Source organism: Myotis nattereri, assembly GCF_964212035.1.
Source record: "Myotis nattereri genome assembly, chromosome: 7".
Taxonomy (NCBI): Eukaryota; Metazoa; Chordata; class Mammalia; order Chiroptera; family Vespertilionidae; genus Myotis; species Myotis nattereri.
Genome location: NC_138082.1, coordinates 33270105 through 33413317, shown reverse-complemented (window position 1 = coordinate 33413317; position 143213 = coordinate 33270105). Strand labels below are relative to the sequence as shown.

General features: G+C 52.2%; 1 protein-coding gene across 1 annotated transcript; it reads right to left on the bottom strand.

Annotated features, from left to right (window-relative positions):
* Positions 1 to 62628: 62628 nt before the first annotated feature.
* SH3BP4 (SH3 domain binding protein 4) lies at positions 62629 to 139341 on the bottom strand. Its single transcript, XM_081096106.1, has 6 exons — positions 139203 to 139341; positions 102608 to 102685; positions 78478 to 78721; positions 70702 to 73064; positions 65575 to 65763; positions 62629 to 64532 (listed from the first exon to the last, which is right to left on the bottom strand). The coding sequence occupies exons 3-6, from the start codon at positions 78593 to 78595 to the stop codon at positions 64308 to 64310; spliced, it is 2895 nt and encodes a 964-aa protein (XP_080952232.1). The 5' UTR covers positions 78596 to 78721; positions 102608 to 102685; positions 139203 to 139341; the 3' UTR covers positions 62629 to 64307.
* Between the last annotated feature and the right edge of the window lie 3872 nt (positions 139342 to 143213).

Genomic DNA, 143213 nt, shown 5'->3' with positions numbered 1-143213 from the left:
CACCTCAGGACAACCACTGGGCAGGCACTGGGCCCCCAGGAGGCAACATGGGGCCTAAACCCACGTACCACCCAAGGGAAACAGGGACACAGAGGACGTCTCTACGGCACAGGGAGGGAAACAGGTGCCCACACAGGTGCCGTCCTCCTCTCAGCGCACCCTGGAGGAAAGAGCCAGCGCTCGGTGGACTCAGTTACAATGAGGTCATCCTGGAGTAGAGTGGTCCCACACCCTACACGCCTGGTGTGGCTCAGCCATGGTTACCAGGGCCTGATGCCAGGGTGTCACTGATCTGCCCAGGTGGCCTAGGTGCCTTTGCTTGGCACACATGGGAGGGGATACAGGTCTGTAGCCACAAACTTTAATTTCGACGTGGAGACCGCATGGCAGGTGCTTGGATCTCGCACTGGAACTCCTCCAAAGGCCGCGCTCCAGCTGTGTGGTGTCCCTAGTGGGGCCGTTGGGAAGGGGTGTTGGCTCCATGGAAAAGGCATGAGCTGTTGATCCAGACCCGCCTGCTCTGGTGTCCGATGCCTGGTGGCCTCCAGCAAGCGCCTCATCCTCTTCCAGACTCAGCATCTTCATCTTCAAATGGCCTCAGGCCACCTGCTTTGAGTGTGGTCCGGGTTAGACATCCAGCCGGTGGTGGAGGCCTTCCATTTCCATGACTCTCATGACTGCTGGGTGGGTTCTGGCCCAGGGACACTCTTTAATGAACACATACCAGGGAGATGGTGTGCGCGTGCATGTGTGTACATGTGTGTATACATGTGTGTACATGCATGCGTGTGTGTGTGTGTGTGTGTGTGTGTATGTTCCTGAGTCTTGTGTTGGAGATGTGTTAGGGTATCAAAAATTGTAAGTGACGCGCTTGTCTTAGTAGCTTTTTGGAGGAGGGGGACATGAGTGAAGTCGTAGAAGGTCATTCCTGCTCCTTCGGAAACTGACTTCTCCCCAAAGACCATATTTGTCCCAACCAAAGCACGGGCACCCAGTACATTGCTCTCCGGTCTTCGGAGCACACATCTCCACTGACCCGGGAGCCATGCAGAGACACGGAGGTGCCAGTCGGAAGCAGTGGCGGGTCACACATTCCTGGACTCCATGTTCTGTAACCGCGGGATTCTTTCATCGTTGCTTCAATAGAGCAGGTGCCCAAGTGGCATCTTGAAAGTGAACAAATCTAGAACAAATTAGAACAGAGTAGCAAATCGTTAATTAAGACGAACAACTTCCACATCAAGAGACGGGGTCTTTGTAGATCAAAGTGCACGGGACTGCTTTGAAAGGAAAGAACCCTGGAGAAGGAACACAGCTGCATCCAATCCTCAGGATTAACTGGGAAAGGAAATGGTGTTGATGAAGCAGCCCGGCCCTCTTGGGGGAAGTGTGAGTGTCTGCTGCCTGGTGCTTGCCACCTGGTCCTTCCCAGGGAGGCTGGCAGGATGGCTTGGCGGTCCCAGCCTCCGAGGGGGTTGGACATGCATCCCACGAGAGGGAGGCCTGGTGGGGCGGAGACGGGCCACCCAGGGATCAGAGGGAGCTGCCTGGAGCTGCTCGGGCACAAAGGGCTCTTCTTTCAAGTTCATTGCTTCATGTTCCCTGTAAAGGACTGGAACCAATAACAGTGACATTCCGTGCAGCGGACATGACAATAAGAATGCTTGTTTGTTTTGAAAGCAGCTTTACAGAGACATGATTTGTATGTACGTACACTTGACCCTTTTACAACATGGGTTTGAACTGCACGGGTCCCTTATAGGTGGATTCTTTTCAATAAATACTGTAAATGGCGTTTTCACTTTTCCTGCACCCTCTGCTTCTGAGTTCCCAGCATCTGCCTCCCTCACCCACTGTGTTTCCATTGTGATAAAATACACATAACATAAAACATACCATCTTACCCATTGCTCAGTGTACAGCTTGGAGGCACTAATACATTCACAGTGTTGAGCCACCATCACCCCATCCATCCACAGAACTCTTTTCATCTTGCAAAACTGAAACTCTGTGCCCATGAAACCTCAGCTGCCCAGCTCTCCCCCTCGCCCCTGGCAACCACCCCTCTGCTTTTCGCCTCTATGACTTTGACAACCCTAAGTACCTTGTTTAAGTGGATTCACATAGTACTTACTTGTCCTAGTTCATTTAGCATAATGCCCTCCAGGCTCATCCATGCTGGCAGCCCAGAATCTCCTCCCTTTGAATGCTGAGAAATGTCCCATTGTACAAATGTGCCACATTTTGTTTATTCGTTCATCCACTAATGAACCTTCACATTTTGGCTACTGTGAATAGTGCCCATGAAACATGGGTATTCAAATACCCGTCAAGGTCCTGCTTTCAATTCTTTTGAGTATATACCCAGAGGCAGAATTGCTGGACCAGTGGTAATCCTTTTTTTAATTTTTGGAGGAAACCTCATCTTGTTTCCCACAGTTTACATTACCACCAACATGCACAAGGGTTCCAATTTCTCCACATCCTCACCAACACTTACGTCCTGTTTTTTGTTTGCTTGTTTTTTATAGTAGCCATCATGATAGTGTGAGATGGCATCTCGTTGTAGTTTCGATTTGCATTCCCTAAGGCTTAGTGACGTTGAGCTCATCTTTCTATGGGCTATTGGCCGTCTGCATGCTGTCCCTCACTTTCACAATGAGGATCGTGCCCGGCCCCCTCCACCCTCCCATGGCTGCTGTGCACAGGCTTTGTCAGGGCTGCACAGGGCACGCAGGACCTTGATTTTTCTTATTGGAGCACCGTCTTCAGTTTCATAACCCTGCTTACCTATTTGATTCTTTTAGTTAGGTTGGAACCAACATGAGGGCAGGCCCTGGGTCCCACCCACTGTTGTTTCTTTAGCACCTCGGACAGCGCCGAGCCCATGCTACAGCCAATAGCTATTTTTTTAAAAGGCATCTGCTTAGCACGTATGGTCACAGTACCCTGCTGGAATTAAACTCTATTTTAAGAATTCATACCTACCAATGGGTCCAGAAGCTCCATTTTCTGCTTTTATATTCCACAACACTTCCCAGCTTAGCTTTATCTCGCTTCTCTTGTCTGTATCTTTTTTTTTTTTTTTAACCCTAGATGTTCTGAATGCACGAGGCTAAGAGAAACACCTTTCTTTGAGGTACCTTTGAAGAACCTAGGTTGTCTTATACCCTTTGTCCATACAGCATCTTCACTCAAAACCTTCCCCTGTCTCTTCCTCCACTGGGAGCCTCTCTTCCGATGCCCAGACCAATGCTTTGAGCAAATCCACGGGAAGACCTAGCTGACACCAATGAGTAAGGTGGTACTTAGCAGCTAAGGGAACCTGAGAAACGTGCCCTTTCTCTCCTTTTCACCAAGTACTCCTATCTGTCTGTATTTTTCTTTCCAGAGAATGAATGTCTTCTGACCAGCCAGTCCCTCACTGCAATAAACATCCAAGCGGGTATGTGTTTAATACTCAGCTCTGGGTCTAGTGCTGCCAAATTCAGCTAAACCCAGATGCTACATTATTGTTCTTCTAGTGGTTTTCAAAAATTGCATGTAGAGCTACTTTGTGTGCATGTGAATTTTCCCTGAAATGCGAAACACTTAGATGCATCTCTTATAGACGAGCTATAAGTTATTTTCATTTAAAAAAATCAATGGACTAAAATCTGTTTTGTAGGGTAATTGTAAAGATGAAAGTAAATCATGAATTTAAAGTGTCTTTCATGTGAGTAACACCTTGATAAATACTTTTTATGCAAATTGAATTTTATTTGATGATCAAAAATAACAGTCCCTGAAATTGAATAACACACAACAGTTTAATGGGGGTTTTCTAGAGCTTTCCCTCACGTAGTCTCTGTAGCAACCACGAGAGGCAGTTACTGCACCACCAGGAAGAATGCTACCTGCACATCATCTGTGGTTAGGGATAGTCCACGACCAGCAGTGTTGACCAGTAAAATGCTACGCTTTCCAAGCCAGTATTCTCTCTTTTCCCAGAGATCCTGCCTTGTGTGCCCTGAATGAGCCTTTCCAATTTATTTATAGCTAAAGGCATCCAACGCTCTATATCATTCTCTTCCAATTATCCAGTGCTATCCTCACAGAGCTGATTTTTTTCTGGGGGGGGATTTAGTTTTGTTTTGTTTGCCCTTTTCCTCCTGCCTCTTATTCCTCCTCCTCTTCAATAATAATTCCTGGAAGCTCCTCAATGTACTTACATCAACTCCTGGGGACATGGAAGATAAATTACTGACCTGTAGTACAAATTTAGGCAGATTATGAGAGGGGGGGAGAGAGAGAGGGAGAGAGAGAGAGAGAGAGAGAGAGAGAGAGAGAGAGAGAGAGAGAGAGAATCTATTTGAACATGTGATATTCACTCCCAGTTTGGATTCATGGGAGAATATTTTGGGGCACATGAAGAAGATAAATCTTTACTTCAAGAATCTGCAATAGGTACAGAGGTTACCAGAAAATCACAAGATGTTCTGATCAAGCTGCTACTCTGGAAGGAAAGCCTGGAAGTGGATGAGCTTTGCAATCCTGGAGTAAGCGCAGTCCAGGCTGGGTGACAAGGCCTCATCCTCGCTGCGTCCTCCTGTGGGCACTGGAGACCCTGCAGAACTGGGTGGCTTCTTTCCTGTGATGACCTTCACACTGAAATGTAGATGGATGATCCTTTCTTTGCCAGAACTGACACGGAAACGATGCCAGGCTTGTTGGAGATGACCTCACTGCCTTTGGACAAAGGAGATGATGCAACATGGATTCAACTCAAATAGCCTTGGAACATTCTGGAATCCTTTGACAGAATGGAAACCTCAATTAGCAAAGAGAACTAATGGAAGCTCTGAGTCCATTACTTACAGATACTTTGAATTTGTGGTTTTCAGCTCATTGGCCCAAAACCAAACATTAACACAAAATGGCAGGGACCATTTCACAATTTTAGCTTCTGATTTAAGACCAACAGCAGTAAAGTCACTTCTGAACAGGTAAGTGTCTACTGATGGCCCCTTGAGAGACAGAGGTGAGAGGTTGCAAAGGTGCGAGTTTGGCTTTATTTTGTTGTTTGTTTTGTGTTTTTGTGGTGTTTTTTTTTTTTTTTTTTCAGTCAACCAAGCCCACACATGCTGTCTACTTTTTGTGAGCTGCTTTTCCCACTCCTGCATAATGCTGAAGCGGGTGGGTTTCCCAGGCCCCCTTGCCCCCTTCCCGGTGGGATCCTTTTATCCTGGCTTTCTGGGGGCTCCCATGGACGCCTCAGGCTCAGAAAGAGTAGCCTTGCCATTGGACTTTTGCTCCTGTCTCGACCCTTCGGCCAGAGCTCCATGTCCTCGCCTCAGCCTGCCTCCTAAAGATTGTCCTATCCCTTTCTTCTCCTTGAGGTCTCAAGTTACAGCTTGTCACACTTGTAAAAACTACAGGATCTCCTCTAGGAGCTGATGCCACTTTGTCCTTCTAAGCATTAGTTAAACAAGCCACACTTCTGCAAAGTAGCTTGCAAGTCTTTGGGGTGGGGAGGCACAGCTTGGGTCCAGAGAGTATGAACACTTTAGTCATGATATTTTTTTTGGGGGGGGGGGGGGTGGAAAGCTTGCAGGAAACAACCCCTAAAATTGGACCTGGGTTCTTTCTCCCATTTCATCCATCCTTATACATATACTGAAGAACTTGAGCTACACCAGGACTGGGGTGATTCGTCACTCTAGTTACCATGTGATCCCACTGAGTTATAAACCACAACTCTAAACCCTTTACAAACCAGATATTCTCCTGTATCATCTTTTCACTCAGGGATACTACATTTTGGGATTCATTTTAACAAAAAAGTAGACATGTCCAGAACTCTAGGACCCATCATTGATTTAGGGGTAATCAACCAACCTTGCATTCCTGAGAAACAACCCACTTGGTCATGGTGAATAATCCTTTTTACATGTTGTTGAATTTGGGTTGCTAGTGTTTGTTTTGGTTTGCTAGTGTTTTGTTGAGAATTTTTGCATCTATGTTCATAGGAATATTGTGATGTTTTCTTGTAATGTTTTTATCTGGTTTTGGTATCAGGGTAATACTGCCCTTATAGATTAAATTGGGATCTGTTTTGACTCTTGCTCAGCACAGCTCATTTTAAATTTAGAAGCTAGAGTAATGCTTCAAATGTAAATTAAGTCACATCACGTCCTGACTGGCATCTCCAATGGGCTACCCATGGCACTCACCATCCAGACCACTTACCAGGGCCTCAATGCCTAGACCCCCCTGCCTTTTTACCCTGACCTCCTGCCACCTTCTCCCGTGCTCTCTTCATTGCAGCCACACTGATCTCTGGAAGTTCTTCTAGCCTACCATGCTACTTTCCTCCTCAGGGCCATTCTCCTTCCTATTTCCTCTACCAGGGAGGCCACAGGTGGCTCCTTTCCATCATGCAGGTCTCTGGACAAATACCACTTTCAAGGGCTTTCTCTTAAGATCTCCTCTAGGAAAAAAAACTCTCACCTAGCATGGCCTCTGTTCTATGGGTACACTCAGCCTCATTACTCTGCTTATTTTTTTAAAAAGCACTTGTGATTTGAAACCACATTATTTGCTCATTTATTTATGGCTTATCTCTCCTGCTGTCACATAAGTTCCATGAAAGTGAGAATTTTGTCTTATTTCCTGTTGGACCATCAATACTAAGACACTGTTGGACACGTGCCCCACCCTGCCCCCTGTGTTCATGCGCAGGCCCCAGCCAAGGGTGGGGGGACAGCAGAACAAATACCTCTCCCACAGATACTACTTGGTGCCCACCCAGGCAGAGGCTGGTGTGGTCTTGGTCTGGGGAGGGGGTGGAGCAGGGCCTGGGGCACAAGGGTCAGTGAGCTGGGGCCCAAGAACCCGTTCCAGGGAGGTGGGGAAATCGTGGGACTACTCTCCATTATTCCATCAGACTTCACTTACAAAACACTAATTCAAAGAGAAAATGATGAAGACGTTTAAGACAGCAATCCTGAAGTATTAATCCCAAGGACAAGACCCTTCTGTGTCAGGCCTTGAGTGATGTGCTGGTCACATCCATGAAGCTGGCTTGCATGGGGAGCCTAAGAACCTCCTAAGGCACTTGCTGAATGTTCAGATTTTTCTGACTGCCAGTCCTAATCAGATTCTCCACGGCAGGAGCCTGGATGTGTGATATAAGTGTCACGATTCTCATGACAGTGCATTTGGGGAGCATGGCACACATGCCCGATCCCCGCTGGTGGCATAGCATGAAACACCACCTATGCCTGTGGGGGAGGGACCCTGACCTCCACAGTCTGATCAGGCAAACAACAGGCACGTGACCCGAGGACAGGTGACCTGTAATCAGTCCAGCACCTACGATACAGCTTCACACAGAAAGGGCCAAGCACGGAAGACGGCTATCACCCAATCGTATCTGAGTGTCTTTCTCCAGAAGTGCCCACTGGACAGAGAGATACACACAAAGGGAGATAGGCTGAGTCATGTTAATGTGATAGGGCTGGGGTGCGTACATATTCCCTCGAGAGACACCACTCCAGAGCTCTTGGTCGGTCAACAGTTCAGCTGTGGGACCCTTAAAGCCTAACAATTCAGTCTCTTGGCGCAATGGCCTCATGCTGAAGACCCTTGCCATTCTGATTTCCAAGGGGCTCCTAACCTCCTCTGATGTAACATAAATGAGTCTCTGTTCTTGCAACCAGAAGAGGACCATTCCCATCTGACAGATGAGAAAATTGAGGTTCCCATTGGTTAAGTAATGAACCTAACGTCATAAAGATGTGCTGATGGTAAAGGCAAGAGGACCTAGGCCAGTGGTCGGCAAGCTCATTCGTCAACAGAGCCAAATATCAACAGTACGACTGAAGTTTCTTTTGAGAGCCAAATTTTTTAAACTTGAACTATATAGGTAGGTACATTGTTATTAACTTAATTAGGGTACTCCTAAGGCTTAGGAAGAGCCACACTCAAGGGGCCAAAGAGCCGCATGTGGCTCGAGAGCTGCAGTTGGCCGACCACGGACCTAGACTGTCTATCATTGGTGGGGAGTGAAAAGGAGAGAGAGTACAGGAAGGAAGAGCTCACTGAGCTTCCTTGGGAGAAGGTGCTCCTAGCCTGTGCCCGGGGTGGATCAATGCCCTGCTTCCACCACCACAGGGTGTGTGGCATGCTTCACAGGCTCCTCCCTGAGCTCCCTCCTGGCTGCAGTCCCTGTCTCTGCCCCAGGAGGTGCTGCAGGGGCCTTATAAGTAGCCAGAGGCAATGACAGCAGCAGCTTCCTGCTAAACTGCTGAGATGGAGTTTGCTTGTTCCTCTCCAGTGATCAAAAGAGGAAGAAGGCAGCTCCCCTCCTGGCTGAGCCTGTGGGTGGGGGCCCAGGCACTGGCATCCCACACATGGAGGGAGCTACCATTTCACATGAGCCAAGTTTTGAAACCCCCCTACTCTCCACGGCTCGGACTTAGGTAGACTTCGTCATTCATGCACATGGATGCCCAGAATCTTTTCAGAATTATTCACTCCCTGAAACTTCCCCCCTGGGGTTTGGCAAGAATTGCTTGGTTCAACTTTTAATAACATATTTAGCAGTAGTGGGATTGCTGATGGGGGCCCTGCGGGTCGGGTTCTGTCAGTGCTTGAGTGACCTCAGAGGTGCAAGATGTTTGCTTATGCTAACTAATGGCCATTGGGCATTCTCCTCCTCAGATTAAACCTGTTTTAGAAACAGATTTTGTAGAGTATTGATGAAATTCACTTTTGTTCCAAAATACTGAAAATATTCAGTCTACAAGTGATAACCTTAAAAAGATCCAATGCCCTTGGGAAGATAGAGTTGCTGAGTAAGGCCCTGAGGCCTTGAGAATTTGCCTTGAGAGGCCTGTGGGGATTGAGTGACAGCATTTTTCTTGCCACAAGTCTCAGATTTCTAGGACAGAGGTAAAGGGATATGACTAAGACAGAGGACTGCTGATCACTTTTTAATTTGCAAGAATGAGCACTGAACTACCATTTCCGTTGGCTAAATTGAGTTTCCCACTGGGGAGCACACCATGGGCTGCAAGAAGTAGCTTAGCTTGGCCTCACTCACCAGGGTGGAAGGTCTATGGTGCTCACCCCTTGAGTCTAACAAGTCAAGGACTTCCTTCTGAAACACAAGGACCAGGCTGGTGGATGGTGCCAAGGCAGTCCTGAGTCTTTATTCGAGTGCTAGGTACAAGCTTCTGAATGAAAGACAGAGGGTCTATGAGCAACAGAATCCCTGTGCTTTGATGAGCATGAATATCCGGGATCAGAGCTGCTCTTTCCCCATTTTTCAACCAGTGCCCTCTTGGCTGTGGTGGCAAGGGCAGCATAAGATGGTTGCCCAATCAAAGGTTCAGTAGCCTGCAAGGTAGGTTACACTGGCATTCTACATTACCCTTATTACCATTGTCACCACCACCATCATCACCACCATCACCACCACCATCACCACCAACACCATCACCACCCTCACCACCACCACAACCACCATCACCACCACGACCATCATCACCCTCACCACCACCATCACCACCACCATCATCACCATCACCACCACCACCACCACCACCACCATCATCACCCTCACCATCACCACCACCATCATTACCCTCACCACCATCATCACCACCATCATCATCACCACCACCATCATCAACACCACCACCATCATCATCACCATCGCCACCATCACCATCACCATGTTCATCATCACCATCATTGTCATCATCCTAGTCACCATTATTGTTACCTTTGTAGTCATCCTCATCATTCTCGCCGGCACTCCTTACGTTCATGCCAAGGTAGAGAGCATTGTCTGATATCAAAACCTAATTTCATCCATATAACAACTCGGTCAGTGAATATAGCAGGAGAGAAGTTAAGTTCAGAGAGGTGAACACCTTTGGCTTGTTCATTCTCAACTACAAAGAGCTTTTCCCAGGGTGTGACTCCTGAGCTAACATTATCTGTTAGACAGTGGGAAAAGAGAGTGTGTGTGTGTGTGTGTGTGTGTGTGTGTGTGCATGTTGTCTGTGGTGGATGGCATGTGTATGTAGTGTGTGTGTAATGTGTATGAGTAGTGTGTGTTGTGTATTTATGAGAGTATGAGTGTGTTGTGTGTGGTGAGTGTGTAGTGTGTGTGTGTGTGTATGTGTGTGTGTTGTGTGTGGTGAGTGTGTAGTGTGTGTGTGTGTGTGTGTGTGTTGTGTGTGGTGAGTGTGTAGTGTGTGTGTGTGTGTGTGTGTGCATGTTGTCTGTGGTGGATGGCATGTGTATGTAGTGTGTGTGTAATGTGTATGAGTAGTGTGTGTTGTGTATTTATGAGAGTATGAGTGTGTTGTGTGTGGTGAGTGTGTAGTGTGTGTGTGTGTGTATGTGTGTGTTGTGTGTGGTGAGTGTGTAGTGTGTGTGTGTGTATGTGTGTGTGTTGTGTGTGGTGAGTGTGTAGTGTGTGTGTGTGTATGTGTGTGTGTTGTGTGTGGTGAGTGTGTAGTGTGTGTGTGTGTATGTGTGTGTGGTGTGTGGTGAGTGTGTAGTGTGTGTGTGTGTGTATGTGTGTGTGTTGTGTGTGGTGAGTGTGTAGTGTGTGTGTGTATGTGTGTGTGTTGCGTGTGGTGAGTGTGTAGTGTGTGTGTGTGTATGTGTGTGTGGTGTGTGTGTTGTGTGTAGTGTGTGTGTGTATGTGTGTGTGTTGTGTGTGGTGAGTGTGTAGTGTGTGTGTGTATGTGTGTGTGTTGCGTGTGGTGAGTGTGTAGTGTGTGTGTGTGTATGTGTGTGTGGTGTGTGTGTTGTGTGTAGTGTGTGTGTGTATGTGTGTGTGTTGCGTGTGGTGAGTGTGTAGTGTGTGTGTGTATGTGTGTGTGGTGTGTGTGTGTTGTGTGTAGTGTGTGTGTGTATGTGTGTGTGTTGTGTGTGGTGAGTGTGTAGTGTGTGTGTGTGTATGTGTGTGTGGTGTGTGTGTGTTGTGTGTAGTGTGTGTGTGTATGTGTGTGTGTTGTGTGTGGTGAGTGTGTAGTGTGTGTGTGTATGTGTGTGTGGTGTGTGGTGAGTGTGTAGTTGTGTGTGTGTGTATGTGTGTGTGGTGTGTGGTGAGTGTGTAGTGTGTGTGTGTATGTGTGTGTGTTGTGTGTAGTGTGTGTGTAGTGTGTGTGTGTATGTGTGTGTGTATGTGTGTGTGTTGTGTGTGTGTGTGGTGAGTGTGTAGTGTGTGTGTGTATGTGTGTGTGTTGTGTGTGTGTTGTGTGTAGTGTGTGTATGTGTATGTGTGTGTGTTGTGTGTGGTGAGTGTGTAGTGTGTGTGTGTGTATGTGTGTGTGTTGTGTGTGGTGAGTGTGTAGTTGTGTGTGTGTGTGTGTGTGTAGTGTGTGTAGTGTGTGTGTGTATGTGTGTGTGTATGTGTGTGTGTTGTGTGTGTGTGTGGTGAGTGTGTAGTGTGTGTGTGTATGTGTGTGTGTTGTGTGTGTGTTGTGTGTAGTGTGTGTATGTGTATGTGTGTGTGTTGTGTGTGGTGAGTGTGTAGTGTGTGTGTGTGTGTATGTGTGTGTGTTGTGTGTGGTGAGTGTGTAGTGTGTGTATGTGTATGTGTGTGTGTTGTGTGTGGTGAGTGTGTAGTGTGTGTGTGTGTGTGTGTGTTGTGTGTGTGTTGTGTGTAGTGTGTGTGTGTGTATGTGTGTGTGTTGTGTGTGGTGAGTGTGTAGTGTGTGTGTGTATGTGTGTGTGTTGTGTGTGTGTTGTGTGTAGTGTGTGTGTGTGTATGTGTGTGTGTTGTGTGTGGTGAGTGTGTAGTGTGTGTGTGTGTGTGTGTGGTGTGTGTAAGAGTGTGTAGTGTGTGTGTGTGTGTATGTGTGTGTGTGTGTGTGTGTACATGTGTGAGGAGAAGGAATGCATCCAAATTTAGGGCAGAGGTGACTGTGAGTGATGCCCGGAGCTCCCAGCACCTGCCGCTCTTGCCGGTGCTGTTTGCTCCAAAGTGCAGTCTGACCCTGTGCGTCCTCCTCAACCACGGAGCCTTGTTCCCCACGGGGCAGAGTCCGCCATCCTTCTGTAATGCTCTGTGGCACCCACCGCCTGAGCTGTTCTCCCTCCTGCCCGGCTGTCTTTCTGCAGGAACCGCCCTGCACACCCGCCCTGCTCGGGTCCCCCTGCGAGGCAGCAGCAGTCCCTCTGAGCCTCGCTGCACCATGCCGGCACCTATGGCTGGGTGCCACCTCCTCGAGCCGAGGGCAGGGCTCTGGCTGCGGGGCCCTCCACCCCCCAGGGCCAGGGGCTGACCCGCAGGAGCAGGCAGGTGGGCAGGGCAGCCTTTGCAGGGGGCTAGGGCCTCCTGGGGAAGGCCTCCCACTGATCCTCCCTGGTAGCAGTCCTGGTTGTCAGGAGGGAGGGACACTGCGGACAGTATCCTGGATGTCAAACATCCCAAGGTGGCCTCTCCCCGGTACCAACGTGGAGGGAGCAGAGGAACAACAAGCAGAGCTGCATCTTTTGTGGAAATTAATACTCAGAACCCTCATTAAAAATGCAGCCTGGAGGAGAGGCCTCTCCCCCATGTCATGCACCTACTGACTTGCGTCTTCCCACAGGAAGTGACACCACTCCTCCAGCAAGAGCAAGAAGAGAGCCCTCCTGGCCCAGTAACAGCTCAGCCAATCAGAAGTCACTTCACTTTGAACTTCCAGTTTCTTCCAATGGACTCTTTGTTTACAATAGCTCCTCCCAAGTCCATAAAAGACCATCCTCTCCTTTGTTTCTTAGGACTTGCTGGTGGTTGCCATTAAACCACTCGTGCAGAATTGCAATTCTTTGTTGTTCCTGAACAAACCCATTTTTCTGGAGAAACATCCGGCCATCTATCTCTTAAAGGGCAACACTTTGCGATAGTCTGCTGGGGCTGCCCTGACAGAGTACCACCAGCGGGGCAGCTTAAACTAAAGTAAGAACAAGGCTGGAAGGACAAGATCAAGGAGTTCCCAGGGAGGGTTCCTCCTGAGGCCGAGAGGAAGTCTCTGCTCCCGGTGCCTCTCCTTGGCTTACAGATGGCCAGCTACTCACTGTGTCTCTTCACACCACCCTCCCTCCATGCATGTCTGTCTCTGGGTCCAAATGTACACTTTTTGTAAGAACATCACTCATATTGGACTGGAGGCCCACCTACTCCAGTGTGACCTCATCCTAACTAATTACCTCTGCGATGATCCTATCTCCAATTAAGGTCACATTCTGAGGTCCTGAATTTGGGGAACACAATTCAGTCCAGAATAGAACAATCATTGTACCTTATAGCAAACTGGGGCCCTGCCACAGCTGCTATCACATGTTTGGGGGGACACATATCACACCGCTCTGGCCGGAAAGCATTGAGCATCCCAGGAGCCCAGGCAGCACCAGGAGAGACCTCTGTACCTGTGGCACCTGGAGGCCAGGACAGAACAGTGAGATAAACACCTGCCATGTCCTCCAAAGTGGCTCTAACAGGCCCCAAGCCACAGCAGGGACCTTGGTGCCAGGAGGAGCAGGCTACACAGGGTGGCAGCGACTGCACCTGCAGCATCCCTCATTCTGGAATTGCATGTGTTTTGTGTCCACGTGGGGCACTCAGAGACGCCTGGTAGAAGGCGAGATCTTTGCATGAGCAGAGAGGAGCCCCAAACCAGGCTGCTTACAGCACACTCCTCCCTCTCTTGCTGATTTGCAAGATGACAAAGGAGTGGTTTCTATCTTAATTTGACTTTGTAACCTTAGAAACTAACACAGTGCTGATGCTTAATATATTTGTGGAGAACAAATGGGTGACTGAGACAGGCATGTTGGACATCTTGAAGTAAAATCAATCCATCAGTTGAGCCTTCTTTTAGACACTCTACCCATAGCCATGCTGGGTGCTTTGATGAAAGCCCAGAAATGACACAGCCCATTAAGTTAGCATTGACTGGTGAACAGTTATCGGGTGCCCTTTTGGTGCCAAGGGCTCTGTTAAGGCTGGGGTCACTCAGATGGATTGGTCCAGATCAGCAATCCTGAAAAACAAAACTCGAGTAAGCAAGCCCACGCTCATGCTGCAGTGAGTCCACACTCATGCTGAACCAGTGGTCTTGATGGCTGAGTTTGGCAAAGGAGAAATCAGGTCGAGAAAGACCTGCCAGGGCTTCGGGAAAAGGAGGGCCCTGTGGTTTGCATTGCCCAAGGAGATGCAGGGAAACCAGATGGAAGGCATACAAGGTGAGGGGCGGGGAGACGAAGTCAAAGAGCAAGGCCATGTTTTCATTTTCCTGGGAACAAGTGTTAGGGAACCATGGGAAATGAGATGAGTATATGGGGTCTAGTTTTGTAGCTCAAGGGTTGACCAGATGGTAAATACTTGAGGTTTTGTGGCTACCTGTGGTCTCTGTTGCCACTGCCTGCCTCTGCCGTTGAGTGCAAACAGCCATAGAAATACCTAAAGTAGGGAGTGGGATATAGTTCCAATAAAATGGTATTTATAGATGTTGAAACTTGATTTTCATATGACTCTCATATGTCATGAAATACTATTGATTTCTTTGGATTTCCCCCTTAACCCTTTTAGTCTGTTTGGGCTGCTATACCAAAATACAAGAGATGGGTAGCTTACAAACAACAAGCATTGATTTCTCACAGCTTTGGAGGCTGGGAAGTTCAACATCAAGGCTCTCACAGATTCCACTCTGATGAGAATCTAATTCCTGGCTCATAGATGGCTCTCATCTCCTGTCACCCTACACAGCTCTCTGGGGTCTCTTTATCTTTTCTCCCATGAGTTGATATAAGTATATATTTTGAAATGATTACCATAATAAGTGTAGTTAACATCCATCATCTCACATAGTTGCATTTTTCCCTGTGTGATGAGAACTTTTAAGATCTACTCTCTCAGAAACTCTCAAATATGCAATACAGTGTTATTAACTATGGTCACCATGCTGTACAGGACATCCCCAGAACTTATCCTATATAATAAAAGGGTAATATGCAAATAGACTGAACGGCAGAACAGCTGAACAACCAATCAAAGCGTAATATGCTAATGATATGCTAAGGCTGCTCAACTCTCACTATGATGTGCACAGGCCACCAGGGGGCAGATGTTCTGACTGGTAGGTTAGCTTGCTGCTGGGGTCCAGCTGATCAGGACTGAGCAAGATGGGCCCGACACACCCTGGAGCCCTCCTGTGGTCCCTCCCTGGCCTGATGGTGCACCAGTGGGATCCCTCAGCCTGGCCTGTGCCCTCTCGCAATCCGGGACCCCTTGGGGGATGTCGGAGAGCTGGATTCAGCCTGATCCAGCAGGCCACTCCCTTTGGGAGGGCACCAGACACATGGCTCATGGCTGGCGAGCACTGCTGAGGCAGCGTGAGCCTCTCCCAAACGGGACTGATTGGGCTAGAGCCTGCGACAGGCACAGTGGGGCCAGGATGAGCAGGAGCAGCAGGTAGGAGCTGCACACGGTGTTCGGCCTGATCCCTGCAGGCCACCCAGAGGGACCCCACCCATGCACCGATTTGTGCACTGGGCCTCTAGTTTATTTATTATTGAAAGTTTTTACCTTTGACTCCCTTCACCCATTTTGCCCACCAACCACCCACCACCTCTGGTGACCACTATTCTAGTCTTTGTTTCTATGAATTCAAGTCCCCCCACCCCTTTTTTTTAGAGTCACATCAAAGTGACATCATAAAGTATTTGTCTTTTTCTGTCTGACTTATCTCAGTATAAGGTCCTCAAGGTCCATGTATGTTGTCCCAAGAGGCAGAATTTCCTTACTTTTTACTAGAGGCCTGGTGCCTGAAAATTCGTGCACTCGGAGGGGTCCCTCAGCCTGGCCTGTGCTCTCTCGCAGTCCAGGAGTCCTTGGGGAATGTCCACCTGCAGGCTTAGGCCCGCTCCCTGGGGGATCAGGCCTATGCTGGCAGTTGGACATCCCTCTGGCAGCCCGGGAGCCCTTGGGGATGTCCGACTAACTGCTTAGAATGGGGAGTGGGCCTAAGTCATTAGTTGGACATCCTTAGCTCTGTCGCAGAGGTGGGAGAGGCTCCCACCACCACCACTGCACTGGCCAGCCATGAACCGGCTTCTGGCTGAACAGTGCTTCCCCTGTGGAAGCACAACGATCACCAGGGGGCAGCTCCTGTGTTGAGCGTCTGCCCCCTGGTGGTCAGTGCATGTCATAGTGACCAGTCATTCCTAGTCATTCCACCATTAGGGTCAATTTGCATATTACCCTTTTATTATATAGGATGGCTGAATGATATTTCCTTCCTTTGGGGTCTCTTTTATAAAGACACTAATCCCAGTCATGAAGGCTACACCCTTGAGACCTAATCACCTCCTAAAGGCCCCACCTTCTAATACCATCACACTGGGGGTTAGGTGTCAATATATGAATTTTGAGGGAACACAAACATTCAGTCGACAGCACCCACCATTTAAAATGTAAAGACCATTCTTAGCTTGTGGACCATGCAGAAACAGGTAGTCACCAGATTTAGCTGGTGGGCCAGCTGCTGACCCCTGGCATCCAGTGGTGTTGCTCAGACATTAAAGCTAAGGTGCTGCCCTAACCAGTTTGGCTCAGTGGATAGAGCGTCAGCCTGCGGACTCAAGAGTCCCAGGTTCGATTCCAGTCAAGGGCATGTACCTTGGTTGCGGCACATCCCCAGTAGGGAGTGTGCAGATGGCAGCTGATCGATGTTTCTCTCTCATCGATAACTCTCTATCCCTCTCCCTTCATCTCTGTAAAAAAATCAATAAAATATATTTTTTTAAAAAAAGCTAAGGTGCAGATTCTAGCTAGTGGGTCTCAGGTAGGACCTGAGACTCCTGGCTTCAAATTAGCTCTTGGGTACAGTCTGTACACCGGGTCCTCAGGCCTCACTTTGAGAACCACTGGTGCAGAATCTCAAAAGTGCAGCAGAAGCACTCAGCAGGGGGCAAGGGCAGAGTGCCTCTGCTGAAAGCGTCAGTGAAGGGGACAGGCCTGCCCTGAGCCTGCAGAGAGGAGAGGTGCTGCTTGAAGGTGGTTTCATGTCCTGCCCACCTGCTATGTTGGGGAGGGGTGGCCCTTCCCAGACCTTGAATCAAGGTGGGAGATTCTACAATGGCCCTGTGAACCGTACCTGTCACATTTCCAGGCAATCACTGCCAAATGCATTGACCCTTGCCAATACCCAAAATGTGGCATCTTTTCCTGATGTGCACGTGTTGCTTGAACATGAATGGCATTTGGCTACGTGCTATTGTGATTTATAGTAAGAGGTATATATTTGATTTTCATCCCATTTCTGGCACAGAGCTCCTAAGTCCCTGGAGTTTCCTAAGTGATGAGAGAATAAAGGTGTCTTTTGTTATGTTAAGGAGGTGAATGTTGGAAGCACCTAAGGATGGGGGCTGATTGCCAGGAGAACCCACCACGTGATTACAGGGTTGGCGTGTTCAGTCCCACCCGTGACCTGCCAGGAGGAAAGAGGGGCTGGAGCATGGGTTAGTCACAATGGCCAATGGTTTAGTCAGACATGACTATATAATGAATCCCCATAAAACCAAGAAGGAGGGGTTTGGAGAACTTCTGGGTTGGTGAGCACGTGGAGCTGTGGGCAGAGTGGCTGGCTCAGAGGGCGCGGAAGCTCCATACCCTTTGCCCATATGTCGCCCTGTGCTGCTTCCATCTGGCTATTGCCGAGTTATGTCCTTTCATGGTACACCAGTGACCTAGTGAGTAAATGCTCCTCTGAGTTCTGTGAGCTGCTCTAGCAAATTAATAGAACTGAAGGAGGGGGCTGTGGGAGCCTCTGATTTATAGCCACCGAAGGGGTTCAGAACAGGCCTCCCCAGGCCATGCCCCGTGGCATGTGGACTGCTTTGAGCTGCAGGCAATCACGACCCTGCAGGCTCACGAGAAACCTGGACCTCTCCCCTAAAGAATTTAAATTGGGGCCGTGCCCGTAATAAGAGTTGTCAACAGAAATAACGTTTTATGACCTAGTTATAGCGAGAGCAAACATCTCGTTACTGAACATCTGTTCTTCTTGTCCTTCGAATGACCTTCATCTTCTCTGAAGTCCCAGGTGCCTTACCTCATCTGTAGTACAGAATGTCATATGTCCTTTTCCCTTGCTGTTTTTGAACATTTCATGTATGTAGGGTTCACATGTATGTGTGTGTGTGTGTATATATATATATATATATATATATATATATATATATATATATATAATTGGATTTTGTTCTTTTCTCTTGGTAGTCTGTCTCCTGTCAATTTAATTGTTAGGCAGGCTGAAAGAACCCAGAAGAATAGAGGAAAATTTCTTCCTCCCCACACCTGTCCGTCAGAAGCAGGTGACAATCTGGGCTCTGCACTGGCTTCTGGGTGAGGCAGGGTTGGGGGTGGGGAAGCAGTGGGGGGCAGTCTGTGGGACTGAGCCCTCAACCTCTGGCACCTAATGCTACTTCCAGGTGCGCAGTGTCAGAATTGAGCCGCAGCTGGTGTCCTACAAGTGCTGGTTGGTGTGGGGAAGCCCCTCCCCCCCACACACATTGCAATTGGGACCGGGAACTCATAGAGCTAAAGATCAGAAGAGGCCTCCCCTCTTCACAGCAAATGCAGGTGAAAATGTGCCACATGTCATCGGGGACCGATGTCCCCATTCTTTGTGGCATGAGTGGGAGCAGCGAGCAGCACCAACCGGCAGCTCTGGGGGAGGGAGGTTTCTGCTGAGACCTGGGGGGACAGCAGAGCCAAGCCTACAGGTGAGAGCCAGTGTTCCTTGTCACCCTGTCCAAGGTCCCTGAGCTGTGACAGCTGGCAAGGCAGGGCAGACGGGAGGCCTCTCTCGTGAGCACACCCTGTGTTCTCACAGTGGATGCGTGTCTGAAGTAAAGCCTGAAGCATGTTGTCTTAACAACAGCCAATGTGTATAATTTGGTTCACTATGTTGAGTAGACATTGAGTAATAATTAAAGCATGAGATAAAGCAAATACTTGCAATATCGCAGAATCCAGCGTGTTGTTATGTGCAAAACATGCTCAATAATGCTTTTGTATTTTAAAAGTAATACAAATAACAAATGTTTAGAAGAAAAACACAGACAAGCTAAACGAAGGTCCAGCCCGTCTCCCCGCCCCTTCCCCCCGCCCCGGGGTCAGGCAGCTGGTCCGGAAGGCTGGTCCCCAGAGGCTGGTGGTGTCTGCTGCCAACCTCCCTGCCTCTCTCGGACTGCCTGCGCCCCCCCTCTCCCCCCACTCCTGCACAGCCCTGATGTGACCGAGACATGGCACCTGGCTTGGCAGGACAGCCCGGACCTTGATTTTGTGTGGACCTTGGCCTTCGGAATACTGTTCTCTTATCTTTTTGTAATTTGTTCTGATCTCCCAGAGGCTCAGTTTCTTCGGGCAAGCCCCCTCGAGTATCCTGCAGGAGACACCAGCCTTTCTTGGTGCTCCCGTCACCCCCCACATCAGAGGCTGGGCATCTGGTCCACTTCTGGGACCTGGTCCACTCGTGGCACAACAGCTTCATGGAAGACCCTCCCCAGGGCCCGGTGAGGTGAAAATGCCAGGTTTTGGTGGTTCTAGGTGGACCAATCTAGAACCCTCCATTCTCTCCCTTGCAAACGTTCTAGCAATTAGATGTGCATTTGGATAAGACACTATTCTTTAAACTACTGTCGTCCCCTGCAGGGTGCCCCTCGGGGCTCTAGTGAGCTCATTTATTTGAATGCCCGAAGGCCAGCGGGGCTCTGATGCAGGAAGGAAGCTTAGCATCGAGTGGGAGTGGACGTTCTGAAAAGCCAGAGGTCAGTCCAAGGACTCTGGCCCCTAGGAAGGTGGGAGAAAGGGACAGGGAGTGGGGCGGGAGAAGCAGAATCACCTGTTACAGCTCTGCTTAGGGCTGTGGTGGCTGAAGGACAGTGAACTCAGTCTGCACCTTCCCGGCTCCCATCTCCTCTCCCGTTTCCACCTCCTGAGGTAGAATTCCTCTCCTTCCTGCAAAGGTGTGGAAAGAAAGTGGAAAGTGGATGAGAGAAGGAGCCGGAGACCAGGAGACAAATGGCCCTGGTCGTGGCTCAGTATCTGGGGCTTCCCTGTGGGTGGAGAACTCAATGGTGGGCACAGGCTTGGTCTCCTGGGCACCTCTCTTCTGTAGATGTGTTGAATTTGCCAATAAAGTGCACCTTTATCACAATAATGAACATCTGGAGGGAAAACTGGCCTTCTGGTTGCATCTTTGGAATTCATTCTGGAGTGCTTTTGGAATTCAGACTTAGAATCAACAGTTTTACTGGGCGCTCACACTGTTAGAGGCTTTCTGTCTGTCTGTCTGCCCTCCCCCGCCCTCACTAACCCTCCTCCGCCCTCGCCCCCCCCCCCCCCCACCCCCCGCTTCCCGTCCCTCTTCCTCTCTTGCTGCTTCACTCCCTCCAGACAAGGGCTGGGTTCCCGACAGCATTTTCTGTTGGGGGCACTGACTAGATATCACTCAGAAGCCACACAGTCCATAAAAAAAAGGAAGTTCTTTCCTGGCTCCCTGTTGCCAAGGCAACCACTTGCTTAGGATCCAAAACATTAATCTCTCTCTGCCTCAAATCTGTTTTCTGGTCAGACTTTTTCCTGCAGTGACATCTAGTGACCACAGGGGGGAAAATGATTGATGCCTGGCCTTGAGGGTAATTTTAGAGTAGGGAAGTCCAGGTGACCTCCCCCTCGGACACCTGGCACCCCACCCAGCCTCAGGCCCACCACCAGTGCCCTTCCAGGAGCCCTCCTCTCCCCGGGCTCCCCTCCCTGGGATCCTGACACCCAAAGTCCTCTGGGTGCCTGCCTTAGACATCTCTATCCATGTGCAGTACCTGCCCTAGTCCAGAGCTGCTCATCACAGTAGCATTTTAAAGTGCTTCTACACTCGGGGCTTGAATATGGGAACCTCTGCGTGGCCCGTGCAGATATGTTTACTGTGTGACTCATTCCAGACCTGAGGTTGCCCTTTCTCTGACATCTAACAGGAACCTGGACTTCCTCTTCCGGCTGTCAATCACTGACGCTACAGGGGCTGCAGACAGACCTGATCATCAAGCTAAGGACACTGGGACAAATGGTCACAGGATGCGTAACAACTGATAGTGATGAAACCCTTTGTTAATCAGACCCCTCCAGTGACCTTGAGCAGGGACACGTGGGGACACGATGCAGACAGAATCTTCCCCACAGGTTAGGTGCCTCCTACCCCAGGAGGCACAGCTTGATCATCTCTTGTGGGGCCCCAGGAGGTGCAGACGGTGAGATCAGAATGAATTTGGGACCTGGAAGGTCCTCCTGTTTCTGGGGAGATCATGGTCCCCATTTCCTCTGGATCAGCCTGGTTTCCGCCGTTGTCCACCACATGCGAGAGTCCACCAGTGGTCACAACCTTCAGACCTCCTGGTGTTCCCCCCCTTTGCGGGATGGCTTTGCAGTTCATCCTATCAAGAGGTGGAGTCTCCAGCTTTCTACTGCGTTGAGGACTGTGCTCTGGGTAATCAAGACTGAACAACCTGAACGTGTAAAGAGTTGGGGGAAAGCTCATTCCACTCATAGGGGACATCAGTGAGAAGGGCAAGGGGTGGGAACCGGCTCAGCAAAAAGTGTGGTGGCCGAGGACAAGAACACCATTGAAAGGTATTGAGGGATTTTAAATGGGCGGTGATCCAACCTAGATTTGTAAACTATCCCTCTGGCTACTTGTATAGCGTGGACTAGAAAGGAGAGACAGGAGGGGAAGCGGAAGGCATTCAGGAGGCTGTTGCCGTGGCCCGGGAGAGCCAGGTGGTGCCTTGGACCTGATCGGTGTCAGCAGCAATGGGGAGAACAGAGACTTTCTAAATCTGTTCTTGTGGGGATGGGGCCTGTGGGGGCACAGTGATGGACTGGAGGTTGACCCTGCAGGGAGGAAGTGTTGAATGGTGTGGTGGGTGAGAAGAGGATATGGAGAGATGGAGGAGTCGGGGTTGAGTGAACGAGTGGGTGGTGCCGTTATTTGTGGAGCTGGGGAAGAGTAGGGGAGGAGCAGGTAAGAGGCAGGAAAAGAGAGGGGTTGGTCTTTTGCCACACAAAGCTGAGGTGCCTATGAAAAAAAATGGAAATGGAAACAGCCAAATGGAAATATCTAATAATCCATTGGCTGTGAGATCTTGGAGCTCAGAGGAAAGGAATGAACCAGAGATGTAAAGTTGGGAGTCATGAGCATCTAAGTGGCATTGAAAGCCATGTACAAATTATCAAATGAACTTATTCATGTGGCTTGAATTTTTACTCTTTTAAATGTTGTGACACAGGCTGTATCAGTCAGGCCCCAGCAGGAGGCAGGCGGTGTGCTCCAGTTAGGATACTCTGAGGAAGGTTTATGAATGTGCTGGGCTCAATAGTGGCTCCAGAGATACCAGTGCTAGCCCCCGGAACCTGTAAATGGTGCCTTACATGGCAAAGACTGCAGATGTGATGACGGGTCTTGAGATGGGAGACTAGCCCAGTGGGTCCTAAATGCAATCACACGTGTCCGTGTGAGAACGTGAGGGAGATTTTGCTACAGACAGAAGAGAAGGCAGCAGGGTCCTGGAGCAGAGACCGGGGCCCTGCAGCATGAGCCGAGGAAGGCCAGCAGCGTCCAGAGGCGACAAGGGCCAGATCTCCCCTCAAGGAGGAGAGGGGCCCAGCCTACCCCTTGATTGCAGCCCAGTGATGCTGACTTTGGGCTTCTGACCTCCGGAAATGTGAAAAAATAAATTGTTTTAAGCTACTAAGTGTGTGGCAATTTGTTACTGCAGCAATAGGAAACTAATACAATGGAAGAACCTTTTACAAAAGTTTGGTCCTGGGGCAGTGCCATGGGGCCAGTGACAGCATCCCTAGGCCCTGCAGGACCAGGGGACAGAGCAGCTACAGAACTTGGAAGGAGAGGGACACACAAAGAGAAGAGGAGCAGGCACAGCCAGCCGGAGGGGACCTGCAGTGAGGGTTGGGGCGGATGTAAATACCCTCACCTCTCGGACATCCTGCTGGTGTGCCCCAGTGGCCACGCCTGCGAGGCAGGGCACCAGCTGGGGCCCAGAGGGGGAGATGGCTGGAGTGGACCTTGGGGGAAGGGAGGCCGAAATGGACAGAATGTCATGATCTGTGCAGCCTGGGTAGGAGAAAGATGCAGATGAGGACACACATGCAAACACACACATACATGCACCCACACGCATGCACGCACATGCTCCTTCCTCTGGCTGGAGAAAGTCCTTAGAAACGAATGGCCTGCACACACGTTTGCATTGCACTTGCTTGCTGGGCAACCTCAGAGCCTGCCCTTCCTGCTACAACGGAGGAGGAGTCATTCCTGGGCACGGGCCGGGCCCACATGGCAGTATCCTGGGGAGTAGCCCCGGCTTCTTTCTCCCAGAATCCCAAGCCCTCCATCTGCAGTGAGCTTAGTCTGGCAGATGCCCCAGTGGGGAGCTAGGATGGCAGAAACAGGAGCTGCCACGTGGAGGCAGGTGTGCCCTGCCTGTCTGTGCCCCGAGAGGGGCATTCTGAGGGAGACCTGCCCTAGAGACAAGCCCAAGCGCTGAGCCCAGGTCTATTTTTAGCTGCTGATGGAGACACACCAGACTGGCCAGAAAGCGGCGGCAGAAGCAATCTTCCGGAAGGAAATGGGATGGAGCTTTGAAATCAGTAGGCATCCAACTCCGAATCCTGGCATTTAAAGGACACGGGGAGCAGCAACTGGAAGAGAATCCCTGCGGGCGCTCCGGGAGAGAGGGGTGTAGGGCCTGCAAGGTGGTTTCAGAACGGCATCAGGAAGGGCGACCTGAAGTGCCGAGATTGAAAAGAGCAGGAGCTGGAGCAAGTCGGTGATTCCTATCAGATCTAAAAATGTAGCTGCTCTTGGACCCAGCAGCTCCTCATACACATACAGCCACCTGGGTATTTGCAAAGGCGAGACCTCCCTGCAACCGCAGTGACCCTCATAAAGACCCAGTGCAGTCACACACAGAGAATCTGCAGCTGTGGGAAGAACATTGAGGAACTGTGCCGCTAGACGTGGGGAGACGGCTACAATGTGCTGTGAACAGGCCAGAGAGCAGGACAGTGAAAGCAGGCTGCCTCACGGAAGATGTCTGGGATGAAGAGGACCAGCCTGGAGACCTGGCGACCTTTGGGGCGACAGGGAGACAGAGTTTCACAGCTGTTCTATAGTTTTGTACTGTACATGTACTGTCTTAATCTAAAACAATCAAAGAGCAGGAAGTATGGCTGGTATGCATCCCTCACTCAGCAGGTCCCGTGCCTGGGGGGAGGTCAGGGCGGGACCCAGTGCCCCCAGTGCCCCGGCCTCTTCATTTTCAAGCGCAGAGTCCCAGTTTCTGGGCCATAACCGCCCAGGCCAGGCCAACCCACAGATAAACCTGCTTTCCCTGACCCCGGGAGTTTAAAAATTGACAATTTTAAAAAGAGGGCACTGGCCCCACTTACTTGCTCAACGGTCAAATCCTGCAGAGGCGGCTGGGGGGCGTTTGGCATTCCTGCTTGGCCAAAGCGGACACTCAGCTCCGCCGGGTCCTGGTCCCGCTGCTCCTGGGCCTGGGCGGACTGTCTAGAGGAGACCCCGCCGGAACCCAGTCTCCCTAGGTTGGCCTCAGGGATGTCAGTGCACCCCCAGGACGCCCAAGCGTAGGAGCAGTGGGACCAGGACCCTGTATTTTGTCCTGAAGAGTCCCCTTCCCGGGGTTCCAGCTGTATTCGTTTCCTGTTGCTGCCACAACAAATCCCCACAAACTCAGAGGCTTAAAACAGCACAGATTTCTGATCCAGAAGCTCCCATCGGTCAGCCATGCAGCAGGTCCGGCTGTTGTGCTGCAGGTGTGTGCCTTCTGGGGGCGCAGAGAGTCTGTGTCTGTCCTGCTCCTTGAGTTGGGGGGCTGAGGCCTTGTCCCACTGTCGGCTGCAAACAGCCGTTCCCAGCCTCCAGAGGCTGCCACACGCCCTGGTTCTGCCCCCCTTTCTCCACCTTCAAAGCCAGGGACAATCCCTCTCACCCTCCAGTCCCTCTCACCCTCCAGTCTCGCCTGCCTCTCATTCTACCTTTGGGTCCGTCTGACCCACCCCCAGTTCCCATTTCCATTTCGTAGAGTCCCACCTGGATGACCCAGGATCCTCTCCGAGTCTCACCTTAGTCACATCTGCGCAGGCCGTTTGTCACATAAGGTAACATTCACAGGTACCAGGGATTAGGGCGTGGACATCTGCCAGGCCATTTTTCGGCCATCCAGGTGTCCCTCTGGGCATGATGGGCGACTGCCAGTCCAGGGGACGGAAGGCCAGGAAGTGAGGAAGCCGCGGTGAGCGAACTCCCTGCCTCTCTCACCAGGACTCCAGGTGCTAAGAAGTGAAGTCCAGTTTGCTACCGTTCAGGTCTCAGGGGCTGCAGACCAAAACAGTGGCCCTGGCCCTGGAAGGAGGGGCTGGAAACCCGAGGACGAGAGAACACCACCGCCTCCCGGTCCTGCCTGTTCCGAGACTGGGGATCTTTAGGAATGCAACTTTCTAACTTAGCAATTATGTGCGAATTTAATTATAAGTGAAAAGAGGTCAGCAAGAGCATTCCAGCCTGGAGTATCATTTATCCGGTAGGGCTCGGTGCATCACACAGGGGACCAAACGAACAAGCATAAGCAGAGAAATAATGGAGCTGTTGTTCTCCATGACCGTGGAGGGAAATGGGCGAGTGAACCCACAACTCCTTTACGCGATCACAGCGTACTTGAAGAGGTGGAATTCGCAGAGAATTAACACAAATCTCAACTACCGGGAAATGAACGTGCAGCTAACATTGAAAAGCTGAAAATCCTAGCAATTAAAAGAATGTCAATCAAAGGAACAGCATGCCCCCCCCCCCGCCCCCTTCGCCCGCATGCGCTGTGCAGCGGGGCCTCTCCTCCGATCACACACACTGCTGCACACCGCAGCAGGCTTCGCCTCCCATCGCTGACACCTGTGCGTCTGTTCTCATCTACACCATCTGAATCTGTTCGCCTGCTTCTTGTCAAAACGACTAGCCAACTGCCCCGGTGCTGAGGGCTGATGGCTTGCTCCTGCACCCCTCACTGCAAGGGGCGACGAGGCCCTGAGTGTCACAACGCCGTTCTAGCCCAAGCTCTCTGGTCTGTATTTGTGACAGGATCATGCGCAACCTGCACATGCGAAAGGAATGCAAAGATGAGCTTCCCGGAGCTCACAAAGATGCTGACACCTCTTTCACTCCATATACTTCCAGTCGCATTTATCAACCCTGGGGAGCACACAGCCCTAGGTCAGGGGCACGTCCTCCCTCAGTGGGGTGCTCAGCCGCTGTACTGGCTGCTTGACAGCGACCCCCCTTCCTTCTGACCTTAGCACATCGACTTTCATTTGGGAAAGCCCCACCCCCAACCCAGTCCCTAAGGCAGTGGTTCTCAACCTTCTGGCCCTTTAAATACAGTTCCTCATGTTGTGACCCAACCCTAAAATTATTTTCGTTGCTACTTCATAACTGTAATGTTGCTACTGTTCTGAATTGTAATGTAAATATCTAATATGCAGGATGGTCTTAAGCGACCCCTGTGAAAGGGTCGTTCAACCGCCAAAGGGGTTGTGCTCAACAGGTTGAGAACCGCTGCTAAGGTGTGGGTGGGTAGTTCCAGGGCTGGGCCTGGTCAGCGGGTACATTCCATTCCTCTAGCCACTTCCCCAGCCACAGGAACAAAAGGGAAGCCCTCCTACTGGCCAGTAGTTACTTTGCAGTCAGGGGCAAGCCACCCCTAAAACATACAGACAAGCCTTGCACCCAAGGAAGACACTCGCCTGGAGAATTGAAGCCATGAGCTTCATATTTATGAAGGATGACTGCAACAGCTGTCCACAGTAATGAATCTCGGCGTTCGTCGATAAATATAAACCCACATACACGGGTCCTATGGCTCTGGAGGAAAACCAAGCATAGCCAATGAATGGCAGGAGACACGGTTAATCCAAGAAAGAGAAGGAGGTCTTTTGAAATCCTAATTCATATCCTTAGAGAGTTTTGAGGATCAATACTCTATTCACTCAATAAGAGCAGGCTGATCAATCAGAGGATGACAAACAGTTCTTGGAAGTTAAAAACAATAAAACAAAAAACAAATAATAATATATCTAAACAGGAATCTCAGTGGAAGACTTGGGTGGTGACATGGATGTGGCTGAGAAACAAGTCCAAGCGTTAGAAGACAGAACATACTGGTAAACCAAAGTGACAAAGAGAACAATGTTCTGGAAGGAATTCTCAAGCCTGCCACGGGCACTCACAGGGGGAGGGAGACCTTCCTAGTTGACTTTAGACACTCCCTGCTGTTTAAGTGGTCTACAATGAGCCTGTGGAATTTTGTAATTTTAGAAAAACAGGAAACATACATCTGAACCCTCGTAGCCCATTTATTAAAACTGTCTGTGTGTGTTCGGGCACGGGACCATCTTCAAAGGCTGTTCTCCGCGCGCTAACAGCTCCTTTCGGTAGGGTGGGATTTAATGGTTTGCATCTGCTTCCATCAGTGGGTGTTATTCGTGAAGAAAACTCTACATTTCCAGTGCAGACAATCCAGTTTGCAGGGGACTGGCCGCATCACGTTGACAACTGGGCGACTGCTCACTTTTGCAGGGGGCGAGGCTGCGAAGGCTTAGCGCTGGCTTTTGAGTTGGGAGTTGATGGAGCCAAAGGATCTGGAGAAGGTGCTCCAGTGGAAGTCTGACTGGGATGCCTCAGGCCCTCGCCAGCGAGAGAAGACATCACAGGGCCCTGCTTCATCACAGCCACAGCCCATGCTGACGTGGTTTGGGTTTTATTATGACTTTATGTCCCCTGTAGTCTCTTGGCCCTCAGTGACTCAGTGTCTAAAGAGTTACCAGCTAAGTTCGTGCTGCGTAACAAACCACCCAGACTTAGGGGCTTGAGTGTGCGTCTGCAAGCTAGCTGGCGGAGGACGGCTCAGCTAAGAAGACTCAGCTCTGTTCCGCGTGGTCTCTCACCCTCCAGCCGGTGACCCTGGGCTCCTTCTCCTGGGAAAGCAGGGGCCCAGGTGAGCGAGCAGAAGTGCACAGAGCATCTTGAAGTCCAGGTTTAAAGGCCTGTCTGGATTCAGGGGACATGGAAACATACCCCAACTCTCGATAGAAAGAGGGTGAGGTCCCATTGCACAAGGCGGTACGGGTGTGGAAAGGAGTGGAAAACAGGGGCCATGTTTGCAATCAGTCTATGTGACCCTGCTGGTGCCCCAAACCTCAGCAAGGGCATGCAGCGACAGCGATACACAGTCACACGTGGGCATGCATTTTGCCGTCGAGGTAGCTTTTGATGTACATAGAGTTAAATCTCAATGGGTGCCCAAGAGTCCCCTCTCTGTCCAGTCCAGTGCTCCTCCCTTTTTCTATCTTATCTGAATGGTCTACAATGACATGTGGAGTTTTGTAATTTTCGAAAAGCAAGGCCCCAGGGAGCCTCTCTCACAGGCCACAGAGATTTCAGTTCCCACACCTGTCCGGGGGAACAGCTCCTCCCAGGAGCAGGCTCTTCCTGCCATTCAGCCTCTCCATGCAGTTGCAGCTACTCCCCACCCATCCCCTTGCTCATGCAGACCACCCGTCACCTCCCTAAGATCACTGTATTGTTTTATTGCCCTAAATGACTTTTGCACCAAAGGTGAAGAGAGAAAGGAACAATGGAGTGAAGGAAAGAGGGAACATTCCACCAGACCATAAAAAAGAGCTTGTTTTATTTGAGGAAAAGAAAGCGAGTAACAGATGGGGGAGGCTCTTTGCACATACTGCATGGCTTCCACAGAGCCATCCCAGTAAATCCCCCCATCCTGACAAATCCCCCATCCCGGCAAATCCCCCCCATCCCGACAAATCCCCCCATCCCAGTAAATCTCCCCCATCCCGGCAAATCCCCCCCATCCCGACAAATCCCCCCATCCCGGCAAATCCCCCCATCCCAGCAAATGCCCCCCTCTCGGCAAATCCACCCATCCCGGTAAATCCCCCCCATCCTGGCAAATCCCCCCCATCCTGGCAAATCCCCCCCATCCCGACAAATCCCCCCATCCCGGCAAATCCCCCCATCCCAGCAAATGCCCCCATCTCGGCAAATCCACCCATCCCGGCAAATCCCCCCCATCCCGACAAATCCCCCCATCCCAGTAAATCTCCCCCATCCCGGCAAATCCCCCCATCCCAGCAAATGCCCCCCTCTCGGCAAATCCACCCATCCCGGTAAATCCCCCCCATCCTGGCAAATCCCCCCCATCCTGGCAAATCCCCCCCATCCCGACAAATCCCCCCATCCCGGCAAATCCCCCCATCCCGGCAAATCCCCCCCATCCCGGCAAATCCCCCCATCCCGGTAAATCCCCCCATCCCGGCAAATCCCCCCATCCCGGTAAATCCCCCCATCCCGGCAAATCCCCCCATCCCGGCAAATCCCCCCCATCCCGGCAAATCCCCCCATCCCGGCAAATCCCCCCATCCCGGCAAATCCCCCCCATCCCGACAAATCCCCCCATCCCGGTAAATCCCCCCATCCCGGCAAATCCCCCCATCCCGGCAAATCCCCCCATCCTGGCAAATCCCCCCATCCCGGCAAATCCCCCCATCCCGGCAAATCTCTCGGTGCTAACACGCAGCCTGCTTCTCAGTGCTCAGCGCCCAGGAGCCTCTTCTCTCTGGAGAAGAAAAGGCAAAGGCAGCTTCCTCTGCAGCCTCCGTGTCAGGAAACAATGGTGGCCCCGGTCCCATTGGTCCTTTCCCGGGCCAAGCGGTGACATCACGGAGCCATCTGACTTTTTCCCTACATAAAAGAAGATTAATGGCCACGACCACAAGAGGGACTATTGTTTTTACAGCTTTGTTCACATCAGTGGTTAAAATATGTTCTTTCACAAAATGCAACATTGCCCCCGAGGTAACAAAACCCCCTCCTTCTGTGGCGTGGCTTCCCTCCTCGGCAAAAGACCACACACAAACGGAGCCGCGCCCACCGTCAGTGCCCCGATTGTCCGATTGTCCTGGCTCCCGGCTGCTCGCCATTAGCCCGGCAGCCAGGAAATCAGAGCCTCACGCAGGATAGCCAAGGTGAAACACACCCATTTGGGTCATGGTCAGAAAAAATCCTATTTGTCCGAACCAAGGGTCTTTAAGATGCTGGAACCTGAAACTTAGAGTGTCAAGCCTCACCGGTCGACCTGTGTTTTATCAGTTGGGCTCCCCGTCCTTTTTAGAGTGTGATGAAGGAAGAGAAGCCGCACAGAGCTTATTTCTGAGACTGTGATGCTATCGGCTTATTATGTTACCTGCGGTGGAGTCTGGGGGATGTTCCCAGCAACGGCAGAGTCCCCTCTCCATTCTATGGGGTCCTTGGGGCTTGCAGCTGTTGGCAGAATTGGCAGAGTTCCGGAGGACAGTGGGTCCCCGTGGGTGGCTTCCCCCGGAACAGCCAGCTGCTCCAGTGCAAACAATCACTTCTTCCTATCGGACTTCCTGGTCCTTGGGGGGCTCCAAATACTAGTTCTGCAAAGTGGATACCAGATGGGATGTTCCCCTGGGCTTGGCGAGGACCTGTGTGTGGGACAATGTGAGATAGAACACCCATGGCTTTTACAAACACCTGTCGTTCGAGTCAGTGAAAAGGTTCCTATTCTGAAACTCGACGTTTAAACCCATAGCAGGGCTAGCTGGTGGAACTTCCTGGGGTGATGGAAACTCTCTATCTGCTCCATCCCACGTGGCAGCCACCAATCACCTGTGGCTGCTGAGCACTGAGCCTCGGAATATGGCCACCGCATCGGAGGACCTGACGTTTACGTTGTGTTTAACCTTAGTTGGTTATATGTGAAGAGCCGCACATGTCATCAACGGCTTTTATAGTCATGCGGTTCCTTATAAAGCTTAACAGACAGTTACTTATGACCCAGCCAAACACCTGCTCCTAGGTAGCTATCCAAGGTGAACATAGAGAATTGCATTCAAGTGTCTGCAGCAGCTGTATGCAGAATGGCCAGAAACTGGAAGCCGCTCAAATGTCCATCAGCGGATGAGTGGGAAAAACAAGCTGTGGGGTATCGGACAGTGGGGCGCCGCCCAGAGATAAGAAGGGGCACACTCCTGGTAGCAGCCTCGCCCTGCCGAGCGGAAGAAGCCAGGCTGCCAGGGTGTGTGATTTCCTGTATCTAGAAACGAAAAAAGACGGAGACAGAACGCAGGCGAGTAGTTGCCTGAGGGTGGAGGACAGGACAGGCGGGGAGGGAGACACCAAGGGGCACGAGAGGCCTTTCCAGAGATGGAATATTCTAGATCTCACCACATACAAAACTCATTGAACTGTACACTTGAAAGGTGAGCTGTATCTTATGTAAGTTATATGCTCGTAAGCTGGTTATTAAAAACTCTAGGTAGCTTTTAAAATGAAAATTATAAAACTGATTTCCGATGGGTTGCTTACTTCTCTATTTATCTCCCTACTTACCTTCTCTATTTACCACCACGAGGCAAGCTGGTGGTGGCTATGACAAGCCCACTGGTGACCGGAAGGCCTCCCGCTCCCCTAAGTCCATAATGTGGAAGAACGCAAACAATTCTCCAAGAAGCAACTTCCTCGCTTGCAGGTAGTTGTTCTGTGAACGTGACAATGAAGTCTAGCCAATGCCAGGCCCAACGGTGTCAGGGCTGCCTTTGTGCCCTCTGAACTGGAACGCTTCATGCTCAGGGTAGACCCAACACCAGGACCCAGACAAGCGCCCTGTGGGCCAGACGAGCTCCCACTCCCCGCCCCCCGGGGCTGACCGCGGGGCAGACTATCGTGTTCTGCCTGGGATGCTCGCTCACCAGCCTCCTGAAGTCAGAGGGGCCAGTTTTCTTTAACAGGAAGAGCTTCCCTCTGAGGGACGGCGTTGAGCCCACCAGTGTCTGGAGGAGGCGTGCTCTTAGCCGAGGGCACAATGACTGCATTGGGTGCTGGCGGTGAGCTTGTCCGGAAAGCAGCCCTCCCAGGAGCCACCCACTCAGCCCGGCAGGTAATTACGAGCACCAGGGGCTTCCTGCCCCGGCCCAGTAGCTAGCGTCCAACTGGAATGAGAGCTGCCCCTTCAGGATGAGCTGTCCAAGGTGAGGCTCATAGGAAAGGTCTGGAATCAGCATGTCTCCAGGAGAAAGCCAGTCTCCCACCTGCAAGCCCCTATCGGCGGGCTTCAGCAGAACAGATTGTCTCTGCTTGGGGGAGCTGGACCCTCGGGGAAGGTTCAGTCCAAGTGAGCAGGTGAGCAGGTGAGCAGGTGAGGAGGTGAGCAGGTGAGGAGGTGAGCAGGTGAGCAGGTGAGCAGGTGAGCAGGTGAAGAGGTGAGCAGGTGAAGAGGTGAGCAGGTGAGGAGGTGAGGAGGCAAGGAACCATGGACCACTGATGTAAAGGTGTTTGCTTCTCCCGCCGGACGAGGCTCCAGGGCATCAGTGGGAGGCTGGGGCAGCCCTGGGAGGAGCCTGGAGGAGAGAAGGGGGCTGACCCTGGGGACAGTGGGGAGGAAGAAGGGGCCAGCCAAGGTGGGACTACCTGACATAAGCTGGAGGAGACCTGATAGAATCCGGGCCCTTTGGTTTGTCAGATACCACGACCAGGACACAGAATGGGCTCATCCTTTAGTCCAAACGGCACCAAATCTCCAGCCAGCAGAGCTGGGACCATGGTCATTATCCGAAGGGGCCTGGTGAAATCTGTTTGTCTCTCTAATTGACTGTTATTTTTGGTTTTAATTTTATTCGCCCTATTTTAAGTTTGTTAACTGGCACAAATCATTTTTAAAGACCTATTCACAGCCTAAATCAAAATAATAAATAAATTAATCACCACCTTCTAGTTTAACAAGTAAGTACGGCCAAATGATAAATGACCTAATAACTAGTTACATATTGTATTTCTTTGGGGCTCGGGCTAAACATAAACTGGGCCAAATTGTTCTCATTTAGGAGACAGAGAGAGATCAACGGGCCAGAGCTAGTTTTTAAAATTGTTTTTTAAAAATGGCAAGAGAGCCCTGTCATAAACGGAATAACACCCCCACCCCAGCCCACCCCCAGATGTCCACATTCTAACCCCTGAGGCTCAACCTCCAATTACTTTAGGGATCTTCCAACAGGGAGATGTTCCTTGGGTTATTTGGTCTGTTTATTTCTGTTTCCCACATGAGGACAATTTATTCCAGTTTGTGTCTAGTTTTAGTCCCAAAGAAATGTAATATGCAACTGATGATTATTAGCTAATTTTTCATTGGGGATTTTGGGGAGGCCGGATTAGGGCCGGGCTTTTGGCTGAAGAGGACGCCTGGCCTGGGGTTTACCAGGGGTTTGAGCAGGCAGATGCGTGAGAATGTCCGCAGCTCTGCACAAAGCCCACGTCCCTGCCTCCTCCGGCTTCTGCGGAGAACCTGCTCACAGGCCACTCCTCGTGCCCGCTCTCCTGGGATGTCGGAGTCCAGGGGTGTGCTAACATCCATGGCGGCACACAGCCCGTACACCATGCCTGCAAGGGTCGAGAAGGGTTTTCCCAACCAGTATTTGGAGTAAGTCGCCTCCTTGCAGGTGTGCCTTCTCAGGTTCTAGACCCTGCAGGTGGGGGTCATGATTGTTGATTTCTACCAACCGGGCAGTACCTTCCCCAGGTGTGTGTGTTGGGGGCGGGGGAGGGGCGGGGGGGGCGGGCTCTGCAGGGAGCAGACAGTATGGGAAGGGTTAGTGTTAGGTCGTCTGAGGTGTGTGGAAAAGAATAACGGAACCAGCTAAATCTGCATCTGCCCTTTGCCACCTGCTGTGCCAGCAGGTCTACGCAATGTCAGGGACAAAAGTCCTCCTGTGTGAACAGGGATCTTTTGGGGTCTAAGTGGCAGACGATTGCTACAGTCACTGTTTCAGTAGTAAAAGTGCAAGCTTCCAATGAGCACACTGATTCTTACTCAGGCCTTAACAAACACCGTCTTCTATACGGGACTCCATTCGCAGAACTCCTGGTTATGTGGGCGGGTCTTACACACTCACTGGGTGCTGTTCGGGTCCCCAGCTCTGGGGCTGCATGGTCCGCCGTCAGCAGGACATTTGGAACATGGCAGCGCGGAGAGGTATTTTGGAGGAGGGACCACGTCCCCTTCTGTGATTCAGGGCCGGTCTGAGTGACAGGTTGGACAAGAGGATGCTGTGGACATGACGCTCTGGGATTTGAAGGCCAGGGCTGGGAGACCTGTAGCTTCTGCCCAGGGCTCTTGGGAGACTCACCCTGGTCAGGGTCCACTCAGAACCTCGCCTCCAGGCGGAGAGGGGCCTGTAGTGTCTGGACAGTGTCCCAGCGGAGCTCCCGGGAGACAGCCGCAGGAGGGTGCCATCCTGACAGCCAGAGTGGAGGCCTTCGGGTGCCTGAGTGAGAGCCACCCAGCTGAGCTCCGTCAACCACAGAGCCATGAGGTGTGATAATATACCATTTCAACCACTGAGCTTTGAGATGGGGACGGTGACCTTGGGCAAGCCTTTCAGCATCTCAGGTCCTGTTTCTGCCTCTGTTGAAAGAGAAAAAAATAGTCTTCCAGACTGGCCCATAGGTAAGACTCATGACGAACAAAGGAAAAGACCTGTGAAGTGCTATAAGTTATTACGGCCTTTGTCTATATGAAGTTTGGAAAGATAAAGTATCTCTCAAAAGATGTCTTCATATGCATAAAACTATGAAAGAATTTAAAATGCAAGACCACATACAACATCATGAGATAAGCATAAAGAGCATGTTTAAACATGGGACTGGCAGGGATGAAATGATTGGTTTTGGCGTGAAAAGTCTGGAAATACTCAGTGGTTCTCAACCTTCCTAATGCCGCGACCCTTTAATACAATTCCTCATGTTGTGACCCCCAATTTCATTGTTACAAATTGAACATAATTGAAGCATAGTGATTAATCACAAAAACAATATGTAATTATATATGTGTTTTCCGATGGTCTTAGGCAACTCCTGTGAAAGGGTTGTTCGATCCCCAAGGGGTCGCGACCCACAGGTTGAGAACCACTGGACTAGGTTTTTCTTCCTATTTCTTTCATAGTGGATTCAGGAGATCACAGTTGTTATAACTGGCTTCTTACCACGAGGGGGCGGTGTGGTATTGCAAATAAAGGAAAATAGTTTAATGAGTAGAAGAATAGCTATGATTCAAAATGTGCTTTTTACTGGTTTTGCTAAGAATGTGGGGAAGGAACAATTCTGAGACTAAGTGAACAGGCCTTTTGTGCTTAATTCTTGTACCACAGGATGAGGATTAAATTCCCATGGAGAGATTCAACAAAATTCGTTCTGCTTCTTTTGGAAAAAAGCCATACTATAACTTTGGGGGCAATGTATTGATATGAACTTCACCTTTGTGTTACCTCTTCTAATACTGGTACAGGCGAATTTCCAACTGACATCAGTTACAACTTTGCTCAAGGCTGACTGGCTGGATATGAGAGCGGAACAATAGTCATTGAGGGTTTTATAAATAAATTTAAACAGTTTATAATTTGCTAAGCACTGATTCATACATAAATAAGGGCTGCTGCCCAGAGGGCACTGGCAGTTGAAGGCTGAGATAGTCACAGGAGATGACAGGAACGAGAGGGAAGAGGCTGAGTGTTTCAAACAGACTCATGGAGGCTCCGGAGCCTGAGCTGACCACCAAGGAAGGCAGAGAGCAGGGCATCTGAAAGCCGGGGGCCTTGAGGGATGCTGGGGAGCGGGAGCTGAGGACGCATGCCCCAGGCAGGGCCACCGACCAGAGGGGACAAGTGCAGCCGGGTCTGAATGATGGACGGCCTTGAGTGCCAGGCCCAGGTGAGGGCCAGGCCTGATGGGGCCAGTGGCACAGGCAGGAGTGTGGCTGAATCTCACCCCTGAGACCCAGGCTCAGTCAACACTTTCTCATGCTCACATCTGGTCAAGTCAAAGGAACAGCTCACATAGAGCGAGTCTCGATAACAGACACGTGTGATGGCCACGCAGCTGGCTGCCTCTGCCTTGTGAGATCTGAGTGCCTCTCAGCCCCGTGGCCCTCTCACCACCGCAGGGTACACAGTACCCCCGAGGCCGAGTCCTCTTCTTCCTGCCCTTGGCTGTCCTCTCTGCGACCTCCAGACACCTCCGCTACCCACCCAGGCGCCTCTCCTGCTTTCCCTCACTCCTCTGTCTTCCAGCTCCTGCCATATGAGTCCATGTAGCCTTCGTGCGTCTTCCCTCTGCAGCCCTGACTGGCTCTCCACAACCAGTGAGGACTTGGCTGTGACTCAAGGCAAGAGCGCCGCCCGCTGTGTAGCCAGCACGGTCTCCATGGCTCAGGGCCCTGCGACTACAGGACACTGCGTGTGAGGCGGCATGCCCCATCTGTGCAGGGCTCACCTTCGGCCTCCGCGAGGGCAGCAGCACAGCCCATGCACAGCTGCCCGGCTCCCTCCCCATCCTGCCCCCGACGCCTGCAGTCTAAGGACGCGGCTCCTCTCTGTGTGTCAGCACGGAGGCCACCCCTTCGATGGCTCAGGTGACGTTCCAGCGGGAGGTAATGACCACATTAAAATGACAGCGGGCGATGGCCCACAGAGGCCCAGCCGCAACGAGGGACACGCCATTTTTAGAAAGACGGAGAGGCATTTGGTTGGCAGGCCGAGTGCCCTGCCACGTGACAGGAGCGTGAGGACGCCTGGGAGTCCTCTGGGCTCGGCTCGCGGCTTTGGAATGACAGCACCCCAGCCTCTCTGGTGTTTTTCTAAGTAGAGGGGGACCCATCCCATTGGAGTGAGGCTTTATGCATCTCTTCTATCCCATTATGTTTACACAATTTAAACACACAGAACAGCGATTTCCAGCCTTTTTAATCTCCTGGCCCATAAACTAATTACTAAAATTATATTTTTTGCTGATCTGACCAAAAAATTAGCTATAATTTTGATTCATTCACACCGGACGGCTATTGTTGTGTTGGCTGTTGTCTTTTTTTGTTTGACAATCTAAGAGAAAAGAGGTCAGTGCCCCTGACTAAATAGGCATTGCGTGTTTTAAAGTTCCCCCGGCACACTGGTTGAACCCGCTGACCCAGAAGAATGCTGTGTGGGATGGCGTTTCCTCTGCAGCGTAAACGAGGTGGTGAAGCAAGTGAGGGGGTGCTGGGCGAAGCCTAAGGTAGCTTGGAACCAGACCCCAACGAGGACCCAAAACGGGTGGGAGGAGGTGTGGGTTCTGCCGGGGAAACGCAGAGCGAGGGAGCCAGAGGTGGGCCAGCAGCCGGATTGAGTGCCCGAGGAGTATCCTTGCCTCCTGCCACCATCTCCCCCCTGCAGTGGAGCCAGCAGGTGGCGCGGGGGGGGGGGGGGTCGGGCCTATCCCCCCACCCCCCCATCCGCTCCCTGCCCAACAAGAGGGACCCCCCACACACACACCCCGGCTGTTGTCCAGTGGAGACCTCTGTGTTTAACATCACCCGGACCAATGCCATCCGAACAGAGGGGACCGAGGGAATGACCTGAGCAAGCTCGAGGACAATGGGCCAGGAGGGCCCCTTCCCTCAGGACAATTTCACCTCCTGAGCCCTGACAGGGAACGCTCTGTTCCGATGTCACCTGCAGCAGCAGAGCCCATTTTGCTGGCATTGGCACCTCCAGGAGAGGTGTCTTCTGGGTGAGCAGCGGAGGGCGATTAGGGTCAAGCTGGGGCAGGGCTGGGGATGGGAGGCATAAGACACACGGATGTGAAGGGAGAGAGAGGGGCTGAGACCGGGAGATAGTTATTTGGAGGAATTGGCGCTCACAATTGTGAGGGCTGGCAAGTCCGAAACTCTCAGGGCAGGCTGGCAGCCTGGAGATCTGGCAAGAGTGGGTGCTGCCGCTCGAGACTTGAGGCAGAATTCCTTCCGGCTCGGGTGAGGTCAGTCTTCACTCTTAATGCCTTCAACTGATTGGACGAGGCCCACCCACACTGTGGCGCATGGTCCGTTTTACTCAGAGCTTACTGACTTCCACGTTCATTCGTCTAAAAAATACCTCACAGCAACATCTAGCCGGGGGTTTGATGAACACACGGGGCACCCGAGCCCAGCACGTTGACACATAAAATTAAGCATCATGCCAAGCAGGCCACTTCTTAATTTTAAATGGAGTGAGTCACATAGTCTCTGTCTGGATTTTCACAAAATTGGGCGGAAGTGAGTAAAGAGTTCTGGAAAGTACCAGAAAGGTTGGAGCACTTTAAGATGGGCTTGCTCCCCGCAGCGGTCTGCTGCGGCCGGCCTCAGATTTCCGTTTCCAGAGAGTGTAAAGAATCCATTTGCATCTTATCCCGCACAGCAGAGGACGCTGCCACCCCCAGGGAGTGACAGGGTGGCTCGGTTTTATTACGATCACAAATCTATGCTGGCAGCCGAGGCCGAAATGCCCTAGTAAGAAGCTGGGAATGCTCTGCTGGGGGCAGGGCTGCCCTGCAATGATCATAGAGTCTTTCCTCCTCTGAGCACGTACGCGGGGCTCTGTGTCCAAGAAACAGCGGTCTGCAAGGCCTGGGATGGCGAGTCCTTCTGTCTCACTCCTGCGGGTAGAGTTCTTCCCCAGACAGGAGGCCCTCACGTCACAGGGCGGTCCATTGGCCGATGCCTCCTTCTCCACTTACAGATGCAGTGACCGCAACGCAGGAAGGAAACTTTAGGAAAAACCTAACATCCTACCGCCGCACACCTGTTAGAACCGTGGAAATCCAGAACACCGGCACCACCAAATGCTGGCAGGGTCTGGCGCGACAGGAACTGTCCCCCCACTGCTGGTGGGGACGCACAATGGCATGGCCTCTTTGGAAGACAGTTTGGTGGCTTCCTGTCAAACTGAACACACTTTTACCATATGACGCAGCCACCATGCTTCTTGGTACCTACTCGAAGGGGTTGAAAACTCATGTGCACACACACGCCTACACACGGGTGTCTGTAGCAGCTCTAGTCTTAATCGCCCCAACTTGGGAGCCACCGAGACGCCCCTCAGTAGGTGATGGGTAGTTAAGCTGTGGTGCATCCAACCAAGGAATTTACTCGGCGCTAGAAGGAAATGAGCTATGAAGCAAAGAAAAGACAGGGAGGGAGCTTACATGCATCTTTCTAAGTGATAGAAGCCAATCTGAAAGGAATACTGTGTGATTCCAACTACATGACATCCTGGAAAGGGCAAAGCGATGGAGACAGTCAAAAGCCCAGTGAAGACGGGGACCATGGTCTCTTCTTTCAGCTCCACCCCAGCACCGCTGTGGGCCTCATAAGAACACTTTTAGGTGGATGGAAGAATAAACAGATGTGTAAAGTAGTAGCAAGTAGTTTTTTAAATTGTGGTAAAATAGACATAATCTAGAATTTACCAACTTAGCCATACTTAAGTGTATAACTCAGTGGCCTTCAATCCATTCACCACCACCACCTCCCATGTCCAGAACTCTTCTCATCTTGCCAAACTGAAACTAGATTATCAACGTAGCATAAAATAACCCCAAATGTTTGGATTTTATTGTATAAGTTACCACCCGCATCATTTCCACTACCCCTTAAAGCGATATCAGGATTCATAGAGACTTGGTTTCAGCATCACACGTGTTATGTGTAGAGCTACATGTAGTGGTTTCATAGTGAAACGTGTTCCTCCACCACCTGCTCAGGTGCTCAGAGAACTCTGCTTTTCCCGGGATGTTTCTGGGGTCAACGACAGGAACAGACAGTAGGAAAGTGATCCTGGCCCCACTGGGCAGTGACAGTCACGCCCCCACGCAGCCACGCAGCCACGCTACCTGCAAGAAACCACCCGACGAGGGGATTATGTTGTATTTCCTCTTTCCTAAAAGCTCACAGCGCCGTGGCCGCCTCTGACAGGTGCAGCTGACAACCTGCAAACCTGCACAGCTCAGGACAAAGTCACCTTTGGTCTCCAGGTGGAAGACCCATGACCTGGACGGTGCCATTCAGGAAAGCCGAGGGTTAGGGTTTAGGATCACTGGGTGGCAGCGCCAAGTGCCAGGCCCTGAACAAAGGGGGGCCTGTGTTCGTTAATATATTTACTGGGGGAGTGTTCCTAATTGCCGGCCCCCTTCGCCGAGACCAAAGGCAGAATCCATTAGCAACTTTGCCCAAGATCCAGATGGGTGGGGTCTTGGCATAGAGACCCACGGAAAAACGGGGCTGCCGGTGCCGACAGGTGGCGCTCGCGCTCCAGCCCGAGACTAGGCTCATTCTCTGCGAACTGGATGGGCTCCGCGGATGCAGCATTCTCAGCGAGCCTGGACTGGAGCGGGTGGGGGGGGAGAAGGGGGTCTAACTGATGACCTAGTGTGAATCCCTGCTGGATTTCACCGCCGAGAGGCTGCCCCGGCCCAGGAATCTCCTCCCAGTGGCTCATTGTAGGAGGAGCCACACCCTCCGTGTTAACTTCTGTGCCGGCAGAGGTGGGGACCCGCCTCAGGTCCTGTGAAAGAGGGGACCAGGGACCACGGGGCCCCCAGACAGACAGGCAGGAATAAGGGCCACGTGGGCCCCAGAACAGGTCTCCTCTGAGCCTCCCTCAGCCCTGTAAGCGCACTGTTGTCACCGCCCCTCTGTACCGGTGCGCTCACCACGCTTCCAGAAGCATACGGACTGGGTTCAGTGGCCCAGGTGAATCCAAGCCCGTCTTCTTGACAACGACGAACATTCTTCTGAACACGGGGGAGGGAACCACAACCAGGCAACGCCAACAGCAGCAGCGAACCCATGAGAACAAGCCACGGAGACCTCAGCCTGGGCGGTGGAAGGCTGGCTGATGGGAGCTCACCCCACCCAGTCCCCACCCGCTTCCCCAGAGACACTCCGGTCTGCACTAGAACAGCTAGAAACGAGGTGCGGGCTGCAAATCCAGCGTCAGGCCAGTCACCTACCAAACCCTTCCAACCCATGCCCCGTCCCCAACCTCGGCAGCCACCCCTGGGCAGCAGGTGGCTGGACCCGCCGCTGGAGTGGCAGCTGGCCCATGATTCACAGACAAAGTGGACCCCACGAGCACGCAGGGCAGGTATGAGTATAAACCTCCATGCACACGATGCTCATGCGTACATCCTCACAGCAAATTTCCAGGGACACCAACAACGCACCTGCACAAACCCAGAGGCGGGAAACAAGCCCATTGATTGTCTCCTGGTTCTGTGGGTCAGAGTCTGAGTCCAGCTGTAGGAGGCGAGAGTGTCCCCAGGCCAGAAGCAGGCTGGGGGGGGGGGGGGGCTGCGAGTCTTTCTGGAGGCTCGGGATCAATGAGCCCCACGCCCACTCTGGTTTTGGACCAATCCTGTTTCTTAGGGGACCGAGATCCCCATTTCCCTGCTGGCTGCCAGCCTGGGCCAGTCCATGCCCCTAGAGCAGGGATGGCGAACCTATGACACGCGTGTCAGAGGTGACACACGAACTCATTTTTTTGGTTGATTTTTCTTTGTTAAATGGCATTTAAATATATAAAATAAATACCAAAAATATAAGTCTTTGTTTTACTATGGTTGCAAATATCAAAAAATTTCTATATGTGACACGGCACCAGAGTTAAGTTAGGGTTTTTCAAAATGCTGACACGCCGAGCTCAAAAGGTTCACCACCACTGCCCTAGAGGCTGCCCGCGTCCTTCCCGTGCTTTCCACGTGGCTCCCCTCCAGCAGCTAGTGTTTTGAACTAGAAGGAAACGCAGGGAGCCGCGTGGCTGCGCGTCCTCACTTCGCAGGGTCTGGAACTGGCCTCCGTGGTGATGAAGTTACTGGTCCAGGCTAGCCTGCCAGGGAAGGGGTGCCAGAATCAAATCGCCCGACTCTGACCCAGTGCTCTGCATTCTAAGGGATGCACCGAGGTTTCTCAAGTTGCTAACCCAACCCCAGCAGCCCTCTGTTCTCACAGGTGCATGAGTTCTTTTTAAAACTCTTGCTAAGATAAATTATGCTGACTTTTCTGATAAGATCTGTATTCGTTTTTCCTCGTTGTGTAACAGATCTGACACACAGCGGCTTAAAACAGCACATTTATTCTCTTGTCGTTTTTGTGAGCGATGGCTCAGCTGGCTTTCCGCTCAGGTGGCACCGGGCTGCACTCAGGGTGTGGCCGCAGGGCCGTGGTTCTTGTTCAAGGTGCAGTTCCACCTTCCCCGCCGTGTTGGCAGAACACAGCACCAGGTGGCGGCAGCCCCGAGGCCCTGCGTTCATCCTGCCGGCTGTCAGTCAGGGTCACTGTCAGCCCTAGAGGCCTCCCTCCCTCCCTCGGGACCTAGTGATGTGGCAAGATGTGGCCGCTCATCTCGCAGCTGTGCTTCTGCAAGGCCAGCCGGTTGCACAGGTGAGGTCAGATAATCACAGGAGTGTTGTCCCCGTACCTTGTCTCACCGTGTAGCCCCATCATAAGAGCAACATCCCTCCCTCCCCAGTCCAGGCACATTCACCAGGAGGGGATGGCACACGGGGTCTGCACCGGCGGCTGGAACCTTGGGGCCCCTCAGGGCTCTGCTCCCACACAGCCTTGTACACATCTCATTCCCATGGCATTTCTCTGGGATTCTTTCATTTGGATTCTTCCATGACTTCCGAGAGAAACGGGCACGCCCACATTTGCAAAGACCACCAACTCAGCCCTTGGGTTTCCCCTCTCTTCAACAGCATTTCATGCAGATATTCTGCAGAGCCCACTTTGAACCTGATTTTGCTGAGTATATTTACTCTCTGCTGGGAATGGTATGTTTGGGATGTGATTTTTGCTTTATATCATCTACATCCCACTGCCAGCCCGGCAGGGATATCGCCCCAGGCTGCCCAAAGCTCCTATTTCCAACCAACACCTCCCACCTTGGCCTGAGCCCCCACCCTTCCCATTTATGGGGGCTCCTCCTCCCAGGTGACCTCCACCCACCTCCCTGGCAGCTGCCCTGAGCAGGAGGAAGATGCTTAGAATCAAAGAGCTTCTGAAAACTTCTTTGTCCACTTTGATGTCCTGGAAATTCCATGATTAAAGAAGACAAAGTTCTTTTGTTTCCAGAGCCTTAATTAATGAAGACTCTCCAGGAGGCCAACGGCCGGATTAAGTCAACAAATCCCCCTCTCGGAAGCAGGTGCCTGGGCCGCCTATTTATTTATTTACTCGGCACGTGGGGCTTGTTTGTGACTCGGTCCCACAAACGCCCTGCAAGAGGGGAAATCCTCCTCTGAGAGGTTTTCCTACAAGAGAAGGGAAGAAATGTCTGTGTGCGGGCCTTCATGGTGTTGCTCTGGTGCTCGCCCCGTGGCTCCAGGTCCCGCAGTTCTCTCTGTCCCGCAGGACGCTGGCGCCTGACCTTCAGCTGATGATGAGATTTGCAACAGCACACCTCCCAGAGAGCAGCTCAGGCCACAGACGGCGACACTCCGGGGCATGTGTGCTCACTGTGTGAAGAAACAGTGCTTCTCCATTAAAGAAGAATGGCCTTGTGCTGAAAGGTCATCGTACCAGGAACTATCTCCAGATAAATCATCCGAATCATAAGGAATGGTTTTAGAAAGTTTAAGGGGTTGTGGGGGAAGCAGCTACTGCATATCCATACGAGAATGATCTTTACTTGCATAAAGTTGGATTTATAATAAAATAAAACTCTGATTCTCAGATTGGGGATTTGATGTTCCGGTTAATTTAATCTTCTGGTTTCCTAAAAGCCAGGCTAAACGCTAGTTTCAGCTCTTGCCGAAAATCTTTCTAACATGTGATCGTCGGAGAACATGAGAATCCACTCTTGAAAGAGGAAAAGGGGTTCATTTTAATGTCCCAGGAAGTGTATTGGACTGAATAGATGGCGCTCTAAGGACTTTTGTGATGGATACATTTGGGGGTGCCTGCTCAGCTCAAGATGACCCCCAAAACTGTCACACTCTGGTGGGCTCTGGCCACTTGTGTAAAATGGCCCTGCCCTGTTGGCCCCGAGGGGAGGGCACCCGCCTAGGAGACTTTTCCCTGGGAGTTTGGGGTTAGTGGCTCCCAGGGGCTCGGGCGCTGGGGGCAGCCCTGGACTGAGAGAGAAAGCCAGTACGTTGTGGGGAAATAAAGGGGAAAAATGGAGTGTGTTCACCCTGGTCCCAGCTCTAACTCTTCTGGAGGCCCAACTGCATGTCTGCCTTGAGCTTCAGGGTCTCCCTGGAAGCCTCCTAGGAAATTGCCCGTTTCCCGTAGGCCAGCTCCAGCTGCCCGGTGTTACTTGCATCCCAAAGAAAAGCACACTTCCAGTCCCTCAGGCCTTCATGCTGACCAGAGTCCCCAGGTCCGGCCCTGGGGTTAGCGCCTCTCTTCCTGCCCCTGCTGTTCTGTCCTGGCGTCCCCTCCCCCGTCTCCTGGGCTTGGAACTTCCAAGCCTCCGTCAGTGTCTCTCTCTGTCTTGAAGCCAGTCAGATGCCAGGACCTGTGGATTCCTCCTCCCTCAGTCTCTCCCTCGGACAACATTTTTTGTTTAACAAACATTTGAGATCATTATATATTCATCTGCAGTTGTAAAGAAAATAAATAGAAAGATCTCATAAACCTTTCACACCATTTCCCCAAAGGTAGCATCATGCATAATTATAGTTCAAAATCACAGCCAGGAAGCTGGCACACAGGCCTACAGAGACAGAGAAGACGGCCATGGGCAGACACAGGGGAGACTGGCGTGAGGCGCCACCAGCCGCGGAAGGCTGGAGCCACCGGGGCAGGAAGCGGCAGGAAGGACCCCCCCCTAGAGCTGTCGGGGGGAGCCTGGCCCTATTGACAGCTGGAATTTAGGTTTGCCCTTTGGAGCATGAAGGAAGAAACGGCTGCTGTTTCAGCCGGGTGGTTTGTGGCCATCGGTCACGGCAGTCCTGGGAACCGAATGCCAACCTGACTCGGCTTTCGTCACTTGTGAGTAGCAGCTACTTGAATGCCCCCATTAGTCTCTGGGCACATCCTTCTTCCTGGCACTGTTGGGTGTCCCAGGCTGACCTTGGACCCTCCCCGCTCCAGGCCTGGGTCAGCCACCTTTCCCTCCGGTGGAGAAAGGTATTTAGAAACCAAGGTCTGGGTGCTCTGTGTGCTCATGACAGTCAATGTCATTGTTCCTTCAACTCCTCAATGGACAGAGATTCAAATATGTTTTTTAAAACATCATGAGTTCATACTGACGATGCCTTCACCTCCAAGCCAACATCAGGGAGCTTGTCCTCACAGCCCCATGCCTCCTGTGGGACTACCTCCTCCCACAGCAAGAATCTGGGCTTCCAACATTTGTATAGTGACTCATGTGCAAAAGAATACGCATGAAATAGTCTTATTATCACTGCACCCATATCACTACTGAAAACAAACCTATTATGTACATTTCAACATTTCTTTGCCTTTAAAAATATATCCCACTGGAGGCAGTATGGTCTGAGTAACCTTTTCAAGCTCAAATTAGCTGTTATTTTTCTGTGTGCTGTGATATCAGTTTGACACAGAGTGAGACCCATCTGTTCCTGCCTGCGGTCCGTTGTGTTTGATGCCATATAAAGCATGTGCACAGCACGGAGACAGTGAAAAATATCACTCAGGAAATTAAAATGCACGTTTTAATTAAACAAGATGTTCCTAAGCGATGTGGTGGTGTAGGGCTGACTGGACGTAGAGGATGGTGGCCGTCGGCTGTTCCCTTGCTGCTCTTTGGAGCAGTATTCAGAGCCAGGACTTCCTGTGCAGCCACAGCAGGCAAGGGCGAAGGTGACTTTCAGAGGCGGAAGTGGGTCCTGAGAGGCGATCACGAACCAGCTGAGGGAGGAAAGGAACTCGCTGCTGAAGGGAGGCAGAGGCACTTGGCGACCTCAGCGGATGCCAGAGAGAATGAAAAGTCAGCACCCACTGGGAAGGCAGGCTTGCCGGACGCTTTTCTGAGTGTAAGTGGGGAGCAGTGATGGTGAGACGGAGCCACGGTGAGGACGGCCTGGTGGGACACGGGGAGGGCTTGGGCCACCTTTCCCGGATTCATTGGCGGTCCCATCGCTGCTTCTGCCGACACAGCTGCCATTTGACTGACAAGCTGCTCTGACTGAAATTTGGCTGCTGAGTTGGTCCTTTAAATCTGGCTTTCCCCAAAGTGTATTTCATAATATCAGTTAAACTTTCAATTGTCATGGGATTCACAAGTGCCATAATTTTTAAAACTTTCTGTGATGTCTGAAATTGTGAACCAGGTAATGCTGACCTCCCCAAGGAGTCACTGGATGTCAGGCATGGACATTAAATGTCAGATGTGAGTGAACTCGATACTCTGCCTTCACAAATGGCTGCGTGCTTGCATACTGTGAGTTCAGACCTGCTCCCCTGTGCCTCTTTTTAGAGTTACCTAGGAAAGCCTGGGTTTCCCTGGAAACCATTGATAAGGTTTCAAAACATTTCAAAACAATATAACTGTTCTCTCGAGATGTTTCCTTGGTTGCCGAGGAAACCCATCTTTTATTTTGACTCAGCCACGAAAGCAGAGGTATGCCTATGCCAAGAGCAGCTCGGTGTCTGAACATTCTTGAAGGGAGGATCGGCCCTGAGTCTGAGGGTCCACAGATGTTTCCATCCCTCCACCCTCTGTCCACCGCCCTCCTGTTGGAGGCCCTCATGCCCCAGGATCGGGCAGGGAGAGATCTCGGCTCCCAAGACCGGCCCTCATTCCTCAGCCCCCTCCGGCACAGCTGGTGAACGCTGGGAAATGCAGTGTGTGGTCGTGTGGCCCTCACCCCTCTTTCTTGCTGCTATCCAGATGATGAATAGACACCAAGCACACCAGGTCCCACCCCGTCTTCCTGCCTCCCTGGCCGTGGGAAAGGCTCTGGGGTGGGAGGCAGAGAGTGGGCAATGCCACCGGGAGGAAGTGACCTCAACCAGCCCCTCCCTCTCCTGCCCCAGCTCCCCAGGGAGCCCCGAGGTGTCCTCTCCTCCCGTTTGTGAGATGGTGCAGCGAGGCTGCAGGGGGGTGGGGTGAGGCAAGTGCACCAGAGGGGTGGGATGGGAATGGAGCCTGGGCCTGGGACGAGGAGGCAAGCGGAGGGAATGGATAGAGGCCTACCAGGCCGCCAGCATCAGGACTGACTGGCATGGCTGGTGAGACCTGAGGGAGAGGGGTCAGTCCCCACTGTGGAGGCTCCATGGAGGAGGGAGGAAGGAGGTGTTGAGGAGGGCGTTTCCAGGAATGTTCCAGAAGTTGTTGGAGGAATCAGTGTCCAGCCACAGGGTGAAGAGCCTCCCCACAATGGGGAAGTCCACTTTTTGGAGAAACCACAAAGTTTTCCAGGAAAGTGAAACGGTGTGTCTCTTGGGCTCAACTTGGAGGCATGGGTTTGACTGGGGTTAGGAGCGATTCCTGGCCCTCACCCTTCGGAGCAGCGGTTCTCAACCTGTGGGTCGCGACCCCTTTGGCGGTCGAACGACCCTTTCACAGGGGTCGCCTAAGACCATCCTGCATATCAGATATTTACATTACGATTCATAACAGTAGCAACATTACAGTTATGAAGTAGCAACGAAAATAATGTTATGGTTGGGTCCCAACATGAGGAACTGTATTTAAAGGGCCAGAAGGTTGAGAACCACTGCTCCGGATTGTCAGGGCCCTGTGGCCCGGGAGGACGGTAGAGGCCTTTGGGAGCCTGGCTGCTTTGGGCACAGAAGTGACTGGATGTGACTGAGTCCTCGGGAGATACGGGCAGCAGGGGAGAGGTGGGAGGGGCAGCAGGGGAGGCGGCGTTGGAGCTGAGCTGGAAATCCTACCTGTGGTTTCCACAGTTGGCCAGGAAGGCAGCTCCCGGTGCAGCATGTGTGCCCAGCTGTCTGAGCTCAGGGTCCGTGAAGGGGAAGAGGCAGGTGCGTCTGAGCAGGCCCAGGGAGCCTCGGGGCCCTTGGCAGACAGGGGGCACCGCCCTCAAACAGGCAGTGGCTTAACTCATGCCACCTGAGCCCCCTTGGAAAAGAGGGCGCCTTCCTCTCCCAGGAGAATGGGACACAGGCAGGATGCTGGGGAGTCTGGGGCAGGTGGAGGGGACAGGTGGGTCTGTGGCTTTTCAAACCCCTCCGGGTGGGAAGCTGCCTCCTGGGTGGAGTGGGTGGCTGGTAAGCTGGGCTGCGTGTGTGCAGTGCTGACGTGGTAACTCCTGGCACCAGCGCGCCTCTTGCTGAAGACAATGCTGGTCAGGCGGCTCAGCTCCTGCGCAGGGGCCCTGGGAGGGGAAGAACTTGTTTGCTCCAAACAGGGAAACTCGTCTGATCCTGGGTCACATTCCTTCTCCCTCCTGAAGGACATCATTCCTGAATCGCCACCCCCCACTTCCACCAACCTCCCCCCCCCGCCTTCCTCTCTCTCTAAAATCAATAAACTATTAAAAAAAAAAATACACCGAACTCCAAAGCATGTCCTTGATCAGTGCCTGTGGCTCCAGGGAGTCTCTCATGGGGGGTGGGGACGGAAAGGTGTGCCTGTGGGTGTCCTGCGTGGTCCCGGAGGGCTGGCTGGGCAGCTGTCCACGGCGTTTCTCAAGTCGGCCTTGCCTGAGGTATTCCTAGGGAGATTTTCAACATTTTCACAGAGATACCTGGATTACGAAAACAGTCCTTACATTGTTTGCCTTCAAAAAAGCATCTTTTGGAAAAACATTCTTTGGGGGCACCCTGCCCCTCTCCGAGGGTACGACTCATTGCTTTCTATTACTGGGCAGGCGGGGCAGGTTCCCGCGGGTCAGGCTGACCTGTGCTCATCCTGAGATTCAGGCAGACCTGGGCGTGTCTCTGTGGCCTCTGGGCTGACCCCACCGAGGAGGATTTGTTTCCAGCCTTTGGCTCTTCCTGAGAAATACCTCAGTCTAAGGGGAGGGGGAGTGGACAAGCACAGAGTGGCCCAAAGCCAATGACCCCACGTGGCAGGGAGAAGAACAGTGTCTGTGCCACAAACTGCGCATGGCTTAGCCCACACGGACTCCGGTGTCTTAGGAAGAGGACCCGGACATTGAAAAGTGACTAACCTTCTCCCATTCTGCAGCCCCGGCCACGGTAGAGAAAGGATGTGCCATTGGGGGCTGTGCAGCCTGTCCATGGAGTTTTCACAGTGACCCTGGCCACTTTCTTGTAGGGCCGGCGGCTTCAGAAACATCGCCGACCTTGCCATGCAAAGCAGTCGTTCCAGTGGGGAGCTGGAGTCAGGGCCCGGTGCCTGGTACTGACTGTGGCCTGGAATGCGGAGACAATTCCTGGGCTGTGCATGCAGTAGTTTCTGCATCAAGACATCCACAGAGCTGGATGAGACCGGCACGGCTAGGAGTGCACCAGAGATGACCGAGACCCTGTGAGGAGGCCTGGCTAGGAAGGAGGTGGGCAGATGAATCGGAGAGGAATCCTGTGACTTGAGAAATAAGTAACAAGTTAACACTGACCAACTAGAATAGATAGGTCCAATTTATCAGCTACTGAGTTGGCAAGGACATTTTAAAATTACAACTCCAAGGGAGAGCTAATGCCATTAGGGGGAGTGTTGATGGGGAACGTTACAATGAGTGGATCAGGCTGGCAACAGCTGATCCCTATCATCTTAATGTCACCGAAGATGGGGCTCCCAGACATGGGCCTCCCGAAACTCCACCACAGGAAGCCACAGCACTGCCTGTGCAGTATTACTGTAGCTCCACCCTGAACCTAATTGAGCCTCTATCAAGCATGCCAAACTCGCAGCCGGCATGCCGCAAGTTTAAATAAACGAGGCATGCGGCCCACCGGCTGCGAGTTTGACATGCTTGCTCTAGATCTAACTACCGACCCACAGGAAATAGGAGGCTTAGAACAAATGTAGAGAACTCCTCAGTGGCCCAGTGGTTGAGCATCGGCCTATGAAACAGGAGGTGACCGTTTGATTCCCTGTTAGGGCACATGCACACTTTGCAGGCTTGATCCCCAGTGGGGCGTGTGCAGGAGACAGACAATGATTCTCTCTCATCATTTATGTTTCTATCTCTCTAACTTTCCCTTCCTCTCTGAAATCAATAAAATATACATATAAATATATTTTTATTTCTAAATAAAATAAAAAATAAAGAACTCCTCAATGAAGTGAAACATTCTCTCTGGCAAATGACCTGGAAAATCACTGGATTGTTTCCAACAAATACCTGCCCTGGAAAAACCAGAGGAGAAGGCAAGAGAATTAAGAGACATATCAGCTAAAAGCGATGAGAGGAGCAAATGTACCAAAATGGCCAATCCCAACTTCCTGAGGCAATCAGGAAAAATGGAGGAGGGATTGGTTAACAGGCAATAGGAATAAATTATTGCTAATCTTTGGGGTGTGATAATGGCATTGTGTGTATGCGTTTAAGCTTTGGCCACTTATTTGTTAGAGATGAACACTGGAGTATTTGGGAGTGAAATGAAATGATATCTGAAATTTGTTTTAATTGCCCCAGATAAAACAAAAAGAGTTTTGGAAGGACAGATGAAACTCAAAGAACACTGGGGGATTATTGAAACGGGGAATGGATATTGGGAGTTCATTATCCTCTTCTCTATATTTTCATGTATATTTGAATTATTTTCATATTAAAATATTTTTTAAAAAGCCATGACAGTTCCCATGGATTGGCAAAGGTATGGAGAATTTTTATTATTTCAGATATTATATTATCCAGTTTAGCAGTTTCCTTTGGTTCTACCTTCAATTTCTCTCCTCATTAGGTTCTTGTTATCTTTAAAACTCTTGAGGGTAGGAGACTGTTTTAGAAAACAAAGTCTTTCTTGGCTAGGTCCATTATCTCTCCATCATCTGTATCTTTCCTGGGTCTGCCTCTACGACTGGTTTTTGCCCCAGCTCCATGTTGCATCTTTCACATCTTCACCTGTCTAGTAAATTTTGATGGCATATTAGACATTGTGAATATTACATTCTTGAGTGTCCAGATTTTGTTGTCTTCCTTTAATACTATTGCGGGTTTTTGTGGGCTTTCTTTCTTTCTTTTTCTTTTTTTTTTTTGGCAGGCGGTTAAATTAATTTTTAATCAGATTGATCTTTTTGAGTCTTGTTTTTAATGTTTTTTTGTAATGACAGGTTTAGGCTAGCTTTTATTGTTGAGCTAGTTTTGTCTATGACTAAAGCCTGACCTTTCTGAGTTCTTTTCTGCGTGCTCTGTTTATGCAACAAGGTCTCTCCACTTGACTGATGGGAACTGTGTGAGCTCTGGAAATTGGGAAACTTACAAATTCCAATAGTGGTTCTTTCCTTGACCTTGGAGAGTTGATCCTATGCATGCACAGTACAGTTTTCAACCAAAGACTCAAGACGGGAGGGGAAGCTCTCAAAGGGCAGTTCTTCTGTGTGGCTCATTCCACCTTCCATATATTCAGCTCTCAACTCTCCTTGGCCTCCCTGACCCCCGATCTCAGCTCCTCAGCTCGAGGAGACCTCAGCTCAAGGAGGAATGCTGGGAATTGCTCTCCCTGTGCTGTGGTCCAGAATCAGGGCATGTGGTGACATCAGAGGAGTTCACCTGATTTGCTTTCCTTCTCTCAGAATCCTGCAATGACCTTGGTCCGATGTCTAAAAACATTTGTTTCCTATACTTTGTCCAGTTTTCTAGTTGTTCATGGTAGGTGGGCAAGTTCAGTACTGGCTACACCTCATGGCTAGAAGCAAGAGTCCAACTTTCCCATTTATTAAAAAAAAAAAAAATCATTTACCCAGTCTAGAAGCTTCTTTCACTAAATGAATGAAGGCAGAGGTGAAGTTTGGACACACATAGGATCAGCGTTTTATGGTGAGTATGAGGGACACCTAGGGAAGCCGGGGCAGTGACTCCTTATATTATTTCTTCGTGTGTTGTCTTTGCAGGAAGAAAAGGTTGGGAAAAAATAGAAAAACAAAACAACAGTAAACCAGAGTAGCAGAAGGAACTCGTCCCGATAGGCGCGAAAGACTTTGAAAGGAAGTTTAATCCTTCAAATGAAGAACGAAAGAGCCAACTGGTAAGAAAACAGACGTCCCCAGCCCCCAACCACCAGTGAGTCCAGAGGACCTGTCTGCTCCCCGCACAGCGCAGCATCGAGGCGCAGCACACGATAAACACGCACAGAGGGCTCGGAGCTTCCAGTCACAGCACTTGAGTGGCTGGTGTTGGTATAAGAGCACTTTCACTGAGAGTGTGAATTCAAAACTAAGGGGGCTATTCAAGAGCAGTGAACAGGTTTGGAGAGAAGGCAGTGAAACCCACGCCTCTGCTCTTCAGGAACTGCTCACCCTATTCTCTCTCTCTCTCTCTCTCTCTCTCTCTCTCTCTCTCTCTCTCCCCCCCCGCCCCACCCCTGGCTCTCGGGTGCTGCTCCCCTATGTGCTGGGGGCGTGGTGAGCACGGCTGAGATCACATCGGACCTTGCAGGGTGGAAGGGGGTGTCCTGGGATGCAGGCAGGCAGGGAGCGGGCCGGCTGCGGCCACGCCACGCTCATTCAGGGACGCGGCTGCATCCTGGCGTCTGAGCAGCCTCTCCCGGGACTCCCACTTGCCACTCTAAAACACCACTATTTCCCTTTATGTGAGGTTCAGGCCGACTCCTCAGAGGTTAGACCTTATGTTGCTCCTTCTTCACTGAACGCCAGATCTGAGTGCGCAACTCAGGAGGAAAAGGCAGCAGCAGAAAGCATTTGTGGCAGAGCCAGAGGCAGACAGCGCAGTTTAAGGCCCTACATTTGCCCAGAAGACCAGAGGCGCTCCCACGAGCTCCCTGGGGCCCGCGGCAGCCCTCCTTTGACAAAGCTGAGCTATAAAGCCACAGGTAATGATATTAGAACCCGACGCCTGCAGGCAGTTTTCAGAAACCTTCCATATATCCAGCTCTCAGCTCTCAGGGTGTGAAATGGTTTGTAAAATATGATGGCAGTTTTGTTCCTTTAAGCGCCTCTAAGCGCCATGGAAGACGCTGCTGAAGAGTGACATTAAGAACGATAAATGAGCAGCAAGGAGGAAATTCTCGCTTCAGGACTGGCAATGGCTGGCTGTTTGCATTTTGGACATAATAAAAGTGCCAGCAAAACAAATACGTGCTCAGCTTCCAATCGGAGCTCTGCGGGGTTGTCAGCCCAGACCCTCCCTGTGAGAATCTGGGTGACCCTCCTGTCTCCTGCCCCTTTTTCATCCTTTCTCCTCCCTCCCCCTCCCTTCCCTTCCTAGGGCAGGTGTTTGTTGTGCTGGCTACACCGGCCACCAGGGATGCAGTGGCGAGCAGAGCCAGACCAGGCAGCAGCCCAGAGTGTCCAGGAGGAGGCAGGGGTCCAGGAAAGAATCATATTAAAGATGGTGCAACCACGAGGTGAGAGGAACTCTCTGGAGGAAAGGCACCAGAACTTAGGGGTGTTTAACAGCAGACAGGGATCGAGGGCCCCCCTAGAAAGAGTTGGAGGAGAAGCTACCCAGGAGCGGGCCAGAAAGGGCTGGAATGGAGGGAACCATCTCCAAAGAGGGGCGTTGGAGACAGGGAGGGGTTAGGGAGCGGAGAGCAGCCCAGATGTGATTTCTCGGGTCTCTGTTCATCCTGCCCTTAAGGAGGTCTCTGCGAAGGGGCAGTCCTGGCCAGGCTGCCACGGCGTGTTTCGGTCCTCCCCGGCCTGGGCAGATAAGGGCATCTGGCTCCCTCTTATCAGCAACTGGGGTGCAGGAGGAGGGCCGTGCCAGACACCGGTTAGCGTCTGCGGGCTGACCTCACCACCGCATTCACAGCTCCTACATTTTTCACTGCATAGCTCTCATTTTTCATGCTGCCCACCCGGGGATGGCTTCAAGCTGTCACAGAGGGCTCCATGGCTCTCTACGGAGTCAGTCTACCCGATCTACCTCTTCAAACACTGCGGAGCTGGGATGAACAAAGACTATTTATGGTGGAGAAACACGGGTTGAACTTCATCTTTGGGAACTCAGTGAAGGGCTGATATTCCCCCAAACTACAGCTGCTGAGTCACTTTGCCGTTATTCCTTGGGGTGGGTAGGAACCATAAATCAAAGGGGTTTGGGATGATTTTTCAAAGACTGTGTAACCACGAGAGAGGAGGTCCGATCCGAACGCATCTGACAATTATCTCTCTAAAAGGCTGAGTAGCTCTCTGGGTATTTTGAGCTTTCTCTTTTGGAAACGGAGAAAATCTCACTCTTCTTCTTAGTCTGTGGGTACTTCTGCAAGGACATGCTTGATCATTTTTTCCTCGTGTGTTAAATTCTGATGCAGACAAATCCACCCGCTTAGAACACCATGATGCTGTGGAAAACAGGAGGGAAACTGTGATGACTATATTTCTCAGCAGCCTCCCCCTTAAATGACAAGGTTTTCAAATTAAACCTTCGGAGTTCATGTAAAGAAAATGGGCAGTTTCCAAGGAAGAGGATGCTGTTAAGTTTATGTTCATACTTAGTTTCTGGCAAAATGTTACTAGGGTTCTTGGCCTTCGGAGAAAGGCCAAAACGTCTCAGCCAAACGTCTCCAAACCTGCTGCAGAGAAAAAGGCAGCACTCAACCAAGGAATTCTTGGCGGAGGGGGAGGGGGAGGGGGTTGGTGGGTGCAGGGGGACTGCGTCATGTGGGACAGAGATGGGGGCAGGGAGTGTGGGAGCGGCGTAACCCAGGACCTGGATGGTGTCCTATATATAAGTCAGCATTACTTCATTCAACACAAAGTCTGTGGAAAGAGGGATCTATTGCTTCTATGGGCAGTCGCACATTTACAGACCTGTTTTGTCATGTGGTTCAGGAGTCTACATCTCGTCACCGCCGGTCCCACTGTCTCCCATCGAAGGGCTTCCCTGGTGACTGGATCGTTGGCTGGATCGTTGGCTGCTGCAGCTGCCGGCCTCGCCTCGGGCCCCCTGCTGGGAGAAACCCATGGGTAGTGCTCTGGTATCCTGTGGTGTCTGGGGAGAGAGCTCAGAGAAAGGCCGCCCGTTGTTTCTACGGGGACGCCGTGAGCAGCAGCTCTGTGGCCAGGCTCCTGGGGTTTCCTGTTGATGATGGAGGTGCCCTGAGTCCGCTCAGGTTGGAACTTTGCCTGTGTCCCCAGGGGAACCCCGCCCTGGGGCTGCTTCATTTATTCTTTTATTGCGTGTTGGTTTTATTAAAATGCATTTTGCATTCCACTTATACATGTATTAAACCCGTGAACCTTAAATGTATACAGTGCTGTATGTCAATTGTGTCTCAACAAAACCAAAAGAAAATGCATTCTCCTTTCACCAGGATTCCTTTGCCATGTATCAGAATTACATGTGAAGAGTTTAAAACCACGTGATTATATCTGTCATTGATTCCAATGGCACTGTGGATGCAGGTTTGCACATTAGGACCCTGGCTGCACTTCCACAGTAAGCGGATAGGCCAGTGTTTAGGCCCAATCGACCAAGTAATCCATGCTTGCCAGCTCACCGCAGAGAAATAGGCCCACAGACACACGCTCCCACGCACATGTGTGGGCCACTTGGGGCCACACAATCTCCACTGGCCCCTACCCCTCCTCCTAACAGGAATTCTAGTTGGTTCATGGTTACATTGCAACCAACTAGGGCAGTGGTCGGCAAACTGCGGCTCACGAGCCACATGCAGCTCTTTGGCCCCTTGAGTGTGGCTCTTCCACAAAATACCGGCTCTTCCACAAAATACTGGCTCTTCCACAAAATACCGACTTCTGCGCATGGGCCACGAAGTTTCAATCGCACTGTATGTGCGCGCCTGCATGTGGTATTTTGTAGAAGAGCCACACTCAAGGGGCTAAAGAGCCACATGTGGCTCGCGAGCCATGGTTTGCCGACCACGGAACTAGGGGACATAGAGCTCCCACCCGCAAGCTCCCAGGTGACTGAAGAATTTTTGGCTAATGAAACAGTGGAATTCTATTGGGTATAGGTGGCCAGGAAAGTTCTCCTTTGCCTTGTAAAAAGAGAGATTTAGCTGGCAGACCCCACACCCTTTTTGCTCTCCCTTTCTTACTGCCCGGATAATGGTCCCAGCCCCGGGTGATGCCGGCCTGGCAGTGGGACAAAGCCACACCCTATGGACGGCTGTGCAGGAGACAAGGGAGGCGGTCCCTGAGTGAGAGCATCACCCACCCTGGACGGCTTGTCAGGTGAGAAAACGAAGCCCTCCCTCAACAGGGCTGCTTGTGGCCAGTGTCCTGCTGCGTCCAGACTAGCGCAGTCCTGGCCGACAGGCAGAGGGACAGGCACGGTGCACCTGGGCAGGTGTGCCCTGGCACGGGCAGGCTGCACCTCATCAGTGCCCGTGTCAGTCCCTCCCGCCCCCTCTGTTTACCGTAGCACTGCAGGTCCCTCTCTGATGCTTGTTAAAGTTCTGCATAGCACAATCTTTTACACAAACACCACCTTTCTCAGAGCTCTAGGCTAGTGGCTGGTAAACTTTTGTGACTCATAATCCTGTATGAGAATCTATTAAAATGGTGGATAATCCCCTTAGAAGATGCACAGACCATAATAAACAAAAATTAGTGCACCACTGAGGGGTTCATACACCCCCTGAGGCCCATCTGGGGGCCCTGGTGGAAACCTCCTGTTCTGGGCACACAAATCCGTTGTGATTATCTGCCTGTATATGGCCTCTCAGCTGATTAACAATATGCAAATTAGGTACTTGTTTAATTTTTAATTTTGCAAATGGGTATTCATTCTGTTCCTTGGATACTTACAGCTAATTCTAAATTACTCTCTTTTCATAAATTATTATCTGTAGCAAAAAATATAGAGAGAATCAGGAAACTATCACCAGCACAGAGCAAGAAATCCAACAGCACAAAAAGACACCCAATGGAAACTGAGTCCTCCCCTCAAATGCAGATTCCCAGGCCCCAGCAACCCATGACCAGGTATCTTGGTGTCATTTTAGGAATGCTTTGTGCATGGCCCTGTTATTTAATTTTTTTAAAAGAAAATATTTTTATTGAGTTCAGCGAGGAAGGGAGAGGGAGAGAGAGAGAGAGAGAGAGAGAGAGAGAGAGAGAGAGAGAGAGAGAGAAACATCAATGATGAGAGAAAATCATTGATTGGCTGCCTCCTACACGCCCCACACTGGGGACTGAGTCCACAACCCGGGCATATGGCCCGACCGGAAATTGAACCGTGATCTCCTGGTCCATAGGTCAATGCTCAACCACTGAGCCATGCCAGCCAGGCCTATTTTATCTTTTAACAAAATGGGAGATTTTATACTCAGTTCTAGTTTTTTCATTTACTATATCTTGACGATCTTCTCTCACCGACAATTATGGATCTGCCTGTTCCTTTAATGGTTGAGCAGTGTTCCGCTGTGCAAACGTACTGCGATTTATCTGACTGCCCCATTATTGATGCACATTCATGTTGCAGCAACTTTAAAAATCGTTCACGGTTCACCAGGCCTCTGTGTCTCCATGCCAGCTGCTGAAGTATGTGGAGAGCCTACGAGCTCATTATATCTGCTTGCCCAGAGGGAATTAAAAACGAAAAACCTATGGCAAACCCGTCTCCACTTTTCATCGTCTCCACATAAAACGTTCTCAAGGGAAAAGTACAGTTTTTCCTATTGGCCACTTTCAATTATGCAAGTCACCATTTCTATCTCTTGCTGGGGCTTCTGACCCACAGCAAAAGGTCAGCTGGATGTGGCAGGAACGTACAGAAAGGACCTCAGAGCCAGGCTGCCTGTGGTTGAATCTCAGCTGCACACTTCATAGCTGTGTGACCTTAGGCAAGTTACCTAACCTCTCTGAGCCTTACTTTCTTTTCTGGAAAACATGGATACTAATTGTACCTATCTCACAGGGACCACTTAAGGACTCAGGTCTTTAGGACCTTGACAGGCACAGCGAAAGCGCTAGGTCAGTGTTGGCTAATTTTAGTCTAGATGGCCTTGGACTAAAACCGAGGAACCCTTTGCTTCTGTGGTGGTGGTATTGTCCAAGGTAAGGAATACCAGGCCTGTCTCAGAACCCTCCTTGAGCTTAGATGCAGGCACACACATGCACACTCCACACCCACCTCCCAGGTGCAGCTGAAACCTATCAAGCCTGCACGGGCGTGCAGGGGGGCTCCTGCGCAAGGACAGCGTTAAGCAAATGAGAGGACTGTGCACCTGCCCAGGTAGGGCCCCCACGGGGACAGGAGGCAGCTGGAATCCCACAGCCATGGACCATAGCCCTGAAGACAGCGCGCTGGCGAGGCCCAGGCCTGTGGAGCAGTGTCCAGGGGAGAGAAGCCACTCCTTCTGACCAGCAGGAAACCCCAGAGGCACAGGGCAGGTGGAGGTGTGCCTGTTGCTAAGCGACAACCAGCCCATTTACCCCTCTCCATGGGGACGGCCCAACAAGTCCCAGAGGCGCAGTGTGTATCAGAGAAGCCGCCTCGAAAACAATTGCCTGGATTTTAATTAAAGTTCAGCAGGAGGGACTGAAACTGGGACAGTGAGCGGGAACCGGGAAGCACGGAGAGGCGCTGTGGCTGCTGGAATATTTAGAAATGACGAAAGAGAATCCACGCCCATCCCTTCCTACCTAGAAATGTAAGCCATTTATGTTTCTCTCCTGTCTAGTGTTTCACCACAACATTAAAAATTGAGCTTGTCTTCACACTTCAGGGCACCCATGAATCAAATGGGAAGCCTGGTAAGTGCAGGCGATGACATTTTTAAAAATGACCTTAAATAGCTGAAGTCTTTCATTTTTCTCAAGATTACTAGGCTGGTACCCATTTCACCTCCTCCAAGAGCTGTGGGTAGAAAAAATATACGGGAATCCAAAATAATAATGGTATTTCAACCAGCCCCCTGTTGTGATTTGACAGGCTTGCAAAATACCCAAATAAGAGTGAATATTATATACATTTGAATGATGCAAAGTAAAGTATTATATTTTGAAGGCATTTTGAAAATGATACTAATAAACTGCCTTATTTGAAGTGAGATACTATGCAAAACTCATTTTGGGAGAGAAGGCTGCCTGACTACAGAAAGTGCCCAATATTTTAAACAGAATGGTTGAAAATGTTACATGTCACAGATGGAACAGGGAGTTAAATGGAGTTGCTTTTACTTGAGTATGAATTTCTGAATGCAAAACAAATGTATTCCTGTTTGGATAGTTTGACACCCTGTGCATAGCATAGTGACCCCAGCTACCAGTATGTCTCTATGTGTTTTGCACAGACGTAATATTTGAAAAATAATAGCTATCTCCCAGGCCCTGGGAGGAATGCATATATCTCCAAGGTCTGTGTATATTATTTCTAACCAGGTCAAGTGTCCTGAGGCCCTCACTATGCATCAATCACCTTTTCTGTTTTTAGTTTCTCACCTCATCTGTCACATGGAAAATGTGATAGTTAGGAATATAGAAAGGTGTTTTGCAAAACGCCTTGGAGAACTGGACTCTGATTATTCAAAGAGATTTTGAACCCGTAATTGCATTCTTATGAATTCACTAGTTGCATGAAGCATACACCTTCATATGGCACTTCCACTTGCACACACAGGTTGCATTTGCATATTTCAGTGTTATAAATAGCTGTGACTTGTCAGTGTCGATTTTACCATAAATTCGTCATTCTGTAGATGTTGATTCTATCCAGGCTCAGAGTGAAGACTGAAAGTGACTCAATTCTCCAAACCCTTTCTCTTCTAAACAAAGACCATGGCCTGTGATTGCTGGGGTTGCCAAGTAAACGCCCCACCTGCCCATCCTCCTGCTTCCTGCTTTGCTCAGGTGCCCTGGTGACTTTCCAAGGCCTGTGACACTAAGACAGCTCACCTGAGCCTATAGATGTCACCAAGTGTCTGCTATTCTCACGCAGGTGTGAGCATCTGCACCTTGGGTGTGAGTGTAGAAAAAAATATGTGGATGTGTGAAAAATACAGCAAATACTTGTTATGTCAAAGTGTGAGCTTCAGCTGAGCTAAACATGTAATGGTATAATGGGGAGACCAGTGAACTAAAATGAGTAGATAGAACTTTCTAGAAAAAAAATCTAGAATGGACTCCCCATAAAACGTATCCTATCTAATAAAAGAGAAACATGGTAATTGGCGTATGACCGCTACCCTTCCCATTGGCTAATCAGCAAGATATGCAAATTAAATGCCAGCCAAGATGGCGGCCGGCAGCCAGGCAGCTTGAAACTAACATGAGGCTTGCTTGCTTCAGTGACAGAGGACTGCAACATTCCCTGCCTGCCTTGCCGGCCTCTGAGCCTGCAGTTTCAAACATTGTAACAAATATAGACGCTAAACAAAACCCCAGAAACCAGCTTTCAGCCAGCTGGGATCTCAGAGCTGGAGTTGATACAGAGTTTCGATTATAGAACCAAAACAAACCAGATACCTGCTTTCAGGAGCGGAGGCCTAAGAGCTGGAGCCTCAGAGCTAAAGCTGGCTCAGAATAAAAAAAAAAGAAAAAAAGGAGCAGTTGGGAGCTTCAGTCCCAGCCTGAAAACAGCCCTCAGCCCCTCACCCAGACTGGCCAGGCACCCCAGTGAGGACTCCCACCCTGAAGGGTGTGTGACCAGCTGCAAACAGCCATCATCCCCTTATCCAGGCTGGCCAGGCACCCCAGTGGGGACCCCCACCCTGATCCAGGACACCCTTCAGGGCAAACCAGCCAGCCCCCACCCATGCACCAGGCCTCTATGCTATATAGTAAAAGGGTAATATGCCTCCCAGCACTGGGATCAGCGGAGCTGAGAGGCCTCCCGGCACCGGGATCAGTGTGACAGGTGGCAGTGCCCAAACCCCCTGATTGCCCTGCGGCTCTGTGTGTGACAGGGGGCGGTGCCCCAACCCCCCAATCGGCCCTACCCTGAGCGTGACTGAGGGTGGCATCGCAACCTCCCAATCCGCCCTGCTCTGTGCATGACAGGGGGCGGCGCCCCAACTCCTCAATCGGCCCTGCTCTGAGCCCGACCAGGGGCTGCACCTAGGGATTGGGCCAGCCCTCTGCCACCCGGGAGCAGGCCTAAGCCAACAGGTCGTTATCTCCCAAGGGGTCCCAGACTGCGAGAGGGCACAGGCCGGGCTGAGGGACCACCCCCTCCCCCCCGAGTGCACAAATTTTTGTGCACCGGGCCTCTAGTATTTGATAAAAGAAAAGTCACTCCAATTTCACACAAAGCTACTCAGGTACTTAGCCTGCATTCCCCTAAATCCGTGGTCGGCAAACTATGGCTTGTGAGCCACATGCAGCTGTTTGGCCCCTTGAGTGTGGCTCTTCCTAAGCCTTAGGAGTACCCTAATTAAGTTAATAACAATGTACCTACCTATATAGTTTAAGTTTAAAAAATGTGGCTCTCAAAAGAAACTTCAATCGTTGTACTGTTGATATTTGGCTCTGTTGACTAATGAGTTTGCCGACCACTGCCCTAAATGAACTGATCTGCAGTGCTCACTGGGAAGATGTTTATTCAGTCAGTCATCCCCCTAGGGACTTATTGTGACTTTGCATGTATTAAGTGCGACTTTGAATGCATTGTGTGGGTGTTGGGCGTCTCCTTGCCCAGTTTAGTCTGAGGCACAGCTCTAGTGGAGAGATTTGGGTTATATTCGTGGTGAGGCCAGAGAGCTGCAGGAAAGCAAGGGAAGGACGGCCCAGATGGGACGTCCAGAAAGACTTCCCAGAGGAGTCTGAGTATCAGGGCAGAATCCTGAAGGAATAAAAATAGTAAGAAATCAAGGTGCTTATTTGCAAGCAATGGAAATTAACAATGGCTCATTCTTCCAAAAAGGGACTTAATAAAGGATAATTGGGTAATTCAGCAGAGGGTTGAGAGATCTGAAGAACCGTGCTCAATTTTGAGCTTCCAGGACTGGCTTGCTGAGGAATGTGTCATGGCATCGGGGAAATCGCCACGGCCGTGTGTGTCCCACTGAGGGAGGCCACAGCCGGGGCGGGAGCTCTCCCTGCGACCAGTGCCACCCTAGAGGAAGATGCTTCTGCCACCAGCCTCGCCTCCTTCTGCAAGTGGGTGATCGAATCAGAGATCCATGAGGTAGAAGCCAGACACACCTGCATGTAGCTGCAAGGGAGGCTGAAAGTTTATGTTTTTGGGGTTCCAAATATAGCAAGTGTTCTCAAGATTCGGAGCACCCAGAAAACATGACAAAGCCACTATCCCAGTGAGGAGGGTGGTGACGGTAGGAACAGCCACAAGTGGACTGGCTCAGTCCTAAACTATATTGTGGAATCGGGGTTGCCAGTCCCAGGGGTGTGGAGCCAAAATAAAGGAAGCCGTCCACCTGAACCCTTTGTGTGCTCTGGTAACGCCAATTCCTACTAGCCAGCGATGACTGAGACCCCGATGTTCCAAGAGCAATGACGTTAATATCAAGAAAATAGATACCTGTTACCCAATTGTCACACTGTCACTTAGGGGCGAGTGTCAGGGGAGGGAGTCATTGTTCTCTGTACAGTTACTTACACGAGGTTTTATTTAAAGTCTGGTTGGTATGGAAAAAAACACCCACACACTTAAGAGGTCAAAATATCCAAATAAAGTTTACTGCAACTTCTGTAGAATTTAATTTGTGCTACAAGACATATTGCATAGGAAACTATTTTAAGCCCCTGAGGAAAAATATCCATGGTTTAAGGTGCAACTGGTTTTGTTTCTTTTTTGGGGGGAAAGGGGAGAGAGGACCTCTGGCAAGAATGATGGTGGAGGGTTGAAAAGCTGAATTTAAGGTTATCTCGTGTGATGACTGGGGAACTGTGTGTCTTGGTTCTTGCAGCATAAAACACGTAGTGTTTTTATTTTTTGGTATCGTTTTTTTCTAGCCAGTTGATCTTCAGTATCTGAATCAATAGATACCTAAGAATGCTTCAGCCCCATAAGGGACTATACATTGATTATAGTAGGTAATTACAGTGTTTCAAGAAAGCAGATTTAGAGAATGAGACTGGGATTTCAAGTGGGCCCACATGACTTCCTACGTGCCAGGTGCCTATCCCAGCACATTCCTGGGGACTCCAGCCGTGCCCCTTGCTCCCTCTAAGATGCCACAATGACAGTGCCATTGTAGAATTCAACACAGCAAGTCGATCTGCAACCATAAAGGTGATCGATGCAACATTCCACCACGCCCCAGGCTTTATGTGGGAAGTATTTCATTTTCAGGAAATGTTCATAATGCTCAGATAATCTCTGTATTGTAAATAAAAACGGTTCCCCCACACTATTCATGCCCAAGGAGACATGGGTATACCAGGAAGGGAGAGGGATCACATGTGGGATGAAATGAAGAGGAGAGTTTGGCAAATGGCCGCCGGCACCTAGCACAGGCTGTCCTTGTGGCGAACTTTCCTTCGTGACCACAGAGAGGGGGAGTTTTGCAGGGACCAGCTCGATCGGAACTGGGATTGCGCTTCTGAATGAGCAGGGGCCACAGAGAACGTCAGCTCCCAGCTGCTTCCTCATCTCAAGGGCACCAGTCAGACTTAACTTTGCCCACAAAACGGTCCACGTGCCCGGTGGCTGGTCACCTACTGCACCACGAGGCCAAGGTACAGAAGAGAAGAAAGGAGAGGAGAACAGGGCCCAGGACGTTCTCCGAAGGAATGGGCTTGGGCTACACTCATTTACCTAAAACCACGGTTCCTATTTGATTGACGTTTGAACAGGTACGGAGTGAAAGAAGGTCCGACGCACGCACAAGCATCTTCCCGTGCTTCCTGTTGAAATGCGAGTGTGTCTGGGAACAGGAAATGCCCCCGAGTACTTTTAAATACATATATACATCTGTAACATAATTTAAAAAGGTCTTTAGAGAACATAAAAACCTTAACAGCGTCTGCCCCTATAAGTTGGTTTTTTTTAACCTATATGGTCCATTAAAAAAATTAGATACCACGTTTCTCCTATGTCCCCTCCTCCCCATACTTTAAAAAAGTGATTTTAAATTTAAATGTATACTTAACAAATAGGAAGCTATTTGATTGGCAATGACCTGCAGTAGAAAGTCCCTTCAGGCCTCCCCGCCCCCGAGATGGAGGCGGCAGGTGGAGCACGGGGTGTGCTTGGTCCTGGGCGCGGGGCCATCGAGCGACCCTCATCTGTCTGAGCAGCCGGCTCTTCCTCCCTCCCCAGCAACATGTGGCTGCATGGGCTTCGGGGCAGACGGGAGCATGGGCAGCAGCAGGCAGGGGCATCCGTTCAAATCACAAAGTCGTCCTGATCGGCAGGACTGAAGGCAGCCGCTCGCAGGATGTCCAGGGTGTTCACGAGGATGAGGGTGCCCGTGAGGTGCTTCCAGCGCTTGGTGATGGGGTTCTTCATCCTGTCCAGGCCGGTGTGCAGCTCCTGGATGACGTCCCGGTAGCTGTCCCCGATCTGGTGGCTCCAGGTCAGTAGAAAGTCATATGCGGGTTTCCACATGGCCTGCACGGGGGAGTCGTCCGAACCGGAAGGAAGGAGAAAGGACAGAGTGAGGGACAGTCAGACATTCGGCCAGGTCACCAGCTACAGCTCCTCTGCTGTAGCTGCTTAGTAAGAGCAGAGCAAATCGGAGCCACAGGAGACCGTCTCTGTCCGGGCCTCCATGTTGCGGAGGGAACTGCATTTTGTGTGAGAGCAGGACGTAGCCAGTGGTGTCTCAATGAACAGAAAGGATTTCTCTCCTTACACGCCCTGTGGCACTTTCTATCGTGGCCATTTATTTAGAAATTCACCCTATTAATAATAAAGGACACCCTTGCCCGAGCCAGTCTGGCTCGGTGGGTAGTGTCAGCCAGCGGACTGAAGGGTCTCAGGTTTGATTCCAGTCAAGGGCACTAGCCTAGGGTTGCGGGCTCAATCTCCGGTAGGGGGTGTGCAGAAGGCAACTGATCAATGATTCTCTCCCATCACTGATGTTTCTATCTCTCCCTCTCCCTTCCTCCCTGAAATCAATAAAAACATATTTTAAAAGAAAAAACAATAATAAAGGACACCCTTATACTAGGAACTTCCCCCATTCCTAGGTCTCCGGTAGCTTAAAGCGACCTCCACGAACAGGTGAGAAACAGAACTTCTGAGCAGGAACCCAGCCCGTGCTGGCCCACATCAGACATACAACATGCCAGGTAATCGTGCAGCAGGGGCGGGTAGAGGCCCAGAGCGAGCGGATCCCAAAGGGCCCAGTCACCCATCATTCCCTCTGACTGAAGGTCATTTAAGATCGGGATGAGCAAGGGACGGGCAGGCACGCCGATGTTGTCCCAACGCCCCAGCCCCACTTCACGGCAGCGAGGCCTTGCCAGCGCCAGAGCGGGAGTCAGAACTAAAGACCCCAAGAAGGAGGGGACCCGCCCACTCAGTGAGGGCCTACTGTGTGCTGGGCACGGGCTTTCACGTCTAACTCATTTTATCCTCATAAAAACGCCACAAAACAGATATTGCTGTGACTGAGTTTTACAGGTTGAGAGAAGGGCTGCCCACTCACCTCACTGTCCACGACCCCGTTCCTGTCCCGGTGGGGAGACTCGTACGCGTCCATCTGCTGCTTGGACACCTTGGCGAGCTTCTCAGCCAGCTCCCGCCAGCGCTGCGCCACCTCGACGGCCGTGGTCAGAAGCACAAAGTCCTGGATGAGCCGGACCACCAGGCCCTGGCAGTCCATCTTCAGCAAGGCCTGCGGGGAGGAGCAGAGCGTGAGGCAGAGGGCGGCTCGGGTGCCTGCGGATCCTGATGCAGACACCACCTGCTCTACCTGAACGTTTTAATGCCTGTAATACACCCCCGACCCCCTGCCTCGCTGCGACTCACAGGACAAAGAAAGTCGGTGATGTGTGTGGGGTGGACGTCCCTCCAGAACCTCAGCATGTGACTGGATTTAGAAGTAGGGTCTTTGCAGATGGAATTAGGTAACTGAGGTCATTCTCGATTGCAATGGGCCTGCAGGTTCTGGAATATTGTCACGGAACCAATATGGACAAGCACACAGACACGTGAACAAGGGCGCACCTCCCAGAGCGCTGCAGTGATCGGACAGAAGCTGCACGCCCGGCCACAGACTGGAGACCCGTGGGCCTCCCCAGGCTGAGAGCCGCAGGCCTCCACGGCGAGCACATGTGGCTGGGAGAGCAGCCTGCGGGACAGCCTGGGTGGCATAACCCTAGGGAACTGATCATAACCACAGCACACACTCCAGGGAGGACCTGCTTTCTGCTTTGCTCTTCAGCACTGATTGCAGAATTTCAACGCAAAAGAAGCATTCTCTGTCTTTACAAATAGAAATAATCAATGAGGAAAGAGGCTTGAGGCTGGGTTGGATTCTTGGCCAAGACCACTGTGCAAACAAAGACCCTGAAGCGCTCCAGGTCAATACTGACGGGCACAGGGCAGGGAAACACAGAGAGCCTATCCCCAGGGCCGCAGTGCAGGGCGGGCCCAGACCCCGGGCAGGCAGCCGCAGACCCTGCCGGCCAGGTGAGGGGGGAGGGAAGGCCGCCAGATGTGAAATCCGATGCACAAGCTGTGAGGGTGTTCCCAGCCAGGCAGCCCTTTGGTGTGACCCCTCCCTCTTACCTCTCACCTTGCCTGCTTGTCTTAAGTCCAGGGGTGAGTATGAACATTAGGTCCTCAGCCCCAGGCATCCTGGCATTCTGCAGGAAAGGCACTCAGAGCGGGGCACTGCACTGCCTGCCACCTGAGTGACTCTGAGACTGAGAAGGGGCAAGGGGCAGGGACACCCCTGACTTCACAAACAGCAGGAATGGCTTCGCCTTGATTCCCCTACTTCCCTTGTGACTGAATGCCCATGGGATACAGAGCAAGTGTTGTCTGGCCAGGTGGCACCAGGCCACTCTCCTTTGCCCCATATACATGTACTATTATCTCTTGTCCCCAAGGCCTTGAATCCAACCCAGCCTCAAGCCTCTGCTCGACCCCATCCCATGTTCTCCTTCAGCCTGGCCCTTGCCCACAGTGTACCTAGGACCCGACAGCCCCTCCCCCTTGGCTGGCTCCTGCACCCCCTTTGGCATCCCATTTGCCTTCCCCTGGTCCACCCAGGCCAAGCAGGTCCTTTCCTTCGGGGCCCGTTACAAGCCTGCCCAGCTCTCCTGACTGTTCTCCCAAGTCGTCCTCAAGTAACAGGCCCGAGTTCTTCAAAAGCCCAGCCCCCAGCACCCACACTAGGCACACAGCAGTCGCCCAAGAAATGTTTAATGCGTGTGAGTACACACACCGCTCCTGCTGTTTGCCGTGGCTCTCCCTGGCACTGTGTTAGAAGGCTGCACCTGTCCTGCCCTTGACAACAGAATTTGACTCCAAAAGCTCTTCAAATGTGCGGTGCCCATTCCCACATCTGCCTGACCGGTAAGTCCCACCAGCACGGGGATCCCCAGGGGTCCACTCAAGACCCTCCAACACTCAGGGGCTCCAGGGGCTTCGTCCACTTTGCTGGGTCTGGCAGCACCACCCCTCCCCCGACTTTCAGTATGGTCTGGGGGCCTCATGGAAATGGGATGATCACAGACAGGCATGGCTCTGCTGGAGAGCTGGGTGACTGGGGACAGGAGGGCCATTCTCTGTGGTCACAAGCCGGGTGGTGGCAGAGGGCAGGCACAGTACCCCACGAGGCCCAGGCACACAACACACCTCCAACCAGCTGATAGGGAGAATATGCATCCACAAGAGGGACTGGAACGAAAGAACAGAAGCACGGTGGTCTGACCACAGGAGGCTGCCTCATTCGTTCATGCATCATTCATTCATTCATTCATTCATTCACCACATGTCTGAGTCTTGCCTATGTGCCAGGTCCTTTCTCGCGTGGATTTTGTCTTTAATTAGGGCCACAAGACACAGGAACCCAGGTAAACAAGGCCATTTCAGATTCTGGAAAGCACCATGGAGACGATATTACGGATGACGAGGGGCAGCGACCCAAAGGCAGAGTGGCTTTACAGAGAGTTGTGGGAAAGCTCTTATAAGATGAGGTTCGGGCTGGTATCTGAAGGAGGTGAAAGCCCAGCCGCGCGGAATCGGGGGAAAGAGAATTCCAGGCAGAGGAAACCACACGTGCAAAACCCGAGGCAGGAGCAAGCGAGGTGGGTTCAGGATGCAGCGACAGGGCCGGAGTGGCTAGTGAGCAAGAAGCATGCGTGGCCCCCAGCGATATGAGATGGGGGGGGGGGGGGACAGGTCTTACAGGGCCTGGGGGCGGAGGAAGGGGCCCGGACCCCATTCTGATGGTAGTGGACAGATGGGCCTTTTTCCTCCCCATCTCCCGCAATCTGCTGTCCAAACCCTTCTTTCCCGCCATCTAATTCATTTAATTATGACTTCCAAACCAAGGCATCATCACTAAACAGACTGTCTTCACAAGGAGCTGGGTGAGGCAGGGGTGGTCTGGCCCTGAGGCGGGGGCGGGTTAGATGCTTGGTTAACGCTGTAGGAAACTCCACTGCTCAGCGATGTCTAAGTCCCTGGAAACGAAACACCTGGTTCGCAGCGACTCCGCCAACACCCCGACTCCGCCGACACCCCGACTCCTCCTACACCCCGACTCCTCCGACACCCCGACTCCGCCGACACCCCTGGATAAGCCAGCCTGGGCTTCTAGAAGTCGGGCCAGCCGTTCAGATCTGCTGCTCAGAGGTGAGGAGGGGAAACCGGTTTCGCTTCAGCCCAAGCCAACCTCCCCCAGGCACCTTCCTGCCACTTCCTCCTCCTGGGACTCTGGGAGCCCCGGTGGGTGTGGGGCTGGGGGAGGCGAGAGGGTCCCAGACAAATACCGGGCCCATCCGCACACATACTAACCTCAGGAAGCCACCGAAAAATCTCCTCTGGGTTCCCCGAGGTGAAAAAACGGAGCCTCACTTAAGTCTTCAGAAAAGAAATGAGGACCTGAGAGCAAAGCCACCTCCTCAGACAGGTTTCCTCAGCCCTGAAGGCGCTGCCCAGGTCGGTTCATTTTCCTCCTGTGCCCGTGCCAGGCGAGCGCTGCTCAGCTGTCACGAAGGCACAACCAACCGTTTATGCTCCATGAAAGCACATAATTCCCTGATCCACAGAGAATTCCAGCCTGAGGCCTGCGAGAGGGAAGCTGGGCCCCTGCCCACTGTGAGGTCGACCCAAAGAAGAGACGGGCAGCTCGGGCTGCTCGGAGACTGATTCTACAGGCGGGCCAGGGAGGTGTGCCCTGAGGGAGGGCCATGGGCATCCCCGGGGAAGCTTCCCTGCAGCCACGCTCACCCCCAGCCACGCCAACCCGCATGCTCTCCACTAATGCTGCCAGTGCCCAGTGACTTCCAGGTTAACAAGGTCCCCCCTCTACCTGCCACTTCCAGTTCCCGCTTGCTCCTGGGGGCAGTGCCAGGTTCCCATCTGCTCCATGTGACCAACATTTTATACTATCGCCGGTCACATGATGCCTTGCATCATACCCCACTCCCTCTGCCACAGTGGCCGTGGCACAGTGGACTGCATCCCTTTGTCCCTCGGCTCCAGGGGGCAGCAGAGAGACGTGTGTGCAAGGAACCCACATCAGTTGCACACTCATGTCAACGTGGGCAACCTCAGACGCACCTGGCTCACCTGTTCCCAGAGTGCAGACACGGAGCGGCAGGTGCTGTGGGGAAGGAGGGGGGAGAAGTGGCAGAAATGCCAGGATTGCTGAGTCACACCTCACCAAAGTCAAGGGGTGAAAGGCTGTGTGGAGTCGGTGGAGCAAGGGAGAAAGGCATGTGACTAAGTCACACAGGTGCTCCCATAGGACATCATATCAGGGGACCGGGAGGGAGCTGAGACGGCTCCTAGTATCCAAGGGAGTCAACAGGCAATGGCAGCACAGACTCGACGAGAGATGCCAACAGAAAGATATTATTAAGCTTCTCTGAGGCCACTCCGAGAACTTATCCAACAGTGAAGAGTGGGGCTGTGGGGCTGTGGGGCTGTGGGGTGTGGGGCTGGGGCTGAGCCCAGGCACGCTGGTGCCATGAAAGGTCACTAAATGCTTCCCGGCTGGCCGGTGGGCCGGTGTATCCCGTACTGTGACACCAACTTCCCCCTTTTTACTTCTTCGTATTCCAGTTCCTGGCTGTGCTGGCAAAACCAAGGCTGTCCTCACCCCGACTCAAACACACACGAAAAGGAGGGAGAGGAAACAATACAGAGACATGGTGGAACCTTCACGTAAGACGCAGAGGAAAAAACTCATTAAAATAAAGCCAGATTTTGGGGCAGTCGTTCTTAAAAGGTTGGAGTCATAGGTGGCTCTCACAGGGAAGCTGATGAAAACCTTCTCCCCAGAGGCTTATAGAGAGGTGGTTGGAGCACAGGCCCCGTGTGTCCACATGCCACTGGGCACGCGGGGGTCCATCCTGAGACCTCTGAGGAGCCCCCAACTCAGCGGGAAAAGAGATCTGAGCTGTTTGGGGAGCCCCATGGCCCCATGTGGACGCCTCTCTCCAGGTGCATTTCCTAAAACCCTGTCCTTGCACCTGAGCACAGATGAGCCCAGAATCCGGTCCAACAGTTCACCGAACCACGTGGCACCCATGTGTGTGAGGAGAAGGCTGGCTGTTGGCTCACCCTCCCGACACCCAAACCCGCCAGGACCTACCATCATGAGCTCCTTCTGGAAGGACTTCCGGTCTTTGTTCTCCGCGTTGTTACAGTCCTCCTTCAGCTTCTCCAGGACGGACGCCACCCGCTCGGGCTCGCTGTCCAGCTCCGCTCGGCAGAAGAAGGTGAGCGGCAGGTTCCCGTAGCCCAGGGCGTCGGCGAAGGAGCGCCAGCTGCTGATGTTCTCCATGAGCAGCGTCCTGACGGAGGCGTAGATGTAGGTGAGGAACTTGCAGGGCCGCAGGATCTGCTCCAGCAGCACCGAGGTGCTGAGCTCGGGCCCCGCCAGGAGGCTGGGCCGGGCCTTGCCCACCACCAGCACGTTCTTGGCGTGCACCAGGCCCACCTTGCCCTGGTGGTAGCCGATGTACCACTCCTTGGTCCACAGCTGCCCCTTCAGCCGGATCTTCTCCTCGCTGAGCAGGGCGATGGCGTCGCCCTTCTTGTACTCCAGCAGGTAGTGGTTCTTGCTCTGCCGGACCACGGTCTTGAGCAGCTTGCCGAACTTGAGGCTGGACACGGGGCGGTCCTGGAAGGTCGGGTACTTGGTGGTGGTGGCGGCGAACGGGGACAGAATGATTTTCCCGACCTCGTTCTTCTTGAGGAACCGTCTCTGCCCGGACGGCTTGATGGCACTTTTGGGGGGCGGCTGGGGAGTCTGGACGCAAAACTGGGTGAGGATGGCCTCCTGGTCGTCCTTCACCTGGACCCTCAGGGTGAAGTCGGAGAGCTCGCTGGGGTTCTGGCAGGCGATGGGGAAGATGAGGCGGCTCACCTTGCCCAGCTTCATCTGGAACCCTCGCACAACTTTGGCCTGCTCGCCGGCTCGGACCTCGTAATTTGTCATGTTGGAAAACATGCAGACCTGGAGGTCCTGGGGCCTGGACAAGACGAAGTGGTGCTTACCCCAGAGCTGCAGGGTCACGGGCGCGGGGCTGGGGGCCTGGCGGGTGACCTCGGTGACCAGGAGAGTCTTTGGGGCACAATCATGCCCAAAAATGGTCACCACTGTCTTGAAGGACGGGTGAATGTGTTTGGGGCCATAGAGACCCACTGTGACTTTTTTGTTGATGAAGTCCCACACGGTGGAAGGGTAGAGGATGTTCGGTCCATGGGCCACGATGGCCAGGTACATACAGGGCTCCAGGTTGTCCAGGTGCACCTGGACCGTGTCCCCGTAGCTGTAGTTGAGTGGGACGGGGACATAGGGCCCTTCCTTTAGGTCGCTCCTCAGGCACTGGAGGCCCACTGTGCTTTTGCTGAAAATGTCGTTTTTCACCTCGGCCGAAACTTTCATCTCCAAGACGATGACGGTTTTCACCTCCAGGGTGCTCAGCTTCACCTCCAGCACCGGGCTGACGGTGCAGCAGCGGTCGCTGTTGAGTTCCAAGGGGGGGTCCAGCAGCGCTTTCATGGAGATCTGCTGCGTTTCCCCCTGGGCCACGTGGCCTTCCGGCACGTGGAGGCTGATGCCGGTGTCGGGAAGCTGCACGGAGCCCCCGGAGCTGTCCAGCTTGCACACCATGTTCGTCTCCACTGCTTGGGTCTGGCCCCACCCAGGGTTTTGGCCCAACAAGTCCAAGTCGTGGCAAGACCGAGCCAGCTTCCGGTGGCTCAGCCAGGCTGCGCGGAAGTCCTCCCGGCTCTGGAACTGCTCGGGGGCTGGGGACTTCAAGCCCATGAAATACCCCGATGAGTCGGGCGCGTCGGACTTGGCCTGGAGGACGGAGAGTTCCGACAGACTGTAGGAACGTTTGCTCCGGAAGAACGGGTTGTCCCGCTTGACCGGCCCCTCGGTGTGGAGCTGGTTTGTGGCCGGCAGCTCGTCAAGGATGTTGCCGGTGCTGTTTGTGGTGGCCGAGCTGGACTCCGTGAAGGAAGACGTGCCCGTGTCGAAGAGCAGCAAGTCCACAGAACTTCTGGGAGCCAGCTCGTCCACGCTGGGCATCACTGGCACCTTCCCGTTCAGAAAGGGGTTCGTTTGGACCCCATTCCAGAAAGGGTTATTACTGTAGGTTTTGCCCGATCCCTTCTTGTCATCTGTCCATCCTCCGAGCAAATCTAACTCCTTGGCTACTTCCTCTGGGCTGTCAGGAAGATTGTCGATCATCCCGCTGTCACTCAGCGTGGAGTTCCGGTAGTTGAGGGGCTGCACGTAGGAGGAGGGGATGTAGCCCATCTCCGTGGTGTTGTGGGCATACCACCACTCCCCGCCGGACGTGTCCAAGACGTAGAGGTGGTCGCCCTTGGAGAACTTCAGGGTGGTGAAGTTATTGGGGCAGTAGTCCTTGATTGCGATCACTTCCTTTGCGTTTCCGAAAGGTGTGGGATTGTCTCCTAGCAAGGCACTGGGAGAAGGCACTGCAAGAAACACACAGAGCAGAAGGTGAGGGCGAGGCCGCGGGCTGCAGGACACTGTCCAAGCTAGAGAGGGTGGCCCAAGAAACTAACACACCAGATGCAGCCATGAGCCAGCAGTGTGACTCACAGGAACAAACCAGAGAGGGTTTTGGTGTGTGATTAACACACCAATGAGGGTACGAGCGTTTCACCACCCTCGGTCCCGTCCAGGTCCGACACACACAGGCGAGGCCATGATGGAAGTCGGTCCACCATCCGCAGAAATGCAAACCAGCACCATGTTCCTGTGCCTCTGACATCTCAATTTGATCAAATTATTTCTTTATCTAACTAACTGGCCAGAGAGCTGCTGGGCCGCGAAGGAAGCAGACCAGGTGGCCTTAGAGTGTGCTGCTGCGGTCTGTAGACTACTCTGATCTAAAGACAATCAAGGCCCCAATGATTCAGGCAGAGCTTCTCCCTTCTCCCTAAGTGCTGCCAAGAACTTGGATGGAGGGCCCGTTCTGGGAAGAGTCATCACCAGAGAACTACAAGGAGGACGGGCCAGCTGGTGGGCTGGGGGGCTACAAAGGGACGTTGCGTCCCAGTGTCTCTGCGGGGCAGGAAAGTACTTGTTTATCAAGCATTTGCGCTCCCACCTTCCTGTGACCCGTCTTCCCGCCCCCCCCCCCCCCAAGCCCCAGTTCCCACCTCCTTCTTCCCAGCTCAGCATGCTGCCTGCCTGCCCCGGGTCTCAGTCGTATGGGGCTCCCATACGTATGCCATTACATTCGTTTTTCTCCTGTTAATCTGTCTTATGTCTATTAATTACCAGACCAGCCAAAGAACCTGGAAGGGTAGAGGAAAAACTGTCCTCCCCCAAAGGAGGAGAAATTGAATGGGATTTACTTAGAAAACAGAGATGATCCGTGTTTAGGGGTCCCAGGGCATGTGACCAGGCGCGGGCAAGAAGAGCCTCCACGTCTGCCCTGAACACGAAAGACGTTCCCTTGGCGCTCAGGCCCGTTTCTTCCATTTCCAAATTGAACCCATTCTTTTTTTTTTATTTATTTTCTTAATTAAAATTTTTTATGTTGACACCACTGCAGATACCCCCCATTTGCCCCTACTTTGCCCACCTCCCCCTCCCCCTCCCTTGGCCTTCACCACACCACTGTCCCTGTGCCTGGGGAATGCATATATGTTCTTTAGCCAATCCTTTCACCTTTCTTATCCAGTCACCCACCCCCTCCCCAGGGACCCGCCAGTCTGTTCCATGTATCCACGCTTCCGGTTCCATTGTTCACCAAACTGTTTATATGCCCTACGATTTTGAGGCCGGTCTTTCTTTCTACCTCCTTGAACTGATCACTCAAAAAAACGCCATGGAAATGGTCTCGCCCACATAATCCTCACCGTAAAAATCAAAGGTTTCTGTCTGGGGGAGCCACACTGTTTCTGAACGCCTGCTGGAGCAGTCTGAAAAACCACGGCGCTCCAAACGGTGACTCAGCTGATGTGCGGTTCTTGGTGTTCGGCAATTGGAACAGCAAAACGAAGTCATCTAAGCAAGCGGTGTGTGTTTTGAAAAATAATAATCACACACCTCGGTGTTTTATCTGCCTCCTATACACGACCAAGTATATTCCGCAGGAAGCTCTTTCTGAGGTAAACAAGCCCACCCCCTGAACTGTGCCTTGTTTTACAGTGTGCTCATATTCTAACTTCCTGTAACAAACAATTGAAAGAAAGGAAACCCTTTTTAGGCTGTCTACATAAACAAGCGAAGGACGGGCTAGTTTTCTAGTTGAACTGCTCTAGTATGTGACTCAGTTCAACAGGCATTCTATTCTTTCCAATCGGCCTCCAAAACACCCCATCTCCCCCCCAGTTTCCCTTTCCGTGGAAAGGAAATAATGAAAATTAAATTGCATTTCCTTGGCTAAGTCTAAAGCAGGAGGTTTCTATTTATTGGCATGAACCAGGTAACAGAGATGTGCTTGGGAGAAAGCACATCTGGGCCTCAAAGGACCCCCTGCCCTCCCCGTCTGGGCACTGGGAGACCTGGCTCTGGGTCCTGGCCTCAAAGGCATGACCCCTGCCCTCCGTCTGGGCACTGGGAGACCTGGCTCTGGGTCCTGGCCGTGGAGGCTGTCACCCCCTGCCCTCCGTCTGGGCACTGGGAGACCTGGCTCTGGGTCCTGGCCGTGGAGGCTGTCACCCCCTGCCCTCCATCTGGGCACTGGGAGACCTGGCTCTGGGTCACTAGACCTCGGAAGCTGTCTGACCTCCAGAGCCCGGATTCTTCATGATGGAGAAGAAGAATCTTTCTTCAATGGGCCCTGGTGAGGAGTAAGTGAAATTGTGCTGATAAAGGGCTTAGCAAAATGTTTTGTTACAACCGACACCTGCACCCCACTCCTAGTTTTATTTTTCTCTGTAACACATCTCACCAAACAATGCATCAGACACCTTACACATTTGTTTAGGGTTTTTTGGGGGAGGGCTCCATCGCCCATTAGGGTACAAGCTCCATTAGGGTCTGTCATGCTCATGGGTGTCCCTGGAAAGAGCCTGGCACATAGGAGGTGCTCAAGCTACATTCACTGAGTTACTGCTCACCTGGTCCTGTCTGCTTACAACAGAGAGGGCATGTCCATGCTACTGGGCCAAGGTGATGGCCAAAGTGAGGATTCCCCCCTGGCTGTGCCCTCGACTGAATAAAAACAGCAGCATAAAAGGAAATGGCTTCGAAGGGGAGGTGGGGAGAAGGAAGAGGGATCAGGCTGGGGTTAGAGATAATGTAAGACCTTCTCTCCATTCTGTTGTCTGGTCACGGGCTCCAGTAATACAAACCACCTTTGTTTCCTTGACACATCTAATGAAAATGTCAGATGAAAATTAAAACAAGCCTTCAAGCTATTCAAATCTTGTTAGAATCCCTCAAAAGTTAAGTCCCTGCCCTAGCCGGTTTGGCTCAGTGGATAGAGCGTTGACCTGAGAACCGAAAGGTCCCAGGTTCGATTCCGGTCAAGGGCACATGCCTGGGTTGTGGGCTCGATCCCCACCGGGGGATGTGCAGGAGGCAGCCAATCCATGATTCTCTCTCATCATGGATGTTTCTATCTCTCTCTCCCTCTTCCTTCCTCTCTGAAATCAATAAAAATATATTAAAAAAAAGTTAAATCCCTATAATGTTGCCCCAGAATAATTCCCTTACAGTGATATTTTTAAAATTAAAAGCCAAAGCTATTAGGTTGGCTTTGTACATAGCCTAAGAAAATGTATCAATGCAAATGATCACTTCCAATGACCAGACTGAAGAATGAAAATGGTTTTGCTTAGCATTCCAAGCGCTCTCCTTAGAAGGTTAGTGGTAACATTTCACTCTGGGGTCAGCTCCTTTCCATCGGGGCCTCATGGGAGTGGGCAGTGGTGTGAGCTCCCTTCCCCAAGGTCCCTCCATCAGTCAACCCCTACAGAGTGCCCTGGGACACCAGGCTGGGGCCCATCCCATCGAATGCAGGAAAACCCCTATTGAATTCCAACCTAGTGAATTCTGGGGAGTGCTGCCCAGATCCCCAGCTCCCTTGCTTTAATACAGACAAGCTCCCTGGGCGTCAGGAAGCGGTGCACTGGGTAACACATTTCCTACCTCCTGCCTCAGTTCCTCTGCAGGCAAAACACGCATCAGGAGCAGCAGCTTTCACAGCAGACAATTTGGCTGGAATAAATTCCCACCGTGAAGCCTGCTCCTGCCCATGCCCCTGGAGAGTACAGTCCACAGGGTCTGTGACCCCTCTCCCCAACACACACACACACACACACACACACACACACACACACGCATACACACACACACACACACACACGCGCGCGCGCGCACACGAGCTCACCAGCCCCTCCTAACATCCCAGACTGTCTTGCCTTCCTCCCCTCGCTGTGCTATTCTTTTAGGAATAACAGCTCCTCCCAGATTATCATTATTAACATTCAGCTCTCTGCCCCTCGTTAAGAACCCGACCCAAACCCCACTGTTTATGCTCACCCTTCCCAGCTCTCACCGTGATCAGCTAAAGTAAGAAAATGATGCCTATTATCCATCTATGAAAAACGAATGGTTCAGTTATTTATGGCGACGCCCACTAGCTCCGCTGCTCTTATGAATAAACCTCAGGATTCCCTGTGCCAGTCTTCCTCTAAAGAATATTTGAAGCCATGCTCAGAGCCGCAGCAGAAAGCCCAGAGAGGAAGCAGAAGTGGAGGATGAAGTGGAAGAGAGCAGAGAGCAGAAAGCGACACACGTCTGCATGACTCTCAGTACGTGGGGAGAGGGCCACGATGTTATCCGGGAGGCAGCAGTTCAGTTAAGGATGGTTTATTTAGTGCTGGCTTTGTGCCATGGGCCAAAGATTTAAAGGCACAGATACAGCTCCCTGAATGGCGAGTGATTTCAACAGAAGGCGGTCACGGCTGTGGGATAGTCCATTCATGATGATGATGATGATGATGGTGGTGGTGGGAGGGGGCACTCAGCACCAGGAGAGATGCTGACCGTGGCCTATGAGGTCAGGATGGGCTTCACGGAAGCAGGTGACCCACCAGTATCAACCTTGGGTCCAAAAGATAGGTTTTCTCATTAACCCAGGTGCAGGGTACTTAAACCCTACAGCCACCTGTAAACCCGGGGTCAGCAAACTAGGGCCCCTGGGCCACATCTGCTGTTTGTTTTCATCAATAAAGCTTTACTGAAACAAGCCACGTGCATTTGTTTGCTCTCTTCTATGAAGACTTTCAAGCTACAATGACAGGGCTGAGTGGCTGTTACAGAAGTCACACGTCCTGCAAGGCTTAGCAGTGGTTCTCAACCTTCTGGCCCTTTAAATACAGTTCCTCATGTTGTGACCCAACCATAAAATTATTTTCGTTGCTACTTCATAACTGTAATGTTGCTACTGTTATGAATCGTAATGTAAGTATCTGATATGCAGGATGGTCTTAGGCGACCCCTGTGAAAGGGTCGTTCGACCGCCAAAGGGGTCGCGACCCACAGGTTGAGAACCGCTGGCTTAAAGTGTTTCCTACACGACCCTCTGTGGAAAAGCTGGCTGACCCCATCCCAGACCACCCTTTTTCTTCTCTAGTGTTTCCAATAATTCATCCTTTCCCCCCAGTTTTCTGTACCATCAAGTTTCCTACCGCAATGTCACCAAAACACAAGAAAAGAGAAAACATATTCTCTTGAAGTTTCAATATGAAGTTTCATTACTAAAGGGAAAATTCAAAACAACCTCCCAACACACCAGAGAAACAAAACAAGTTATTTATCGTGCATTTAGAACACGATGGAGATCAGGGATCTTAAGTGTACTGGTCTGAGCATGAACTTGGCAGCTGAGAGCCGTCAGACCCAGGTCTGGCCCCGGGAGCTCACCTTTGACATCGTTAAAGCTCGTTTCCGAAAACCCTTCACTCAGGTCGATCAAGGTCCCCTCGGACTTGCAGCGGGGGAGGCCGCTGGCGTTGGCGGCTCGGATCCGCTGAGCTGCCATCCTGGAACTCTTCCGGGGTGAGCTGCTACGGTTCCATGTTCCTTCCTCCTGCTACTCCAGCGACTGCGGAAGCTTCTGCCTCAGGCAACCATGCTGCCCGCCGTGCCCGCGGGGCAATGCTTCCTCCTGAAAGCAGAGGAGGAAAACGTTTCCCCTGAGCAAGTGGAACATGGGTTAAAAAGTAACTTTATGGGAGGCGGGAAGCCTCTTTCTTCCAGAGCCCATTCCCATAAAGAGAGACTCGAGTCGCTTCCTCTGCCCAGGGTCCATGCACCCGGCCCAGCAGTGTTCTGGCTGCTGTGGGTGCCCTCTCTTCCTGGGCACAGGGGGTTGTGAGATGGGCTCTAGCACCTGGCTCGCCCGTTCACGCGTCAGAGGAGGAAAAACGGAATCTGTGCCGTCCACACAGCTGGCTCCACGGTTTGGGAGAGGAGGTTAGCTCTCCGGCTGCCCACAGGGGCTGGGTTCCTCGTCCGAGCAGCCTCGGCAGTGACTCCAGCCCCTCCCCTGGGGCAGGACTTAGCACACACAGTGCCTCTGCCCACACTCTCCTTAAAGCCTCTCGGGGCACTAAATAAACAAACAATCATAAATTAAATATGAAAGTGGCCACGTGTACATAAAAGGTATTTTCATGTAATTTCTGCAGGAGAAACCCTCCATTGACTGAGCCACGGTGTCCTTACAAAGTGAGCACAGGCATCACACCTGAGGCCTCGGCTTTTTTTGGGGAGGCACACATGGGCTTTTAGGGGGTTCTGGAGACACATGGGATGTCTGGCCAGGAGCAGACCTTCTCCAGGACTCCGGAAAAGGAGCAGCTAGGAGCCTATTTCAAAGAAGTAACTTTCATCTGCTCTCCAACAGGAACCGGCAGACACACCACAGCGGACCACAGCTGGCCACAGCTGGCCTGCATCCTGAGGGCAGGTGGATTTCATCCCAGTGTAACTGGGCTCATGCAATCCAGTCTGAGATCCTTTGTTTCTCTATCCAAAGACGCCCTTAAATGCAGCTTCTGGCCCAGGTGTCACCTTTACTAATCAGAGGGAGCAAGAGGGGCCCGACACCGCCCTCTGCAGCCCCTGGGCCATGGCGACGACTTAGCCCATCCCCTGACCCCCTTCCCCAAGGTTCTGCATGCGGTGGGTGCAGCGAGCAGCCCCAGGTTTGCATGCACGCTGGGCATGACCTCGAGTTCAATACTTAGCTCCATTAAGCCTGTTTTCCTATCTGTAGCATGGGGTGAGGAGGGCACTGTCCCGAGAATTCATGATCCACGTGCCACGCTTGGAACAAGGAGCTCCGTGGCTATGGTCCCTGCAGCTGGGGCATCAGCAGCCCCAGTCCTGGTGTGGGGTTTAGTCTTTGCCCCGGAGACCCCGGGGGCCACAGAAGGTTCCTGATTGAGAAAGAGACCTTTGGCTACAGATGAGAGAAATGGAAGCATCGATGCCGTTACCTTTGAAAATTACAGGTTAGGGGGTGGAATGCAGGTGGATGGCAAGGAGAGGAGACATCGGGACCAGCCCCCCGCCCCTCCCCCCCCAACACACCCTCAAAGTCCCACACAGAGGGCCACGTCCTCAGCAGACGAGGTGGGTGAAGTCGGAGGGGGCTGAGTTACTGGGGCTAGGAGAGTGCTGGCCATAGCTCGCTGGGCACCTACAGACACCGAGACAGCTTTCTAGGAAGCAGCAGGGAGCACCCGCAGGTCGGCCAGACGAAACGAGAGAAGCCCTTCAGAGTGACCACATTCTTAGCTTCCTTATCCTCACTGCCCGGGAGGCAGCCGGGTGGAATCAGGGCGAAGGGGTGGGCAGAACGAGTCGCAGACCCCTGGCATTTTTGGAAACTGAGCATCGTTTTTGTTTATTATTGATGGGAGGACAGAGTTATGACCCAGAGCCAGGGAGAGACAGAAAGTGTTAGCAGTTGTATAAAGAGATCTGCAGTCCTTTTGAAAACACAAAGATACCCTCACAGAGGCTGCCATTCAAGGCACAGATAAGCCACTGACTGCGCAGCCCTCCCCACTTATTAGCCAGAGCGCAGCCCAGGCACTAAGTCCGACTCCCTGGTGACCAGAAGCGCAGCCGGCACGCTGAGGTCAATGCAGCCATTCACAGGGTCTTCCACGGGAGGGGGCGTTTTTGTCCCGTGGTGTTCAATGCCCCTAGGAAGCCCCTAGGAAAGTCCAGAATGGCGACTTTTCTGCCAGTGGCAGTGGGGGACGGTCCTTAGACAGAATCCTGACACCCATCAGCACCTTCGGGGTGAGCCTGGGGCACCATCGCCATTTGGAGATTTTTTTGTTGTTGTTGCTGTTGTTGATCCTCACCAGAGGATATTTTTGCATTGATTTCAGAGAGAGTGGAAGGGAGGGGGAGAGACAGAGAGAGAAACAGCGATGTGAGACACTTGGTTGGTTGCCTCCCACACAGGGCTGTGGATGGAGCCTGCAACTGAGAATCGAACGTGTGACCCTTCAGTCTGTAGGCCGATGCTCTGTCAAGCTGGAGCCAAACCAGCGAGGGTCAGAGATGGGCACAGAAAGGGCAGCTGGCCCCGCTGGCCCAAGCCTGGAAGGCTCCCTCTGCCTGGCACCTCCCCGATCAGACACAGTGAGGTGAGGGTTCAGAGGGGAGCCCTGCACCTCCACCTATTCCAGAGCCAGGCATGGAAGGAGCCTGGAGTCACTTGCCCAGTAAGGCTCCAGGAAGTGCTGCTGTTCTCCCAGGGTCTCCCCAAGCCCACAGGGTCCCAGGCCTTCCTCACCTGCAGCCATGGGATCCCCGGCGCCTTTCAGTCTCCATGGGGGCCCCTCAGTCAGGTCATTCCCCGACTCACACCCTCAGGGGGTTGCCTGCTGCTTTTAAACCAGCCACGCTCAGCGGTTCAGGCGTGTGACCTCCACCCACAGCGAATCCGGGCCCACACTCACGCCCCACTGCTCAAGCACCCACACTCCAGCTCCTGCTCTGGACTCACGCCCCTCACAGTGCCTCCAGGAAAACCTCTCTCCGCCTCTTTCTGCTCCCCGCTCGCCGGCACAGCCCTGCAAACCACAGTGAATCACCTGCCGGCCTCAGATCTGCAGTCAGTGTCCTGGAGCTGCAAATTCAAGTCTCATGAGCTCATACCGCACCCTTCAAATGAGTCCTTGCTTTATTAGAAAGTAATGCCGGGAGAATGACAGGATCTGCTTTATAAGGGGTTCATGAAGGTTCAATATACTGCATTTTACTAAACATCACACTATGACTACAAACATATTTACTTTTAAGTAAATAAATGCATCACTGTAATTACTATACATTATACCATTCTCCCTATTTACTTACTGTTTTCCTATTTCATTATCTATTTTTATTATTGTCTTATTTTTACCATTTCCCTATTTCTGCACGTTTTAAATATCTGCAATAAAATGTTTAAAAACTTAAGAAAGTAAGTAATAAGAAACATTTGTCACCTGCCATCCCAGACATGTGTCAGGAGTGTGTGTGTGTGTGTGTGTGTGTGTGTGTGTGTGTGTGTGTCTCCCCTTGACTTGGGAAAACTCTAAGGAGCCATAAGCTCAGGTGTTCGGGCAGCCTGAGCCCCTCACAGCACACGTGGACATGCGGTGGCGGGGGGTGGGGGGGTTCCTGCTCAATTGACAAGTGACACCTGAACCTGGAACTCAGACTAATGAGGGCTACCCTTCAAGACCGATGGGTACCTCGAACCTCCCAGGTGCAAACCCAACTCTGGAGTTTGCCCCAAACCTCCTTTTGTCACCTTTCCCCAAGAAAAAGTCAAGTCAGACAAAACGTAAAAGTCCAAGTGCTGAGATGATGCAGGGGCGGGTGGTGAGGGTCACTCTGCCATCAGACACCCATCTCAGCAGCCCCCATGGCCATGCACACCCCAAGCTCCCAGGTGTTTACATGAGTTTCTAGAATGTTCCTGCTGAGTCTGACTCCCAAAGAGCAAGTGGATCTGGAGATTCGGCTACGGAGACGCACAGCTCAATCTTCAAGTGACGCCTCAACCACTGCGGCCGAGTGCAGCCAAGTGGCGGGAGCCTCTGCAGCTAGTGAACGAGGAATGCGTACAATGTTAGGGAGGAACTTTATGGAGAGGAAAACTCAGGCTGGTGAGTGGACTTCGGTTGAAAGCGATCAAATGGAGTTAAGCAATCCACGATAATAAAGACGGCTTAATAATTATAACAGAACAATCACCATCCCATTATCCAGGCCTAAAAATCCAGGTATTTCTAGGAGTCCCAATCTCTGCCAAATTGACTTGAATCCTTCCATTTGTGTGCAGGTGTTCTCCTAGTGTAGACCTGGTCTCACAGCACTCGGCGTACAGGAGACAATACTGACATCTACGTGCTCCGGACACTACCTGGGCATTTCTGCAGGCTCATCAGGAGTATGTCTCTCTTCCTGCCAGGAGGAAGCTGTGCCCAGGTCAGTGGACTGTGTGTTAAATAAAATAAAAAACAAAAACAAAAAACCCCACTGATGGGTTTGCCTGGATGGCCTGGTCTACAAGTCTGGCCACCCTCCATGAAACTGGACTTCATCCGGGTGGGTCACTTCTCAGGGACGGTGTGCGGCTGTAGGCACCCTTCGCCAGGGTGGTCGGCCAGCCCTGGGGCTCGGGACATCTGAGAAGAGCAGGCTGTAGCAGCCCCCACCCCCCACCCCCATCTGCACTGGACTTGCAGAAGCCGCCTTGGCGCCCCTGGGGGAAATGAGGTCTAGAACGATAGGAAGGGGCATTACAGCTTATACTTCCATCTGACTCGTTGCTAAGAGTTTTCCTTTCCTTGTAGAAAGGCTGATTCATTTAGAGAGAGAAGGGCCTGTGTCTGCTCCTCACGGAACCGCGAGGCTGGCCTCTGAACAGACGCCATCGTTGTGCACAGACAGACTTATTTACAGATTCTGCTGCAAGCTCGGGAACCACACGCAGCCCCTCCTCAGATCCCAGGAGCCCAGAATATCCCGGTGGGCCTATCTGCCAACGTTTGTTCCAGGAACAATGCAAGAACAAACCAACCAGGAAAAACAATAGGCCACTGGCATCTCTGGGGTGCAGGCTACACCACGAGGGACCGCAGGGTGTGCACAGGGACCCGCCAGCCCAGCCGTGGGCAAACTATGGCCTGAGGGCCGGATTCGGCCCGTTTGAAATGAATAAAACTAAAAAAAAAAAAAAAGACCCGTACCCTTTTATGTAACGATGTTTACTTTGAATTTATATTAGTTCACACAAACACTCCATCCATGCTTTTGTTCCGGCCCTCCGGTCCAGTTTAAGAACCCATTGTGGCCCTCGAGTCAAAAAGTTTGCCCACCCCTGGGCCAGCCTCTCCAGTGGCTCTGACCCATGTGGGTGCAGCGGGAGGGCAGCCTGCAGGAGTCGTCAGGAGTGAGGCGTGAAGATGGCTCTGGGTTCCCGCCCTGTTTAAGATGACTCATTCCCCATGTTTGACTTCAATTTCTGGAGTAGGAGTGTCATGTTGATTAATCACATTTCCTCCGGGGTAAAAGAGCAGGCCTGAGTTTCGGCTCACTCTCGGTGATTTAAGTCACCAGTCTCTGTCAACAGAAACTCTGTCACGCCTGCTTCCTCTCACTCACTCCCCAAAAGTGTGTCCTTGAGGATCCAAATCACCCAATGACACCCTTCCTCGGCTAACCTGTCATCCCTTGAGCAACTGCCTGAACCCCCAGGCACCAGGCTCCTGACTGGCAACTCGGAGGCTGTGGGGGACACCTGGCCTTCATTCACGGAGTCACACTGAGACCAGAGGGAAGGCGGGTTGGTGGTCTCTAAATGTCTCAACACCCATGCAGACAGCCCCGGAGGTAGGCCGGCCCCACAGCCTCCACAGCACCCCTGTTCCCCCTACCTCTGGACCCTTGACCCGACTGGTCTGGGCAATAACCCAAGTGGAAAGCCAACACGTGACTGGTGTCCCCTTTCCAGGCTCTCCCTCCCCTGGCAGAGCAGGCAAGGCTCCGGTTACGAGAGAGAACCAGCCCTGCACAGAGAAACTCAACCCTCCGGCCACCTCGGAGACTTCTCCCAGCTGCAGAAGTCTCACCTCGAGACACTGTCTGTGCCCGCGCCCTGTGTCCCCGAGGAGGGCACACCCCATCGAAGGTAACAGGGTGCACTGGCCTCACTGACCAGGGTCGCCAGAGTGTATTTCACTTTGATTTAACACTGAGTTCAGTTTTTTGGGGGTGGGGGCACAGCAGCTGTCTGCGGGCCCCCCAACAAGCCGTCTGGGTCAGTCATGAGATGTGTGTGCAGGACCATGCACCCGGTCCCTGAGTCTGAGAAAGGTGGGTGTCTCCCAGGCAGGCGCTGAGCATCCACGTCTAGAACAAGGCCTCGTCCTGACGGGGACACAAGACATGTGGAGCAGTCGTGGCTGAAGGACCATGTCTGAGAGTAACTATAAAGCTCAGAGGGAATGAAGGTGTTGTCATCTGCTGACCCAAAGCTGGTGACTTGACACCTCCCGCAGGCTCTACGGGACAGCGGGCGGGGCCCTGGAGCTGTGGTGTGCCCACATGGTGGCCTTCTTGCTGTTTTTACTGTAGAAAGTATGACGGCTGGGAGTGGGCACCATGACTTGGGATGTTTTCACCAGCTTGTGAAAGTAAGAAAGTCTGGGTCTGGAGAATCAGAGGGTTGTGGGTAGGGCAGGAAGGGGCGGAGGGTCTCTGGGGCCTGAGTGTCCTACCACCCGGCCTCCTCCCTGGACGCCCAACTGTGGGATTGTTCCTCCTGGCGTGCGGGACCCATACCATCACCTCCTTGGGTAAAGCCACAATCGCAGGCTCTTCGGAGGCTCCCCCATTCTGTAGAAGACTAACCCCCTCTCCATGTCTGCATCATGCTTTCTTTTGCATGCCCTGCGCTCGTCAAACCAAAGAACCCAGCCTTCTCCCAACTTCTGCCGTCTTCCTCACCATCCACCTTCTTCAAGACTCAACAGGCCTCCCAATTTCTGCTACATTAAAACCTACCACCTGAGAGGGACCCCACCTGAGAGAGACCCCATCTGAGAGAGACTCCATTGAGAGGGACCCTGTCAAATGTGCCTTTGAGTCCACTCCTTTCCAAGCTCTCCCGGGAGCACCTGGCACCTTCTCTGGGCATGGACTGCTTCGGTCCCAAGCACCAGGGCTGTGATTGTGCACGTGCTGGCTTCGCTCCCTAACGAAACAAAACACGCTTCCTTGAAGTCTGTGGCTTCTGAATAGACAGCTGAACAGACAAATGTTTTGTTCAAACAATCAGAACCAGAGCCGCAGGACCACCAAAGACACAAGGCCACGCAGCACCCGGTCCCTTCCCTCCACTGCTTGTCATCTGGCTGGAACAACAACATACATGACACCACCTCGGAGAGGAGGGAAAGGGGTGGGGCTTCCACCATGTCTGCATCTCGGCTGGCCCGGCACACGCGTGTGCTGTGGTGGGCGCTTCTCATCTGTCCCGCACCCTGCTGCTGAAAATGCCAAGGGTTCAAACCAATGGGTGGCCAGTCACCTGCTCGGCCAGCATGGGACCTGGGTCGGGGGGAGGGCGGCGTTCATCACGATGGAGGCTTGTGGTCGGCCTCCCGGAGTCACATGGGAAGGCCGGCCCACCGTGAGACAGAGCTGGCAGCAGGCAGGCTGTGAAGGGGGATCTTGTGATCAGCCCAGGCCAGAAATAGTTCTGGTCCCCAGCCAGTGGCTAGGAAGAAAAAGCATGACTATCTGAAGAAGTTCTGACAGCCATGAGAAGAGAAGCCCATTCACTTAACCGGGCTGGGCATGGGCAGTCAGGATTGCTGGCCCGCCTGCCACATTCACCAAGGCTGCAAAGCATCAGCCCTCGAAGGATTTGTGGTTTCCAACTTTAGTCACTGATATTCTGTGGTCCTTAAAAAAAAATAAAATAATAATAATAAATCAAATATTGTTTATCATTTCCATTTCAGCCAACTTAAGTTTATTCAAGGCAGTTATTTTGAAGGCAGCGTTCCATCACTTTAAGGCGAAAGCTAGTCCGTTGGCTAGAAAGACATCTTTTTTGGTACACATACAGTAACTTAAACTTTTTTTTAACAGTTCAGCTTAGATGCACTCTGAGAAACACAGATCTCAGTTTCTGTAAAATAGTGGGCCCCACCCATTTTACAGATGAAGAAACGGAGGCTTGTTTGGTCTTTATTGAAAGGGGTTTTCCCCAAGGTTCGTTTGTGGGACTCAGATTAAAACACAGGAGTCACACAAGCCTGAGAGGGGAGGCAGCTTCCACGTAGGGTCTAATGCAGAATTGTTACCAGGCGAAAGAGATTTGAGGAGGGACAGAAATGTGACCAGACCACCTGGGCCTTATTTTCAGTTCTGCAAGGGGAGAGCACCCCAACCCTGCTTCTCCCAGCAGCTTCCCAATGCCGGCTGCTCTGCATGGCAGGGCGGTGACCATCTTTACACCCATCTTCCCCAGCCATCGAACTATTCTCAGGACTACCGAGCAGAGCAAGAAGCGCGGACAAACATCTCCCCAGAACGCTGTAGCAATTTCTACTCTCAACAGCAGTGGGGTCCACTTCCCACCATTCATTTACAGTCCACGCAAAGCTTCGCCAACCCACTTGTGGGAAACAGGGTATCGAAGTCTAAATTCACATTCCTTTGACCATTAACCAGCAATTTTTTCAAATATCTACCCTTCTCATTTCCTGCTTCGTGACTATCCCCTTTTGGATCCTTTGTTCAGTGACACTCTGAAATTCAGCCTTATCAGCTGCCAATTCTCCCAGCTAATCCATTTGCTAACCTGATAAAGTCTTAATTATGCAACCGTATCAACCTTCCCTTTGTGACTCTGCCTTGAAGTGCAGAGGGGACTCCGCTAATGCAAAATTTGATGAACAGTCACATCTGTTTTCCTTTACTTAAAAAAGTGGCTTGTGCACTGAGGTTAATGTACAAAGCATTTATGTTGCTGCTCAGTGAGGAACTTCACAAAATTAATTAGCAAAGAGCAGAGCAATGGCTCCCACATCATTCCTGACAATCTGTCCAACCTGAGCGAGGTGATGTCATCTACATGCACTCTGAAAGTGTGCGGACACCAGGGTTTGGATGGGGCCTCTTTGTGCCGTTTGTTGACTATTTTTAGAACATCAGCCTTATTTAACTATAGTGGTCTGCCCATGTTTGGCTCTGCGGAAGGACTAATTTCTATGACCCATTCTGTTTCAAAGTCTCCTATCATTTATTTTTTTTTCTTCCAGAGGAACTTCAGAATAATTTAATAAAATGTCTTCCCACCTCTTTCTTCCTTTAAAAAAATAACCCCACTAGGATTTTGGTGATGTGGCATTGCTAAGAAGTGACACCCTTATACTATTCTTTTTCTTCTCGAAAAACAGTGGGTCTGTTTATTTAAGAGTGTGGTAGAGCAGGGGCTGTAAAAGGACAGAGAAAATTAGGCTTTGGGGGCTTATGTTCGCTGCCCTCACATCAGGCAGTTCCGGAAGGAACAGTACCACACGGTACCTCCCACCCTGATCTTGGACTTCCAGCCCCCAGGACGGTGAGAATGAACGCTTGTTGTTTTAAGCAGCCCAGTCTGCGGCACTTCGTGATGACAGCCCCAGTCTCACCCTCCCGCCAGACACGGGAAGGGAGAGGTCTGGACGCAAGCTTGTCTTCTCAGAACCTCGCTCTCCTCCTCTCCGCAGGTGTGGCCTCCTGCCTGCTGCTACACCTGTTCCCAGCTCGCTCTTTTCTGTCACATCTAATACAACCGGAACTCCAAGCAGCAAATGAAATGGAGGGTCAGACCTCTATAGTGAAATGGGATCTTGCTTCCATACTTCTGGAACATCCTTTCCTAAGATCCCCAGCACGCAGGCCACTGCCAATCTCTGGTCGCCACATTCCTGAAGGACGAATATCGGGATGTTGGCAGGCAACGGGCACCTCTGCATCCAAAGCCTCTGCACAGGTCACCGCAAGAGCCTTGCCAAGGCCTCTCTTCGTGGCAACCAGGTAAAACTGGGGCTCTGCACAAGCATGGAGACGGAGCAGAGCCCCAGGCACCAGGTTCCCGCTCGACGGCAGCGAGGATGCGACGTGACCATCTGCCTCGGAACGGGCACTTGGGAGAGCTCAGGCCTGGAGGGCAGACAGAGCGGGCCAGGCAACCCGTTCCTTGGCTCTTAGGGCTTTAATGTCTCTTCTGGCACAAACGGAATCTCACCCTCAGGGGCCCTGGGATAATACTTCTGGGAAGACCAGGGAAGAAAAGGCTGTTTGGGGAACACAGGATGTTACTGTGAGTACATGCGTGCTGTCCTCTCCCCAGCAGGCCGACCCCTCAGCAGCCTGGGAGCTAAGCGGGTCACTTCATCCCCGCACCGACAAAGATGAGACACTGCAGGTCTGCACGCTCAGCATCCAGCCGCCAGCCTGCCGAGACCTGGGAGGGCCCAGCTCTGCTCCCTGCCTGGGAGGCCCTCAGAGTCCCCACCTGATGCTCAGTAAGTTATTACATGTCACCATCCTCTTCCTCCTCCTCAGGCTGCACTGGGGACTGACCTGGGCAGGTGACATGGCACAAAGAAGGCGACACAGGGTTTTGGAGTCAGATCCGAGCGCCAAGGCCAGCTGCGTGCTCTCGGACGTGTTCCTTAGCCGCTCTGAGCCTGTTTATGCCACCGGAGCCAGGAGGACAGTATAATCAGCCAGACCAGGTGAGCACATTGTACGCATGCCACGATCACTCCTCTTCACTGTCTTACCTGCAGAACGAGGACGCATGGGCACAGCACGGGTGTCCCCAAACAGCCGTGTGCCAGAGACTCAAACGAACTCAGGCTCCTACAAACCACACAGGCTCTGCACTCCTACTTGGAGGAGTCCACATCCATTCAGAACCAAAGCACCACCTTCCGGCTTAAATGCTCTCCTCGTCAGTCAACAGTGTCACTTTGCTCCAAGTTTGAAATGCCTCAGATGGGCAAGTTATTCAACTGCTTGGTGTCCCCATGTCCTCATCTATAAAAAGGGGACAACGATACTATCCACCTCTTCAAAGTGTGTGGGCAGAACCCGCTGCCCCACGCCCTGTGCTCAGCAACAGCCCTCATGTCAGGGTTTCCCAGCTTTGGCACCACAAACATCCCGGAGGAGATCATTTTTGGTGGGGGCCGCCCTGTGCACTGCAGGGCGTTTGGCAGCACCCCTGGCCTCTGCCCACCCGAAGGCAGGGGCATCCCTGTTCCCAGATAACCCAAGCTGTCTCTAGCCATTGCCAAGGGGTCCCCGGGGGCAGAATGGCCCCTGCGAAGGATCACTGTCCTGGTGAGGGCCATTACCCGTGTAGTTATTCGCCCTTTGAACCTGAGCCGTTGGCTGGAGTGCCGCTCGACTTCCTGGCTCGTTTCTCCCCCATTTCCCGTCAGGGCCAGGCCAGTCTCCACCTCCCAGCCACACCCGCACGCCATGCCCCAAAGGGCTGCCAAGGAACAGCTTCTCAACCTGGGTCTGATGTAACCATCTGGGGAAGTCTTTAGGCAATACTTTTACTTTTAAGAAGTTCTTGCATAATTCTCATTTCAAGACAGGACAGAGATCACTGTGCAGGCTGGGCCCACTCACCCACCCACCGAGAATCTACCACTCCATTTAGAACCCAGGTCCCTTAGTCTCAGTGCAGACGGTGGTCCAAGACATCCTCCTCCTGGCCTCCCCTAGACCCAACCAAACTGTCTCTACCTGTGAGGCCTTGGCCCTTCTCCAAGGCCCTCTAAACCCCCCACTATCTGCATATTTTCATTCCTTGCAAAAAAGAAAATCCACTCATTCAGCAGCCAAACTGCCATCTGCTTCATCATTCCCACTGTCTCCCACCCAACCCCCAACTGCAACAGTCCTTATGTTCACTGCTGCGGCACCGACCTAACCTCCCACCAGAAACCCAGACTCAGCACGCTCGGCCAGGCCTGCCGCTCCCCCCGCCTGAGGGTTCTCTCTGCCCTGCTACGCCTGGCCAAACCCGTCCATCCTCCACCAACTCCCCACACTGCTGTGCTGTCACTGACCCTGACCCCGACCCCGACCCCGACCCCCACCACAAAACCCGAAAAGGGCAGTAGCACTTTCCGGATGTTACAGGAGCTCCTGTGTCAGCACACCCACCACCCTCACTCCATAGGCCAACTTCTTCTGTAGCCGCGCACCAAGCACATGCAGGACTCTCGAAGTGGCGAGTCCTCTATCGGTGCAGACTGAGTATGTGAGCTCTGCTCACCATGGGCAACTTCGTCCTGAGTGAAGGCCTTGGAGGGACCCCCGGAGCCCATGCATGGCCTGGAAGGCCTTGGAGCTCAGGTCCGGGTGTGGTCACTGCTGCATGCAGAAAGGCCTCACCGCACGAGCCTAACCGAGGTTCCTCCTGGACGATTTACCAACTAGACCACCTGGGTACACAGCCAGGCACCTGGAAACCTCGCCGTATCAGGAGAGGCCCGGAGAACCGAACCCGAGCGTGCCTTGGGACGAGGCCAGGCCTGCGGCACATGGACCACTGGTTGAAAAGAACAATCTTCTAGTGGAGTCGGTCCCATGCCCCACTTAGAAACAGGAGGTGCAAACACATTGTAGATCTTTCTTTGTGTAAGATACACACAGACAGATACACACACATACAGACATACACACACAGACACACTCACACAGGAGAGAGCAATAACAGGGAAAACCTGGCAGGGAACTCCACCTCAGCTCCCATTAAAAGATGTTCAGGGATCCCCTATTCAACCGGCACAAACAGAGCCTCTTCCAATGACCTGCCTGTCTGGTGAGGACCCTGAGCCACTGGCTGAGGCTGTCAATCACTGAACCGAATTATGACATGGGGGACCTCGGATGCACCCATCCCCAGAGGCCCAGGGGCCTCTATGCCCACCAGCTCCCACAGGTGCTCACAGCAGCTGCCGATGCCTGTGACACCATGCCAGGGCAGAGGGGACGCTGCCAGTGTCCACGGATGTCCATCCTGACACCACTAAGGTCCCCTCTGAGTCAGCGCCATGTCTGTGGTCGACAGCCCTGGTGCCCCAGGGTCCCCCACGATAAGACCTAATGACTGGACTGTGACTGCTTATTTAGCCGTGTCTCTCCAGCCAGGCCATACGCTCCCGGTCAGCAAGGACTTCAGTCTGTCAGCATCCCGGCACCCCCTGCAGTGCCTGGCACACAGAGACAATCGCTCAGTAAGTAGTGTTAAACCAAGGAAGGGCTCGGAGTGGCTCCCATCTCACTGTATGTGAGTGAGGCTGCTTCTCCAAAGCAGGACTTAAGTTTGCAGCTTCCTCCTGCCCTTCTAGGGCAGGTGATCCGAAGGGGCACCTTCCTTAATTTCAGTCATTTACTACATAGGTACTGAGTGCTTGCCACGCTCTGTGAGCTGCTGATGAACACAAAGGGAAACAAGACCACTCCTGCTCCTTGCAGCTCACAGAAATGGAGACACAGGCAGGAACGACAACAGAAACCCTCCCACAGGCAACACAGCAAGCACACGGCTGTCGTCAGGTCAGTGGTACCCCAATGACGCAATGCCTGCGAATTTGACCTTATTTGGAAGCAGGATCTTTGCAGATGTGATCAAGTTAAGATTGAGGTCACACTGGACTCAAGGGGGGCGCTACATCCACACCTGTTGGACCCCGAGTGCATCCGGCACTATCTTCAGTGCTTTCCATGTGATCGTGAATGGCACTGACACAGCCACCCAGTGAGACAGACACGATCACTAACTCCATTTTACACACTGAGGGGCGAGAAGCAGGCAACTTGTCCAAGGCTCCCAGCTGCTGAGCGGCAGGGCCGAGTGGCTCCGGGCCTACAGCCGGAGCCCAGCTCCAGGACCAGATGGATCAGCTCCTATCTAGACAACTGTGAGGATACGAGTTGTCCCTCCATCTGTCCGGCTGGGCAAATGTCAGCCCAGCGGCGCCTGGAGACCAGGACCTGGGGGACCCCCACGGTAGACACTGTGGGAGAGCTAGCTGACAGGGCCCTCGGAACGTTTGCCTCACTGTTTTTTAAAACCAACGCATACATTAGCAAACCCCGTGTGAATCACCCTTCTGCTACAAGTCTGTACCAGGAAGAGAAAAGGTGGACTTGAACCGAAACCCCAGGCTTCCCACAGGACAGGGAGTGCAGCCTCCTGATAATTCGGTGTTTCCCAGCAGTTCTGCCAGGGACGCCAGGAGATGCACGTGACCGGGAGCCAGTGTGACCTGGAGCCAGAGGGCACAGCCAGAACCCAGGACAAGTGGGAGAGCCTTTGCTTCCACCTCCAACCACAAAGTACCTGAGAACGATGATTTATACAGAGAATGAGAACCAGGAGAAAAGAACTACCCACAAGCAGAGAGGGGCGCCACCTGGAATGCTTTTTGTCCTCGGCTTCAGGTTGCCATGGCTCACACCCGATGTCCCGCCCACTGTTAGTGACACCTGGTCTCAGGCCCCTCCTCTGCAGGAAGGCTGTGCTGTCCATCACCACCGTCTCAGCCTAGAAGGCAGCAGCCCTGAGCTGGGGCCTCCTTCCCTGCAGGGCGGGCCAGGCCGGCTCCCCAGCAGGGGGCTCTGGAGGAGGCTGGAAGCTGGGCTCCTTCCCTTCAGCTCCTAAGCATCCTGCTGTGGAACGGCTTCCTCCTGCTAGGGCAGCAGCAAGGCTATGCCCGGTGAGGAGGGCAGAGGAGGCAGCCTTTTCTGGTGCCCTCATGCAGGGGCTGCTCCATGCTCTTCATCCTAGAGCAGTGGTTCTCAACCTGTGGGTTGCGACCCCTTTGAGGGTCGAACGACCCTTTCACAGGGGTCGCCTAAGACCATCGGAAAACACATATATAATTACATATTGCTTTTGTGATTAATCACTATGCTTTAATTATGTTCAATTTGTAACAATGAAAACACATCCTGCATATCAGATATTTACATTACGATTCATAACAGTAGCAAAATTACAGTTAGGAAGTAGCAACGAAAATAATTTTACGGTTGGGGGTCACCACAACATGAGGAACTGTATTAAAGGGTCGCGGCATTAGGAAGGTTGAGAACCACTGTGCTAGGCCCTGCCCCCAGCTCCCCTGGAAGACACGCTGTTCAGCCACTCGACCTAAGGGGGAGTTCCTGTGCGGGTCTTACCTGGCAGCTTTCTAACCACTGACTGCTCTGTGGGTGACTCTGCTGCACCCCCATGGCTGGTCCTTCCCGCCTTCCTTCAGAGATCTCTTGTCCTTGGACTGTGTCCAGTGTCCCCCAAATCCGTCCTTGCTTTTCTGCTCCTCACTGAGACTTTCTCCCAGGGGCCGGGCCAGTCAGGGCACCCTAGGGAACGGAGCTACGGGCTGCCTAGTCTCTGCGATGCCCAAGCCCATGTCTCTCGGGGCAGCTCTGTCTCCCCAGCACCATGCACACAACAGCTGCCCCCAGGCCTGGCCCCCAGACCCGGCCTCACCACCCACCCAGCCTGCCAAACTCCCACATCCCCATCCTAGCAGAGGGCACCGCCCAGACCACTCATCCTCGACGCCTCCTTCCCCGCACCAGTTAGTTCTCCAGCCGAAACAGCAAACTCCCCAGAGAACAGCGTGTCGGAACCTTGGCACTGCTGACATTCGGGGGCTGGTCACCTTTCTGTGGGGGCCACTCTGTGCACCCCAGCCTCAACCCGCCAGCTGCCAGCAGCACCCATACCCCAGTCCTGACGACCAGAATGTCTCCAGACATTGCCAGATGTCCCCTGCTGACGCCGAAGGGACAGACGGTGACTATTTTGGGCTCTGTGGGCCATTTGGCCTCTACTGGAACCAGTTGCCTCTGCCTCTGAAAGGCAAACCCAGCCACAGCAGGTGAGGGGCACAGCTGGGGTCCAACGAAACCTCACCTACAGAAGCCTGCAGCGCAGCCCAGCCTCCCATCCTGGGCGGCTCACGCCCTACTGATGCTGGTCCACAGGAACCCAGGCCAACAGCCCTGGCGACAGTGTGGAGTGAGGTGGCCTGCAGCTGGGGTGGCTGGCTGTGAGCACCCTGCAGTCCTGGCTGCCCTCACCCCCTGGCTTCTCTTTCTGGAATGTTTTTGTAACAGTTAAAAATCTACTACAACGAAAAGGGAATACATTTCCCATAAACATGTGACTCCACCGATTTCTGACTGATCCATTTTTACTAAAACCCATGAATTTAGGTCTAATACCTCGAAGGCAGCAAGTGGCCCACCTGAGATTTTCTGAATATGAACACATCCATCCCAAAAGGAGGAAGGAAGGAAGGAAGGAAAAAAGGAAGGAAGTGCGGAGGGAGGAAAGAAAGAAGAAGGAAGGCCCTATTGGAACAAAGCAGGAAGGGACAGGGACACCAGGCTGGGTTCCCATGCCACCTGCTGTGCTTCCCTGTCCGCCCCTCGGTGGGAGGAGGCGGGCCAGCACTGCTGAGCCTGCAGGGGCAGCTTTCTCAGGTTTCCTCCACGCCTGCAGCCCAGGACAGGATTAGAGGCTGGAGCCAGAGGCCTAGGTGTGAGCAGCTGCAGGGACCCCTCCCCCAACTCCCAGCGACAGAGGCAGGGGCCACAGCCATGGGATTCCTAGCCCTGGAAGGCAGCTAAGTGGCTGGGCTCCAGGGTGAGTCACCCAAAGCCAACAGGCTCTCTCTCTCCTCTCCTTGGCCACCCCCAAGTCCTGCCTGTAAGATGTGTGTTAAACCTGCAGAAGCCAGTGCCAGGAACGTTCAGTAAACGTTTCTTGTCCTGACAGATGCTCCAAAAGGCAGAAGCAGGACAAGAGTGGTGGGTCCAGGGTCTGGACACAAAGAAGCAGAGAATGTCAGGGACCCACTGGCTGGTGGTCCCCCAGCTCGGAGGATTTCGGGGCCTGAGGGGTGCAGGTTTCTGGCCCTGCAGTGGCAGGTTCACTGGGTAGGGACAGGCTGAGCTGTCACTCAGAGTCACAACAGGAATGGGACCATGCCCTAAGATTAGCATCATTTTATAAGAGCTTAATAAAGGGGCAATTTACAGGGGTGTGGGTGGGGTGCAGAGCAGCAGGAGTGAAGGGAAGGGGACAGCGGAGACTGGAACCTGGGGAGACAGGTGGCAATGGAGATAGTTCCAGGCTCCCCTGCAGGGAGACCAGAGCCGGCCTGTTCTCTCCCTGCCTGGCCGATCCTACCAGGAGGCAAGGGAGCCCCACCTGCTACCGTCACTCACATCTACCCACAGCAGGTGCGGAAAAGCTTCGAGGGACACAGGGACAGAGGGACAGACCCACAGCAGCCAGCACAGAGGCCCAGAAGCCTGTTTTCTCAAAACAAGCCTCCCGCGTGATCCTGATGCAGGTGACCGAGGGGCCACACCTGGAGAAACACCTGGCCAGGCCCGCTGCGGACACCCCCTCGGCGAGCAGCACTTCCCGCAGGTGACTCACTGTTCCTGGCATTGCTGTGTCAACACGCAGCCGAGTGAATCCACAGAGACCACAGCAAGCTGGCCTCTGCGACAGCGACCCAAGCTGGTCCACACCGAGGGGGATGTCAACACAGGTCAACACTGGCTTCTGGGGGTTTGAAAACACTGGGGACGGGCATGGGGGGGCGATCAAAAGCTAGGGGTCTCTCCAACAGCTCTTAGAATTAAAGTAGGACCCCAAACACAACGAATCCCAGCCACACTATTCACAAGAGCCAGAAGGTGGAAACAGCCCACTGGTGGGTCAGGAGACCAACAGAAGGCGGTCCATCCTTACGGCAGAGTGTTACCACAAAAAGGAAGGAAATTCTGACCCACACCGCAACATGGGGGAGCCCTGGGAACATGACGAGTGGAAGAAGACAATCACAAAAGTCCCGTATTGTATGTATGACTCCATTTACAAGAAGAATCCACAACAGGCAGATCCGCAGAGACAGAAGCAGGCGAGCGTTTGCCAGAGGGTGGGGCAGGCAGGGACACCGACTGCTCACGGGTCTCCTTTAGGAAATAGGTGGAGGGCGTGGCTGCACAGCTCTGTGAATATACTAAATCCCATTAAATTGTGACACTTTAAAATGAGTAACTTTATGTTCAATAAAATATTTTTAAAAAAAGAATCTTTATAAAGAAGCAAGGTCACAGGTGACATCCTAAGTTAGGGTGCGTCCAGTGGAACCTACCCGGGGCTAAAATGTCATGCATATGCACAGTCTGAAAAGATAGCTTTATTTAAAAACTATATGCATGGAGGCATAGTTTTGTTATAATCAGGACAGAGAAAGAAGCCCACATGTAGTCAGCAGGGGAGCCGGTTCAGTAAGGGGAAGAAACCATAAAAGGCAGACGGTACCCCAGTCACGGCCAGGATGCAGTGGGTGGTCAGAGGTGCTGACCGAGACTTCAGGCACTGTGGCCCCTGGAGCAACGCGCCTGGACAGGGACTTTTCTAATTGCATCCGAACCAGGAGAAACGAGAGCACACACCCCAGCTCATGTGTAGGCACAGTGAGTGTAAGCAGGATTTATGGGCGACGACAAAGGAGGAAAAAGAATTGAGCCGTATTTACTGAGCGCAAAGTCCAGGGCTGCCTGGGATGGGGAGGTGGGAGAAGAAAAGGTATCCCTGTCCAGGAACCAGGGCGAGGAGCACGCCACACAGGCACAGCAAGGCAGACCCTGCCAGGCGCTGACGGCAGAGTGGGCTGACCCTGACCTGGTGGGTCGCGGATGGTGACCTGTAATAGGAAGATACCGTGTGACTTCGGACAGCCACTAGCTATGTAAGCCGGCTTCCTCTGCTAAATGCACAGCTTGGCTCAGCGGCCTTTCAAGTCCCTCCCCACCCTGAATCGAGTGGAGGGGGGTACTGGGTGCACCACACGTGTGGCTCCAGGACCTCTGTCCACCCCACAGGTCCCTCCTGCAAACACCATCGGAGCACGCACGCCAGGAAGATCCTCTTGCTCCTTCTGCCCAGCCCTCCCCGAGGCCAGATGTGAGCCACTAAGCAAGAGGGCCCCCGTCCGGGTAATTCACTCTGGCCAGTGGGTCGTGTTAATGCCTCTTTGGACCTTTGGGACCCCTGGGGCAACCTGAGGTCAGGAGGGCAGTGTGCTTCAGAAATGGCAGGAGCCGAACTGTCAGGGCCAGGGCCGCCCCCTCAACCACATCACAAAGGAGCCACTGGGCTACCATTTGGGGCCCTCAACAATGACACGAGAAAAGGGAGTCCCAGAGAAGCTACATGGCTTGCCCACAGGATGGGGCTATGGGAAAATCAGAGGGAAGGGGCAGCGAGGGAGGCAGGAGGGATGGAAAGCTTGCAGTAAGCCCAGGTGGTTATGAAGCATGCCACCTCCTCCCTTAGCAGGAGAAACAACGGCCATCACTCCCTCCTGCAGGGACGCTCCTGCCTGGACACCCCGGTGGCCCTGTCCCCTCCCCACAATCAACCAGCAATGGACACAGATCCACAAACTGCCTGCTGACCCAGCCCAACCCTGTTCTCCTGAGAGCTGGGAGCTGGGAACTGTAGGTACAAGTGGTCCAGGGCTGCTGTGGCTGGGGCCGCAGGCCATTCCTGGGCTAGGTGCATGCTGGGTGAGCAGCAGCAGCCAGGTGACCAGGGAGAAGCACAATTCCTAAAGAGCAGCTTCAGTTCTCAAATTCCAGGTCCTCCCCGGACTGCTGTGCTAGGTCTGACTCTCTCCGGTAACCCTCCCATTTTCCTTTCCGGAGCAAGCCTGCATGCTGATCTCATTTCTTCTTATCCTTGAGAAACTTCTGAGGCACGAGCTCCGTTTCTGCAGATGAGGAAACTGAGGGCCAGGAAACCAATGTATGCAAAGTGTGCTTATGTGCTCACAACTGAAATTCATTTGAAAGCAAGGCCAAGGCTGTAGGCTCTGGGCCTTTTGTCTGACCCAAAGATGAAACGCATTCTCTCTGCCCTTCCTAAATAACAGCGGCCTGCCCAGGCAACTTGAAGTAATGCACAAACAAAGGGGGGAAACTCCAGGCAGAGACAGGAAAACTGGGGTTTCTGATTAGATTGAAAACTTCTTTGTGAGTCTAAGTAGGTTTCAGTAAGAGACTGGAAGGCTCTTGAAATAAACAATGGTAGAATCTTTCTTCATTCACACCTTTTATCTCCAAAGCCTCAAGTATGCTACACATTTCTCATTGTCTTCATGACATGGCCTGCTTTAAGGAGGATGAAAAGGCAGGGTAGCTACCAGGCCAAAACACAAGGCTTCTAAGAACACAAATGCCATTTTTAGTGTGGCCTGTGGCTGGGGGCAGCTAGGCGGCTCAGGTTTCTGGTCTGTTCACATGCCCTGGGCTTCACATTTTGGGGCTCATGACCTCACTCATCCAATGGCAGCCTTGTACTTACTGAAGCAGCCACAGGTGAGGCATTTTAATAAAGGGTTGGAAAAGGGGCCAAGTAATGTCTTAGGCTCATGCAGGGCTGCAAGGTTCCCCTCTCTCAGGTCTTGAGGAGGTCGGACCTGTGGACACAAAGGGATTCCACAGGGTGATCCGATCATAAATTCCTAACGGGACAGGTCATGGTGGGTAGTCATGCCCCTGGCCTATAACTTCTAAATGCTTTACCTTGGCCTGAAGCCAGCCCTATCCATTGTTTCTGTGCATCTAGGTTAACTCACCTTTGAAATAAGCCTTAACCACCAATCCGCAATCCAATCTGGCCTTGCTTTCTCCCTACTTCATGAACTCTTCCTACGTTCCCTCCTTCATTCCTTAATCCTAAATGCGTAAAAGAAACTGCACATTGACATTCGAATGAAGCGTTTTCTCAGTCTGTTGAGATCTTGCTTCCAGATGTGTCCTCTGTTTGGCTCCAGTAGATTTTTATAAAACTTCTCTACAGGTTTGGACAGGTTACATCAACAGAGCTGACCCCATGCGGGGCCCAGGCAGGCCTTGGCAGGTGCGGCATCGGTGCTTCTGGGTCACCTGGCCAGTGATGGTCCATGCAGGCCTGGATGTCACCTGGCCTCAGCCGCTCAGTTCCAAAGACACCTGAAAGCTGGGATGTCCCCTACATACAGACCAGAGTAAAAGCGACGCCAAGGAACGAGGGGAGAGTGCCCTGGGAGGGACGAATGGGCATGGCATCCTTTTGGGGTGACGAAAAATGCGATGGTGGTGGATACAACACTGTGAACGCACTAAATGCCAACAAATCGTACATCTCAAAATGGTTAATTGGAAATATTGTGTGAAATTCACATAAACAGAACAAAAACACACCACCAGGAAAGTCTGGAAGTCCCCAGTCTGAAACCCCAGAAGAGCAAAAGTTTGTTAGTTCTCCCTGTGGACCAGTCAGGGTGCCCAGCCAGCCACCCCTTCAGAGTGGGGACAGGTCTTAACTGTATCCTTGATTTTCAAATAAACTTACAGTTCTGAGAGAACAAAAATTAATTTCATCTGTTTATCTTTACTCTAAAAAGTAGGTGTGTGGCTCACGTTTGTGGCTCAGAATTGATTTCTGTTGGCCGATGCTGGCCTTGGGGACAGTGCCCACATAGCTCATGTGTCCTCCTAGGGGCCAGGTAAGGGAGGCAGCAAAGGAGTAGCTTGGGGCACTCCTCCTCGAGCTCTAGGCCTGGTCTTTGCGACTCATTGTAATAACCCTCTGATCTTGAACTCTCTGAGCCTCAGTTGTTATCTGTAAAATGGGCAGGATGCACAGTATCCCAGGACTGGAGTAGACACGACATGCAGTGAGCAGGTGCTTGGCTGGAGCTCCCACCTTCACAGGCACCCGCAGAGCCATGGGTCTCCCCCAAATAGCTCTCAGGGCAAGTTGTGTTATTTCCAGTTATATCCATCATTGATCCTGGTCTTAAAGGGCAGGGCACTGGAGTCAGCCCCTTCCTGCTCCCTCAACTGGATCGGCATCCGAGCAGCAGCGTGGACACCTGAACTAGAACACCTAAGCTAAAGTTGCAGGAATTACATGCCAATCACAAAAAAACTAGGCACCGGCAAAACTCTAGACATAGAAACTGAAATCCTGGGAAGCTCCATCTCACAAAGAACTTGAGACAAATCAGATCTTGACTATTAAGCACAGAGAAAACATGGCATTTATGTTCCTGGGAGGAAAAGCCACAAAAGTTGGCCAAATGTGTCAAGATGACATTTTTTTTGCCATAATGAGGGCCGGTCTCTTTCATGCTGAGACACCCGTCCACTCTGCCAACTCCATGGCGGGTAAAGGTGACCCTCCCTCTCCAGGCTCCCGGAGCCCTTTATGCTCAGATAGAGACAGAGGGCACCGCTCTGGCTCATCCCTAGATGGCCAGGCCCCGTCTCACCCTCCTGTTTCCTCTTCTCAGAAGTCTTGCTGCTCTGGTTCATCTGGCTCAGGGCCAGAGAAAGCAAACCACATAAATGGCAGCCTGGGAGCCACTGGAGCCAGGGAGGGGTCCCAGGCAGGGCCCCCATGAACCTGTTCCTGTCCAGTCCAATAGGGGACTTGCATCGAACAAGCTGTGCCTCATGAGACCATGTGGGGTGAGACAGGTCATACCACACAACCCACTGGTATCTCTCGAGTATATCTAGAGAGAAGAGTCATGCTGCATACTTGTGTTTGATTTAAAAAGCCCCAGTAATTTCGCCAATGCCAGGCCAGAAGAATGCGAGGAATGTGGATGCCTTTCACTGGCTTTCACCACCACCCAAACAGACCGCAGCCAGCCTCGGCCAGGGGGCTGCACTTATAAGGCCAGGGCTGCTGGAGGCTGCTTCCTGGGCAGAAGTATTTTAAGTCCCTGGGACCTCAGTGGCAGTGAGGACTGACCCTGGGCCCAGAAGACTACCGAATTCTTCACTAATAAAAGCCCCCAGGCTGTAACCTGAAAAAAAGTCCCTAACATTCTTTCTGTCCCTAACATTCTTTCTATCCTAAAGCACAGGCCATAAGGCAAACAAAGACCAGTGACATAAAAGTGGGGAGAAGAACATTGGGGCAAAATCTCCTCCCCCAGCTGAATAGAGGGTGGTGTGCTTAAAGGAAAACCTGAAATATTTCAGGTGCCCACTTGATGGGGAGAGGATTTTAGTATTCGAACAGGACCTGAAAGGAAGCTCCAGGGAGCTGTTCCCTCTCAAATCCCGCCACTGCCCGGGATTATGCAAATGTCCATTATGATTCTGTCCAAACCTTTCACCCAGGGGGGAAAGACTCTGCCGTTGTTTTTGAGCACACGAAGGCTGTGGCATGTTAGCTGACGATCTCACCCCACTGGCTTTACAAAAGGCGGTTTCCTTCTATCGCCCAGAGAATAAAAAGTGCAGCCAAGAAAATACCCCAGAACATTCTACCAGGGAAAGGGTAGCATTTTCTCTTTCTTTTCTGCTGCGAGTGCCAACTGCCTCCAGCTCTTCCTCATGAACCTGGCTAGTGCTTCCTTTTAACATTTTCTGCTATTGTTTTCCCAGAGCCCCAGCGGGGGTGACCCGGAACCACAGGGCCACATGGAGCTCTCTGGCCATTGTTTGGGAGCGCATAATCTCTTACGTTATAAGAATAACTCCTTTGTGCAAACACAACAGGACAGCCAACCTGGGCTCTGTCTCATTCTGGGTAGAGCGAGAACATTCCATTGGTGGCAACAGAGGGGAAGTCACAGAAAGTAAACAGAAACGGGGAGCTGTTCTGGGAACTCCGTGGTGCCAGGCCCACCGGCGATGTCTGGCCTTCCCGTGAAGACAGAGCCGTGCCCTGAAATGCCAAGGGCCGCCGGAAGCTTCCGGAAGCTGCTTCTCCCTCCTGAGCTGTTCCGCACGTGCGCGGGGCTCCTCTCCCCACACAGGTCTGTGCACCTCGGCCGGGACACAGTTGCCTCCACACAGCGGGTGCAGGGACAGCGGCTCATTCAAACACCCTGTGTGCATCGCTTACCTGCCACAGGCCACCAGCTCCCGACGTCAGAGGTGGAGTCCCAGGACCCGGCCTTGCCTCCAGAGAAGAAGGGAGATGCTGCAAGACAAGAGGGAACCGTGACCAAGATTGGGTCTCGCTCAGCCCCAAACCCACGTCTCTATTTCCCTCCAAGACTCTCCCAAAGCTAGAGCAGCAGCATTTCCGTGGTCAGGCAGGGCAGTGGTGGACCCTGCGAGGTGGCGCCCAGGTGCCGTTCCATGCCAGCCGCTGGGCATGTGGCCGGCGGGACCCTCTCCTCGAACTGCCCTGTCCCAGGGAGAGAAGGCAGACCCTCACCTGCTCAACTCCTGAGAACTCCAGGACCTCCCAGGTCGGAGCTCCTTGGGTCTCGAAGGGCTTTGCTGAGACCGCAGGGCAGCCTGCTCTCCTCTGCCCACGCGCCCGCCTCAGAGCTGGTCCCCACAGTGTCCCCACAGACCGAGCCCAGTCAGAGCTCCTGTGCCTTCCTTACCCTGCTGTTACTTCTGCTGCAAAGACTGGCAGTGTTCCCTCAGCAGAAGAATCTTATCAGCTGAACCCTAAAGACACACTCCAATCGCCTGCCAGCAGTGGGGCTCCCTCCCCACGTGGTGGGGTCACCAGGAGGTGGTCCCGTTGCAGAGCACTAACGTGTGAAGTACAGAGCCCGCGCCTGTGGCAGGTTCCATAAACAAGTGTGACGATGACAGAGAGGAGCGGGATTGAAGGTCACCACCCTGAGTCCCCGCTTAGCTCCCTGCACTCAGGCCGACATCTGGGCCGGCCACAGGGGCTCTGGGCTTTCGAGGAGCCCTGGACCTGGCCAGGCTGTGAAAGGGGAGGCGGATTCACTCTGCACACCTCCCCTCAATCAAGGCCTCACAGCCTGCAAACCGTGCCCGCCCCCGAGAACAGACCGCCCAGAGCAGCCCCCCTCCAGATACATATTTCACATGCCATTAAACGAGTATCGCAAGCAGGCGAGGATTACCCCGTGAGGCTGGGACAGCTGGCCAGTTTTCAGGACACCGTTTCCCCCGGGGCGTCAGCAGTGAAATGAATTCCAGATGCACGGAATGACGGGCGGGCGGGCGGGCGGGCAGGAAACCAGTCAGAAGGAAAGACCAACTCGCACGGACACAGCGCACCTCGCAGTAGAGACAGACCTCCCGAAGGCCCAGCGACGAGAGAAACCCCACAGGCGGCGGGGACAGGCTTATCCCAGCCAGTGAACTCCACGGAAAAGGCAACAACGCGAGAAAACACACTCTGACAGGACAAGAGAGCAGATCCTGAAGGAGACGGAGAAATGGGGGCGGGGGGAGGGAGCGGGGGGGACTGGATGTTCAAGACACGGAAACAAGGGGCCACTGTCCACACATCGGTGTATCTTGGACGTGTCCACCGTACTGCTCACAGGTCCAAGGAAGACTCGGATTATTCTGAGAACCTCAGACCATGCGGCCAAGTGCATGTGGGAGTCCGAGGATTCATGCCCGGACAGAGCTGTTGGGAACCTCATCGTGTTAAAAGGGGAGAAGGAAGTGAAAAACACACCAGAGGAAGTGAAAACCCGAACAGAGGGGCCTCTTGGAAGTGAGTTTATGGGTGTTTTTCTGCTTCCTCAGACTTCAGTGTTTCCAATTTGTTCAACAGTGAGAGTGTGTGTTTCTTTTTTTTCCTCTTCTGACTTTTAAGAGTGACTCCTCAAAAGTCACTACACCAGCCTGAGAACTTTGGGAAAACTGGAAAACTGCTACGCCTAGTCCTTGAGTTCCCAAGCCACCATGATGGACGCGTATGGATCCACTGGCCAAAGGGTCCCCACATCCTGCTTCTGCTAATTTTGGGGGTGGAGTCTCTCCAGGCAAGAAGTGGTCCTCGCCGCTCCCTGCCTCCACCACGCCCATGCCCAAAAGCGCCACAGCGGTGGAACTAGAGGGGGAAGTGGAACCCTGAAATCCTTGTCCTTCCCATAGAAGCAAACTTTGGCTTGTGTGCCAAGTCCGTCCAATGTGTCACCTGCTTTTGTAAGGCCCATGAACAAAGAATGTTCTATTTTTTTAACAATTGGGGAGAAACTCAAAATAAGAATAATATTTCGTGATGTGAAAATTATAGGAAATTCAAATCGCAGTGTCTGTAAGTCAAGTTATGGGGAACACAGACAGCCACATCAGAGCGTTCACCTTCTGTCCACAGTTCTTTTGTGCGTCAAGAACACAAAGCCGAAAGTATCTGGTCTGGCCTTTTCCAGAAAAAGTGTGCCACCCCAGGTTCTCTACCAACCCCCTTATGCACTGGGGCAAAAGGCCAGGCCATGGTGGGCACACAGGACCATGGGCACGCACCCATGGGTGCACGGCTGGACACCAACTCCTGGCCTAGTTGGCAGGTGGCATGAGAGATGGCAATAGGGAAGGAAAGAAAACAACAGGAAGGTGTGAGGTGTGGCTAGAAAAGGAGACAGAGGTGGCCCCAGAGGGAAAACTTCATCAAGTCAAAACTGCTGTCCAGAGCTGGCTCCAAGGTCAACAAGGAAGTGCTCCTATCCCGGGGGCCCCACCCCATACCTGATAATGATCAGTCCTTACGCAAGTAATGCTCAAGACATTGATCTCTTGGCCTCGTCAGGGACCCTAAGTTTTTCACTGTTTATGGGAGAAACTCTAAGACAACCAACTTAGAAAATGGCAAAAGTAACACTTGGGTAGACTGGCGATGGCCTTTCTAGTTAATGCTATCAACACCAACACCTTGGAAGCTATTCGCGGAAACAGTATTTCGGCAGGTGGAGATGACACAGCCAGGTGAGAGTGTCTGACATCTAACCCGATTCATGTGGTGAAATTTTCTTACGCAGAACACAGAACTGGTTTGCTTACCTTTCCGATAGTTACTTAACATTTCAAATTTCACTGGGGATGAGAGAAGGAATACCCTTTCCTCTCTCCTGTACTGAGTATGAAGCACAAAAGGGAAGGGTTTATTGAGACAAACAACCAGACACCAATGGTTTCTTTATGTGTGTGTCCATTCACTCTGCACACCTGCGGGTTCCTACCTGGCACCTGACACCTATCAAGTCAGTGGTGAAGTTCACCGACTATCCTTCCTCCTTGGGTGAGGTTTCTGTTTGTCTGTGTGAGAGTCAGGTATGTGGACTCCCACAGACACCTGTGGTCAGAAGGTAGCTTTCTCCTCCTCCTCCTCCTTTGGGCTTGTGCTCCTTCTGGTTGGACCTGGTGGGCCTGGGCATAGAAATATTTATGCATTTAGCTTACATGAATGAATGGACACAAGTGAGGTGAGAGCAGCTGCTACGACAACCCACATGGAATATTTCAGAGAGACTCCACAAAGGTGCAACGCTAAAAAGGGGCTGGCACACTGGGCCACATTCAACACTGGAGGAAAGAGGAATAAAACTCTAGAACTCTGGATTCAGATAGTTTAACTAGCATCTTTATGCTGTTGCTTGATTCTACCTTAAAAATCAGAGGACCACGCTTGTTAGTTCACAGAAGACACTACTGTCCAATGACACTCAGAAACTGCCTTCCCCAATGTTAGGAAGATGGAAGATAAACGCCCATTAGCCTGTTTCCCACTTTTTTTTTTTTTTTAAACAACCTGCTTCCAGGCTCTGACTAGCTTTTCCAACTCACTGGCCAGTTAATCTAGGAGTTTCTTAGCCAGACCCGGGCGGGAGGTTCAAATCCAGGGTTATAACCATCGCCACTTAAAAGCTGATGAAGGAGACCTTCCCGGTAAGTCCTCAGACCTTCGATCTGATCCGTAACCTTCTCCCATGAATCAACGGGGGAGATGGCACCAGTCAGGGAACTGCGTGCGTGACTCCAGGTGGTGGAAGGCAGGCTGCAAACACAGGACTTCTGAGACGCCCCCGTGTCATACCATGGGTTCTGTGTCAGCTCTGCCCTGACTGGCTCCATGATGTTTGCTAAACCGCTCACCTGGACTCCGGGCCTCGGTCTCCTCCAGAGGAAAACAGGGCAGTCCATAATCCCAGGTGAGCGTACCCCCACTCAACGTGGCTTTGTCGCTTCTGTGTTTTCCACTGGCCTGTAGATCACACTGAGGGCAGAGACTCTGCCTTTTTCTTTGACACATAAAACACCCTCTATTTAGTGCCAAATACATAGTAAAAATCTCGAAAAACTTCTTCCACTTAAATAAGGCAGTGGTGCTCAACAGTGGCGCGATCCGACTCCTGGCCCGGAGCGCCTACTAAACCAGAGGGCTGGTGGTCTCCACCCCCAGAGGCCCAGGGGTAGGGGCTGGGCCTGAAAGTCTGCATGTCTACCTCACTCCAAGCAATGGCGATGCTCTTGGTCCCTGGACCACACCTTGAAAGCCACTGGTATGGGCATCTTGGCAAATGAGAGAACTAAGGCTCGAGGTTTCAATGGCTGACCGAGATCAAGAAATGGGAAGCTGGGAGCACACACTCAACGTAGTGGGCAAAGCCAGCACCAGTGACCGACACCCAGAACCATGGTCAAGTGCAAAGCAAACAGAGGGACACCAGGCAGGTGGCGGTGAGACAGGATGTCTCCGAGGGAGGGCCCAAAGCGCTGGGCAGGGTCCCAATGTCGCACTTCCTTCTTCCTTTCCTTCTCCCATGACTGACGTTATGAAGCCTTCCGAGTCTGTTCAAGTGGGAAGGGGCTGAGGGTCCTGCTTGGGCCAGAGGCAGGGAGTTTCTGTGTGAGTCTGGGGAGCGCACACAGAGCAAGCAGCCCTCAACACACGCTGAGGAGCTGCGAACATTTAGGACAAGTTTGTGTGGTGAAGCCCAGACCCTTTTTGAACTGGATTCCAACCCTGGCTCCGCCACTGAATATGTGACCACCCATATTCCCGGCGCTGGGAGGGTGGGTGACGCTATGATCCGATGCTGTCCCCATGGTCCCACACATGGTGCTCAAGAGCTGGTCCCTTTCTTCCAGAGTCCCCCGCCAACCCTTCCTCGGGGTGTCCTCGTGGGAAGAGCTGGTCCGAAGAGGAACACCAGCCTTCTGGCCTCTTGGATTCTCCTTTCTGGGGGTCAAATCTTCACCCCGGCAACCTCTCACCTAGCAACAGTGAAAGGGGCAAGAGAAGGAAAAACGCAGCCTGGAGCGACCCACGTCAGCCCTGCAATGGGTCTGCATTCCCTTCCACGCCTGATTCATCCTGGACTGAGGCTCTCAAGAGCTCCTGCTGCCCCCCCCCCCCACACACACACCCCCGTTCAGCTTTGCGAAAGGGGTACAGGGCTTCCGTCTGCCTTACGGTCAGGACCGTGGTAACCGTCACAGTTTAGAACACCTAGCCAAGTGGTGCAGTGAAGGGCGGAACACTGATTTTGTAAGAGCACCAAATAACGCCTAGTCCATTAACCTGAGTACATATCCCAGATCAGCCGCTCAGCAAGGCTGGAAAAGGGCACCGCGGCTGCATGGAAAGGCATTTCCCTCCCGATCCCCCGAACTTCTGAGCACAGGTGGGAACACGCGTGGAATCAGGACCCGGTCAGAACACGGCAGTCCAGGAGGTGTTTCAGGGAGAGGAGAGGCAGGTTCTCACTTCCCACCAGGGCCAGCTGAGCCTCCCTGATTAGTCTCTCTGCCCAGGGACTGCTCCAGATACTGACTTATTCGCACCTTCACACAAGCCACTGTCAGCCGGAAGGAAAGGTTCACGCAGCTAAAACGCAGCACACACTCGGGGCTGGCGCTCGTCTAGCTCGGAGGGGATGCGGGGCTGGCGCCAGCAGTCACCCATCATCTCACAGGTCACCCTCGGGCTCTGCTCCTTGTGAGCTAGAGGGACTGGCAAGATAACGAAAACCCTGTGCCCTGCCCTCTGGAATGGAAGGAAGAAAAAGCAGGTGCCTGCCTGTAAGCCAGGCGGAAAACGAAGACGCTGAGAGACAGAGCTGCCCGTATGCGTACAGAACACGATGGAGAGGGAACGCCTAGATGGAGAAGGAGCTCGTCGGACCGGAGAAGGTTCCACCGTGGCTGACCGGGCTCACACAGGTGTCAAGAGAGGATGCCACGCACAGGAGTCAGCTCCCTCTGCGTTGGTCCCGAGCTCCCCTCATCCCGCCAACACAGGGGAACTTTCTCTGATGATCTGAGCACCTTCTGCCTCGCGGGTGGAGGACAGTCATGAAGACGGACTTGCTGTCTGAACTCTCGCTGGTGGGGCTGCGGTATCTGCCTTGCTCATGACTCCGGAACAGGGAAGCCTGGACTTCTTGAAGACCGCAGGTATAGAATCCAGGTACAGCAGTGAGCCCCTCCCTGTCCTGTCCGACACTCTCTAAGTGGGTGGGTGCAGTCTGCCATGTCCAGGGCAGCCCTGGGGTCAGTGCCCAGCCTTCCGTCCTGCCGAGGGACGATCCTCAGAGGGTCCCCAGCAGTCACAGTGACCATGAGTTCAGTCCCCCACCTGGCCCCTGCTTTCCCCCTTCCCCATCTCACTCTCCCGGTTCCCCACTCCTGCTTCGGGAGGCCACCTCTCCCCCAAAATCAGCCCCCTTTCCTCAGGCTCGGCATTGCGGGTCCCAGACCAGAGAAGAGGACAATATGAATCTGGCACCAGATGCTGGGCCTTTCGGCCAAGACACACACAAACACACACACACACACACACACACACACACACACGGCTGGTGATATAAATGAGCACGTTCTTGGTCAGTGCCGCCCAAAGCCAGTGGGCTATTGTACTGTGTTAGAAATGCCCGATTTAGAAAGCCAAAGAAGTATTTTGTTCCGTCAATAAAATACATTTATACTCAACTAAAGCTGGAAAAAAGCAACAGATATTTATACCGCAACTGACATTTTTACATTAAAAATACTATATAAATGCACTGTGGCTCCCATCCAGGCTAGAGGCCATCGGAGCTCATGGTTCCCAAGGAATTCCTGATGCTCAGCTGGGCCTGGATCCCAGTTCCGGCCCCGCGGGCCCAGCCCGGTGTCAGCAGGAAGCCCACTAGCCTCCCGAGAGTACCACGAGTTGTGACCTCGAGTCACTTACATGTCGGGGCTCTGCTCAAATGTGACCCCCTCAAATCCCCAGGCCCCCTTGCTGCTTTCCCAGGGCAGCTGCTATAACAGAATGCCAGCAGCTCGGTGACTTAAAACCAACTTATTCTCCTATAGCCTGGAGTCAGAACTCTGAAACGCGTTTCACCGGCTAAAGTCAAGGAATAGGCAGGTCTGGTTCCTTCGGAGGCTCCAAAGGTAGAATCCATCTCCCTGCCTTTTTCAGCTTCTAGCAGCACCTGGATTCCTGCCCTGTGGTCCCTCCCTCCACCTGCAAAGCACATCCCCCTAATCTGTCTCCGTCATCTCATGGACTTCTCCTCTGTAGTCAGATCTCCCTTTGCCTGGCTTTTAAAATGTCACCTGTCAGGTCCTGGCCAGGCAGCTCAGTTGGTTAGAGCATCGTCCTGACACGCCAAGGTTCCAGGTTCGATCCCCTGTCAGGGCACATACAAGAAGCAACCAATGAATGCATGAATAAGTGGAACAACAAATTGATGTTTCTCTCTCTCTCTCTAAAAATCAATAAATAAAAATACTTTTTTAAATGACACATCATTACATTATATTAATAGTCACAGGTTCTAGAGATTAGGATGTGTATATCTTTGGGGGCCATCATTCACCCCAACACATTCCCTACTTAAAACAGCACACCTTTCACTCCCCCACTCCCTCACCGGCTTCACATGTCACTCCTGACATTCTTTGTCGCTTGTGATTTCCTTTCTCTTCTACTAGAATAAGTGCTCTATGGAGGCAGGTGACTCCCCTAGACTACCTGGAACAGAGCAGGCACCCAGTAAATGGCCATGGCACCCCCCAAGCAATCGTCAGGAACTCACCTGTCTCATTCACTGTTGTATCCCAGCTCCCAGGCCTGCACTGGGCACACAGCAAGATGCTCCATTAGCAAGACCTGTTCCTGAACATAAAACCAAGTCCCCAGGGGCCTGTGATCTGCACATCGGGTTGCCTCCCGTGTGGTCCCAGGTGCTTCTCTCCCCCAAGCCCATGGCCTTGCAAGCTCCCCTTCAGCACATCCCTCTCTGCTCACGAACACAAACTGCCTGCTTCCTCCTGCCACCTGCCCATTTCAGGGCTCTCCCCAATCTGGCCTATCCTATCCCCAGCCTCCTTAGCCCCTCCTGCCAATTTCCTTCACTCTGGCCAGGTCAGCTGCCCACCCTAACTCTGCACACACAGCCCATCTCCTCCTGTAGGTAGGGAATGCCTCCTCGGTACCCTCCTTCCAGGCCCAGCTCCCACCCACCATGACTCCAGGTGGCAGTGACACTTCTGCCACCCCACTCAAGGACAGCACTTCGGGGCAGGCAGACCTACGCAGGTGAGCTCATAGCCTTCGGTTCCCTGGGGCCAAGTCTCTGACGAGCACTTATGCTCCCTGAGGAACAAGCCCTTACATTTCTCCAGTGCCCTCCAGCTCCTGGGCCTTGCATTGGATGGACCAGGAGGTCAGGCCCTGACTGGGCACAGGACGTCCATGACTGCATGGCCAGTCTCCACCGCAGGAAAGCAGCCCTCCCAGCGTCAGCGTGACGACGGGTCCAAACACAGAAGTGGACAAACCTAGCGAAGCCACAGGTCTGCCCACGAGTGCCACCAGCCCGCAGGAGTAGGCGATGCCCCTCCTCACTGAGAGGGGCCCAGGCCCCCAGGAAACCAAAATCGAAGTATAGCCGGGGTGAGGGGGGATCAGGGTCTCTGGTAATCAGAAATCCAGGACACCCAGTGAAAGTGAATTTCAGATACACAACAATTTTATTAGTGTGTGTGTGTCCCATAGGGTAAAATGTTCCTGGGTGTCCTGCACTTTTATTTGCTAAACCTGGCACCCCAAGGGGGCTACAGGGGTGCCCCCCCCAGACTGTGTCACTCAGAGGGGTTTCCCAAGACTTGCGGCCTCAAGGGGAGAGGTGGGAGATGGCCTGGCCGGGGGCAGGGTGACCAGAAGGCAAGCTCCCCACGGGGCTAACGTCCACTCCTTCCAGAGTTCTCTAACTAAGAGGTGCTCTCCGTGCGATTTCCTTCTCATTGAAGAGCTTTTTAAAAATAAAATCTTTCTTGCCAGCTGTAAAAAGGGGTTGCCTCAATACTATTTTTCCATTCCGGCATAATTCTTCAAGAATTCACAAACAAAGCTGCGGCCCTCCGACAACAAAGATCGCCATGGAGACAGATCACCTCCATCATGACTTCACCTCCCATTCCACCAGCGCGGACCGCAGATTGTTACCAGAATTCTTGTGAAAACAAACACAAGCCCACGGCAGGCATGGCAGGAAACGTAGCAGCTCTTTCTAATTTTAACTTTCTCCAGGAATGCATTCCTGCCGAATGGCTGGGCACATTCTCTCCAGGCCCCGCGTTCCTTCAGGAACGCGGTCACCCCCGGAGTCCACAGCGGCTGGCAGAAGGGATGAGCCCAAGCTGGTCTCTCTAAGGGGCCAAAACATGGTATTTGAACAGGAAAGCACTCCCCGACCAGAGGGTGAGCCACAGAGGGGGACAGAGGGAGCCGACTCGCCACAGGAAGGCAGCGTCCAATAATTACCATAAGCAGGAGCCAGTTTCCCAGGCCCAGGGTCAACTCAAGGGGAGGGGACCACGGGCCAGAAATGAGAACACCTCACCAACAGTCCTGCAGGTTACCACCCTGGGACAGAATTCAGAACAAGCCTCATTGGATTTTTAAAGCCCACGTGGCCAGGGGACCAACGGGGAGGCAACATTTGCAATGCTTACAGCCAAAAAAGGCTTATTTTCCAGAAAATTCCAAAGGACTACAATTCAAGAAGAAAAATGGGCAAACACCATGAAAAGGATCTTTGCATGAGAAGAAACCAGAATAGCCAATAAGCATTAGTTTATGGCTAATGATAAGGAACGCATAAAAATTAAAACCGAGTCAGATACCTTCGCATATCCACCAGTCCAGACATCCCCCCCAAAGGAAGTCCGCTGAGGGCTCAGCTCTCTGCCTCCTGGGGCTATGTGACTGCTTGCTTCCTCAAAGCCAGCAAGACAAAGTCTGTCATCAAGAAGCTGGACTTTCACAGGCCTCCGGTGAAATCTAATCATGGGCGTGGCCTCCATCACTTTTGATGGATCCTATCAGTTAGAAGCAGGTTGCCAGGCCAGCCCCATCTGGGCGGGATCACCGGGGGTGTAAACACGGGGAGGTGGGAGTCATTAGGGGTCATGTGAGAGCTGGCTAGCCACAAACTGAGCACAGTTCCATTTACATAGACAGAGGTTAAACAGTTTTAAGAAATGGCATTGCATAGGGACACCTGTTTATTGCTCTGCAGTAAAATTATAAATAAAGGGAATGATAACTACAAAATTCAGACAGGACTACCTTCAATGCTTAACGCATATTAAAGACATTTTGGGGAGGCAGGTGGGAAGAACGCAGGGTTGGGCAGGGGCATCGGAACTTCAAAGTTAAGGGTCAAGTTCCACTTCTTGGCCTGGGTAGTGGCTACCCAAGTCTATAGGAGTGTTCATGGTTTTTGTGGTTTCCTGTTCATCCCCAATATGTTCAAGTATTATTAATATATCTCAAGACTTAGGGACCACAGGGCTTGGCCCCTGGGCACCCCATGGAATAGTCAGGTCAGGTGCCCGGCACACTGTGGGGCCTCGGAAATGCCCCGCCTCCCTGCAAGGAAACAGACCAGCCCCGACCTGGAAGCATGGCTCCACCTGGAAGTCCCTCTCTTGCCAAACCAAATCCAGAGGCCTCCAGCGTTCCCTGGCAGCCTTCTCCTCCCAGGCTGGGTTAGGACTTCTGGATCTCACCCCACCCCTTGCGGCTCCCGCCCCTGTCCTGAGATGTGGGCCTTGGACTCTGCAGACCTCAGCCTCCTCATTAGTCCACGGCTGCCCTCCAAGGCCTCCAAGCGCCCTGTGGTAGGGGGCTTTGTGCCTCTCCAGGCATCTGAAAACAAGAGCCATCAGAGGCTGGAAGTTGGGAGCCACCCAGACCACATCCTGTTTGGCTGCGGCGCCGATTCAGTCATGCCAATATTGCGGAACAAAAGAACGTTTTGCACAGGCTTCAGGGGGAGACGCCACAGTAGAGAAGGAACCCGACAGGGCTCTGGCCAGGGGCACAACAGCCCACGCGCCCGCCAGCTCAGCCCACACTCAGCCCACAGCTGACAGTCGGTTGTGCCCAGGGCCCTGCGTTTGCCCACCCCTCTACCCCGAACGGCTCAGGCTTTCAAATGCTTGGTAAGTGAATGACTGACCACATGCTTCTGAGCGGGATGAGGACACGACAGGGTAGATAAGTCTTGAGTGACGGGGAGTTGCTGGGAAGACAGGAGAGCAAACCCCCGTGAGGCCTGGCCTCAGTGGCCACCCTGCTCTCTGGGGGGGAAGGGGGGTGCCTTAAGCAGGAATAAAGGCCCCCTGGAAGTCTAGCACCCCCAAACCTGGCCTCTTCTAGAAAAACCCTCCACAAACATGCCGGCTCCACCTGAAGAGCTGAGGAAGGGCCCGGAGCTGTGACTTCTCCAACATCCCTGAAGCACTTCGACGGGGCCCGCTGTGGGTTTTGACTGAAATGGGCTATAAGTCTCAGTCAGGCACCAGATCTGCATGCCTGGGATGGAGAAGCAGAGCGATGAGGTGAAGAACCTTCTGGAAAAGCCCAGGCAGCAGGGAAGGGGCTTGTGAGTGGCCCTGGTGCCGTCAGGACACCAAAGTGGCTGTCTGGCTCTTTGTCACATCACGGGAGAAGGGCGACACCGGATGTTCACCGGCCTCTGGTGCTCACCCAGCAGAAGGACCGTAAGCTCTGGTCTGAAGAGTTAACACATCAGCTGGGCAGTGCCACCTGCCCCGCCCGAGCAGCTGCAGGCGCGGTGCTAACGCGCTGTCGCTGCACTGGATGGGGGCAGGAGCCCAGTTCCCACCTTCTCCTATCGCGGGGCCTTGGGCAGGCAGCAGACCTGCCTCATCTCTACCAGGGGCCGTTGTGGGGAGTGAGTGACACGCAGGAAGCTCTCACAAAGCTCCAGGTCCAGTCGGAGCAACTTACGTGCTCACAGTCGTGTTTCTCTGATGGTGAACCAGACGGGCACACAGACTACCCAGGACCACTCCCAACTCGACTGCTCCTCCCACCTGCCACCCCCTTGTCACTTTCCAGCTGAATCACACCCCTTTACGCACATTCAGGCTTATCCTCCAATGTATCCACCTGACAAAATTTCAGATACAGCTCACAAGGAACAAAGCATGAGCCCCAGTCCTCCCACAGCGGCCCCCACCTGCCCGCCCAGATCGCACCCCTGATGATCATGGAGCACCTGGCTACTCAAAGTGCCATCCGGACCAGCAGCCTCTTCCCCTGGCCAGAATCTGCACATTCGAGAGACCCCAGGCGATTCCTGTGCACACAGATTTGAGCTGGGCTGGGCGGGAGCACGGCAGGTGCAGTGGAGTCCTGCAGTTATTGCCTGCTCTCCGGAGCTGGGTCCTAGAAGAAAGCCTTCTCTTCTAAGATGACTAACTCAGGTGCAGGCCGGTGCCTGCGGGCGAGTGTGACTTCCTGGGGTGGGTGTGTAACTGTGCCTGCTCCCTGTGCCAGCTCGTGGCATGAGGAGAAGACAGCTAAAGGAGCAGATGGCTCAGCGTGGCCGCGTATACTCTGTGCGTGCTTTATTCAGCCGTCTTCGGGGGAGAGACAATCTCATCCTGTTTCCCACGCATCAATCCTGGGCCCCGAGTGGGCAACAGGACTAGCAGGGCCCTGGGCCACCACCATGAACACCTGGCCCCGCCCCCAAGCCTAACAGCCGGGCTCTGCATTTCGGAGCAGTTTATAAAGGGGCCCATTGTCCCCGGCTCCGCTCCCTTTCTCAGGTTCACCTGGCAGACACGATGGCATTTGTGTTTGGAAACCCGCTCCTGCACCGGCCGGGAGAGCAGCTCACCTGTAAACGTCTGGTCCCGGACAGAACAAAGAACGCGCTGTGGGCAAGAGACAGGCCCCGGCCTGACCCTGAGTGGGCTGGGCCCCCAGCGCCCGGCTTTGAGGAACTGGGCGGCTGCTGGCCAGGGTGTGGAAGCCCTGGGCTTCTCCCTGGCAGGGGGCACCCGGATCCCAACACCAGCCGTGGTCACTGCATGAAGCAGACATGGGCGCAGAGGGCCACGCCGGCCCCAGAGCTGTATTATGAAACCCTGCCACCCACTGGCCTTCCCTGCCACTCTAAATAAACTCCTTTAGAACAGAGTTAGAGTCATAGAAAAGTTGTGGTGAAAATGGCCTATTTGTACGTATGACATTGACACAAACCAAATGGCAATCACAAAACAAAAATCCAGAGCTGAGACACGAAACATAAAAAAAAGAGGAAATTGAGAAAAATGATACAAAAGTTGTGAAGATAACAGTTTTGAGCAGGTATTTGTAAGTGATCTTCAACTGGATGTGCCCGATGTTTTTCTCATGGTTACTCTGGGGTTGTGGATTTTGGGGAGAAAGACCACAAAGTGAGGGACCCTTCTCATCTCTTCCAATCAAGGGCACACACTTGCTACAACCTACCATGGTTGATGCTGACCTTGGTCAGCTGGTCTCCTTCTCTTACCCTCTTTCTCCGGGCCCCACCTCCCTCTCTGCTGAAAGATTTCCTCACCTCCACCGCCAGCCAGAGCGTATAAACACAAGCGCCTCTATTTGTAAGAAAACAAGCAAAGAAAAGTGCACAGCGCAAGTCCCAGAGCACAGAGCCCTGGCTTAGCTGTAGGCAGCTCCACGCCAAACATACAGCCACCTCTTCACCACATACACACACTCCCTGCTCCCTCATAAGGACTGAAGCTAGAGACACAGATCAACAGGAGTTTAAAACTGAGTGACTGGATAAATAAAGCTGATGACCTGGCCTTGTTTATAAAACGGCAATTTCTACGAGAGCCCAGATACCAGCTGCCCTGCGCAGGCTCCTGACACACACACCTGGCCAGGTGAGCTGGTGCTGGGTGAATGGGTTACCTGATGAGGTCCCACAAGTCTATGGTGTCCTTCACAAGGGTGACCAGAGGCGAGCCCCTAACCCTAGGGGATGCAGGCACATAGAAAGGACATGTAGGTCCCAGGCCCTGCACTCAGCTGAGACCCATCCCGAGTCATCGTTCCCTTCGGAGAGCTCAGTGTCTGTGTGGGACTTGAACACTGGGCTGAGGACACCTGCAGATGGAGGCCGGAGGATTCACTCTCGGGACAACTAACTACCCAGCCAGAACCCAGCGCTGTGTCTGCCTGCCGAGGAGCCCCCAACACACAGCTGCCGCCTCCACTGGGAACGAAGGCTCGGTCCCTGAACAGCACCAGTTCAGAGACATCCAATCCACACCAGCCTTCACCCCTCTGGTCCCCGAGCCCTGAGAGGTACCAGGCAGCTGCTTGCTGGGCCCTGCTCGCCAGCTCCCAGGGGCAGGGCCAGGCACATGTCACACGCCTGTCATCAGGGTAAGTTTTATGATTATCCCCATTACAAATCACCACGTGTCCCGGTGGCGCCCCCCCCCCCCCCCCCGCAGTGTGGGCACACTGCCTGCCTCAGACCCCCCTCACTCTCCTCCCTGTCCTCTCACCATGGCCAACACCAGCTGGTGAATGGCAGGGCGCCGAGGGGAGTGGGGAGGAGAGGGAAGCAGGGAGCTGAGCCAGGCAGTGAGCCCCTTGCTGTGTCTGAGGGAGAAAGCTCCTCCATGGAGGAGAGGAAGCCCCAGGCGCCGGGCAGCTGAAGGCCCTGGGCAGCAGGGCCAGCCACCACTAACACAGAAGCCTCAGGGCCGATCAAGCTAAAGATTCCAGAAGCCTCGGAGCTCCAAGGGGCCCAGCACACCCTGAGCTGTCATTCAGGACATCAGTGTTAGCTGAGGGCTGAGTGTCCACAGATGAGCCCCCCGCCATTTCACCGAATGCAGCGTTTGAGGGGCAGCAAACTGGTCAAGTTCAGGATCCTCACAAAACCTTACATGACTGTTTCCCACGGCTGGAAAGGAGCGGACCCGCTGAGATAAGTGAACACATTCCTTCTCCAAGATTCAGGCACTTGTGATGGGCTCAGCCCATATGGGCAGTGGCGCCTACAGCCCTCCCCGTCCCCAGGCTAGAGAGGGGAGAGGGGCCTCAGGCAGCCTGCACCCAGCAGCCGAGGGATGCAAGAAAAGCACTCCCCGTCCGTCCGCCGGGTGTGCACTGTGCACTCCTCCCAAAGGCTGGATCCCTTCCACACTGGTGCCCGCCACATAATGCCAACAAGGGAATTGGCATTCGGGCTGCAAGGGAAGCCGTCTACCTTGCTGGGGTGCTGCTGAAATCCCATCTGAGACGTAGGACTGGAAGGAAAACTTGAAACTGGAGTGCACAGGAGTGACAAGTATGTGGACTCCCATCAATGCCAGGGCCGTGAGGAAGTGAAGATGGCATTGCTCCTGGCGGGCATGGCTAAGTAGCTGGATGGCACACAGGTGACCTCAGTGTGGCCTGCCCCCCTCGACTGCCGGTTGAAGCGGAGCGGCAGGTTGCGAGAGAGAGCACACATGACCCCATTTCTGAAATAACGCCCACGTGACTTATCTCACAGCAGTGAGTTACAGGTTGTCAGATGACTCGTAATTTCTTCTACAGGGTCTATTTTCTGAATCTATAAGCATGGATTACTCATAAACCAACAGAAAGCACAATCCATGGGCAATCTTTAGGGTCACTGGGTGGCTTCTCTTCTCAAATTTCACGCTTGCAGGGTGATGATGGTGTTTTATATGTGTTATTCATGACAATGGACTTGAACGCCATCGACGCTTTAAACAGTGTGCAGGGGGAAGGCGGCTTTCTGGGAGTCATGCCAGAGGAGGCTTGTTCCCAATTTCACGGAAGGAAATCCTCCTTCTAAACGGTCTGTTAGATGCAAGCTCCCCAGGCACATGTGGAATGGGAGAAACCCACGATGTCTGAAACAACTCGCTGGAGTTTTCATTTTTACTACAAGCAGATTTTTGTACCTAAGAATCGTCAAAAACACTTCACAGACAATCAAAGCAAACAAATAGTTTGAAAAGGGCAGGCCGACCAACAAGCACGCGAAGAGATGCTTGACGCCACTCATCAGTAGGGAATGCAAGTCAAAACCACAATCGACATCACCGGCGACCCACAAGGATGAGGACCATTGAATAGCCCTATGCATTGCCCATGGGAGCGTAAAACGCTATGGCTGCTGTGGAAAACAGGATGGAGGTTTCAAAAAAAAATAAAAGATTTATCATATGATAAAGTAATCCCATCTCTGGGTGTGGACGAAAGGGGCCACATGTGAACCTGACAAGCTCAGGGGAGGCCTGCATGGAGGTCTTGCAAACTCAGAGACCTAAAGTAACCACAAAGGATGGTCTGAATTAAACTTTAACTAAAAGCAGTTATGGTGGGTAGTTACATCCTAGGCCAGTATCTTCACTGACAAGGTCAACCTTAACCTTAACGGAGCCTATGTGTCTTTTTGCATCTATGATAACATACCCTTGAAAATTCCGGGTGACTTGTAACTTCCCTTTTTCTGGAGCCCCTGGGCACAACCTACTGTGCCTGGGCACCAGGACAGATCCCACAAATTCCTTTATTGTTATCATGTTAATTGTTCCTGCACCCACCTAAGTATGTGTCTATCATTTTACTTTTTATCCAATCTCAGGGTCCCCCCCACCACCACCACTTTGCTTTCTCCTGCCTCTCTAGTCTATCACCAATGGATTTCATGTAACCCACCTACGCCCGCCCCTTCCTTTCTCCGGAGAATTATCTCAATTCGTTGAGGTTCTGCTTCCTGGCATATGTCAACAGTTTGGCTCAAATAAACTCACAAAAATTCTTTACAGGTTTCAATGGTTTTTTACGTTAACAGGGTATATATCTGAAAGAACTGAAAGTGGGGCCTCAAGCAGGTATTTGCACACCCAGGTCCACAGCAGCTCTATTCACAACAGCCAAGAGGTGCAGACCAAAGGCCCATGGACAGATAAGCTAAATGTGGTCTAGGCACACAGGGGACTAGCATTCAGCCTTGAAGAAAAGAACTCTTTTAACAGAGGCTGCAACATGGATGAACGTCGAGGACATTATGCTGAGTGAAATAAGCGAGTCAAAAAGACAAGTACTGTATGACCCTACTTATACAAGCTACCTGGAACAGTCAAATGCACAGAAACAGAAAGCAGAAAGGTGATGGTGACCTAGGGGGGTGGGGATGGGAGAGGGAGGGGGGTGGAGGTGGGGGAGGGGGTGCTGTTTAATGGCAAGACAGTTTTGCAAGATGAAAACGTTCTGAAGATCTGTTGCACAGCAAACGTGAATACACTTCACAGGACTGAACTGCACACTTCACTGTTGGGACAGTGTGAACTCCGAGAAAGAAGACACCTACTAAGAAAGGCTCCTGGTGGCTAGCTGAACTCAAATTAAAATAAAATAAAGAACTAAAACAGAGCCTAGTGGCCACTTGTACACAGGGGCCTCTCACACAAAATGCACTTCAGGGAGAAGCCCGAACTGCCTGCCTGCACTGTGTCTCTGCCCTCTGAGCCAGCCCTTATAAAGGAGTTCCTGGAATCCTATTTCAACCAATAGGACTGAGGCTTTTCCCATAAAATTGGAACTTCACAGTTCCAACCAACCAGAGCAGTTCTATTCTGACCAAGCAGGTCTCTTTGGGGCCAATCAAACTTTAAGAGTTTGGAGTCCTCATTTGTACGAGGACAGACCTAGCAGGGACCAGGTGCGGCGACTTCTGTCCATAGAAGCTGGCTCCCTGACTGCATTCCCCTGCTAGAGCTGGAACACCAAAGATGTCTCACTGGACCAGAGCCAAGCAGATCGGCACAGGGCAAAGCGGACCACCCATGGAGGAGCGGGCAGAGCAGAGCTGTCTAGCCTGAGAGGGGCCTGGCCCCAGGGAACTGGCCCGAGGGCTGCCTCACACTCCTGCTGTATCACAGCTGAGCTGTTTGCACTGAATGAAGTTTCCTTCTTCACCACACCCCAAACAGGGGATTTTTGTTGGGGTTGAATTGGTGACAATGACCATCAGTTGACAATGGTAAATCTTATGTGATTTTTTTTTAACCACAATTAAAAATGAATAATTAAAAATCCTTAGAAAGAGAGGGCGGTCCTAAACAGTAGCTTATCCTGTGTTCTTCCTGTAGTTTCTGGCAGCACCTTGCAGCAACACACATGTAACAAGCTTCGATTCGGGCCTGGTGCCCCAGAAGACAGATGTAAAGCAGTTTATAAAGACAAACAATCCCGTCTGCAATAGCTTGTAGAGGCAAAAAGTGATCCTGCTCCCCAAAGTTAGCCATTTTCAACCTTTTTATCTCGAGACACACATTGGCTAATTACTAAAATTCTGCAGCACACCAAAAAATATGTATTTTTTTGCCAATCTGACAAAAGTAAACAGGTACAATTTTGATTGATTTAAAAAGTAATAATAGTAATTACCTACCCTTTTTGCTCCAAAGTGACTTTTTAAAAACCCAGGTGCCTATACTTGTATATAATGATTTCTTTTTTTTTAAATATGTTTTATTGATTTTTTACAGAGAGGAAAGGAGAGGGATAGAGAGTTAGAAACGTCGATCAGCTGCCTCCTGCACAGCCCCTGCCGGGGATGTGCTGGCAACCAAGGTACATGCCCTTGACCGGAATTGAACCTGGGACCTTTCAGTCTGCAGTCCGCCGCTCTATCCACTGAGCCAAACCAGTAAGAACTAATGATTTCTTATATACCAACAATTAACCAATCAGACACAACCTTATTATGAGGGGTGACCAATAAGATGCAACTCTATTACATAACCTATATATTTATGGTTCAAGACAGGGCATTCACACAGGATGGCTATTGTTGTGTTGGCTGTTGTCATTTTTTAAATTTGACAATCTAAGGGGAAAAGAAGTCAGTGCCCTTGACTAAATAGTCAGGTATTGCATGTTTTAAAAATCATTGTGGCACACCGGTTGAAAATCGCCACCTAAAGCTAATAAACACAAAAGGGAACACGGAAACCTATATGACACAGTGCGCAGAAGACTACCACACAGCCAGTGGAATCAGCCCAGAAGTCAAGGCCAGAGGTCAAGGCTGGGAGGTCAGGCCGGCTTTCGAGGAGAGCAGGTAAGAATCCCAGACAGCCACTCCAGGGGGACGAGTGACTCACTTTTCACTTTGCAATGCCTGTCATGCTTGGAATTGTTGCAAAAGCACTCATTATCCTTATAACTAAAAAATTTAAGCAAACCTAAAGTTTAAAACAACCATTATCTCAGGAATGATAGATACCATTCAAGACATGGATTCCAATGAGGTCACTCGGAGCTGGTGATTTTCATTCTGGCTGGACTGAGTCACCTAGGATGCTTTTAAAATTAGGGATGCTGGGGCCCCAGCCCCAGGCCAACTGACACTCCAGGAGTGGAACGTGAGCAACACCTGTGAGTAACCCTCATTGGGTCAATGAGGAGAAGGAGAGAAGCCCTGCGGAGACTGCCCTTAAGCTCAGGAGTCATAAGGATGCCCTCCAGGCCAGTCCTCGGTACCACTGTCCTCGGTACCACTGCTTGTACCTGGGCTCTGACCAGCGCAGTGGGCACTGAGACAGGCAGGCAGGAGGCCACAGAATGAAGACCCAGGATTGTAAAGTGACAAAAAAATCCAACTATCCTACAGAAAGAACAGAGATGAAGAAAACTGTTCATGCTGATCCAGACAGAAAATGACGAAACCAGTCGTGTTGGGAACCCTGCACCCAGCGACTGAAATCTGACAGCCCTGCGGACAGGGCAAATGGCACACAACAAAGAGCAGAGCATAATCAATGAGCATAGTGTCATTGATCCGTATTGAACCCCATGTCCTGGAGAAGATGCTGCAGAAGGATCCGAGGATGCTCACCAGCCAACACGGGAAGCATTCATGACATCTCGATAACGTCAAGAGTAGAAATCTGTGCGGACATCCACTGGTCCCAAGGCAATGATACCCGAAGTTAACCAGAAAATCAGGTTAGAAAGAGAGAAAACTAGAAAAGGACAGCACTGGTCACTGGCGCAGTGGCTGAGCATCGACCCGTGAACCAAGAGGTCACCGGTTTGATTCTCGGTCAGGGCACATGTCTGGGTTGTGAGCTCGATCTCCAGCAGGGGGCGTGCACGAGGCAGCTGATTGATGTTGATCTCTCATCGATGTTTCTATATCTCTCTCCCTCTTTCTATCTCTCTAAAAACCAATTACAGTGGTTCTCAACCTTCCTAATGCCGCAACCCTTTAATACAGTTCCTCATGTTGTGGTGACCCCCAATTTCATTGTTACAAATTGAACATAATTAAAGCACAGTGATTAATCACAAAAACAATATGTAATTTATATATGTGTTTTTCGATGGTCTTAGGCAACCCCTGTGGAAGGGTCGTTCAACCACCAAAGGGGTCGCGACCCACAGGTTGAGAAACACTGAATTAAAACATGTTTTTAAAAAATAAATAAAAATGAAAAGGACAAAATTAAATACTTAAAAAAAGCCGCTTGGGTTAAAGAAGGTATTAAAATACAAATTAGAGACTCCTTAGGAATTACAAAGACTCCTGGGGCCCACCTGGCTATAGCCAAAGAGGCTATTCTGGAACTTTCCATCTGCCCATCAGTTATCACTAGGATGGCCTGAGTGCCGGATCTCCTGGTGGACTAGAGCACGGCTGGTCCCCGCCCACCATTCATTCCATCAGTCGGTGGTGAAGATCTGCATTTCTAGATTATCCCGACCAAGTGTCCTGCCTGGTGCCTGGCATGGCGCAGACCTTGACAGATGACAGTTTCGATGAAGACAGCGCCACACATCACCACAGCAGGGCTCAGTGTGCTTGCCGAGTGTGAGGGGCAGTCGGGGAGGAAATGGAGCTCCCTCCTGCCCAGCTCCCACCCTCCCAGCATTAGGGCCTCTCCCCATCCTCAGGCTTGGCTCCTGCTGGTGGACAGGAACTGTCCCCCTCAGACTACCCACCTGGCTGTTACCTGCCCATCCTCATCTCACCTGAGACCACACCTTCCCCTAGCCCTGCCCCACGCCGCTCCCTGGTCTGGTGGGAAGTTCACTCCAGGACGTCCTGACCCTGGGGAAGATCTGGCAGCCAATGAGGGGCAGAGCAGCATAAGAGAGCCTGGACTAAGGGAGCCTGGACTCAAATCCTGGCTGCTGCACCCACAGCCCCTCTGGTGCCTCAGTCTCCCCATCTGTTCCACAGACACCGAAAGAGTCCCTCACCTCACAGGACTTGTAAAGTGCAAAGACGCTGGATGTCACAGAGCAAACGCTACTGACATCCTAGCTATTATCATCAGAAGCAGAATGTATCTGTTAGATTCCGTATTTCCTGATACTTCTATTACCAAGCGCAGGGTTAGCTTAATTAAGCAGAGTGGTTATACACTCTGCCAGACAGGTGATGTTCACATCAGTTTGACACCAGGACTATCTGCCACGACTTCATTTCCGAGGTTTCTGAGTATCCTTATTATTCAAAGGAACTAAGGGAGTCGAAGGCACAGGCATCCTCCAATGTAGGATGGGAAGTCAGCATAATGCCGTGTCTGAAACACACGTCGCAGGGGAAGGAGGTGGGAGTTCCTCCGTGGCAGCATCGATCCGAGAAACGCTCATGAAGGATGCCCATCAGTGAAACGTCTGGTTTCCCGCCATTTTTAATGGCCTGAATGGCTCCACTCTCCTAGTCCATGTACGCACCATGGTGCCACTGACCAAGGAAGCCTGGCGCTCAAGGTTTGGGGTAAAGACGCCCTCAGTTAGCATCCAGGCACAAGCTCCACATGAACAGTTTAGTCCCTGGTATTTTCCACACTCACCTTGTCCGTGGACCATCCTCTTGGCTTCAGCTTCACCACTGCCGTGAACAAGGCCGCTTACCACCTGCTTTTCATGAGGGTCACCAAAGTCAGGGGACCCAGTAGAGTGGCTGCCTGTGGGCGCTTTACAAATATTAGCTACCATTTCTCCTCTTTTCTCCCCAAACATTTAAAATGTACAGTTTACTTTGTTTTGTTAGTCAATAGAGAGGGTGGGGGGTGGGAGGTGGGAGGTGAGGAGCGGGAGACACCGCCCAAACCTTGCCTGCCAATTTCCACACCCAAACAACAAGGCCATTTCTGTTGACCCTCTATTTGCAATTCCCGGCAACAAAATCTGAAGCCAATGGAGAACCACAAGCAACCTGACACATTCAAAGTCACGACTCAAGTTTTCCCGTAGAGCCTCATGTACCATCATCTGAGCCGTAAATCAGAGTCTGTTCTGAATGCCTTACCTGTTGTTCCCTGCAGCCTCCTGCCCTCCGCTCCCCAAGGAATCACTACTATTCCGTCCCTTTCCCCGCTTCTTCCCAGAATAATCATCAGCCTCCCAATTTAATCAGCAGCCAGTTCCTTGACATATTGTCTCTGATGACAATAGAGTGTGCTTATGACATCATTTTCCAGCTCGGAGCTGTGTCCTTTTAACCATGTCATAATGATTCTACTCTGAGTGCAGTGAGGACAGATGGTTGTCCTCCCAGAGCAGAGGTTCTACTGAAGTGGACATGGGATTAGCAGGTTCCTGTGGGTTAAACACAGAAATCCGCTGGCCAGCCGGCCAAGCTGCCACCTCTCAGCAGATCGAGTGAGGCCGAGAGGGGAGCGGGTAGGATGGAACCACTGCCCAGCCTGATGAGTTTCAGAGCCCGACAAGGAATGCCAGGACTCATCCGGGCTGCTGTCCCATATGCTGTGGCCTGGGGGCCAGTCTCAAAGACAGTCTGGGGCTCAGGTGGCCAGGGGGAGGCACTCCGATCCATCGCACTGGATCCCTCCGATGTTGTTTTAATTGGAAGCCTCCGTATCTTCATAATACCTTTTTCCTTTCTAAACATAAACATGCTTTGACTCCCTTAATAACCCAACAGGTGGCTCAGTTTCCAAAGTGTCATCCTACCTAATAAAAGAGAAACACGGTAATTAGCGTACGTCCGCTACCCTTCCCATTGGCTAATCAGCGAGATATGCAAATTACTGCCAGCCAAGATGGCGACCGGCAGCCAGGCAGCTTGAAGTGAACATGGGGCTTGCTTGCTTCAGTGACGGAGGAAACCAACGTTCCCTCCTGCCTTGCCGGCCTCTGAGCTTGCAGTTTGAAACATTGTTACAAATATAGAAGCTAAACAAAACCCCAGAAACCTGCTTTCAGTGAGCCGGGATCTCAGAGCTGGAGTTGATACAGTGTTTCGATTATACAATCCAAACAAACCAGATACCTGCTTTCAGCAGCAGAGGCCTCAGAGCTGGAGCCAGAGCTAAAGCTGGCCCAGAATTAAAAAAAAAAAAGAAAAAAAGGAGCAGTTGGGAGCTTCAGTCACCCGCCAGCCTGAAAACAGCCCTCATCCCCTCACCCAGACTGGCCAGGCACCCCAGTGGGGACCCCCACCCTGAAGGGTGTGTGACCAGCTGCAAATAGCCATCACCCTCTCACCCAGGCTGGCCAGGCACCCCACTGGGGACCCCCCACCCTGAAGGGTGTGTGACCAGCTGCAAACAGCCATCATCCCCTCACCCAGATCCAGGACATCCTTCAGGGCAAACCAGCCAGCCCCCACCCGTGCACCAGGCCTCTATCCTATATAGTAAAAGGGTAATATGCATCCCAGCACCGGGATCAGCGGAGCCGCAAGGCCTCCCAGCACCAGGATCGGCGGAGCTGAGAGGCCTCCGGGCACCGGAATCAGTGTGAAAGGGGGCAGCGCCCAAACCCCCTGATCGCCCTGCGGCTCTGTGTGTGACAGGGGGCGGGGCCACAACCTCCCTGTCCACCCTGCTCTGTTCGTGACAGGGGAAGGCGCCCCAACCCCCTGATCAGCCCTGCTCTGTGCCTGATATGGGGGAGCTCCCCAACCCCCTGATCACCCTGCAGCTCTGTGTGTGACAGGGTGGGGCGCCCCAACCCCCACCCCCCCCACGGGCCCTGCTCTGTGTGTGACGGGGTAGAGCCATAACCTCCCCATCGGCCCTGCCCTGAGTGTGACAGTGGTGGTGCCCCAACCCCCTGATTGGCCCTGCTCTGTGGGTGATAGAGGGCGGCGCCCCAACCCTCTGATCCGCCCTGCTCTGTGCGTGACAGGGGGGAGCTCCCCAACCCCCTGATGGGCCCTGCTCTGTGTGTGACAGGGTACGGAGCCCCAACCCCCCTGATGGGCCCTGTTCTGTGAGTGACAGGGGGCAGCGCCCCAACCCTCTGATTGGCCCTGCTCTGTGCGTGACAGGGGGTGGCGCCGCAACCTCCCCATTGACCCTGCCTTGAGTGTGACAGGGGGCGGTGTCCCAGCCCCCCAATCGGCCCTACCCTGAGTTTGACTGAGGGTGGCATTGCAACCTCCCGATCCGCCCTGCTCTGTGCATGACAGGGGGCGGGGCCCCAACTCCCCAATCAGCCCTGCTCTGAGCCCGACCAGGGGCTGCACCTAGGGATTGGGCCTGCCCTCTGCCACCCGGGAGCAGGCCTAAGCCAGCAGGTCGTTATCTCCCAAGGGGTCCCAGACTGCGAGAGGACACAGGCCGGGCTGAGGGACTGCCCCTCCCCGCCCAAGTGCACAAATTTTTGTGCACCGGGCCTCTAGTTTTAAAATAAAGGTAACTCTTAACACTGTGCAGAGGGGTCACTTAATCAGATGACTGCACAAGCCTCTCACAGCAGGCCACGAGGGAGAAGCATCACTGTGGGGCGCAGAGTGGGGTCCCGGGATGCCAAGTCTTCAGGGGTGTCAGACTGTGAGGAGGGGACCCAGTCAGAATGAGGTGTGGTGAGTCAGGTCCCCTCCCTGGCCCCTTCTAAATCATGCTGGCACATTTCATCAAGGCTCCCCAGTGCCCTGAGATGGAGTTCAAAGCCAACTGCAGCCCAGAGGACCTGCCATCCAGACACCTAGCTGCCCCAGGGCACAGGTGCTCCAGAAAGTGGTCACCTCTTAGGGTCCCCTGCACTTACCCAATCACTCGCCACGCCCAAGACCCCTGCCTGCACCACACAATTCCTTCACATCACATCCCCCCACTTAGTGGGGCTACTTTCGGGAGCCTGCCCTGACCCCCCAGCACACCCTTGAACCCTGACCTCCCTAGTCAGAGGCCGTCTCTAGTGGTTTCTCCATCCCCCCACCTGGCACACAGCGGCTCAGTGAGGGTGATGGAATGAAGGAGTTCAAGTCACATAAGAGCTAATCCGAAGGAGGAGAAGAGGACCAGGGTAGTGTCCCAGAGAGTTAAAAGGGCTCAGCAATCAGGCCCGGTCTAGGGGCTCCAGCCCCCCAAACTCATTGAGGTGGGCCTGGTACTCCAGAACAAATAACCAGAGCGAATGGGCAGATCTCCTGGTGTCCTGAAGGCCCCCAAAGTGCTGTCTCATGTGCCAATAAGTGGACAATGACTCAGGATGCCGCCGGTGCCAAGACCACGCTCTGGAGACAGGCCAGAAGATCTTCCACCCGTAACTGAGTTCCTGTGACACCAGACCACAGTGAGGAATAAAAATCACAGCCTTGTCACCAGCAGAAGGTATTGAGCACTTTTCTCTTCGCGAACCTGCAGGTTCTGAAAATCCAGTCTACGCCATTGCCCTGTGCCAGCTGCAACTGCATCCACGGTCACAGCCGGTCAAGGACACAGCCCCACAGGGAACTCCTGGCGTCCACAGTGACATGACCTGGGAGCTGGCAGTGACCGTTCCTGAAGCTGAAACCACTCGTGTCTTCCCAGGAGGGGCGGGCCCTGAAGACCTCCCAACAGAAGCAGTTCCCGTGCTCTAAAACACACGTTTCCCCGTGGTCCATTGTTCCTGAAACTGGCATGTCTATGTGCCTCCTGAAATTGAGGGGTGCACTCCCAACCCCACCCAAAAACTCACCGTGCAGACAGAGCGTGTTAGGATTTGGACAATCAGAAAGGAATTGCCCCAGAAGCGGTGCCAGTGAGTCCAAGACTCATGTACAAGTTCACCAAAGTTTATTCAAGAGATGAAAAAACTCCCCGCGTCACTCCTTGGGGGTGCTTTCCTGAGTGGTGAGTATACACTCACCCAACAGTCCATACAATTAGTTCTGTGCAGATTTTAAGCCCAACAAAAGCAAAATATATACTTGTGTGTGTGTGTGTGTGTGTGTGTGTGTGTGTATCATTCAAAGAAGAAACTTACAGGCATGGAAAGATATCTAAAGATGGCCACTGCGGTGCTATTTATAATTTCATAGTAACTGGAAACTGCCCATGAACAAGGACTTCTTAAATAAGGAGGTGCATCCCCTACAAGCCTGACAGGAAGTCTGAACTAACTCACCTGGAAATATGTCAGCAACCATTTGAGGTGAAAAGCCGTTTTTGAAAAGTGTAGTATTCACTGGACAAATACTCACTGAAGGACTTGGGCTGAGTGCACAAGGTCCTCATCACCCTGGCTTTGTCTGGAAAGTCTAGATTTACATGTCAAATGTCCGGAGCGGTTATCGTGGGCGGCAGAGTTTCACTGATACAAACTTACTTTTCCTTTTGCATTTGCTAATGTTTCTAAAATGAGTATTTTGTCAATAATTAAAAAAAAAAAAAGACTTAACTGGACAGGATTTAAAGAAAAGTCGTAAGAAACTAGTCCCCAAACCATGCATATACCTAGAAAGTACTTCTATTGCCCACAACATGCTTCTCACCTCCCTCCCCCACCCCCAAGGGCAAACAAAGCGGGTCTTCTTGCACACAGAGCCTCCAGTGGGGGGCTGGCCGCTGGTCCCCCCACGCTACCAGCCAGAGCCACACTCCATCCCAGGTCTGGGGTTGGGACACACCTTGCTTATTCCATCCTCACACCTCTCCTGCTCCCAGGACTTGAGAAACGGGGCAAGGACTGGGGATCCTAAGCCCTATTTAGACACCAATGCATCATGCTGCTAGTCTGCGCCCGTACACTTTTTAAAGGTCAGATAGAACACCTAAAAATATCCAAGTCCTGCACTCCTATTTAACTCAGATGGCACAACATTAAAAAAATAATATTTACTCAACACTTAAGAATAATCTACAGTGCACACAAGACTCAGAAGAAGCCACAGTGACAAAGGGCTCCCTGGACAGGCAAGGGTGACGTGGCGAAGTCCACCGTCTCCACAGGCCCATCTCCCAGCCCAGAGGTAAGTAGCACTATCACCATTTCAGAAATCAGAAAGCTGGGCTCGGAGAAGCCCAAAAACTTGCCCCAGGTCAAAACCAGAAGTAAACAGAAGCCAAAGAAGCAAACACAGACAGGTGTGTGGCACTGAGAAGCCTTTGCTGCCGCCACCGGAAATCAAACAGGTCCTAAGGGCGAGCCACTGAGACCCCACTAAGAAAAGGAATGTCCCCGCAGTCCAGCTTGTGAAAACTGTTCCAGCTACTTCTGTTCCCTAACAATGGCCTGGATATAAAACACAATGTTGGAAGAACATAAGGGCGATGAGTCACTTAATTCTTAATTAGGACTTTCCTTGAATCAAATATGATGACTTTCAGTTGTGCACACGGGGTTGTTTCATATTTGATTGGCTGAAAAGAAAGAGCCATTTACAGAAGCCTCGGGCACAGTGACACAGAGCAAAAGTCCAGCCAATAAGTGAAGCCAGGGGAAAGTCCCTGTTAAAAGGTGAAGGGGAATATTTCAGGTGTGTATCCCCAAATAGTAACTGTATTTGAGAGATTAGCATCTATCTAAATGTCGAACTATCTGAAACATGACTTCCTCAGACTCTGAAAATATGTAAGAATAAAATGTAAGGGAGGAGACAGACGAGTCCCTGGTTCCACCTGGAGAATATGAAATCCTGGCAGCCGGCCCCTCCCCAGGACTGACTGTCACAGCCCTGGCTGTGGAGCCGAGAAGGCTCTACAGTAAACAGGCCCTGGTCTGTCTCTGGGAACATATACTTACTTCCCCCCTAGCTGAACAGTCCCAAATCATGGGTGGTTATAACAAAATATAAGCAAATAAATAAATAAAGGGGGGGGGAGGGGGGCACTAAGTAGAATCCAGGAAACTCATTTTTTATATCCAGCCAGTGACAGATCTCCTGTGATGTCACCCAGACGTAGGCCTGAAATGTGACCAAAATTCGAAATTCTGGTTTCCCATAAAGGCGAGCTTCCCAGCGGCTGCCAACCAGTACAAGAGCCGAACAGGGCTTTCTCCTGCGAACACCCGAAGCACTGATTTCTGAAACCACAAGGGAAAAAGAAACCCCACAGCCTCCGCCAGGGGACGTGTGGTGGGGGTAGTGGGGAGGGAAAGTGAGACCAGACTGCAGCACCATCCGCACCGACTACGGGCTGCTCTGGTCACAGGCCCTGGGCCCAGCTCTTCACAGAAATGACCTCTACGGACCACATCAGCTCCAACGAGCACTTCCAGTTCAGCCAGAACACATGCCTTTCTTTCCCATTTATGTGCAGGACCTGTGCAAATATCTGGCCCCATCAGTCATTTCTTTTGTTTGTTACTCCTCACCCAGGGATATTTTTTTCCATTGATTTTTAGAGAGAATGGAAGGGAGCGGGAGAGAGAGAGAGAGAGAGAAACACGGATGTGAGAGACACGACTGGTTGCCTTCCGCTCCAATCAAGGTCAGGGATCAAGCCCGAAACCGAGGTACTCGCCCTTGACCAGGATTGAACCCAGGACCTTTCAGTCCGCAGGCTGACCTCTCTAATCGCTGTGCCAAACTGGCTAGGGCAACCACCGGTAATTTCAAAATGTTTAAAAGTACGTGCATTTTCAGACATTCCATTTACTTCTTTGTATCCTAAACCTATTAAAAATTCAAATGCTTTCAAAAAGGGCAAAAGCGTAAAGGTGGGTAAAGGAAGCTGGGTAAGCCTGGCTGAATGAAAAATTAACCGGCACAGAAGCATAGGACGGCCCCTTGACAGCAGTTCCAAGAAAGCTGATCGTTATTCAGAGGCCAGAAATTTACGTATTGTGAGTTTTAAACTGTTAAGATGTCTAAGAAGAGAATATTAGGGCTGTCGCTGTAAGGTTCTTTGGGAAGTCGCCACCCTACGCTGTCACCTCGGCCAGCCCCTCTTCAGCACCTTCATTCATGAGACGAGCTGTCTGCACTGAGGACTCGGAGGTAAAGGACGTGCAGCGCCTGCCTGGGGGGCGACAGGCATGTAGGGAAGCAGTGGTTAGTCCTTGACCTGGGGCAACCGGGAAAGGGTTCCCCGACAGGGAGCATTAGGACCTGGGTCTCAGGAACAAACGAGGCCCCCAGCTAGCCTCCCACAAAGGGTGCTGAAAACAAGTGGCAGATGTACAAGTTCAAAAGGCATTTGGGGAGGCCCTTAAACCAGTTCCTGAGGACAACCACTCACACATCTCTGGTCACCCACCCAGGCACCCGGCCCATCCCAACCCTGGTCCCTCCTGTCTTCACACCCTCAAATGACAACCTTACTTCTTTTATCACTCACATTCTTCTCCGTGGCCTATGTCGTATTCTCTACTTTTTCTAGAAGCTTCCTACTCCCGCAATCACACAGTTCTAACAATCAAACCCCAGTGGTCCCGTGTCTGATCATTCAGTACCCAGAACTGTCTGTCTGTGTCAGGCTCCCACTCACAACCTTCTCCTCCTTGGCCTCGGGGACACGCCTCCAGCTGCTTCATTCCTCCTGCCCCTCGGCCTTCCTGCCCCATCTCCAGGGGCTGACCAGAGTGTGCTCCCAGGCCCCACTGTTCACACTCACATCTCCAGGGCGCTCTTCCGTACTCCTGGGTCCAACTCTGAGGGAACGAGGCCTGAGTCCACTCTCTCTCCATCGGTTCCTCCCTGACCAGACGGGCGGCCCCTGCAGTGCACACCTCCTTAAGTTCCGCACCCCAGGGGCCTCGCTTGCCTCTTTCTAGTCCCAGATCTGTCAACGTATTGTCACTTCTTACTGGCTCAGAAGTTCAATGACACTCGCTTCCCATGTGCGCCCTGCCTCCAAAGAAAGCTTTCACCTTTTAAAATAATGCTACTGCTAATTATGCAGAGAAAAATAATCAGCTTATGTGTGCCACCAAGCTGAAGGACTGTGAAAAAAGTCCTTAGTGTCGAGTTCCTCCTCTCTTCCCTTGGGGGCCCTGGGGGAGCTCCTCTAGACTCCGGCTCTCTGCTTTAACATCCAAGATCAGCCAAGCCCGCCCAAGGAGCCATCTCCTTGTTTCACCAGACCCTTTCTTCCACCAGGACCCTTCTCCGTGCTAGACCAGCAGCTGCAACCGAGGCACAACAAGTATGTGGACCAGCAGCGGGAGGGAAAGGGCCACTGGAGTAAGACTGACAACTGGCAAGTGGGAAGATCCAGGTCTCTGCCTGCCTAGTCCTCACACTCGAAGCTGGAAAACGCTCCCAGGCTCCACAAGGGAAATTTCAACTTCTTGGTGCCAAATACAGGGTCTAGCCCCAAACTACTTCTTGTGAACCGAAAAAGGAGCTGTGTCATATGTCTGGCCAAACTGTAACCTCCCAGGTTTCTCTGATCACAAACTCCTAACTGGACAGGTCATGGTGGGTAGTCACTAACTGGCCGGGTAATGGTAGGTAGGTACATCCCAGGCCTATAAAAAGATATATGCTTGCCTTCAGCAAGCCCCGTCCATTGTTGCTGTGCATCTAGGTTAACATTGTCAACCGATGGTCATTAGTGCCAATTCATCACCAATAGGAATCTCCAACTTGGGGTGCAGTGAAGAAAGAAACGTATAAAGCTCAGTCCTATTGGCTGAAACAGGACTCCAGGAAACCTTTATAAGGCTGGCTCAGATGACAGGAACAAGGTGTGGGCAGGAGTCTAGGCAGGCAGAGGCCTCTTTTTGAAGTGCAGTGTGCACGAGAGGCCCTGTGCAGAAAGGGCTGCTTTTTTAAAATTTGAGCTCAGTTAGCCAACAGGAGCTCTTCTTAGTACGTCTCCCCATCACCCAGCCCCCATCAGGATTCACAACACCTTTGAAATGCCTCTTCTTCAGATAGATCCCTGGAAGCAAAACCACCCTCAAGAAAGCACATAATCATGTTAACTATCCTGTAATCCAATCCCTGCCTTGCTGTCTCCCACCTCCACATAATCTTCCTTACATTCCTTCCTTACTTCCAAATGTGTAAAAGACACTGCAAACTTATTCTCCAGATCATTTGAGATGTTGGTCCCTGGCAATGTCCTCAGCTGGGCTCCAATAAATTCTTATAAAAACTCTTTATAGTTTGGATACATCTTACGTTGACACTTTCCCAAATTTCCTGTCAGTGGAGTTAGTTCAACCCTGGATAGACACAAGAATGGTGATTCTACCAGGGAGCTTTTACTTTTATTATTATCATTTTTAATCCTCACCCAAGAATATATAATTTTTTTTTAGATTTTAGAGAAGGGGGGAGGGGCGAGAGAGAAGCATCGATCAGTTGCACACCAGGGATAGAACCTACAACCTAGATATGTGCCCTGACCAGGAATCTGAACCCTGGTATATGGGTTAATGCTCCAGGCCAGGGATCTACTGGGGAGCTTTTAAATACTATTCATGTCTGAGCCCCACCCTCAGAAATTCTGATTCAAGGGGAAGGAGGCAGCAAAGGTTTAAAAAAATTTTTTTTAACTCCTAGGTGATTTGAATGTGTGCTCTGAGTTTTAAAGCACTTTACATTTGCTGGCCAAAACAGGCTACTCTACGACACCCAAATTCTCTCTCCTCTCACACAACTAGGTTGACATGGTCCAAGCCGGCCAACCATTTCATTCATTACATGAGGGGGCTTGGGCAGGTGGGCTAGGTCCAAGAACGGTAAACTGAATCAGCTCTTATTGGCTCACACAGATTGTTGCATATTTAGTAATGTGCAGCCCTAGCACTAGTACCTTGAAGTCAGCCATGGTGGGAGTATTTACACCCAGTAATTGGCAGATGCTACAATCAAGGCTCTTTGTCTTTTCCCCTCAAAGAGCAGGTTTCTCTGCAGTGGCACACTGCAGGCTCAGGACCTCCTACATTGGAGAAGCTAGAAAAGGAAACATTTGTATTCCATTCAGGCCTGCAGACTTTAGTAGGCTTCCATGTTCTGAAGAACCCGGCAGGCTTTTCATAAACGCACAGACTAGCGAGACAGGGAAGAGAGGAAAGGATGACCTAAGAATTCGGAACCACAGAACCGTTTTTGCAGAAAGCATTCTTTTCAATCTGTTCAGAAGAGTTGGGCTAACAGGCTTCGGCAGAGTTCCCCGGAGACTAGTTTTTACCGAGCAGATAAGAATAATCTCAGTAATATGTCATTTCTGAAATTGTGAAGGGGAAGGCGGAACCCTTATCTTACATTTACTTATCAACCTTCCCATAATCTTAATCTTATTCTAGTGACCTCATCTGCCCTGAATAACACTTTTCAAGGTGCAAGGAAAAACTTCATAGCAGGTGCTGAGTTATCCCAACTTCACAACCAGTCTTCCAAAAAAACCAAGCTTTACCCTGCAGACAGGGTGAGCACCAGCCCCCAGGAACAAAGGTGTAAACTGGCTGTCTTACATTCAGGCTGAAAAAATTTCACAGATTTTAAAGATTTCATCCAATATATATATATATATATATATATATATATATATATATATATATATATATATATATATATATATAAATCATGGTGCAAGGGACGCAGGCACTCTGCTCCTTTCATGCCTAAATGCTACCAAAATATGTGATAGACAGCTGCTTGTTCAATTTCAACTCACTGGGAGACATGAGCTGGGAGATCAAGCTGGCTCAGGGATCTGTGTCCCAGCTCAAGCACTTACTAATGGACTCTTACGTTGGAGGAGCGACTTAAATTCTCATTGTTTTGGGGAGACTTTCAAAGTGTGCACACAGGGCCTGGTATATTGTAAGCCCTCAGCAAGCGATACTGATTTCTTCCCCTTAAAACACCCCAAATCTCTATTTAAATTAGGCAAACTCAGTCCACCATTCTCTCCCTCAAATCACTACTGATGTTTGGGAAGGTGTATGCTCACCTGATGGTCCAGAAGCTGTGCACACATATGGGACTTCACCATTCCCTCCCTGAAACACCACACACACCCCCTTCATTTCTGAAACACCTTCTGCATCCCCTTGCCTCCTTCTAAAGGCTGAAGACTGACATTCTTTCCTATGAGCCGCTGGTCCTGCCCGCACCAGGTGCTGTTATATAACAGGGATGCCCTGGGGCCCACGGAGCAGCAGACTCAGGATCTGCCCAGGAAGATCCTGAGTCAGTAGCTGGATTGTTCCCTGGGTTTGTGGGGGTTTGAATTACTTTTCTGTTACCCCTCCAGAGGGTAGTGGCAGAACATGGGGCTTCTATTGTGCGAAGAGCTGGGGCCCAGGAGACCGGAGTGTCAACCGTGAGGGCCGGAGCCAAGCAGGTCTGTGCACGCTCTAGGAAGTCTGTTTCCCTGCTCAGCGACCTTTCCCAATCCTTGGTTGTCAGGCGGCGGCCCCGGGACAAAGAAGTCCTAGTGCCCATCTCCAGGGCCTTAGGAAATAAAATATCCCATGGACTGGGCTCCAGTTCTCAGAAGAAAAATGGCAACGCGGCCCAGTTCAGGTGTCGAATTTGAAAAAAAACAAAGCTAAAGGAAACCCACATGGCTGGCCCAAGGCCCACTTGCTAAACAGCAGCTTCTCCTCAGTCAAAACAAGGCTGGAACCTCAAACAGGGAGCCTGGGAGGCTTGCCCTGAGCGGGGATGAGGTCATCAGGGGTGAACTGGTAGCTCTTCTGTTTGTTTGGCTCCTCCCCAGGAAGAAGAGTGAGCACACACACCTCCCACACTTAACTGGCGGGGATCCAAGGATTAAAACCCCACTCACCATTAGCATATCTTATTATCAGACTAGAAACCAGCATTAGAATAAGAAAGAAGTCCGTTCACGCAGCCTGCAGGAAAACAATTCCAGGCTGCCGGACCAGAAAGCAAGTTCACAAACAACAGCAAAGGAAAAAAAATCCAGCCAGCCCCCCTTCCTCCCCACACCCAGATAAGGAAGAGCACATTACCAGACAATGAGCTGGGCTAAGAACACCATAGGCAACTTGTCCAGCCCCCTTTCAGGGTCTTTCCGGAAACCCCCTGTGCCTGAGCTTGGATAAGCTACTAGAGACCTTGGGCAGATCAAAGTGCTGGTGGGAGCGACAATAAAAAAATGAAACTATCAAATGACCGAACTGGAGCCCGGGAGATGTTCACAGAAAGAGGATCTCCGATCTTCCGTGGTTTCTGTTCTAAGGGAACAAAAGGCAACCTGTGCGGCACCTCTCCCCACTCCGGCTTCTCATACCTGGAATTAACTAATGGCAAGAAGCCCTTCTAATTGCTATAAGAGGTCACCGAAGTGTGGTGCTCTTGACTTTGGACAACAGGAAAAATATTTGAGCTCACAGAAGCTTCTCCAGGCAGGCAGATCTGAGGTGGTCATTGTTCATTTAGCAAACAAGTGAGCCATAAAGCAAACCCTTAGGAAGTCAGCTTTGTGCACTTTCGAAGTCCCTCTCCCAGAACTAACTGTTCCCTCTCCTGCCAGGGTGGCCTCAGCAATACACAGATGGACAAGCATCAGGCCTGTGCAACTTCGGGCCGTCTTAGTATCAATGACCCCTCATCCTCTCCCCATTTGCCCACATGCAGAAGAAGGCAGAGAGGAGGTGGTTTTGGGGGTGCTGTCTCTTCCCAAGGCCCCCGTTTTCTGGGGTACCAGGATGGTTCTCCAGGCTCCACCGGACATTCCTGGAGTCTGTCTCCTGATCAGGATGGCCAGGTGGGAGGCAAACTGCTTCATTTGATGATGACGGCAACACAGAATAGCAAGCAAAATGCTCCCTAGCCCCTTTAAAGTACAGCCGCTGTCCATCCAAGAATGGCAACATGCTTTGCAAACCACCCATTAATTTTTATGGTGGCCTGAGAAGCAGATTGAGAATCATTACCTTCATTTTTACAAGGCAAGGAATCAAAACCACAGGGGAGGGGAGAGGCACAAGGCCAATCCTGTCTGAGCCAGTGTTCCAAGCTGACCACTCCTCTCTCCATCTCGGCTGCAGAAGGCAGGGAGTACACCGCCCCCTGGAAATGGAGCTGCGCCAGCTGAGCAGGAAACAAGGCCACCAACCCAAACTTCGGTGCTCAGGGACCTCACATTTTGAAGGGTTGGGAGGGAAGAGTTGCGAAGAGAGATTACTTCTGATTTAGGGTAGAGAGGCTCCAGTTGTAACTTATTGATGAAATCTGCAAACATGTGACCCCAATAACGATGAATAAATATTAAAGGCTGGAGGAACAAAGGGTTGGTTTCTGTTTGATGTCTTTATTTCCATGTTTTCTACCCAAAGCATTTATTGTTTTTGTGATCAGAACAAAAGTTGTCCTAACTTATCACTACTGATAAGCACACGGTACCAAGTTGCTGCACTAACTTGGAAAGAATCAGCACGAAAAAAATCCAGCCCAGTGTTCTCTCTTTTAAATCTCACCGATCCACGAGGCTCCACAACGCTCTCCGCACGTAGAGAGAGAGCCCGGCCGCTCCTCGGGCCAACCATCACGGCGGGGAAGGGCCAGAGAGGGCCTGGGACCCCGGCTGCAGGGCCAGGAGCCACCGGACTCCAAGGCTAGGATCCTAGACCCCCAATCCGCGCCGCGGAGCGGGCTTCCCAGGAAACATCACTTAGAGAACAACGTGCCTCTCCCAGCTGTCCCCACCCGCCAGCCGCCAGCGTTGTCAACTCGCGGCTGCTCGGTCACCGCACGGCTAGCCGAAAACCCGGGCTTTCATTTCCATCCTATAACGAGGGATCTCCGAACTTGAAATATGCATTGTCACCAGCAAGTTTAACCCAGGACCGCGCGCCCTCCCCTCCACCCAGGGTACGCGCGAGGGGGCGCCCCGACCCTCCAGCCCTCGGGGCGCCCTACGGCCGCGGGAGGTGAATGAGCAACCCCCACATTCGTGCCCCGTTGTCGAAGTAGGTAGGCCACCCCGCAGGGCCGGGAGAACTGGGATCCGCCGGGCGACCGCGGGGGCTCCGAGTGCGTCTCGGCTCCCGGAACCCCGAACCGCCTGCCCTGAGCGGGTGATCCTGGGCGCCCGGGGAAGCTCCAAAATGTGCGCGAGGCTTGCCGAAGCCGCCAGGCGCCAGCTCCGCCAGGGCACCCGGACCCCGAACTCAGGCGGCGGGGGAACGATCGGCGCTCGAGAGGAGCGCAAACCCGCCGAGCCCGAGCAGGCGCCGCGGAAGCGAGGCCGGGCGCGGGGTTGGAGCGCCCACAGGGGACCGCCTGGCGCGCCGCCTCCCTGCCTACCTGGCTCGCATTGCGATCCACCGGCTCCAGCGGCTCTCCTCGTGGTCTGCGAGCTCGTCCGGCCGGGGGCGCGCGCGGCTCCGCGGGAATCACCGCGCGGCGAAGGCGAGGGGCCGGGACCTCCGAGAGTGCCCGCAGCGCTCGGTCCCCGCCTCCGCGGGCTGAGGGTGGTCCCCGCGTCGGGGCGGGGTTCGGGGCGGGGGCAGGGCTCGCGAGGCGGTGCCCCGGGCGGGAATAGGCGGGAGCCAGGGGCGGGGGTGGTCTCCCGCCGGGGCGGGGTCGCCGGCCGGGGAGGAGCCTGACCCGAGGCTTCACGGAGGCAGCCGGGCGGGCGAGGGGACCGGGGAGGCGGATTGGGAGTGAGCGGGACTGTGCGGCGGCCGCCCAGATGCTGGGCCAGGGTGTGGACTAAGCTGAGCGCGAGGCGGGACGCTCGGAGAGGGCGGGGCCGAGAGGAGGGAGGTCGGAGGCGGGGCGAGCGTGGAGGGCGGGGCCTCACCCAGAGGCCGGGGCCAGGGTGTGAGCCAGTCGTGGGGCGGGCCGATCGCAAAGGGGCGGGGGCGAGCCCAGGCGGCCCGGAGGCCGGGGGCGAGGTCGAGGTGCTGCCTCCTGGAGGCCGGAGCCTGGCGTGTTACCTGGAGCGAGGCGGTGGCGCTTTGCCGCCGGGAGCCGGTTGGCGCCTGGTCTCAGGATTCCCGGGGGATCCCGCCTGGGCGCCTCATTCTTTTCCTCTTCCCGGCGCCGCCGGCCAGGGAGCGGGCTTCAGGACGCAGGGCGCCCCTGGAATCGTGGTCCCTGGCTGTTTCATGGAGACCTTTTGGCCACACTCTTGTGCCTACGGCATCCCCATCTTCTCACCTCTTCTCCGAGGTGCTCAAAGTGAGGTTCGGATCTCCAAGCGGGAGCGTTAGCCAGGCCCCTGAGGGTAGAGCCTAATTCTGAGGCTCTCACAACACTCACAACACTCTCTGTTGAGGACTGTGCAAGGCAGGCAGGTGCGGGGCTGTGGGGGCAAACGCAAAGTTAAAAGATAAGAACAAGAAAAAAGGCAGACATTGAAAATTGCAAAGGAGAGCTTGCTGCTGAGCAGGATGCAGATGGAATACACACCGGCACAGGCATTTACACTTGGTATGGCCGGCGCACCGCGGGGTCCGCATGCCAAGAGCATGCCTAACACGCAGTAAGTGCTCAATCAATGCTCAGTAAATGAACGCACCACTTACTGGGTGGTAAGCACTTTCCATGGACGGCCGCACTTAATCCTCAGAAATCCCGCACTTGGCCACTCCCATGCGGCCATTGTACACTTCAGTAGCCTGAACCTTGGAGGGTTGATTTGAGGGCAGCAAAGTGATGGAACCAGAATTTGACCCAAGGCCACTCCAGAGGTTGGGCTCCAACCACTTTGGGACTGAGGTCCCCCTGCAGGACCTGGGCCGCCCTGCACACTGAAACCAGGGGAAGCACAGGCCTTCCACGGGGAGAAAAGCTAACAACTGTCATGTCAGGTCCAGAGCTGGATGCCCTGTGAGTCTTTCCTCACCTTACCTCCTAAGGCAGATAGTCACACATTGCAGGTTACTTTAGACCTCGAGTACTGTGTCATGATCACATGGAACGTGTGAATCTAAATCCAAACCTCTATCTTCAGGCTCCCTCTGCCTTGGAGACAGACCTCCCGTTACCTAAGGAATCTGGCTCCCTAACTCTGGAATTGAAGTCGTGTAATTTTCAGGAGACACGGGGAGACAGAGACGGGTCTAGAAGGCTGGAGAATGGTGTTCTGATTCTGGTGTCATCTATGTGCGGACCATTGAATTCCTGAAAATGGATATAATTAGCCCTGCTGACCTAAAAATAAAGGGGCCTTTCACAGTGAGGCAACAAACATGTATTTGAAATCAATACGAATAGCTATTTGGGGCCACACTGACTCAGACAGAAGCCCAGATAGTGTTCTGACTAGGAGACAGAGGCAATGAGTATTTATGAACAAGAGAAGGGGAACAATTACATCAAAAGAAGACAGACATTTCTATTAGTGCAGATAACATAGCATAGTGATGTTAATTCTAAACAAATTTTTTTTAAAAATTTCAGTCCAGTAGTCATCAGCCCACTAGTCATAATAACAACTTTCTTATCTTTGCAAACATTTCTTTGGAATACGGTGTTGCTTTAGGCTCAGTCCAAAGGGTTTTTTTGTCATGTTTAACATTCCAAAGATTTGAGGCATCTGGCTCCATTTAAAAATGGCTCTGATCATGGTATTTTGACGTCCCTAAAATGTATACTGCAGCTTTTAAAAGAAGACAGTGCCCCTGAAGGGGCAGGGAGAGAAGCCTCAGAGACGACGGTGGCTGGGGTGCATGTGGGGTCCCAGGGGTCCCAGATTGTACAGGGACACATGGGGAGCACTGAATTGGGAGTCAGCCTGCTGACTGGAATGTCTGACAAGTTATTCTGCCTCTGTGACTCAGTTTCCTACATCAGTATGAAAGATTAATGCAGCATGGGAGTGCTCAGAGGGCCTGGCACAGACTGGTGTTCAAGAAGTTTTAGCTACTAGTATTTCTGCTGTTCCAAATGACTAACATCCTCACTGTTAAAAAAAAATGCTGATAAAGCATTGCAGAGGAAAAACCATAGAAAATGGACAAAGGTATGAAAAGACAATTCTCAGAGGCACCACGAGTGTCCCAAAGCATGCAAAGCTCTGCAGGCAGGCACGCTGGTGCAGAGAGCAAGGGCAAAGAACAAAAATAGTCAAAGACAGAGCCCAGCCTGGAAAAAGCTGAGTCCACTGAGGGAGGGAGGAGGAGACAGGAAAGTCACAAAGAACAAAGTGCTGTGGGAATGCAGGGCAGGGTGTGAATCAACGAAGCTCCTACCAGGTGTGAAGGGTTGGGGGGCAGAGAGTATGCCTTATGGTGTCCACAATTGTACGAACAATACTAGGTATCGTGGTGCCGTGAGCTTCTTCAAACCAGCCCACCTCCTAGGAGGGGGATTTATGGAGGTCAGAATGTTTAAAGAGAGTAGAAAAAAACAACAAAAAAAAGCATAGACATCTTATACTCTTACCACAATATGCTCAATTGTGCTTGAAGCTGGTAAGAGCTGGGAGGCAGCCTTGAAGTGGATGCTGTTCATGGACCATTTTGTCTTCTGTGTTCTGGAAGGCAAGGAGGCCTCGAGATGTTGCTCCCTGTTGATGTTATGTTTTCTCCTTCCACCGGTTTTCATTAACTACCCTTCTAAAGACAGAAGAAAAAACATGAGCTACTCATAACACTCACAACATTCAATTACTCAGTAAGCATGGCTAGTGGGAACATGTACAGCCAAATCAGTAACTTGGTTTTTCAGGTACACATGTAAGGCATGTTTGTTTCAAAGGATCCAAATGATGAGAGAAGTGTGTAGAGGATTAAGTAAGCATCAACCCCAATTTCATACCCTCTCACAAGAGTCCATGGTTAACAGTGTGTTATATGTCTATTTAAAACCTTGTTCTTAGCATTTGTTAGTGTGCGTGTGTGCATGTGTGTATGATATATATGTGTGTGTGACAGATATATATGTGTGTGACATGAGTGTGTGCATATATACACATATGTACATACACATGCACAAATAAATAAAGACAGACTGAGCATGGTGGGGCCTCTAATCAGACTGTCTGGGTTCAAGGCCAGCTCTACCACTTAAGGCTGGGTGTTTTCTCATCTTAAAACGGGTGCAATATTTGTAAGGATTTAATGAGGTAATGTTTGCAGATTGCTCAGTGTAGTGCTGGGCACGCAGTACATGCATCATTTATAAATATAAGCCGTTGTCCTTATTGTTTACACATGCACACACTTATAAGGTATTCTTTGGTTCACATAAACCCCAAGAGAATGGCCCTAGCTTTATACCAGCCATTCACAGGAATGTCCTCTTTCAAGCCACAGTAGTTACCAAGAGGCTGCCCACACTGCCCTGAGGGAAAAGGGTGGATGAGAC

What these genes read in the sequence shown, in the direction of transcription:
- SH3BP4 (XM_081096106.1), bottom strand. Translation starts at nt 78,595, where the DNA reads ATGGCAGCTCAGCGGATCCGAGCCGCCAACGCCAGCGGCCTCCCCCGC. An exon ending in TCCAGAAGGAGCTCATGATG is followed by an intron (nt 65,764 to 70,701) that starts GTAGGTCCTGGC and finishes TCCTCCCCGCAG; the next exon opens with GCCTTGCTGAAGATGGACTG. An exon ending in ACGGGGTCGTGGACAGTGAG is followed by an intron (nt 64,533 to 65,574) that starts GTGAGTGGGCAG and finishes TCCCCCGTGCAG; the next exon opens with GCCATGTGGAAACCCGCATA.